The following is a 141,988-nucleotide window of genomic DNA, read 5'->3' on the forward strand; positions in this document are numbered from 1 at the left end:
ATGATAATACAGTATAACATTATAGACTGGTATTACATTTTTAATTGGGTGTAAATTGGAATGAGTGGTAATGGAGCCTGTTTTTACTCGTTTATTTTGTCCGTGCACATCTCAGACACTTTGTTTGAGACTGTTTCCATTGAATTGTACAGTACTCTGTGCCTCACAGAAGAATAACACCCTCTCTGACCGAGTTAAACCCAAGTTAAAGCATAATGTTGATCACATTTTACAGCCCCGAGCGTCCTCACAAATCACGTGCTTGAACAATACACAAAAGGTCCATTTGTTTTTATCTTCCCTGTTTACTCCTAATCCATTATTTCGCCACCTTTAACCATCGATTTTCAATTCATCAGAGAGGAAAATGTGACTAAAAGGACAACAAGCAGAACATTTTGATTGTCATTCATGTTCATGCTTTAACTCAGTGTGACATGACTAGAACTTCTCCTCTCTGACTGCAGAGGGCACCAGATCACAACACTCTGCCTCTGCTCCTGGCCTCTCTGAGTGATTTCAGGGCATGTGGTTTGATATGAATAAATAAATAAATAAATGAAAAGCAGAGGCACAAACTCTCGCACCCAACTCAAAATCTCTTCAGTGTCTGGGCTGTTCTTCTTCGCCCTGTCTTGGTGCCAGTGTTTCCTAATCTCCCTGTGGTCACGGCCATCTTAAATGTGTCAGCGTTGAGTGTCACTCTCTTGTCACTAATGAGGAACCCTGCAGTGGGATGACACTCATGAGTAACATCACTCCAAACACAAAATTGACCCTATCGTGTTTGCATAATTATTGAGATGGCAAATTTGTCCCTGAAGTCCTTTGTTGTTTGTTGCTATCACAGCATCTCAGCTTTCATCAGCAGTGCATCAATAAATTCATAGTGTTTTACTTACACAATTATCAGTATTATCACTTTATGTTTTATCTTTCTTTCTAATGTACCAGCACATTTGATAGTTGCAATGCTGCACCACCCAAAGGAAATCAAAAAGAAACAACTTCCCAAGACCCAAAAACCACAGTGAGAACAGAAGGTGCAAAGAAGACAATGTGGCACAGAGCGACAGGAAAGAGCCCAATATAAAGTGAACTGAGGAAACGAGAAACAGGTGTGAATTATACACAGGTGAGTGTAATCAGGGCAGCCAGAAACAACAAGACACAAGCATGGATACCACGTAAAACAGGACGTCCACACACTATACACGGAGGAAAAACAACAAAAGTGCAAGACAGAAACAAAACTCGAACCAAATCAGGTGGAATAATGAAAAGTCCAAATAAATCAAAGCACTGGAAACAAAAGAGAGCCAAGTTTGGGAACTGTGCAATATTGAAATAAGTGTAATTTGAGGTCAACAAAGGTTGTCCTATTTTCTTTTTCACACTCTCACGGTCAACATTGAGAAACCCCAGGCAAAAACATGCAAACTCCATGCAGAAACAATAACAAAACAATAATAAACTGAATGACCTAAAGGACGGTAAACGTAGCGCTGTGCTGTACTGTAGAAAATTAAGTTGGCAGTCAAAATGTGTCATATAACCTTTGTTGATCAGGTGTCCTCCCCAATCAGATTAGATTAGATTAGACTTTATTGACCCCACACTCGGGAAATCCACACGTCGCAGCAGTTAAAGGACAGAGAATAGAAATACAACACAATAGAAATAGAACCAAAAAAAAGAATACATTGTAAAAACAGAAAATGTAGTGCAAAGTATAAAATAAGATGAAAGACAAGAATAATAAATCAAAAGAAGTTTCTATTTACATTCTGTATTTACATCATCTTAAGAAAGAGAGAGAGAGATAGAAATCAATAAAAAGATAAACCTGTGTAAATAAACCTTGTGTTTGATCCCACGGCCTTCAACTAGTTAATCCAGCCACAATTTTCAAAATCACACAAATAGATATTGTCACCGTGTGAGGCCTCGACCTTCTTATAGTTCATAAATACGAGTCAGAGTCATCCGGTCGGAGACGTGAAAACCGAAAACGTGATGTTTCCTGCGAGTCTCGGCTCAGCCCGTTCTGTGCAGCCATCTTTGACGACACGTGGATGAGGTTCTATGAAAGGATTAGTGGGCAGAGATGGTCAGAGCGGTGGTCACTCCTCATAGGGCAGCTTCCCCGCGATGGTGGGGACCATCTGCTCGGTGACGAGCACAGCAAACACAGGCTGTCTCGCAAAACATGTTCCCCTCACATTCACCGAAACAAGACTAAAACCAGACTGTAAGTGACAAATCACGACAGGGATTATGATTCCATTATCCGTTACGTGACTTTTACACTCAAGAATACTAATTAAATTAATCAGATCACTGATTAACTTGATTGCAAGTTTAACAATGAAGCCACCAACGTGTAATACTTTAACCCCTAAGCCTCAAAATGACTTTTTTTGGTTATTTTAACCATAAAAGGGCCTGAAGATGATCCTGTGACTAAGTCAAGTTTTTTCCAGAACAACTGTCAATATATGGCAGTAATTTACAATGTACTACGTGTTTTATTGAGAAAACAACACCGTAGTTGTTCACAAAATAACATTTGTTTGGGTCAAAAACAGGCCAAACTATGGATTCCAACTATGGAAACTCTGTACAGGTGTTTTTCCAACTCTCTTCTCTCTGGTGACAAAGGCGCTGATTCGCAGGCTTCCTGCCACAGTGCAGGCAAAATTATAACCAATTTTATAACTAATAACTATAATTATAACTTCTCAGCAGTTCTCAACTGTTGGAATTTGTCCGATAGCTCAAACCGCCTCGTAATTGCGATAATGCAAAGTGCGCTTGCACAAAGTGTGTCGTCTGCGATCTTTTACTCTCGGACAGGAAATTGAACAAATCTTTATTTGAGTCATTTCGTTCATTTTCACAGCGGGTGGCGCTGTAGCCCTGCTGTGGGCGTTGTAAAAAAGACCGCGGTTCTCAAACACTTAACACTGAAGGCAACATGGTTGGCTTCAGCTGACAAAGTATAATAAACAAAATGCCACAAGCAATTCAAACCATATGAAAACCTAGGAAAGCAAATACACACCACAATAGCCTGTCCAAATGCCTGCCATGTGGCGAAGGAAGGTACTGCATGAAAATGAACGAATCACTCACTGAGACGACTCATTACTCACTGGTTAATAAAGGGTTATACATTGTAGTTGTCGCTTGCTTGATTGTCTTCTATGAAATAATTCAGCAGTGGTTCACTTAATCATCCGCAGGTTATGGACGGCGTTCGTCCTCCTCTCGCATTGTCTTTATCGGGTAAATGGGTCGACCCGTGTGCTGCGGAGCATCTTGACCTAAAGCCTTTCATTAGCAGATTGTTAACATTTACAATGACAGACTTGATGAACTGCCGTCACAGCTCTCTAGCCGTGACTTCAACATTTATGGCTGCGGATGATTTGCTTACATTCACTGCTGGGCTTATTATGAATGTCATGATGACCCTTCATGAACGACTTTGTTAATTGACTGCCCGCTAAGTCTTGATACGTAACTTATCGGGTCTTTAAATGCTTTATTAACCACTGATGGAGCCATAGGTTTACAACTATATACTGTATAATGTGCGACCTTTTAGAAAGTAGTATCCCAGAAATGATTTGTATGTATGTTAAAACATCAGACATGAGAATGATAATAACACTTTTTACATGCATTATCCATAGTTGCCTCAATAAAGCAGATTTCGGCATCTATATTCAACGCTATAGAGCATACCTTTCTATTATTGTCCAAAATTGAACGTAGTATTCTCAAAAATAAACATTTATCTCATTTTAATTCGCACACACCCCGTGTTTCTGTCAACCTTAGCCCACATAGCACATGGAATTAATTAAGTGGTATATAAATATAGTGTAGTACATCGGTAATTACACTAAATTAATTTGATTTAATGCCAGAATCATTTCAAAACTCTTCATTTACTACATGTGAAAAATAACAAGTGAATAAGTTGTTGGGTTTTTTTTAAAGCACAATTTAAACTGACATCAGCGCACGATACGCTTCTATTATAATTCAGCACAAATCAATAGCTGTGTGTGTGTTTGTTTGTTTATGTGTGTGTGTGTGTGTGTGGACTGTCCTCCAGAACGAAGGGTTCAATCACTGTCACATTCGTCCCTGGGGTTCATGCTTTGTCGAAGCAGAAGCGACAGCGTACACACTTAACCCCTAACCCTAACATATTTAATGAACTGCTACAAGTGTCCCTGTGATGCTGAGACATGGGATAGCTCAAGGCTTTATTAGTGGTGTGTAGATGCTGTGGATATATTGTCCGAGAGCGTGAGTGTTAAAGAAAGGCAGACGACACAGTGATGGGATTAGACGAGAGCGATTATTGGCGTGGTCGTATTTCATATCTTGCAATGGGTCGTATTGTGCAGTCTCCAAATTTGGCTGAAGCCAATTTGAGACTTTGTGGTGTCAGGGTATGAAAGTGCAGGACAGGATCAAAATGACAAAGCATGCAGTGGAGGAGGCGGTGCAGCTTTGTGAGAGCCGCTGTGCAGCACAGGGTGAAAATAAATTCTTGGCTAGAATGTTGGTGGGTCAAATCATTGTAACCTTCTCTAATCCCGGTTTGCCAATTAATGTCAGGCATTTCTGGATTCTAAAATAAAATAAAAAGGAATAAAAGTCATTACTGGTGTCTGCAGTTCTCTCAGTCCTCTACGGGGCAGCAAAATTTAAATTGTATGGGAGATTGTATGGGCAGACGTGGGTCTGTAAATGTGTGAACAGTCACATACCAGCAGGTTTGGCATTATAACAGGAGTTGTTACATATTATGCTCTAGTTAACCAGCAAAAACAGGAGAAGGAGACTCCATGAACACTTACACAACGGGCAGTTTCCTATACTCTCTGAGCTAAGCTGCACAAAGCATGTGATAAAGCAGTGAAACACGGGAGCTAAATTAAGAAACTATAATCAACAGAGAACGAAGCATTAAAATGTCAGTGAAGGTTACGAAGTGATAGCGTGTATTCTCTTGCTTTTTTGAGTCATATTTTGGTGTTCATTCAATCGGTTTTTAAACACTATTTATTTCTGGTTTTGAAGGCGGCGTGTACGTCACATTGGCCGTTCATCTCTGTGAACGCAGGTGCAGCGGTCAGCCAAGTCGCCTCACAATAAGACAATACTGGTGCAAACAAAAGTTAATTATTTTAATTTTTAAACCCTGGTGTTAGGTGGTAACACATCAGCTTTCCAGGGTGGAATTCAATGTCACTAGAGCCGAAACAATTACTTGATGAATCGATTATTAATCGATTACTAAATGAGTCGTGATGAATGAATTTGTGGACACAAACAAGAACATTGAGAACATCATCATTTCCGGGTTTAACAAACACCGATCAGCATTTTTTTAACGTTTTCTGACATTTTATGGATTGAACGATTACTCGATTCTTCGAGAAAATAATCGCTAGTTGCAGCTCTAACTGTCACTATTGTTTATTATTTGGTCCCATGCATGCACTCACGCTGTTACTTTTAACTCAAAAGGTCAGAAATGTTTCCATTTACAAAGACGCCTGTTGGAAAAATATGGGCAGCACTTCATTGGCTGACTGTAGTTTTGTAAAAAAAAATTAAAAAATAAAGAAAGAAGAGAATGCCATAGTACAGGAAGTGGGGGATGAGCACAGGAAGTGAGAGTGTGAAAATAAATATAAGGCGCCACAAACCTCGGTGAGGGAAAATACACGAATAACTATTCACACATCCACAACAGATGAGGTGATGCAGCGTTACATGAAACACTAGCTCCTCCCACATGCTGGTGGTCACATTTTTAAAAACTGGAGAAAGATGATGGTGGCAGCAGGGTTATTCTATACTTATTGTACAAATGGTCATTGATAAATTGGTCTATATACGCTGCAGATGGAGGGTCGGTTTACTCACTGTGAAAGAGTGGAATCTGCAGATGGATGAACACCATATAGTCTCCCTGGTCTCAGATAAACAGAGCTATGATATATAAATAGGATAGAGGGCTATTGATATGTTATAGAGCGAGGGGTTTATTATGAATCTGTACCATCTCTATTCCACCGGTAGAAAACGATTGTTGTTTAGGTTTTCTCCATATAATTCCCAGCACCACAACAAAAAAAGACTTTAGTATCTCTGAAACACAAACAATGGTAAACGCGTCTAAGGAAGGCACCTTTTTGTGTGTGCGTCTGTGTCCCCAATAAGATACAATTATCACAACCTTGAACTTCTATGGGGAGCAATATTAGTCAGACATAGTCTTATACAGTAGCTGTTATTGAGGTAAGACAGTGTGGTGGTGGAACAATGGTGAAATACAAGATGACGTAAATCTTCTTCTCAAATCAAATAAGATAATACAGCGCAGCTCTACAAAGAACACAAATAAAATAAATAAAAAATACAATTTTTTACAAAATAAAAATGTAGATTTACTTTTGATGGGTTAGAATCAACTTCCAGGTTTTGTGTTCTTGAGTCCGCATGATATTCAGCAGTTTTCTGTACTGGCTGTAAATTCTCAGTAATGGCTGTTATTTTGCGAAGATTACTGCCAATAATCCCACTCTTTGGGATGGAATTAAATGCCAGAATAAAGTATAAAATATAAAGTAATCAACTTGCAAATGAACTAATCTCTTCTATACCATTTTTTTATTTTGTTTATTGCAGTGTTCAGCCTGAAGCATTCAACATTCACAGCATTCAGCCTGAAGTGACACCGCATGTCCTCCTGTGGGAGCTAGTGAGGCGCCACAGGGCATGAGGCCTGCAGGGCAACGAGGAGGAGGAGAAGAAGAAGAAGAAGAAGAAGAAGGCAAATCTGAGATCAGTGGAGTAATTCGCTGACAGACTGTTGCTGCCGCTGCTGCTGCTGCAGGAAGGAACCTATAAACAGAAACAAGGTCAGTTTACATTTCACCAGGAATTGTGTGCTCTATGTTTGTATTTGATCTTGTTATTTCACTCCAAGTCTGCAGTAGTGACTTGTGTTTTGCCAAAAAAAGAGTAAATAAGTGGACTACAAAGGAAGAGTGAATGTATTGACTTACAGCAGTCTGTAGTTAGACATTGACAAGGATTAGAAGTTGTAGATCAAAGGTCAGTATCTCTGGTTAATGAGTGATCAGAGTGTTTTGTTTCTTTTCTTATTCAATATAAACATATGAATATAAAACATTTCAGTCCTCACACCCTGTCTGTTAACAGAAGCATAACATTTACTGGGGAAGTTGCATTTCATGGCTGAATATTCTTCACCTCAACTTTTCCTTTTCAAGCCTTCAGTCACCATCAAAACTCAAAATATTAAGTTATATTACACTGTGATCCAGATCCCACTTGTTTGGTGTCTTAATTACAGTTGTCCATAGAATATTTACTTAGTTGTTGATTTATTTCTCTGTTTTTGACATAAAGAGGTTTATTTAGCATCATAACAAAACAAGCCCTTTTACTTTGAAATTCTGTGAAATATCAGCTTTATTGTGATGTCATGATGGAATATTGTGTTATAATTTTAAGAGTTTTTCCACACTTTTCTTCTCTTGACCATTGATCATAGGTATGAATGTGAGAGAGAATGAATCATAATAGAAGTATCTTGTATGTTTTGTCTTTTTTTTGTGAAAACAGAAACTCCTAGATCCTGAAAACCCCGACCAGAGCATCATGTCCGCGTTGACGGGGAAGGTCCAGACCGTCCTGGGCCTGGTCGATCCCAACCAGCTGGGCCGCACAATGACCCACGAGCACCTGACCATGACCTTCGAGTGCTGCTACTTCGCTCCTCCTCCAGGTGATGCGGCCGTGGCGCAGAACCCTTTCCAAATGCAGCACATGCACTGGCTGAGGCAGAACCCCTACAGCTGCCACGAGAACCTGCTCCTGAATCAGGAGACCAGCGCCGTCCGGGACGAGCTGCTGGCCTACAGGAAGGCCGGAGGGAGCACGATCGTGGAGAACACCACCACGGGCATCGACCGGGACCTGCCCGCACTCCGGCAGCTGGCCAAGGACACCGGGGTCCACATCGTTGCGGGAGCTGGATTCTATGTGGACTGCACCCACACTGAGGCCACGAAGAAGATGAGTGTAGAAAAGGTGGGGTACCTTATAGGTTGTCATCAGCACTTATGTGTGGAATACAATTCCAGACTCACCATAAATGACCATTAATTAAGATAACTATTTATACAATCCAATCATGGGGCGTATTTTGTTAAAAGGTAACATGGATCCGCCCTGGATGGTGTCGGTAGCCGGTGTGTTGCATTCAATGAACGGCTGTAAATAGTAAACCCCAGGCTCTAAAGAGAAACACGAGCTCAGTCACTTCTCAGTTTCTACATATCAGGCTATACGCCAATTAATACATGTTCACACCATTTATATTCACTCTTATTTTACTCTAAATAACTTAAAGTGACCATGTCACGTGACCCGAGCCTGACAATCATTTCTGGATTTTTGTCCGATTGTTTTGTCCATATCTAAGCTCTAGTTCACATGTTTAATCTGATTTCTTATTAGAAATGACAAGTTACCTGTTGAGATGAACATAAAAAAGAGTTTTCCAAAGGCGGCTTCACGTCTACCTGTATTGTAAAGACACACTTTGGCAACTATAGAAACCCATGAATAAATATGGTCAAAAGAACCTTAACTGACCCCTGATTCCCTGCACTCCAGCTCACAGACATCATCGTCGGAGAGGTGCTTCACGGGGCAGATGGGACAGACGTTCGCTGCGGTGTGATCGGAGAGATTGGCACCAGCTGGCCAATCACAGAGAGCGAAAGGAAGGTGCTGAGAGCCACAGCACATGCTCAGGCTCAGCTCGGCTGTCCTGTTATTATTCATCCCGGCAGAAATCCTGCCGCTCCAGCTGAAGTCCTCCGGATTCTCCAGGAGGTCGGAGGTGACATCGGCAAAACTGTCATGTCCCACCTGGACAGGTACAAAGTCCCTGAGGACAGGGCGTCAGTAAAGTGGAAAAAAGAAAACAACTGAATTATGTAACTGACAGCTTCTTTTTTTTTTTTTTAAATATAAACTTATTATAAATCATTTTAAATATGTTGGAATTGCTTATCCATACATTTCAACGTCTCCTCTTCCTTTTTAGTCTGTAAAATGAACGGTGAAAATCAGATTTAAAAAAGTATTTTGGGGGAGAATCCAGTGCATTATCAGCTAAATTACACGTTTTCCTGACTTGTTTATTGACATTTCTGAGGTTCTGAGGAAACAGCGTACTTTAAGAATCTGTGTAGGAAACTGATCGTACTGAGAACTCTCTGTGATTGGGTTGAAATGAGTGAAAAGAGAAAACAATAAGCCGTGTTTTTACAGTCTGTATATAAATGCACAATATGATGTTCAAAGAAACACGTAGTACCTTTGATTTTATCCTCCATCTCGTGTTTTCTTACAGGACCATATTCGATGAGGGTGAACTGCTGGAGTTTGCCAATCTGGGCAGTTATCTGGAGTACGATCTGTTCGGAATCGAAACGCTGAACTACTGTTTCAACCTGGACGTGGACATGCCCAGTGACAGCCAGAGAGTCAAGGCGTGAGTCACACTTGTCTCATACGACTATATGAACTAGATACAGTATATGTGTAGAGTACGTGTGTGTGTGTGTACAAAGACGATTAATCTGATATTTGTCCTTTTTTTTCTTTTCTTTTTTAAATAATCTGCTTTTTCAACGCATTTGTGTTCTCAGAAATCACAAAAACGTAATGTCCTTCACCCCCAAGTTTATTTTTTCAGTTTTTATGACGCGTTTCATGTATTTAATATTTAGTTTTTATATAATATAGTTGTCCTGCAGTGAACACATAAAATGTAGATTGGAGAAACAGACTATCATTGTTTGCTGTATTATTTGTTTTCATTCAACAGTTATAAGCAGTTAGTTGTCCTCATTTCTAAAAACCAGCCTCAGCCATAGACAATCTATTTACAATCCACACATAAATGTGTTCAAACTCATGTTTTTCTTTTGATATATTCTTTCATTTTTTATATTTTTATATATTACAAATGCTGTCTCCTTCCCTGCTGATAGAAGAGTGTGTCCTACAATATTTTTTTTTTTCATGTAAGCTGTGAGACACTAATCTCTCACCTCAGTGCAGGCAGGAGTGTGTGTCAACAGGACGGATAAAAAATGAGTTTTGTTGCCTGCGTTATTCACATTCTGAGCAGATGGTTGTCCACACACACACACACACACACACAAGACAAGTTCAACAAAGCGCGAAGGTTGATTGACAATTACAGTGTGTTTTTGGGCTTAAAACATGATTAGATTTCTTGTGTTCACGGCCCTTTGTTTCTTTGCTCTGCGCTCAGGTTGGCGTTCCTGGTGGACGAGGGCTACGAGGACAAGATCCTTGTCGCACACGACATCCACACCAAAGACCGCCTGACCAAGTACGGCGGCCACGGATACTCGCACATCCTGAAGAACATTGTGCCAAAGATGTTGACGAGGGGCATCTCTCAGCAGCAGGTGGATAAGATTCTCATCGACAACCCCAAACACTGGCTGACCTTCAAATAAGGCAAACTAGAGGAGGCCGTAACCTTCGCTGAGTGTCTTACAGTGTCAGCACCCCTCCTGATCTAGCAACTAATTACCTTGCTCCATAACAGATCACTGACTTAATCAAATAATTTCTTCTGAAATTTGCATTCAAATCCATCCTTTGCTTTTTGGGTTGTGCTGCTCACAAAACAGACAAACAGACAAAAGCGGCTTAAAACACTTAACTCTAAGTAAAAAGTGGCCAGTGACAGAAGCTTTGATGAAGCTATTCTTTTATCTTCAGATGATAACTGAACACTCTACAATGAATATCTCAAGCTCTTTGCAATAATAACAGTCCAAAGTGATTGCCAAATGTGACTTTGAACCATTAAATCAACAGCACTCCAGTGCTTCCACGTACATGTGTCCTTAATTTTGTATTTTGTATAGAGCAACGATGTTTTCTAACTTTGTCTTTTCAGTAGAAGACGACTGCAGACTGTTGATTCGATGCTTTACATGGCGATCCCTGTAAAGTACGACTTCATTTTATACAGCGATTATTAACTTTCCGAGCCAATGATGTAAAAGAAGCTCGCAGGGATCACAGCGCCGCCGATTTGCAATGTCGTTTCGGTCCCAATAATAACCACAAGAATTATGTTTTGTCTGCATAAATATGAATGCAAATATACAAATATTGAATTCCCTCTGAATGTGTGTTGTTTATGACATGCTTGTGTGTATATATGGGTCTAATGGATGTGTCGCTATCTATCAATGCTGCTTGCTTTGTGTTTGTTCGTAAGTGACATTTCTGCAAACACACTTTAAGGAAGGTAAATAATGAGCCTGGCGGTAATCAGTATGCTGCTCATCTCTGCTCTCGACACAATATGGCTGTGTTAGATGAGTTGTCCTGTCGCCCCTCAGTGGGTGACGGGGTGTCTATGGGAGGTTGACTGTCTGGCGGGCCCAGATGAAGGACATGTTCTCCTCGCACCTGGAAACAGGTGGCCTCACAGGGTGACTTTACCACATGATCAATGACGTGAATTCCACAGCTGACTGTGCGCAGTGAAAAACTGTGTAACTTTGATGAATCTTCCGTGGGGGGATTACAGCGCGAGGCGGAGGATTTTATTTTACGATATATTTAACATTGTGGCTGACAGGCTTATCTGGAGGAGCGTAACAATCAGCAGGCAGATCGATGGATGTCGTTGAGCTCGAGGAAACATTTCTCTCTATGTGTGACCGTCCACTTTCGTGATGGTGACTAAGTACCAGACCAGCCCTGTTGTCCCAACCAGCTGTCACATAGAGACTGACAAGAAAGATGAGTTATGGCGATCATGTTGTGACAGTATGGACGTCATTGTGGCCCCTTACAGAGTTCAAGTATGTTTTAAGCTGCACAGAGTTCAAGTGTTACTTTTTATAATCATGCATCACTACAACTTTGAACATTTTTCCCTCATTTTTTTTTTTTTGAAAAATAAAGCACACATGTAGACTAACAACACCGTGAACAGTGGTGATTATGTGAGCATTGTTTTAGCATCTATATTTCAATGCTTAGAGTCAATACATTCAACTTTTAATCTACAGTCACTCAGTATGTGTTAGCGTGGCAAGTATATGCCTGACATGGCAGCAAACCTAATTTGTAAAGCTACGAGATCATTCCAGGTGCACGAATCAATCTGACAAGGATACAATTAAACAATGTATACATTAAGACTTGTTTTTCCTGTCATGTAATTACACAGAGCAGGTACAGTCCGTCCCACCCTTTTTTTTCCCCCCTCCGCATGCCTCCCTCCACATCATCCACCAGTCTTTTGTAATATGGAAATGGTGAGCTCTGTCTCTGATAATCCAACTGACATTGAATCGAGACTGAGAAATGAAGCAAGCTATTTTGCAGAGCGCCTCCCCCTCCCGTGGCAGACCGTTTCCATGTTTCAATCAGCGTACAACATGAAGCCGGAGAAAGTGCTGTACTTGTTGTTGTTGCCCCCGTGCGCCTTCCCGCCATCCAGTTTGATGTAAATCTCGTCCCCGGGCTCGAGGTGTAGAACAACACTGTTGCTGGCGTAGTCGTAGTTCTGATCGGCGTCTTGGGCAATGGCACTGGCTCTCACCTGCAGGAAAACAAATGTCACATTTAAAGTGTGAAACCAGAACAGGCGCGTCCACTTCATTTCAGCCTTGGACTAATCATCACACAACTCTTTTGACTTGACACTACATGGAAAATGCACTACTTGTGTGTCCGTCTATGAAAACCACGTGCGTAAAAGTTGTGCGTAAATATGTGGGGATTCTAAATGTGTTGTAAAACATGTGTAAACTCCCACTATTTTCATTTTTTTTCACAGTTTTCATTAACTATTTTCACACCACTTCTATATGAAACGTGCTACCTGGTTGTTTTTACAGAGGTCAGCCCACATGCTGGTTCCGTCTCCTCCTCGCATCAGCACATGGTAAACAAAAAAGTAAATCCCCGGTATTGAGCAGGTGAATTTCCCAGTCGAGGGGTCGTAGTGGTTGCCTAGATTTGTGACGACGTCGTCAAATTTCAGCACTTCATATCCCTCGTGCTGCTTTTTCAGTCCTGCATAAAACGCAATCTTTGGAATTGTGTTGTAAGTCGCAGCACTGATGGCACCGGTGGGGCCATTCGCTCCGGGTGCTCCGGGTGGACCGGGGGGGCCCGGGGCCCCTCTCTCTCCCGGCGGACCAGTAGGTCCAGGTGGCCCGGGCTCGCCAACCGGACCCCTCGGTCCCATCCTCCCTGCGCGCCCGGGCTCTCCTTGAGGACCTTGGATGAAAGTCGGCAGCGACTGAACCAGGCGGTTGTCTTTGATTGGGTTGGTTGCTTTGGCCGTGGCTGTGGCTGCGGTCCCGTGGGAGTCGCACACCATTTGACAGGACCCGAGCATCTCGTAGCGCGCAGGATTCCCGGCGGAGTTCACCACGACGGGGATCAGAACCACCAGCACCAGCACCAGCGCGACGCCACAAACACCAGTTGCGATCATCTGCGCTCTGCGGATTCGTGGTGTTCTCCGGAGGCGGTGGTCTTCCAGCCTGCTTCTGGGCAATATTTTGTCAAAGAGAAGAAGTCGCCCTGCTCTGAGTTTATGCTGCAACCTTTGGAGACCGAATACTCCTGTAAACGTTTGTGCGCAAAAGTAACCATCCACAATTTTACGCGCTGCAATATTCGCCCAATTACTTCATCTCCGCTCTCTCGCCGTAGGAAATAGAACAACAAAAGACTTTGCGAGAGTTAAAATCAGTAAGGAATCAGCGCTGTGGGATTGTGCAGCCACAAAGTCAGCTGCACAAGTTTCTGCTCACTGCGGTGCCACAGGAGAGAATGGGCTAGAAATTAAGCGTTGCCCGTTTCAGTGTTTGTGGAGTGAGGGAGGGGTGGAGGTGATGGATGGGTTAGAAACCGTGCATTTCTTTAATCAACAGAGAGAAAGTGAACAACATACGCGCATCGATGCAACTTGGAAGCTTCCAAACAAATCGGATTTCATGCTTTTGTTGGTGAAGCCAGTGATTGTCTTCAAATCATTTCACCCGCATTTTTTTAAAGCTCTGTATTTCTTTCCCTAACATTGTTTCCACCACTAAAGGTTATTAGCAGTTATCCAAACAGATCTAAAAGTCCTGAGCATAATTAAGCCTATTAAGAGAAAAAGCTATACTCTTTTGGCACCTGGTCACACCTCGGTGGCTCCCCGTGTCCAATTTATCATTTGGAGAAAATCTATAGAGCCATTGAAAGGAAGGGGGGAGTCACTAGGAGCTGGCAGTGAAGGATGACTTCATACGGAAATGAAATGACTGAATACTGAGGCATTTAGAGGGAAAATAGGATTAGATCATTTAATTACCACAGGGTATTCACCTTTTGCAGCTGTAAGTTATAAACAATGGTTGCAATAATCAAAGTGATAGCTTATTTATCTGAATTCTTATTTATAGAACGATTCAAATATTGATTTTTTAAGGTTTAAAACCAATGTCTTGTTTGGATAAAAACTTGAACACGGTGGCTTTGCTGGGGTTTGAGTGATGAAAGGCTAATTGTTCGCGAGGAGGGCAGATGATGATATGCTCATGAATGCAGAGGCTGTCACTCTGTCGATGGCACCACTCGACCAGGTGGAGAGATAGATGAACAGGAAGTTAAAGACACGGATAAAGTGATGGTGTGGGGCAGGATGAAGCTGATTGCAGCCTCAATGAGATGCAGTGAAAGCTCAACTACAACAATGTTTGTTATCACAAAAAGTGAACAGTTAAAAAAGAAAAAAAATAGCAAATATTGCAGCAAAAAATTTAATGATAATTTGGCCAAAACATAGAAATATTTAATTCAAACAGAAATGTTTCCCATTTATTTTGTAAACACAAAATGTGAATAGACATGTTAAAATTAAAGCTGCAGTGTGTAACTTCTGGTAACATTATGTAACATTATGTGTTTGCTGATTTCTTCATCTGTCGAGCAATACTATCAGATCTGACTGGGGGAGCATTTGTGTGTATACATCAGCAGCGCAGGGAAGGGCAGACGGGGACAAGAAGCAAACTACTAATGGCGCTTTTCCACTACACAGCACGACTCGGCACATCGCGGCTCGACACGGTTTTCCATGATTATAGTATTATATATAGTATTATAGTTCTTCAACGTGGGTGGAGTCACGACGTCGTTTAATATGCAAGATACAAAAACTAGTGACTTGTGAAGCAGTTGTTTTCGATTAACTGAATCATTAGAATCAGTTCATTAAAAAGATTTGTTCAGTACTTCCTGCATGACCAGAGCACAGACTCCTCTGTCACAGACACTGAACTGAACGGTTTGGGATTCGGCTCGCGATCGCCACTTTTGGTATTTTGGCAATACACCAGACTCCTTTGTTAAATGTTGAGATTTTAGACATTTCCTTGCTGAATGTTGGAGATTAACACATGTTTTCAGGAGTTTTAAACATTTTGAACTGATCTACAGTTCAGCATTGTTCAGCTTGATTCCTGTGTCGGACGTCGAGCTCATGACTCTTCCGGTGACGACACTCTCTGACCAATCGGTGACCGGCAGTCTGTCGACGCCACATTTTAGTATCGGCTCAGCTCACTTGGAACCTCACCAGAGCAGGTACTAAAATACCAGGTCCCATCACTAATGGAAAAGCAAAAAAAGTGGAGTCGAAGTTTCTTGAGCAATATAGAATTCACTGCTGAAACTTTTCACTGTTGCTACTTTGGGTTTTCAGTCATGCTCTAACCGGTTTGCAGCCGTCAGAATGTTGCCCTTGCCCCCGATTTGTCTTGACATGAAACAAAGCACTTCCTGTGTGCAGGGCAGAAATGCTGAGCTTTGACAATGGTTTGAATGAAACATTTGTTTATATTTTAAAAGTTACACAATACAGTTTTAAAGGTAACGCCCGCGATCGTCAGTGCTGTCCCTAAATACACCAGACTCCTCTGTTAAATACAGAGATTTCCCTGGTAGTTGTTGGAGATTAACCCACGCTTTTAGGATTGTTAAGTAGTTTTAAGTGATTTACAGTTCGGCACTGTTCGGCTTGATTTGTGTGTGGGCCGTCTCTTCCTGTGACGGGACTCAGTGTGACCAATCATGGCATAGTACCTACTTAAGCACGCGTTTGGAACCTGCAGGTACTAGAAATAGTACCTGGTACCAGGTACTATGCTAGAGGAAATGCTAATTTAACCTTGCCGTGACCAGTCCAGAAAGTACTTCAAAACAAACTGTATCAGCCTCTTTTGTGGTCCTAAATGAACACATCATTTTCTATACTCAACGTTGTTCAAAGAATCTCGATTTTTTGTGTTGGTGCAGTGGCTATAAATGGATAAGGGATGACGTCACAGACCTCAGTGCACTAATCAGGAGTTTCAGCAACAAATGAGTAAGAATATGACACTGAAAATCCAATCACTTTGTGCGAAGGCACAGAATGGTCCCTCTTGAGGTTTTGAGTTCCAACTGAAATCAATATTTTATATGAGGTTTAACCATGATGTTTTATTCATTTATTTATTTTTTTAATAAACAGCATTTATCATGTTTCAGATCAGATAAATAATAGTTGACCAAACTAATTAGAAGTCCCTGAACCAGACTCTGAACCCTGAATCACCCATTTTGTAAATGCATGAGTGGTGAGTGAATAAGTGAGTGGTAGAGAAGGGTTTGATGCATAGAAGTGCTTTATGGATGACCTGTTGTAAGGGCTTTGAATGGCCTGAATAAATACAAATACATTTATCAACACTGTGGCTAAAAACAGCTTAGTTACACTTAGTCTTCTACACAATTGCATGCTATAAATGTATAGTAACTAGTATTTAAATAGGGTTAGGGTCACACAAACCTATAAGCTCAAACAAGGTGGTACAATCTCAGCTGTTGTGATAATTCATCAATAAATAGCATCCAATGATTCATCTATTTGCGTTTTAATCACAAATATAGAGGAGAAATGGGGCTTCACTGATTTTAAAGTGCAGTCTAATACTGCAATCTGCGACATAGAAAGACATGAAATACAGTAGAATTTCATAATTACTCCTTTATTAGATGCCACTTTGTACTTCCTGGTTTTGTTTTACTTTATTTGTGTATCACTTTGGCGTGAGCTGAAATTCATTATCATTCCTAAAAGAACATGTTTTCTGTGGGATGGGTGCAAAGTGAGAAATAGGAGCAGTATATCATAGAATAGCATATAAAAGCACACATGCACAGTGGGACATACTGTGGCGCTATGAGTCAGTGAACACTTGTTAGTGGTCAGGCTCTTTTCCTCCAGTTGGCACAAGCCTCTGGTGACTCAGGGAGACTTGTCAACCAGGAGACAGAGTGAGCATTGGTTTCAAAATGCACCAAAAGCTGCAGGAAGAAAACACAAATTGTCTGAGGAAAGCTCTTCAATGTCAGTGTGCTTTCTTTCTTACTCCTTTTTTTTTTTTTTGTACTTCCGTTAAAAAACACAAATTGAACGTGCGTCTATCTGAAGTTGACTTTCATCACTCCTCTCTGGCGCGCGATCCGCGTCGATTAGCTCACCTCCTCTGCCATATTGAAAGATTCCTCTGTGGTGAAGAGCTCTGACAGGTTGTTTTCACTCCCCCACTTTAGAGTTCATTTACAACCAGTCAGGCAGGAGTCCTGTGGGAGCCTGATGATTTTTGACACCCGGACAAGCAGATGTTCAGAGGACATGAATAAAACATACAGCCCATCTGACCACAGAGCGGAGGCTTTTCTGAGGGTTTAATGAAATATGAGGCATGATTTCAATTCACATACACACAGATTGGGGTGCAAAAGCTTTGTCAGTAAGAGTGTGATGCTGCATGAAATATGTATGACATTCATGTAGTCTGACCTGGGTGGCTAAGCAGGGTTATGACAATCAAAGCCGAGACAGGTTTGTCAAACAATTTGTGTGGTGAATGGGAAGGAAAGTGAATGGACCTCTCATTACCAGCTGGGAATATAAACAGAAAAATGATGTGACCACTGACACCCGGGTGTTCATCAACTGATAAAACCTTGAGCGTGCCACGGAGTGATGAGATTCATGTAGGTTTCACGCGCCCTGCTCTTTCTGAATTTCACTGTTTATTTTCCTTGAACACTCAGAAAAGGCTTTTGCTCAGCAGTTCTGCTCAGCAGGGAGGGTCGTGTCGGGGTGTTTGGTGTGTGTTACCACACCACCCACTCAAAGCTGGTCCTGTACTGTATTTAAAATCCAGGAGCAATCACAGTCGCCCAGTAGGGAAGGTCTTTAGTTACATACTGCCGAGCAGAGCTTTTCATTCAAGTGAAAATCTGAGCGTGATTGCAGATTGTTTTGTTTGATTTCATTATTTACTCCAAGACAAAAGACAACATCTACTTCAAGACTGTGATTCAATATGCGAGCATGTTGAATATATTGGGTAAACATACAGATTTAGACTTGTCAGAGCTTTGACTATAGGTCAGTCATTTAAATTGTGTGAAACGACGGTGGGTGAGTGGCACAGCGACTCTTCATTCAACTGGAAGGTCGAGGGTTTGCTTCCCAGCTATAATGCAGACGTGTCCCTGGCCGAGACTCTTAAACCCACGTTGCTCCTGACGACTGTGCCGGCAGCGTATGAATGGGTATGACAGATGTACGATAGAACAAGAGCTGCGTATGAAGGTGTGAGTGAAAGGGTGAAGGGCAACACTGCAGTATAAAGCAGCTTTGAGTGGTCAAGACGACGGGCATCTACTGAACCTAAAAAAATCCTCATAACCCTCTCAAAAAATGTCTCGACCAGATCTGCAGTGGAGAGACTCTTAAAAGTAGAGAGGACGTTGAAAAATTGCATGCCAGTGGGGATTCTTTTCTCCCTGATGGGTAAACAACACAGGGAACTTGTGGTCACCTTGTCATCTCCTATCATCGTGTGATAATCTTCCACTGCTGTCCTCGAGCAGACGCACCTTCACTTTCAGTCTCCTCTCGTTGCCTACTTGAACGACACTGCTGCAATAATTTGAATACGTAACAATCCCTCAGTTGTATAATGACAATAAAGACGATTTCCATTCCTTTCCTTTCTGGTATTTTAGAACATCACCTTTAATAAATCAGAATGTATTTATTTCATAAACTGGATGAAATGTTCCAAAAAAATTTGAAAGTGTTTTCCTAAAGTGCTGTGTGTACGTCTCTACAATTTTTTATGAGTATATTATTTTGATATGATGCTCTTTGTAGTTGTAGGACATTTTCATGGTCACATCAGAACTTACTGTGATCTAATGAAAAAAGACTACTATGATGTGATTGATTGATTGATACAATGCATCTAAAAAGGGTGCATTTCAATGGTTATATTTCACATCATAAATAGTGCCATTAAAATGATTTCCTTTTTATACCAGCAATACACAAATGAGATTAAAAAAAACAAAAAAAACAAAAAAAACAACAACATTTGAATCTGAGGCCAGAAACCTTGTGCACATAGGTCTGTGTGTGTTATAACAGTCTCCTGGGAAATTCCATGCTCTTTGCTACTGGGGTGTTTTGATTGCTCACAATAAAGCTGGAATCCAGGATTACAACAAAGGATTATAACAAAAACAAATCCCCAATGCAACAAGAAGAAGAAGGGGAAAAAAAATAAGTAGATTGATTTTCATCGAGATGTCAGTCGATGCACTGTTTCGCTGATGGCATCAGAGGGCGGAGTGTCACATTTTCTGCCGATTAGATTGAGCGGCAGCGAGGGGCTTAGTGGCAAATACAATCGAGGAGTGTAAACATACAGAGGGCCACAAGAGGCCGATCAATGCCTGCAGTCTGGGATTGATTAATTACCCCAAGAAAGAGACTGAGGTGTGAGGGCACCAGAGAAACCTGATCAGAACAAGATTTATCACCCAATCTTTGTATCATCACCAACCCTCCCCCCATCTGTTTACTCTTCTTGTACCTTCCTTTTTTTTTTGGCCAAATGTGTCCTTCTCCATTTATAAAATTGAGTGTGTCATGATTAAATGTAAAAGACTCTCGGACATGTGTATAAATAGAGAAAGAAAGAACAAGGTCAGTGTGGTTCAAATAATAAAAAAAAAAACATTCAAGGATCTGACATAATAGACATCCATGAAAAAGTGGGGGGTAAAAACATTCCCCTGAAGAGGCTATTGTCCAACAAAATGCCTGAAAATGAAGTACTGAATACCAAATGACAAAAAAAGATTGGAAACTCAGGACCCAAAGGAGATTCAGACAGGAAGCAGATCAAATAAAGTTACTAAGACTTGAGCAAGTTGGTGATTCTTTACATGATAAACTCTTGCAGGTAAAGCTGAAGCAGGTAGGTATAGGCTGATTTTGGGAGACAGCAAAGGTACAAATCACAAGTTTGCTGCTCTGTTCTCAGACAGGTAGAGCCAAGATACAAGCACAACTGTGGACGGAACAATGTGGGAAGCAGCAGCTCTTGTAGAAGCAGTGATGAGTTGATGAGGTGCAGGTGTGATGAACAGGAGCCCAGGTGAGGGAAGCCACGCCCATGATGAGGTGAGAGTGACAACAGGACAACATTTAAACCTCTGTGGTTTAGAGACAATGGTCCAAAAAGGAGAAAATATCCAGTGAGCAGCAGTGAAAAGGCCTTTTTAACGTAGGAAATCAGTGGAGAATGACCAGAGCAGTTTGAAATGTAACTCAACTAATCACTTGTTACGACCAAGGTCTGCAGAAGACAACAATGTGAACATGGAACATGTCAAACCTTGAAGTAGATGAGCTACGGCAAAAGATTTCTCCTATCCTGTACCTAAAAAGTGGCCAGTAAATGTACAATACAATGGACAAAAGATTCATGGATGTTGTGAAGGAGGACATGAGGACAATTGGTGTAAAAGAAAAAGACACAAGGGAGAGGACAAGGCAGGGAGATGGTCCACTGAAGCCAGAAGAAGAAGAAGCAAACAAGCAAATAAACAAAAAACACTTCTCTCAGTTTTCACAAATCATTTTGAAAGGTTATTATAAATTTGTTAGGGACATTTTGGGAAATTAGGTTTTATTTGCTTTTCTATAAGAAATAAAGAGGTTGAGAGGAAGCATTACTGTTTTTTATTAACCTAGGCTAGCTTTGGCTAATATTCAGTCTTTGTGCTAAGTTAATAGCTGCTCTCATATTAGACAGATTAGATTTGCAAATATTATTAATGTGTTTAATCTTTTCATTGAAGTCAATGTAAAGGTCCTGAAAGGGAGATAATGTTTCATTCAGACAGACATTCCGAACAATGTAACATGAACACAATGGTCTGGTTTGAATTCCCTCGAAATAGGCTGCTGTTGTTGTTGTTTGTCTTTGTATTTTAGTGTTTTAATCAGTTTTAAACAGATAAAAAAAGAGTTGATTTGAAAACAAATCAGGCTCACTCCACCAAACAACCAAACGTCTCTCTCGAAATCTTTCTTTTCAGCTAAATGCAAATTATCATGCTTGACATAGTAATTACAACAGATTTTAGAGCCACGTACTAGAGTAAAAACAAACAATGCACTTTGTGATTGGAGGTACTGCTGGTAACTCAGCACCTTCACAAACAGCACTTTTGAAATGCAGCATTTAACACAAACGAGAAAAAAAAAAAAAAACAGGACTGGATAATTCTGTATTTCCTCCTTGTGGACTTCCTTGTTACCAAACCGGCATACTTACCCTGGCACAGTGAGGAGGTTTGCGTTATCCTCAGAATTTGATGGACTCCCAGGCTTATCAACAAAACTTTTAAACCTCCAGACGTGTCAGCGCCTCCAATTCATTCAAGCACAAAGCAAACATATTTATGCAATTGTTGCATAAAGATGGTATCTTTCAGCTTTTAGGTCTAAAACATAAGCCCCAAGATTTTAATCAAATATCCACTTCCTTGTTTGTTTCCTTCACGTGTCTGTCAGGCTACAGTCTACACGGACGGTCAATACTTTGAAATTTGATTACTCTAAGCATTCTTGTAACATCTCAGTAATTGATAAACTTAAATATAAAGATGGACATATCAATTCAAAGAGCTTAACATAATTCATCTTTTATTAATCTTTTATTGACTTGGGCGGGGGAGTCCATTGCTTATGGAGTCCCCCAGGGGTCAGTATTGGGTCCAAAACTGTTCTCTCTGTAGCTATTAATGATATATAAGTGTCTCATATCATGAGGATTGTTTTATTTGCAGATGATATAAACCTTTAGAGCACCTCACGGAGCATACTGTATCACATCAGACATTTAAGTTCAGTTAAAACATTTGAGAAAAACAAAGATGATGTTAGTTTTGAGTTTTGACTGCTGGACATGGCAGACACCTGTTTTCTAAACACCAAATGATAGAGTTCTGCATTTGACCACAAAATAGTTCGATGTTCAGAAATTGGTGGAGAACAAAAGCAGGATGAAATGGAATAAAATGGAATAACATCATCATCACATGGGTGGAGCCAAAACTCAAAATGAACACTAATGTTTGCTAGCGCTGACACAATTTGGTTTTTAGTTGTAAATTCCAAATACTCCTTGACAGTTAATATTTCATATACCCGAGTACACACAGTGAAGCGTTGGTTATCATTGTTGCCTCACGGCAAAAAGGTCACAGGTTAGAGCAACAAACCAAAACTGACGACTATACACCTTATCACCTGAACTAGAGTGGGGCAAAAAAGTATTTAGTCAGCCACCAATTGTGCAAGTTCTCCCACTTAAAATGATGACAGAGGTCTGTAATGTTCATCATAGGTACACTTCAACTGTGAGAGACAGAATGTGAATGTTTAATGTAGGTCTTCAACAGGTTTGCACACACTGTAGCTGGTATTTTGGCCCATTCCTCCATGCAGATCTCCTCTAGAGCAGTGATGTTTTGGGGCTGTCGCCGGGCAACACGGACTTTCAACTCTCTCCACAGATTTTCTATGGGGTTGAGGTCTGGAGACTGGCTAGGCCACTCCAGGACTTTGAAATGCTTCTAATGGAGCCACTCCTTCGTTGCCCGGGCGGTGTGTTTGGGGTCAGTGTCATGCTGGAAGACCTAGCCACGTTTCATCTTCAATGCTCTCACTGATGGAAGGAGGTTTTGACTCAAAATCTCACGATACATGGCCCCATTCATACTTTCCTTAACACTTAACATCAGTCGTCCGGTCCCCTTTGCAGAAAAACAGCCCCAAAGTATGATGTTTCCACCCCCATGCTTCACAGTAGGTGTTCTTGGGATGCAACTCAGCATTCTTCATCCTCCAAACACGACGAGTTGAGTTTGTACCAAAAAGTTCTATTTTGGTTTCATTACATTACATTACATTACATGTCATTTAGCAGACGCTTTTATCCAAAGCGACTTACAAAAGTGCATTTAAACATTTGGGTACAAATAAGAGCTAGAAGTAAGTAAGAGCTTCAAGTAGATCAAACTATGTAGTGCTAGTCATAAGTGCGATGTACAATTTTTTTTTTTCGTCTTAGTCAAGGTAGAGTCGGAAAAAATGTGTTTTTAGTCGGCGGCGGAAGATGTGGAGACTTTCAGCTGTCCGGATGTCTATGGGGAGATCGTTCCACCATTTGGGAGCGAGGACAGTGAACAGTCTCGAGTTCTGCGAGTGCCTCTGCGATCCTCTCAGTGAGGGGGCAGCGAGCTGGTTTGTCGATGCAGAGTGGAGTGGGCGGGCTGGGGTGTAGGTTTTGATCATGTCCTGGATGTAGGCTGGACCGGATCCGTTTGTAGCATGGAACGCAAGCACTAGAGTCTTGAAGCGGATGCGAGCAGCTACAGGAAGCCAGTGAAGGGAGCGGAGGAGCGGTGTAGTGTGGGAGAATTTTGGTAAGTTGAAGACCAGTCGAGCTGCCGCATTCTGGATGAGTTGCAGAGGTCGTATGGTACATGCAGGAAGACTAGCCAGGAGGGAGTTGCTGTAGTCCAAGCGTGAGATGACAAGAGCCTGGACCAGAACCTGTGCCGCCTTCTGGGTTAGAAGAGGCCGTATCCTTCGGATGTTGTGCAACATGTATCTGCAAGATCTAGCTGTTGCAGCAATGTTGGCAGTGAGGGAGAGATGGTCATCAAGTGTCAATCTTCATCTGACCACATCATCCCAATCCTCTTCTGGATCATCCATATGCTCTCTGGCAAACTTCAGACGGGCCTGGACATGTACTGGCTTAAGCAGGGGGACACTTCTGGCACTGTCGGCGTAGTGTGTTACTGATGGTAACCTTTGTTACTTTGGTCCCAGCTCTCTGCAGGTCATTCACCAGGTCCCCCTTGAGATTATCAATGGTCTTGTATGTCTTCCATTTTCTAATAATTGCTCCCACAGTTGATTTATTCACACCAAGCTGCTTGCCTATGTTAGATTCACTCTTCCCAGCCTGGTGCAGGTCTACAATTTTGTTCCTGGTGTCCGTCGACGGCTCTTTGGTCTTGGCCATTGTGGAGTTTGGAGTCTGACTGTTTGAGGCTGTGGACAGGTGTCTTTTATACAGATAACGAGTTCAAACAGGTGCCATTAATACAGGTAACGAGTGGAGGACAGAAGAGCCTCTTAAAGAAGAAGTTACAGGTCTGTGAGAGCCAGAGATCTTGCTTGTTTGTAGGGGACCAAATACTTATTTTCCACCATAATTTACAAATAAATTCTTTAAAAATCCTACAATGTGATTTCCAGGATTTTTTTCTCTCACAGTTGAAGTGTACCTATGATGAAAATTACAGACCTTTGTCATCATTTTAAGTGGGAGAATTTGCACAATCGGTGGCTGACTGAATACTTTTTTGCACCACTGTACATGCAGTTGTTTCAACTGAGGGCCTTACTGTGAGTGAGTGAGTGAGTGGGTTTCTCAGATTCCTCCCACAGTCGAAATATATGCAGATTAGGGATTAGGTTAATTGGACACTCTAAATTGACCATGGGTGTGAATGTGAGAGCAAATGGCTGTTTGTTTCTGTTTGTTAGCTCTGTGATAGTTGAGTGATATGTTCAGTGTGGACCCAGCCAATCGCCCTATGTCAGCTGGTCAGCAGATGAGATGAGATGAGATGAGATACCTCTGTGGAATTGTTCTATTTTCAATTCAGTCAAGGCATGAACCAATTAACCTGTCCATTATTAAACACAATATGACAATACACTACATCAATAAATAAATACCTCAGGGTTAGGGTCTCAAGAGACTATATGATATTATATAACTACCCGTCTATAACATGAATCTCCTCAACGCTGCACATAATGAATAAAGACTGGTCATCGTCATAACAGGGGAAGCCACATGACAGCGTTGATGTGTGATGCATGACTGTCTCTCTGTCGCCTTACATCCTCACCCGAACTAATGATGACCTTTGATTCCCAAAGGATGTCAAGAGATGAGAGGGGTAAAAAAAAGAAAAGTGAGCCCACCCAATTAAATTAGGGTGCAGAGGACTGGAACGTGTGAGCACGTCATGCTGCTGGAGTGAATGGTGAGGGGTTCCAGGAAAGACAAAACTCTGTATAATTAGGATTCAGGAGGCCCTTTGTCAAAGATAATTAAAGCTGACAGCTACTGTGGAGTCGAGAAGAAGAGCAGAAAACCCCCTCAAACTCCAGGCTTCACTTTAACATAGCCTCTACATAGACTTTCAGTCCCTACCCCTCACACACAGCCTAAACAAAGTACCTTACCTTAAACCCTTACTTTAATCTTAACCAATTAATGCCTAACCCTAACCTTAACCTAACGACAATTGACATTTTAGCCCTAAGCTTAAATAGTTCCCTTAAGTAATGAGGTTCTGCCATATGAGGACCAAGCTTTGACTCCTGGTCCTGACAGGGTCAGTGTTTATACCGGAAAAGGTCTAAAGAGGTAACAAATACAAGTGCGCGCGCACACACACACACACACACACCCTGCAGTACCATTCATCATTCATAGCTCGCTTGGAAACTGCATAGTAGGCGATAAAATAGATGACAGATTAATAGACACACTAAAGACAGTTGTGGTATCTACACATCCAGTCTTTTGAGGCTGACATAAAGCTGAACAATATCATTATTAGAGGTGACGCTTTAAGCAGACAGCTCATATCTCATCCTCTCACAGATCTGTGTGGTGTCTGTGCAGCGACCTCAGTCTTTTATCACTGGAGTGGAGATTGTCTGCAGTGTTTTGTGGATCCCAGTTTAGTGTCAACATAACAACGATCTGTCCTTTATTCTCTGTTACACCTCGACCCCTAAAGTTACTGTTACTGTGACACGACGACCCCACGCCTTCTTATTCCATCGAACGACTCGATTCGAAGCGACTCGATTCAGTTTTCTTAACAGTCACATCTGGAGCCATAAAGGTGAATTGTCTTCATTCTAATGATGTCCCAGACCCAGTTCTTCTGGTCTGTATAATAACGTGGAGGTGGGCGTGGTTGGCACTCCGTGTGGAGATGGCTCGTTAAATCAGTCACAGGTGAGTTAATTGACACAGGTGCCGCTGCTTTGTAATCACACTCTCTCCCTTCATATGAACATGGAGGGAGAGGATTTACAAACACAGCCGGGTATTGAACAGACATCTCTGTCTCTAGTGTCAAGAGAATCCACTGTGGCAGCAAGACTTGTTACAAATACATGACCAATGAATCAAATTAGGACTGAAAAGGCTCATTATTAACTATTTTTATAAATGGAATTTATATCAATTTGTGTGGGAAGCATTAACAGATTTATATCCATCTACAGTTATGCCAGTTAAAGCCCCATCCCAGTCTTTTAAAGTGTGGGTAAGTTTAATGGTCCAATGTGTAATATTGTGACAAACAGAGAACTCCACCACTCACCCCTCCATTTCCTTCTTTGTTTGTGTGGAGTTTTCCATATCAAAACATGCAACACGTGCACTAGTTATTTGTGAAAGTGGGGAACAATTGAGAAATACAACATGGAAGTAATAATTATGAAAAGTAATCAATAGATTGAACAATAAATATGATCATTATGTGCTGGTCAAATGGCTGTGTATACAAAAGAACCATGTTTTCTGTGGAGTCGTTTACTTAAAAACATGTTCTCTACAACTTTATCAGGTGATAATATGTCAGTGCTCAGTTTTGAGCTTCTTCTGTTGTTCTCTTATTTTGGAATCAATTGATTAATCTGACTTTTGTGGAAGATCTTTTCAGAGCATCGGTGTAGAAAAGAAAAGTGCCCTCAGTCGGCAAATCACACGTCTAGTAACTGGTTCAGTGTTAACTATGCCAATGTTTATAAATACATACATATATAATACAAATTTAAGCATATTTTACAGTTTTATATGCTTTTGCGTTACAGAAACTCAACATTCAATTTAAACCCCCTGCATTTTTTTTTTACAAAGGATAAGCTCTCCTTTAATGTTAAAGTTTTTGTTTTTGACAGTTTCTTATGTTTGGCTAATCCCACTCCTTAAATTCTCCTTGTTTAAATTAAGGCGGGGATTAGATCTGAAGGCAAAATGTTAAATAATGCATTTGTGACATTTCGTAACACGAGATCTTCACGGTCAGACGATGCGACCTGCTCGTCTCTTCGATAATTCTGAACACATCTGAAAGCGCCTTCCAAAAATAATGAGACAAAAGATAGATGTTACACTTATTTTTGTTTTATTTATTTTCTACAAAATCATGTCTGAATAATCATGCAAATGAGACCTTCTGTTTTTTTTTTATATATTTCCCATCAAGTGCAGCCTACAGGAATGCAATCGTTTAACAATTTGTACACATACATAAGGTTTTAAGCATCACATTATCTTTTTTTCCAACTGTACCTATTCTTTAAGCTTGGCAATGACATTAACTAGACTCAGATCTACAAGACATACATCTTTCATAATCCTCACCACTACTAGAAGAAGCTATAGTTTCTGCACTAAACTCATACACGTCTCTGAATGCATCTCTTTATTTCTGGTGTGGTGTGGTTCTGACACCAAACGGTGCAATGTCCAAATGAGAAAGCTGTAGAGGCTGCAGGCGTCATCACAGAGACCACCAGAGCCATCGTAGAGAAGGCACTTGGCTAGTGACAGATAAACTGTAAATGGCTAAAGATTTTGCTTGTGGTTCTAGACAACGTCCCTTTGTGCGTAAAAGGAAAAGTGGAAATTTAAGAATACTGGAGAGTGAATTTCTGGTGGAACTCCTTGACTTTGTTCAGGAGGATCTCCAGCTTGTCCTTTGGTGGCAAGATGGTCATTCTGGGTCGGCGAAAAGGAAGAGAAGCAAGACAAAAGGTTACATTCAAATTAGTGAAGGGACTCACATCTGTATCCAAAGGTCACGCCGACCTGCTACACTATAGCACACCCGTTTATTCCATTTTGGTGCTCTATATTTGATACCCTTTCATGTATGCACTCCCGTAATATTCCACTTGATCCTATAACTGCTCTGTTCGTAGTAGCTCCAGACGGAACACCCCTTCAACCTCTCAATCTAACTCCCTTCAATTGATGTTGAAGCACATTGAAGAAGTCGCAGCACATTGAAAAAAATGGAGAGATGGCAACCCTTCCTGGATTATTTTGAAAGCCTTCCGTGTACCAGTGCGACTGACTAAGGCAGTCACAACCAAAACCCGATCTTCAATTCTGCTTTTCAAATCAGATCCCTGTCATTACAGTACGTGGCCAATGCAACATGAAAGAGAAGCGTCACATCAGAATCCATGCACCTTTTTGCCTCCACGCTAAGGTTGTAACCTTTTCCCAAAATCAAGCTCAAACCAACATTACATGACACATTAAATCATTAAAAGATATTCAGATTTGCAGTGCCCCCTGCTGGACAAAATGGTAAATTACTTCAGTCAACATGTTAGATAAGATATTTTTTTTTTTACCATTTGCTGACTTTTTCTATAATTAACTGTTGATTCATGTCAAGCAGCAATGATCTAAATGTTCTATACCTGAAGTGGTACGTTCCTTCCTTCTGACCAAAGCCGCTTCCAGGTACGAGACAGATTCCAGTTTCTTCCAGCATCTTCATGCAGTAAAACATATCTGGCTGCTGGCCAATGTCCTGTGTGGAACGAAAATCAACGATAAACAACGGGAGCCGTAATATTCTGCGAAAACTGGGACTATTTTCAGTAGCAAGACTTTGATCAGGAATACAGCAACTTGGGTATAGCTATAAAAACACATTGAGCTATTTTACTATTCTAGTAATACTTGGGCCCCTTTCGTTATTATTTTCATTACACAGGATTTTTTTTAACGTGCAGAAAATCTACTGCAGGAGTGGCCCAACAATCTTGAAACAACCGTGCCATTTGGGGCCAATCTGACGAGTCACTCGGATTGATCAGGTGTCAGTAGGTCAAGCTTTACTCTGACCTTATCCTTTGTAAAGCTAATCAGATTCTCAGTGGACTGGCTCATCCGCCTCCATGAAATACGTACTGAGCAGTCAACCACAGCACAGAGTTGAAACCACGAGCTATTGGAAATCATTTGTCCCTTTAGTAAACAGGGTGGTGGATTCACAGTGCACTTGTTATTAATTAAGTTATATAATCCTGCACTGTTGAGTATGAAATGTTGATTTCATGTGTTGTAAACCAACACTTTGGCTGCTTTTTAGTGGAACATGAATATTAGCAGAAACCATGAGGAGAAAAAGTGATTCAACAGAAAGCAATGCCTCAATGGTAAAATAAAAAAAACAACCCTCTTATAACTGTATTATCTATTTTATTCCTTTTCTTTTTCACTGTTCCCGATCAATGTCATTTGCTTTTTTGATGGAACTTTCATAATGAGAAGGTCGAGGACTGACCTCAGCCTCTTTGATGGCTTTTTCAGGGATGGTAATGCGGGGGAAGGAGTACATGGCACCCTGCACAGGATTGCAGCTGATGCCATGCACAGTATTGAGAACTTGTTCGGTAAGTTTGGCCTTCTCCTCTAAGGCACTTAAGGTGGCTGTGCGCTCCTGGAAATGGGGAAGAGAAGAGATAGAGAGAGGGGGGGATAAGAAATGAAGATAATCCAAAGACAAAGGTTGCAAGAATGTGACGGATGGTCCAAAAACATTGACTAAATGTAGCTGTAGGCCTGTTTAGATTGTTTTGATTATCAGAAAACAGTATCAGTCACGGCAGCCATCTCGCATACACGCGGCAAAGGCTTTTCACACTGAAACACTGTCACTCACTTTGAACGGAGCGGCGTCGAGCTCCGCTGAACTGCATTGTGGGTCTGTTGCTTTGCTCGCATTACACGCATCAGACGTTGAGAAATGTTCAACTTTCCAAGGAGCATCGAATCACATTTGTGCGTCTAACTCAAACAGCGCAGAGCACAGACGGAGCTCATGGACAAGGTTGCTCTCCCTGTTGCACAACAATGGTGCAAACAGCTGACATTATGTCACTATTAGATAAGAATAGATTTGTTTATTATCCACAAGGGGAATTAACTTTGCACGAGGTTATAAGAAACAACGTAGTTAGCCACGTCAAACATTGCTATACTTAACTCCAGTAACTACCTGTACGAGTTACACTGTATTACAGTATCATCAAATCTTACCTATGCTTTATTGTACTGGTTTTAATTAAAATGGTAGCCTTTAAAAAAACATATACATACATATATGTGTGTATATATATATATATATATATATGCATATGTGTATATATATACCTATATGTTTATATATTGTTTGAACAATTAATTTGTTGGCCGATCAAAAGCAGCTGATAATTACCTTTTATTGATGTCAGCATATTTATAGTTCGCTAATATGCTGTTGTTTCCTGATATATGAAGTGTGACCATATGAATTCACATGAGTTTTAATAGGAAAACAACGGACGAAATAACAAAATATTACTGAGAAAACTTCATAGTCGAAGGCAGAGTACGGGCCATGAAAGGAGAATGAAGGCTCTTGGGAGAGTGTAAACTGTGTACCTTGATGAAGTTGTCATATGAAGGCTCCCCAGGCTGAGGAGGGTTGACCACCAGGTCCATTAAAGCCTGACCAGGAACAGGAGAACACAGACGGACCGAAACCAGTTTAGACAGCTGGGCCTTCACCTCATCGTCCATGTTGATGATCTCCATGTAGCCGCCGCGGAAACCGCACCTAACATGCGCACCACAAAAATGAGACGTGACTGAGAAGTACTACAAAAAAAAAAGGAATGCACTTCCTGTCTAATTAATCCCTGCATAGAATTGTGCTGATGACTTACTCTCCCATGTAGCATTTTGAGGTTGAGTGGAAGGAGACCAGTTCCACTGTGTTTGCGTATTCTGGTCCCATCTCAAACAGAACCTTCTTAAAAGAGTGGAACTGACAACCATCGGCATACACGTTATCCTGGTACACCTGGGAGATGGGAGACAAAGTGAGACATATTACAGGATGAATCAAGACAATGAAGTAGGCCGATGTGACAGGAGAAGCAGTACCTCATCAGCCAAAAGGAAGAGGCGTTCCTTTGCTGCAAATCGGATCACATCTTCAATACACTCTCTGCTCTGGACCTGACCTGTGAAAAAAAACAGGAGGCAGGAGAAGGGACTGAAATGGTGATTTACTGCTGACTTGTGTCCATTTGCTGCCATCTAGTGGCTCCTCTTTGAGCAGCACATTTAAATCTAAGGCCTGACATACGATTACACCGTATGAGAGGGTATTTTCGAAACAAAACAAACCTGTTTTTCCAGCAGATCTCAAATTGAGAGAGACAATGTCTTTTTTACATGGAAAGGATTTCAAGGGTTTTTCCATTCCATTTGTAGCTCTGATGTGACAAATCCAAACAAAAGAACTTAAAAATTTACTTCAGACAGAGTGGATTTTAAGCGTGCGCTTGTACACTGTCCTAAAACTACAAGACCTCTGATACCGGGACATTTGAGTTCCTTTAACCTGTAGTCATACTCAATGTTAACATAATTAATTATGACGTATTTACCTGTGGGATTTCCGGGGTTGATGATGCACAGAGCTCTCGGGTTGCAGTACTCCCGGGCTTCATCCAGGGAGCGCTGCAGCTCATTGATGTCCAGACTCCAGCAGTTTTCCTCATTAAGGTAATAGTTGATCTGCACAGCACCGAGTTCAGCCAGCGCAGCTGAATACAGCGGGTACTGAGGAATGGAGATCATGACACCGGTGCAGCTCGAACCTTCACCGCACACCAGCAGCTTCAACATGGTCTGAGGGGGCAACGCAGGGAAGTTAGCGAAGACGTTAGATACTGTACATGTTTGCTGTCGTGTGCTGCATGGTAAAAGACAATCGTTATGTGATTAACTTTAGCATCTTAAATGTCTTTTTCACACAGGAAAAAAAGCATCATGCAATATTTTTTAGGAGTTTAAACAGTTGAAACAAACTGGAACTGCTTCAAAAAACAGTAACTGAACATTCTGACCTTCATGAGTGTCATGAGCGCTCACGGTCATTTTTGGAATGTGTTATTTTGTTGCTTGCCGATTGTGTTACCTTCAAACTGCTTTCACTTGTTTCTTGTGTTTGCCCTGACTTGATATTGATTTTGAAATGTGCTATATTGTTGTTATTATTATTATTGTTATTATAATAATAAACAGTACATTTGCACAAATGGCAAAGTTCAAAAGCAAATTCCTGCTGCTATACCTCTGCAAACTATCCCCGTGAAATGTAAACATTTGGGCCTCCGTGAACTCACATGTTTTGTCAAGGTCAGTTACATAAGAATTAGAGAGGCCATAAGAATTTGAGGCCAACTCTTTCTTTACTACAGGGGGAATTACATTTTTAATGAGATATTTCCAATGCATTAACAATTAGGAAGGTTTTCTGTACCACAATGCCGTCACTGGCCCCTGTGGTGAGGTAGATGTCATCTGGGTCGCAGGGCACGCCGCCATCCCTTCGCTCGATGTAGCGGGCCACATCCTCTCGCACCGAGTTTATGCCTTGACTGGCACTGTAGGATCCTGAGGGCGATTCATATGGAGACAAATGAAGTTTCTTTGATGTTGATGTACGAAAAAGCATTAATGTGACAAAACACCACAAGAAAGCATGATTTAACACATATAGGGGATATAAAGACACCGAGTTATGTTGACCAACACGCTTATACACACCCATACTGTTCCCTCCACATGACTGCAAAATGCGGCGTGCTCTATTTTTGGCATCCTCGGGGAATGTGCTGTCATTCAGCAGTTCAGGGTAGGAACACAGTGCCAGCACCTTTAAACAAAAGGACTCATGAAATAAAAGGATGGAAGGGACATTGTATATCACACACTGCACAGATTACAGACAAAAAACAAAGGGAAGGAAAACTGATGGATAACTTATCGAAGGAAGACGAGAGATCACTTATTGAAACATTCAGAGGTCAGAGGGGAGGAGCTACTTTTAGACGAGAGGTTGAAAGAAGGGCTTAAGAGCAGACCTGTCGGAAGAAAGTGATTGGCTGTTGTCCCATAGCATGTGCGTCACCGATATTGGCCTTGATGACCTCAGCAAATGGTTTCTTCATACCCTGCAAAATATTAACACAACATATGGTAGTGATTAGATAGGTGAAAAAAGAAGAGACAAACTGCATTATACTGGGCAATAATTCAATAACATACTGTATATTGGGATATTATTATTTTCTGTCCATTAAAAATTTTAAAACCTCAATTGACTGTGTTCTTCCACTTTCAACCAGGGGTAAAATGTGTAATCATGACTATCAATAGACTGATTTGAAGCTTTTTTATATAGTTAAAAAGCTTTTGGCCATGACACCCAGACCTACTTTGCACTTTTCTGCATTTTATAGTGACTGTACAAGTCAAAAATGAACTGGGGTTGCTTTCAGCACTAAAACAACATTGACATTAGAGTCTTAAATACATGCAGTGGCTTTTCCCATAAACACAACAGCCTGAGAGCCAAGCTCTGTGCTGTGGTTAGTGGTTAGCAGATGAATTGGCTGAATTAAACCAGTCATTTTCCTGCAATTAAAATGGATAAGTAAACGTTGAAAAACATCACAATCAAACGCGGTCAGTCTCGACAGCTTTTTTGTCGTTTGGATGTTTTGTTTGAAAAGTTGTCTTTGCAGTTTTCCTGCTGCTTCAGGGCTACGCACATCCTTAGATTAGATTCCTCCATTCAAGCGTGCAGCTTTACACCTCACCTTTAACTTCCTGTTCCAAGACAGATTTGCTGAGTAACAATATCAACGCAGGAAGTCTGTGTCACTATTATTAAGGAAAACCAGATTGAGAGTCAGCTTTTCTCACACACTCACTGATGTAGCTGGGACAGAAAACATGATCTAGACACCAATACAACATGCCAACATGGGAACAATTCACAGCAAAGCACCTGATCAAACGGATATCATTAAACCTGTGACGCAAACTCCGAAGCAGCAGTGAACTGAAATAATTGCAACATAAAATCAAGGTGTGGTTCACTTTCTTCAAGGGCATTTATATTCCATTTAATAAAAACACAGCTCATGCACAGCTGTGGTAACTGATGGAGGACAAACAGCTAAGCACGCAGAGAAACACAAGGACGCACAGACACATGCTGTTAACAGCAGATGTTAGGAACAGCATGACTGTGAAAAGAAAGAAAAAAACACCACAAAGTTCACCCACCCCACACTCACACCCTGCAATAATCAAAACAGGCTGTTTGTTTGATTTGCCCAATCCAGTTCAGAGTTACGGACATCCGAGTGCGGCTCTCTCATTGGTCACATGGAGGAGGCGTCTCTTGGTCTGGACCAATACAATTACAGAGAGCCAAACCCCCGAGGTTTTAAGAGCCACCCATTCATGATGTGGATCTGAAAGAAACTGAGCTGACCTATGCTCCTGAGAACTGGCTAGAAAAGGACTATGCTTTTTGTCCTCCATCACTGATCAATATCCCTGCAAACAAAGTTGAAGTGCTTTCGTAAGGAGGCCCAGAGATCCCCGTGTAAAGTTCACTCAGTATTTATTTTAACTCTGAGGAATCACAGCAAAGATGTGATAAACAGAAAGAGCTGTTTACCTCTGAACTTTTTTTAAACACTCATATTCTCAGCTGTTCAACAGTAACATCCAACATCCAAAGACAAACTCAAGTCTGCACGGAAAATGTTTCCTGAGATTTGCATATCGTGTTTCATTCTGGCAGAATACATGGAAAAGAACCTGAAACTTGGTCCCCACTGGCTCTCAGCTGGCTGCTCACAAGGAATAAACAAAACAAAGCACACAATGTAATAACTGCATGTGTGAAGCTTTTATCTGTGTAGTTGGTCATTAGTGGACTCATTTGGCCGAAACTGGGACAAACCTGTATTTGTGTCTGCTGGGAAAAAGGCTCTAAACACATTATCTTTAGTATCAGTTGATAAAAAGTGAGAACACTGCCAGTCTTGTACTGTGAGTGAAAAGGAGGAAAAAAAAACATCTCACATTGTAAATAAAAGGTGTGTAGGAAACCAGAGTAGGGGATCAGAGTGTGCATGTGTTCAATTCCCAGACAAAAGAGAGAATACCACTGTGACCTGTTTCCCAAAGTAACCCAACCCCATCCAACAATTTAGATAAGTAGTGGGTTATAAAATGAAGCCAACTGTGTTTTTGACTGAACTTTGGGACATTATAAAAGCACAGTTCCTTCCTCTGACGACTCTCGGTCTAGTGAGAGGACTGGAGTTCATTCTTCTGGCTTGGTGCTGCACCATTAAAAAAAAACTGGCAGTGGGAACATGTGCAGTTTAAGAAATTCCAGTGCTTCTACCGTCTTAGAGGGAAGTGTGATCGATAAACATGGAGTTAGACTGGGAGATGTAGTCGGCAGGATCCGTGGAAAAACTGTTAGACTTTTGTTAAATCCACAGCTCATTAAAGGTTTGAAGACACAAGACTTAATGATGACCCAAAGCTATTTCTTATACCTCATGTTTACCGTCTCTTTTAGACTATTATCCCTTTTTTAAAAGTTGCTTTGCAGCTATAGTAGATGTTGCCAACTTTGGAATAGAGTCATAGGTCCAGAAGGAATGTGTGCTTCTCCTTGAGTTGCCCTGTGATTGGTTAAAATCCTGTCACAAACACCAATGTCAGAGAATATTTCCATATTGACACAACTGAAGAATCCGTACAGTATCGTGCTATTATGCAAGATCACAGTATCTTATGGCAAATACAATTTTGCTTTTCCAAAAAAGCTTCCAAGTTTCCAGTATATGCTTGAGTGTTAACAGTTGAATCTGACTCGTCTGTGACAGTTCTCAGTTTTCCAGCGTGCATTTTCAAGAGTGTCATTTGACCTTGAGATGCAAATGGACAGCTGAAGCCTTGCAAGAGCAGCTGAGTCATATTCACACTGTGACTCAAGGGTAACCAATAACCATAGACTGTGTCTACTGCGCCTACTGCGCTGGATTACATAATAACACTCAAAACAGATTATTAGCCAAGAGGTTTGATGTCTTCGAGAGAAACCAAGCGAGTCTAGTTGCCCATTATCTACACTGGCTGAATATGACTGCAATCATCTTTCAGCTTGATCATTTATTAATCCACCCCATAAACACTGAATCAAATGAAACTGTTTATCAGAAGAGGACGATCACCTTCAAATGATACAATGGGTCAGAACAAAGAGAATGTGACATCTTTGGTGCCAGTGAACCCATTTGTTTAAAAAGGTCACTACTGTCATTACAGCAGCTGCCTGCTCACATCACTGTGCCTTTCACCTGTGCAAGAACCTGTTCATATACTCCGTCCTAAGCAAAGCACTCAAGAGACGACAGTTTTCACACCAGACTGCACTCGGCACACTAACAGCTGGTTGCCACATCACCATACGCAGAGCTCACAAAAACAGGAATGCACGAATGATGTTCATTTACAGTGTCAATAACTTGGAAGGGACCAATCATATGTTTATCTTGTGCGCCAAGGCAATGCTCAAGAGCAAAGATGAGAGCAAAACAGAAAGTCCCTGCTTATTTCTTTTCAGTTTAGGACTGATGAAATCCATAGTGGGAACGGGGAGAGAGATGATGAAATGGGTGGTTATAGCACATTATCTGTATTTCAAAATTGTCTGACAAGATCAGCCTCCTCAGGAATTACAAACAGATGGACAATTTCACAAGTGAAACAACAAAATGTTTCTTTTGGGATAGCGTTTAAATGACAACCCTGAGAACAGGAGAGGAAACCTGCCCATGTGCAAATATGAAAAAGATATGATGATACTAAAATTGTATTGTCCCCTAGAGGATTTTCTTCCGAGGCTCTTTGTATGAACTGGCTTTGAAAAAACATTAAACATGAAAATAACTAGGTTGTGGCCTAGTTAGATAAATAATGAGTTTTGAACGGTTTGAATCAAAACCTGCAGGCTCTGAGACGTCTCTGCAGGAAGGTGATAGTTCACAGTTTTCAAGACATGAGGACGGATCTGCCAGTATCCTTGAGTACAGACTGCTCATACACAAGTTGGGAGGACTGTTGTTCTCTGATGCCACGGAGCGACAGTGGATGGATTCATGCTCGAACAACACAGGCATTCATCGCCAGCAAATGCACACAAATGTCACTTTTCATTTTTAGAGATGGGTTTACATTTAAAAAGGTATAAACAGATTCAAGTTGGAAAACAGTCAAATTCTTCTCGCGCTGAATAAATAAAGGGGTAATGCAACTTTTAAATTCCTCAAAATGGCGATATAACTTGTGTTTAAATTAACTTGTGCTTTCAGTTGAAGTAATTTGTTCAAGTTTATCCAATCCTTTTTATTTATTTAGCAGCTGGCAGAGTAAAGTCTGTGCAGGTATTGGCCTTACGCATATCACAGTAAAATCTCGACCTGTCAACTGTGAGGAACTCTTCAATCTTGAAGAACCACCTGCAAGCTAAAAACAATCTCTACAAAGAAGGTGGCAGCAGTGCTTCTGTCATTCCTGATGTTAGATTATAGACTTTGTCTACGTCCACAGTAGTCCATATTGATTTGAATTTGGGGTTATCAAACTACAACGACCAACATCCGGATGAGCATTTCAGATCAGGAGAAACCTGAGTCCATACCAATACACCTAAAAGTACATCATGCAACTATTCAGGCATACTGAGCATGCATATTGCCGTTTTAAACGGATGTTAATCATCTCCCCTGCAGTTGTTTGTTTTGTTTCAGCTAAATGAGAAACATCACTGTTACTGTTAATGAGAGGAAGGATTTCTGTAAGTGATCAAATGTTAATGGAGCTTTTCAGTCATAGCTGGTGCTCCAGTCAGGACATTAATGCAGGTCACTGCGTCACCGTTCTCAAAAGTCTCCATTTTTCAGTTGAAAACAGAGCCTGTGATGTTTTTTTGTTTTGTTTTTTTACTTCTCAATTTCCAGGACCCTGCAATGGTCTCTGCAAAATTGATGCTACCTCTGACTTTTTAAAGTAAAATTAAGTAATATGGATGTAGCCTAAAATCAGGGTTCACTGGCATATGATGCCAATTCCATTTCTTTTCTTTATTCCTTTCATTCGATAAAACATAAAACTACTTAATAATCACAATACATATCAAACAAAATTGCTCAATCTAAGCACAAAAAGAGTATTCTCTGCCGTTTGAAGTTTGTCAAACTTTGTCAAAAGACGTACTTCTTCTATATCTACGTCTACTTCCACTTGGTACCACGTTGCCTTTTTAAAGTAACGTTTCCCAACATTATGTGATGAAAGAGACGCTGTAAAGCAGAGTATTGGATGACATGACCACAGCACAAACCTCAGAGAGCTCCCTCTCCAGCTCCACAGCCCGCTGCACGATGGGCCCCCGCACGGCGTACTCCACTTTCTTCACCGTGGGGTTCATGGTGTCGATGGTCAGCACCTTGGGCCGGGACACCACTCCATTTTCGGACATTTTCTCTTGGGGGAGTCCACGTCGCGTTGCACTCAGACTCGACAAGGCTCTGCCGGGAGAGGAGGGGTACAGAGGGGGAGAGGTGAGTGAGCGGACCCCGGGACCACTGCCGGGCCGTTGGGCTCCCATTTCGATTCGCCCCCGGCTTAAAAGCAAGAGGCTTCTGGGGGACAGCAGCTGCATTCGTGAGGCTGACATGTCGCTGACTCTTCTTTTAACTTAAGCAACTTTGGAGAAATCTATGCAGTGCGACACCAACGCAGCGCAGCACGCCGGTTGCTTCAGTCGAGAGGGAAACTACCAAAAAAAAAGTTGTGTGAGTGTAAGAGTCAACAGCGCGCTCCTAAAGATACTCCGACCTTTGAACCGCACACTGAGCTGATAAGACTGCCGCGACTTCCACTAAACTGCTGGCTCTTTCTTTTCCCTGCCTGCGTCAAATCTTTCACTGAGAAGTTTTTGGGGTACGTTTCCTGCACACATGGCAACGTAACGGCCAGTGAGCGTATTCCTTTCTCTCCCTCCCTTCATGTGCTCATCATCCCACCCCTTCTCCTCCGTTACTCTACACACCGTGGGGCCGCCGATCAGGCTCGGTTCTCCGGTTACTGAGCCTAAAGCGTCGGGACTTTGGAGGGGACCCAGTGAGACAGAAGCGGATACACCGGTGCAGCGGTCCAACTTTTTGTAGTCACTTTTGTTTACTCGCTGCACCGCGCCTCACTTTTTGTCCCGAGGACTGTGCGCGCGGTAAGGCGAATAGGGAGGAGACTTCGAATGGAGACTGGGTGATGCACGCTCCTCCTACATTATCAGTGCAACTCTACTTCCCTCAACCTGTGGAGTTGATTCTGTGCACATTCATTGCATACAGTAACATATGCACTGAGACGTGACAGGCCATACTCAAAACCCATGAGATAACAAAGGAAAGGGGAAAGGGATGAAAAAAGGTGATGAAAGAAGTGATGAAAGAGAGAAACAAAGAAACGAGGAAAGGAAATTAGTATGTGGGTCCATGACACACATTTCAAGTGAACATTGGCCAGTGAGGTGATAGATCTACAGGTCTGTCCAGGAGAGGGTGAATGTGTTTGTGGCAGGAAGAGATGGAAAAGAAGGGTCAGCATTATCACCATCTGCAGCTCTCTGTTAGAGATAAGTGACTCTAAATGAAGTTAAAGATAGGATGAGGTTGTTGTCCTAGCTAGACTGAGATTGGGGTGCATTGTGGATTAGCCAGTTATTTGGAAATTATAGGGAAACACCCATATAGGCTGTAGCAATGTGGACCAGAGACAATTTAACATGCTTTATTGTCATCTGGTCTATTCAAAAGAGAACAGTTGTGTTTTAAACTGTCTCACTGGGGCTTTCATGTTTTTCCTTGAAATCAATCTTTTTTTTATATTTTTGTAATCTGCTGGACTTGTTTCCTGTACATGCGACACCTGTCGTGGGAGAGGGATCCCTTCTCTGTGGCTCTTCCTGAGGTTTCTCCCATTTTCACCCCCCTTGTACTAGGATTACGGTGGAGTTTTTCCTCACTCAGTGTGAGGGTCTAAGGACAGAGGATGCCACCTGCTGCACAGACTGTAAAGCTCTGTAAACTGTGTGTGTGAGATGTTGGGCTGTATATAAATAAAACTGAAATTGAAGGCAGTTTTCTTCATGTAAGAATATAAAGTGACAGGAACTTGAAAGATTTTTTCTGCAGATTAAGAAATTAGAACCCTGGAGGGCAATATTATACCAATCAGCACATGACCACAGACCTGTCAGATATTATTAATATTATTATTAGGACTTTGAACTGCGTTGGGGACCTTTGAACTGTGTTGAAGGACACTGGACTATGGAGAGACAGACACTTTATTAGGTACACAAAGTGGCAGGTCTTCTGCTGCTGTAAATGGTCGACATGTTATGTTCTTATGTTATACATATCATCTTTTTGCCTTGACAAGAGGGTGAACTGGTCAGTGTACCTAATAAAGTGGCCAGTGAGTGTAGATGTACTTTATTAATCCAATTCATAGCAGCACAGAATCAGGTACATAAGACAGAAGAGACAAGAAAATAAAAATAAAATAATAATACAACATATAAGCACAATCATAAAATGTAAAATACAATATAAATATGAGAACATAGCCAACAGCTATGCAAAGAATAGATGTATAACATTGTTTTCCTAATGCTATACATCCATTCTTTGCATGTATGAAGTACACCACAGCTATAAAATACTTTATAAAATGATTCTCAAATCAACAAGAATACTGGGCAAAGAAATACAGGTGCAGATATTTGGGATACATGACAATATGAGATAGGAAGTCATACTATATATAAGAATAGGTAATTTATGAGTTAATTTACATTCTTTATCTCAAACTATGAGATAAAGTCAAAATTATCAGATAGTTAAGTAATTGTGAGATAATGTCAACATATAAGACTCTATATACCATGACTTTATAGCACATATTTTATAATCTAATCTATCTAATTCCTACTTTTCTTTGCATCTGTTAGTTATGGCATGTTTTCGTTATCAAGGCTTTCTTTTCATTATTTCATGACAAATTTAAAATAAATCAAACAATTAAAAAAAAGTCTCCACACAGAGAATGTGACAGAAACTAGGATTAAAAACTACTTACTGAGATGTTACCGATCCTCAGTGTGAATTTCAGTGAAACTCTGCCTTCACACTGAAAAGTCAGAGAGCAACAGGATTCCTTGAAAATAACAGCAGAGATATAAACAAATCAAAACACAGCAATAAATACAAGGTGTATTCATTCAGTTCTAGCAGATGCTGTTTCAGTATAAATATATAACAACTAAGCAGACATTAATTTCTGCTTAGTTGTTAAAGTGGTTTATTCATCTTATTTGCAAAGAAAAATTGAGCCAGTAAAGTGCAAACTTTATCACTGTCACATTATCAGTAGACACACAAAAACCCATAGAAAGTAACACATATTTTAGGATTAGGGATGCACATTATTATCGGCCGTTATTGGCTTTAAAACCGACAAACGTGACAAGTCTTACGACTGAAACACCTGTATGCTGGCGCCCTCTCCAACAATTAATTTGTTTATCTTAATTTATTTCACACAATAGAGAAATGTATCTGCTGCAAATTTATGAATTTCACTGCAGAAGGTATAGAATATTTGGCAAAAAGGCCAATATCGTACATCGCTACGTAGGATCATAAATGTTGTGACACCATTCAAAACAAAACAGCAGGCACGTTTCTTTTTTCTCCTTTCTCCGACTGTGAAACAGCCTGTAATTCAGTGAAAATAAATTAAATAGTGTCTCGTCTCGAACAAGCAAATCAAAAGTGAAAGAAATGTATCTCATGAAAGAAGCAGTGGCGCTCAAGTTAAATGCCTGGTGATATTAACAGTGATATATCAGTTTATTGAACTTCTTTTATGAGTGGACTTTTAATCTCCATGAAGATGAACGGATGGAAATGGTATCTCTCGATAGTAGATCAGTTTTTCAATGTGCAATTTTACATATTTGGAATTGTCAGCAGGCGTGTATTCACTTCACAAGTGAAGAGCTTGTTGGAGGATTTATTACAGGGTCAAATGTGGTAGATTAGTAGGTTAACCTAGACTGAGATGTTATAGCAAAGTAAACACTTAAAACCCAGTGGCTGTGACGATATCAGAGAGGGTCTGTGTGGCTGCTGTTCGCAGTGCAAAGGTGGGGACTGATGGTGGCGTAACCAGGAAGAGCTGGTGCTGTGCGGTCTGAAGTCCAAAGCTTTTGCACTCCTCTGTAACTAGGTAACACTGTAGTGGTTGGTGTGTGAATCCAAGAACAAAGTCTTCAGTGTTGCCTTTCTGAGTCCTCTCCTCCGGGGAGACACACAGTGTCTCTTCCTGGCTGAAGTAGCGTGTCATGCTGAAGCTGTAGAAGAGCTTCAGCAGCTCCCAGCAGCGGGCCTTGGAAAGTAGAGGAGGGCCGCTGAGCGGATGATTGGTGGGAGCCCGCACACAGGAGACTGACCGACGTGTTTCACGATTGATGAGAAGAAGTGCCAGCATGTCAGGGCGCAGAGATATAGATGCAGGTAAGCAGCGTTCTCCAACAGCCAGGCAGTCTCTCAGAGTCTCCACCAGTGGTGACCAAAAACGACCCACCAGTCCACTTTCAGCTCTGTGGAGAGAAGGAGTGGGACCACACAGCACACATACATCTGCACCAGGAAGCAGATGGAAACGGAGGAGGCGATGGGCAACAGTGGGGCTGCCGTGAGGAAGGAAAACTGGGTAATCACAAGATGCTGATCCAGAGGCTGAGAGGGACCGCATCAGCACAGAGAGCAGCACTACTTCCTGCGGTGCCAAACGCCACCACTTCTCAGTGGCTGCCGCTATTCGCCCGTGAACAAGGAGGCAACCAAACTCACTGTCTGCAGCCTGAGCAAATCCATCCACAGCCTCCTGAACAAGAGTGGGGTTGGGGGGAAGAAGTGAATCAGCACAGTGGGTCAGGTTACCCAGGAAACCTTCATGCCTCTCCTCCAACAGCTGATCAATGAGGCTGAAGCAGGAGCGCAGGTCTCTCTTTATCCTCTCCACATTCCTCATGTTGGCCAGCTCATCCTGCCCCAACACCAGCACCATGCAGTTCCACACATTCTCCAGGAGGCGCTGCAAACGAGCCTCTTCCTCTTTGCTGCTGCTACCTGCACCGCCCGGTCCACCTCCACTCACAGCGATGAGCATAACACTTTCCTGAAAAACCCGCCACACCACCTTTCCCCCGCCTTCAGTCTCACAACAGGACAGCACCACACCCTGTCCACCGCCGAACATGTGAACGCCATTCAGGGAGCCAATGACAGAGAAAGGCAGCTGTCTGGAAGCTCCCCTCGTGAAAAGAGGAACCCCGCTACTGGCTGTGAGGCAGAGGAGCTGAGTGGATCCGTCCTGGAGCATCATTGTGAGCGTTAAGCTAGCTGCGTGCTTCCCAAACTCCTTCTCTTCAACGGACGCTTTTCAGCGCCTGCAGATTATTAAACCTGTCGACAAAGCTACAAAGTAAAAATGAAAAACCTCACCAGCCAGCTGCGAACAGCTCAAGCTGACCCGGCAGTTTTACATCATGTCACCTCTGTGAGCAATTAGCATCATGCGCCGTAAAACCACTTCTGGTTGAAACTGGTCCTCACAAGGACAAAGACACAGGACATCATGCAGCATGCCTAGCTATCATGACCGCACTCACACACACACACACGCTCAGCTCGCCTTTGTTGTGTTTAATATGCTAGTTTAACAAAACGAGTTACCGTCGTTTCCACAGTAACGTTGTCCCATGATTCTTTCCTTAGACCGGCGGCGAGGCGAGGACGTTGTCATTCGGCTGGTCAAGGCTCAGTTCTCACATGCGAGCTTCCGTTTATCCACCGCAGGGGCGAGAAAACAAGACTGATCTGGGTTCAGCCCGTAAAGCTCGTGGAAGCGATGCAGTTCATTGCTTGTTCACGTGGATCCGGCTTTTACTTCTCGCGAGAGTTGAACCAAACCTCATTCTAATGCAATACTACTGATAATTGCCGTATTGTTAAGTGATACCGTTAAATTGGTGCCTTCCTCAAGTAACACGTGTACAACTATGATGTAAATTAAATTGTAATATTAAATAGCAGGAATGAATATACAAGCAAATACATTTTGAAAAGTAAAATAGATTCAAACATTAAAATTTTTATTTTCATAGGTTTTAAGTTCATTGTATTCCAATAAAAACATTTCATAGCCCTCTCTTGTATCCTCCAATAATGCATCCTATTTTTTAACTTGCGGATAATAGGAGTTTCACTTGTAACTGATACATTTTTAGAAGTTGTCAATATTTTTGAGTGAAAGTTCACTAAAAAATTCAAGTTTTTAATTGTAATAGAAGGATTTTAAAGTTCAATTTCTATTTATTCCTACTTAAAGGGCACTACAGACTTGAAACTGATCTACGACTTTAACGTTTGAATATATAAGCACAGTAAAAGCATAATTTAATCACTGCACAAGACACATGAAACTCAATATTTAACTCTCCATCATTAAAAGCCTTGGGCCTGTTTTCCAGAAACAATGTGGTCACTGAGCGGTAATGTATGAGGCTTTTAATATCCAGTCTGCTTCAGTCCTGATCTGGTCAATACTTTTGAATGAATTTCCTTGTGATATACAGTATGATCAACTGTTTGATTTTACCATGAGAGAAATTACAAAACATAATGCGGTAGGCACGTTTTAACTGAATTTAGTATCGGTCCCTAGATGAGGAGTAGGAAACCTCTTCAGCCATACAACACATTAGGATGTTAAAAGGCAAGTGAACACAAATGGGTTTTTTTTTACTCTTGATTTCTCTTAATTTTGTTCAAATATACAAAAATGTGAATATGTCCTCACAATGTTTTTTAAACAAATAATCAAACGCTCCACTGTCTCCCATTAGTCCCATGGTTCTAGAATTCATTAAAACTGCTTCTGGCAGCTGGATGTCACAATTAGATGTGTCATGCATGACAACAAACAGATGTGGCATACTTGTATAACTCCATGGTAGGAAAGAATGTTTTTTTATTCATTAAATACAAAAAAGTCATGAACAGTGATGAGTAAAATAGATCAATAGAAAAGGCACAATAATTTACTCAAAAATCACACTGTGCCATGAAAAATAAAACTGTCTTTCTTCTACTGTGGCTGAAAATAGATGGTTATCTTCCTGACGATGTGGTGTTCTACACTCAAAGAGATCCCGTGGCAGTATAATGGCTTGGCATGAGGAGCAGTGTTGAGGTCAACTTTTCCCTGTAGCATCAAAATGAAGGCCTAGAAGAAAAAAAAATAGGACAACAATTTACAAATAAGGTAGAGTTTAACATTAGTAGATTTTTTTTAAATGTAAGAATAGGCTTCAACTTTGTAATGTTATTTTCAACATTGTGTTCTTGTGTGGGCTAATGAGTTTTGAAAACAAATCGCCTGAGTGTCCTAACACTGATAATACTTATGGCGCGCGCGTTATTTTGCATTTCCATTAGAGATATTACCTGGTACTTTTTTTTAGTACCTGCTCAGGCAAGGTTCCAAGCATGCTAAACTGATACTATGCGTGATGTTGTCAGACTGCCGGCCAATGATTAGTCACAGGTGCTGTCACAGGAATAGCTGGCACAAGAATCAAGGCGAACTGTAGATCAGTTAAAAAGATTTAACAATCCTGAAAACGTGGGTTAATCTCCAACATTTAGCAAGGAAATGTCTAAAATCTCATAATTTAACAGAGTTAAATGTTATATTTATCGACAGAACTGCTGAAAGTCTGCAATCATGAGTAGTGAGACGCATCACAAACCCTCTTGCTGTATTCAGTGACTGTGTCAGACAGAGTCTCTTCTCCGGTCATACAGGAAATACTGAACAAATCTTTTTAATCTAGTGATTCGGTACATCGAAAAACAACTGCTTTACAAGTCACTACTAAACAATTTCCCCCCTGGGGATTAATAAAGTATTCTTATTTTGATTCTGACTAGTATGTTTTTATGCAGCCGTGCTGTGATGACCCCTCCCACGTTGAGGAGGTACTATATTGTAGTGGAAAACCAACAAATATATATAGATATATATCTCTAAACTGTCCCTGCTATATAATGCTATACAGTGGAAAAACTCCATTATTTTTGAGAGGCACAGATGGTGTGGGAAGAGAAACTCACCAATGAACACAGTGTTTTCACAAGAAGGAGCAGACCTTCTGCGGCCTGAAGGGGTTGGTGCTAGAGGACACGCCGGTGAGCAGAGGGTCCTGCAAGGCGTTCTGAATGCAAAACTGCTGAAGGTCCGCAGCTGCCTGGGAGACCTGGTGACAAAATCGTAGTGAACCAAAATGTAAACCATGAAAACAGGATTACGTAGAGGTTGTTTAACAAGAACAGTTGAAGTGAACTTCATCTCCATGGGAACTATTTAGTCCTGTCATTCCAAAAGACTGGTTTGGGACCCACAAATGGGTTGAGGTAGACATATTTTGCGTCGCCGAATACATAATAACAAATAATTTATTCATGGTAACTTTTATAAAATGTAATTCTGAATAACATATCTCTTGAAAACACCTGGTTCCTTACCTGGTATCTATTCAAAATAACAGTTGTTACAGATAAGGTAGTAAAGTAAACAAATAGTCATATTTTGTCAACTTTAAAAAATAGTTATCATAGTTTGATTAATATTTGAGATTATAATTCAGAATAACTTCAACACCTGCTGCTCAATTTTCAACTGTATTCTGTTGACTGATCACTTCTGCATCTCTAATTTAGTTAAACAAATGAAATGCACTTTTAAATCTCAGAACACTGGAGTAATTTCAGTATTTCCCATCTTTATGCATAAGGAACAGAAACAATGAGAAAGTGAACTATCCTGTGCTGTAAGAGCTGGAAATTGTGCAATTACTAAAGTTTTTAGTAATTGTAATTGGCTAACTATTCTGATAATGGATGAATTGAGGATTTAATTTTTTAAGATAAACTAATCTCACAAAGGAGATGTTTTGTATCCTTTACTTATGATAAACTATTGAAATTGATTTCAAGTAATTTCAGGAAGCAATGAGGTTTTGTTTTCTACTGTACATACAAGAGGTTTCTCAACTTTGTGTGTTATAATTTCTGAAAAAACAAACAAACACATTAACCTCAAATTGAAGGCCGGATTTATTTTCGGCTTCACGTAAAATACTACAAATTTTGCTGAATTATCTTTTTAATTATGCTATGCTACATCTGTTCTGGTCCTTCTGCTGTTTTCCGACGTTGAGGTGTCCCCAATTTATTTGCATTAGTTTAGGAAAATATGCAACGTTTAACTAGCTTCAATCCCCAGGCCAAGAGCCTCTAACTTTAACTGTAAAAATGGTTAATAATACATATATTTCTTTCTCAGATATTTGTAGAAATCTGCCTCAGCATTGAGACAGATTGACTTTTCTCAACAACGCCCTGTTTCCTGCGCCTGTTGACTCGGCTAACTTTACATCTTGCTGCTGCAGTGCTAGCATCTGACACAAGCTAGCGCTGTTAGCGAGTCGTGCTAACGGTCGACACTTCTCTCCATGAATCGACAGAGAAAAACAAAAATTACCTTCACTCTGTTTATGCTCGCCTCCAGACGCAGCTGCTGTACGACTTTTTTCATGGCTACAAGGTTTGAGGAACCCGACATTTTCGAGGTATTTTGTTTGCTTGGTTGTGAAAAACTAATGGCGGGCGGTGGGAGTGGAGTGGATGCGGAGACAAAAGCTACAACATGATCACATCCGGATTCCGGTGTTATGCCGAATTCTTCGTGCCTGCCGAGAATTACATGCCTCTGACGGGAACGCGCACAGCTAAAGCTTTACTAAAAATGTTTCGTTACAACAGTTTGAATTAAGTGTGGCTTTCGCTAAGTGCAGATAAATGAACGCCCCCGTTCATTGCCATACAAAAGCATTAGGTTCTTGAAGTCCAATGGTTACCGCATCAGCTGTGCGCGTTCCCGTCAGAGGCATGTAATTCTCGGCAGGTACGAAGAATTCGGCATAACACCGGGTTTTCTTTTGTCTGCACTGCCCACTGACGTACACTAGAGGGCACCAAATACAAACAACAACAAACATGTAAATAAAAATCTCTTTATTGTTCTGTTAGACCAGCAGGTTACGCCATTATAAAATAAACATGTCTTTCAATTAAAACTCATTATACACAATCATTGAAATGAACTTTAAACAATCCATACAGTCTGTACTAAAAAACACATCAACTCCACTTATTCAAACATGTACTTGGTAGAGGCTCTCCCCATGAATATAGCTTAAAATCTGAAATCTAGTGCTGATTTGTTCACTCAAGACTTTTGATTAATTGACACTTTTGTAACTCATGCTCCAACAAAAGGTTTCCGTCACCTCCAGCTGGCCGTTTCTGTTTCCAGTTTATCACCCTGATTAGTATCATCAGCTTGATTATTTATATCCATGTGTGAGATACCTTTTGATTATAAAATGTTGACATTGTTGATATAAATGAGGAAGAAAAGATTTTGAATTTACTTTTAGAAGACAAATGAGGTGGTCAGCACACTGCTTGGTTAAATTGTGAAACATGAGAAAAGCAGTGAGCAACTTTTTTTTGGTCCATTTGCAACAAAGTACGATTGAGCTTTAAAGTGCTTCCTTGTTCTATCAGCTTTGGTGAATTGATTATTTGTCCATGTCCACAACAATGCAACATAGAAAGATAATGCTGCAAATTAAGTGTTCAGAGGTGATGGAAAATTTAGCAGTGGATCAATGCTCAAGTCCACCACAGTCACATTTTCTTCTTGTCAAAAAAAAGGCACAAAGTGTTCTTCAAATGAGGTTGTTTTCATCTTCACCCAGAGAGAAGATACTCAGGTCTCCACATCGAACTCTGTTTCTTGACTTCCCACATGTGTCTTCATCTTCGGTGGTGCCGGACTCATGCCAGCGTCCTCGATTTGAACGCCTGGAGCAACTGCAACGTGAAAATATAGATTAGAATGTATCATGTGTGGCAGTGTCCAGACATTCACACAGTACTACCACCATTTAGGAGCTAAAACCAGGAAAAGGCCATAACTGTTTCATGTTCAGCTGAAACATTATAAAATGGCACAAAGTCTAACAGGCATTCAAGCATTTCTGGGTACACAGCACTGCACACATCAAAGTCCAACTATGCCAACATTACAAGGAAACAAAGCTTAACTTGGCTAAATATAGACATACAGCACATGACTGAATAATACCTGCTGTCGGGCATAAGGCGGAGTGTCCGGTAAAGTTCTGTTGTGGATGGCACGGCAGCACTTTGTGTTGGTTTGGGAGTGGAGAATGTCGCGTAGGTTGACGACTTGGTCATTTCAGCTTTGGTGGAAGACATCCGCATCTCTGGCTCACTTCCTGCAATACAGGCAATATTATAAATGATGTGATGCTCACTCACAGTATCAAGTTGAAGTTACACAGATTGGAAAACAAGTGGAAACACAACTTCAAATAAATAAAAAAGTCACAACATTAAAACAGCAACATGCTATGGCAGAGAAGTACATTCAAGCCATAATGTGAACTGTCAATAATTCTCCATGACTTCAGGGCTTGATAGTCAAAAGCACACTTTAAAACCAGTCACCTGTTTTATTGTTGTGGCTGTTCAGTGTAATTAAACCCAAGAGGAGTAAAATATATAAAAAAATATCCACCAGGTAAAAACGTAAAAAACAAAAAGAAACCTCACAATGACGTTCTCAAACTTCTTGTTTTGTAAAGGAACTGTGATTATTCAGCTTTAATCATTTCTTTGTTATATGGAGCAAAGACACCGGAAAATACCCACAGAAAACACTCAAACAGAGTAATTATCTAAATAATTGATGATTAACTTAGTAAATGATAAATTGTTGCAGTCCTGATACTGATGGCTTTGATATAGGATATTTTTCAAACTCACTGATTGATATGGCACTTTGACCATCGGATGAGGAACATCTCCGGCGTTCTAGAAATGGAGTCATGTTAAAAAACTGATTCTTGAGCCATGAAGCACGGTCCTCCTCAAAGGCCTTTTTCTGTGAAACAGGAAAAGATCGAAAGACAAATGTAACACAATCACACCGCCCACAGTTTATGCTGAATAATGACTGTTTGGGGTGGCAGAAGAAAAGACTCCGGTACCTCTCGCCCTAGGCGAATAGCAGCCTCCGTGAAGGTCTTTCTCTCCCTCTCAAAGTTTCTCTTCTGTTCCTCAAAGAGCCTCCATTCCTCTTTGAGGCGCTCCTTCTCCTCCAGGGTGTAGCAGTCATTCAGAAGAGCGGCAGTCTCGTCATCGAATGACGTGTTCAGTTGTTGCTGCAAAGGAGAGAGTGAGATACACGGCTGAGTGTGGAGATGCATATACATACGTATTTCATACACCACTGCTCTCCTTTATTTTTCCAGAGCATTTTCTCCTCCCTCTACCATTCGTTACTCTCTCATGAAGGCACAGCTCATCACAGTGACACAGTGAAGTGAAGCATCTCCAGTAAATAATGGCGTGCAGTAGATTTATTGGCATTAAACCAAAAATATGTGGTTGCCAAAGCATTTCTTTTCACATCAGTATGCATTCATTTAGCATGTAAACCTGTCCAAACTACAGATCCTCTTACAATTTCCTATCAGTGATTGAAAGTCCCCCCCTGTTGTGACAGGCAGATACATTTAGCAGCTAGAACAGCTTGATCGAGCACAATCTGTAGGGGGTTCTATTTCCTTCAGGGACAGTTTAGAGTTTTCTTTCTAAACTCTTCTAACTTCTCACAGTTGAGGAGGAAATGCATCTCTCTTTCCACCTCCTGCTACTGCAACATGATACATAATTGTATAACATATATCATAACAACGGATTACTTTTGAACCTTAACTGTCATTTTCACAAATAAACATGTTCAAATCTTGATAACATGAAGGTTTGCCCAGGTCTGACAACAATCAAAACATGTTCTCATCAGAAGAGCAAGATTCAAGGTGTCTTTATTGTCCCAAAGCAGGGAAAATAGGTTTGCAGCCAGAAAGATGCACACACAGAGATATTCAGACATAATACACAGAAACAACAGATAAAAGAACCAATAGTAAAGATAAAATATGATTAAAAGAAAAAACAAATATATAAATATGGACACATAAAGTGCAAAAAGTGCAGGTGCAAGGTGCCCAAGCAGGTTTCCACAGCCTGAACAATCTGTAAACATGAGCACCTGACAATTACAAATCATTGATAAATGATCTGCTATTCAGCACCTGAATGGCAGTGGGGACAAAGGGAACCTTAAATCTCTTAGTCTGAAGAGTAGGCACCTTCCACCGACGGCCTGACAGCAACAGTACAAATTCAGACTGAAGAGGGTGACATTCCAAAATCAAAGAAGCCTTTCTGAACACTTGTCTACAATACAGGTCAGTAAGCTGGACTTGACTCCTCCCTGTAACCTTACCAGCCACTTTAACAAGGTTACCAAGCCTGTTTCTATTGGCCAAGGTCAGGTTTCCATACCAGGCAATAATATAGAACATAAAAACAGATTCAATAAACTTCTATAAAAGAGGGTCATCATCTCTGAGCAGACATTAAAAAATGACATTTTCCTCAAGAAATGGAGCCGTTGCTGATTATGGGATCAGTGAATTCCTGCAGCACTGCACAATTTCACTACAATGCCATCTTGTTAATCAAATGGTTGCAGTGTCTTTCGATTTAGAGTTTGCACATGACCATTTTGTGATTTTGATTATTTTGCAATTAACTGTGCAGCCCAACATTGACCCTGAAATGAAAACCAGACCAAAAATATTAAAAATATATAATATAAACTATCCCCCAAATCCAACTTTGATAACATTCAATAAATTACAGAATTGCTGATGTACTTTTAACTGTGATTTAGTCCTAATGAGAAGTTTCTCCTGTATTTTAACTCTCTGGTTACCTCTGCCAAGGAGTTTAATTTTGAATGAACCGACACTGACCTGGAGGAGTTGCTGTTGTGCATGAATGAACTCTTTGCACTGCTGGACTTCACACCTCATCCTCTCCATTTCAGACTCATGGGTCTCCACTGGTATCACCTCTTTATTGGACTCCAGTTGATTCTGTGCTTGAGAAGCTTGGCAGAATAAAAAAAACATCCTTTAGAGCATGTATATAAAAGCTACACCAACAGTTATATGTTTTTACAGATGTACCTTGACTGTCTAACTTCTCCATGTGGTTCCTCAGTTTCCGCCACTGCTGGCGGATGCTGTTGGTGAGTTGCTCCTTGGCGTGCTCACATGACTGGTCCAGTGTCTCTCTACTAGAGTCTCCCGTTTTCTCCTCCCCATCCGAATCTGCCTGAGAAAAACAACAGAAAAAGGTCTAAATTCTCAACATGCAACCATCCTGTCTCATTCAATTAATTTTTTTTTTTTACATTCTACAGTCGTCCCATCACTTCAGACATCAACTTCTGAAACCAACATGGTCTTATGTCGGTTCGTAATGTGAGAAATAACGTGATCAGAACACCTGTTCGTGGCTTTCATCGGCAGTGGCTCCTCTGGCAGAAGGCTGACGTGGACTTAGAATATGCATCATCTCCTTCTTCATCTGCTGGAGCACTTTCTTAAGCTCAGCATTCTCTACCATCAAGGACCTCTGACTTGCCTCGTAGTCACTGAGCAAGGACTTGTACATCTCACCCTCGTGGCTGCGAGGAGCAATTTACAGATAATGCAATTGACGTCACACATTCTACAAACTCTGTTTCTAAATGGGGAGAACTTCTTTTATACCTAGCTGTCGCTTTCACCGTCTTCCAGTGGCTCCTTTTTCCATCTGACCGTCCCAAGCAATTCAGTAAATCAAGAGCTAAAAAAAAGCAGACAACAATAAGTTGTTCTGATATTTCCAGAATAAAAGATGTGATGTAGGAAATGAATGGCATTTGTTCATCCTTTACATCTTGCACCAATGTATATAGAACTTAATATACATGCTTGCCTAATTTTTTGTCCCTTCTGTCCACCAGTAGTTGACTGAGGCGTTCCTTGAGCTTTGCAGCTTCTCGCTCTTTTCTCTTGGCATCATGATTGTACTGACAAGCACGACTGGCAATGATACTTTGGAGCTTCTGAACCTGCAGTGTAAAACAGAATCGTGTGAGTTTCTCAGGCTTCTGCATAGACATGCAGCTCCTCCTAGCTCCTAGTTGACTTGTTTCGTCTTGTGACAAATGATATATGTGCCTTTGAATTGCCCCCTTGGCACAAATGAAGATGTTTGAATTTAAATTGAGACACTACCACACTTTGTTTCACAAAAGGACATGTACCTCATCTTTTTCAGTTTTCAAGCAGCTCTGCAAAGTCTTGATTTTAAGTTGTAGCTGCCTCTCGGTCTCATGGAGACCAGACTTCTCCCTTATTGACAATTCCAATTGATCCTGAAAGAAAATATGCACAACTATTATGAGCACAGTGAAATGGGGATATTGTGTACAAGCAAGCAGTTCAAGGTTGAAGCTACAATAATAGAATGCTGAGCAAAACTACATCATTAAGAGGATGATATACAATCCAAGGACTAATTAAGACAGACTGTACATATAACAACACATTCAAGATGTTAATAAAATGAAAATGAGTGCTCTTAACATGTAAAACAAATGTGCCCACTCCATTTCACTGTAGGAATCATATCCTTGACTCATTCTTTGGCGGATTACTGAGAAGTAGTTTGCGTCTCCCAGAGATAAGGAAAATGTCTTTCATTGCTATTCAAACTATTAGGAATACGTGAAACTTTTCCAGCTCTATCGCTACTGTACTGATGTTGCTGGGTACATGTATTGCTGCCAAGAAAACATACAGATCATAGTCTGAAGGTAAACTCCGTTGCATACAGCCAGATGTGAAAAATGCCCTTTCTATACTAGAAAGAACTAACCCAGAGACACCACTCATCTTACATGCCTTCAGTCTGGAATTGTTCATCTGCATGTGCTCCAAGGTGCTGGATCTTTTTAGTTGTTCGTTCTCCAGCTCCTCTAAATTGCACATATTTCGCCTGCGAATCTGCAGCAGCTCGTACATGGCATTCAGAGCTGGCACTGTGTTCAGGACGGCTCCCCCTGGTGAGCTGGCCTCAATATATGTGGAAGAGAGGCCCAGTGAGGCAAGCTCCTGTCAGAGAAAGGACAACGGTCACTGAACTGGTTGTGTAGTGAACCACAAATCAAATGAGAATCATGCAAATAGCAGTGCGCATTTTTACGTACCTGATTGATGTATAAAATGCACTGAGGAATATTATCCTCAGTGCAAAAGGCACTTATCACATTGTAGGAGCTTTTGGACAGTGGCATGGAGGAGTACATTGACACAAGATTGTTCGGTCTAAAGGGAGACATTGTCACATGTGATATGCTTGAGATCTCATAATTTCCTAAAAAAAGAAAGAAAGAAAAAAAGAAGGAGATTACGGCAAGAATACATGTACTACACTGAGGTTTACTATTGGGAGTCTTGAATTAGGTTACTGTTCCAAAATGAGGACATAAATTGGGCCACCTCTAGCAGATCCCAAAAAAAAGCATAACTGACAGGTCTTTCAATATTCCCAGTACTCTGCCAGATAAAGAAAAGACAAATTTACCTATAGACATCTCTCTTGGCACACTTGTCCACGACTCTCCCATATCATCTACACATGAAGACACAAGGGCGTGAATTCATGAGTTAGCAATGAGGATGTGGATCGTCAGCCGGGCAGTGGATCAGGGCTCACACTGGAACAAAGCCCTGCAGTGACACATCAAACCATAAATTCAAATCAGCGAGGAATAATCTGGGCCACAGCTTTGCCCACACAGGATTACTAGACAGTTGTGCGCTGGTGGGGGTTGTATTCTAATTCAAGATGGACCTCCTATTGGCTGCTTACATCTAAATAACCAGGTAGTAAGATAACCTCAGCTAGAGTTTGAGAATCAATTATAAGGAGCTAAATTTGAGAGTGTGCGTGTTCGTTTTCAACTTTGGTGACCTCGGGGTATTATTATCTGAAAAAGCTGTGTGGAAACAAGCTGAACCAGATATCTATATACCTGCCCCTCCCACTACTGTATCATGTACCCACGTGTTCAGACTCTCAAGCACATTGTGTAGAACAAAAGAGGAACACGTTCGCGTCTTATTCAGTAATACAGCCATTACAGTCAATGGTGTGTGCCATGTTGGTGAGGCCAAAGCAACCAGTCAACACTGGAAAACGCCTGCTTTCCTGATGATATGTCACAGCAAACTCTCCAATGCTGTTATCTAGCGAACCAGAAAACACACAACTGTTATATCAGCCTCATACCCCCACATGTCAATCACTTGTCATACAAATGAAATGCAACCCAAAGTGTTTCTCAAACAAAAAGCGCTCAGTATTAACTATGATAAATTACTCATAAGAAAACAACAACAACCAGGGCAGAGGAGAATACAACTTGAAATATGCTATATAGAAATATGAATAGTGCTAAATAAGTAGAGCTGAAACTGTAATATATAACCATATCAAATGATGGGCCAATTTATTTTAATGATAAATGAGCACAGGTAAAATGAGAAGGGAAGTAAGAAAGATAGCTTAAGTAAATACTCGCAATTAAGTGAAGCGTGCTACTGCTAATTTGTACATCACGCTGCTCATTGACACTTCAAGGGCTACATTGATTTCAAGAACGATTCGCTAATGTTAGCTTGTTTGCTAAATTATAAGATTGCGCCGAAATAATGAACAAAATTAGTCGTTAAATACTCGATAGACGTGAGTTGAGTGACTCAGCCAAACGGTGCTGGTCTGTGACCTGAATGTGACTCTGTCTCAGTTTGTTTCATTCGAACATACACAGGGAGCACATTCCTCCGTTTGCTGCTGTAGCTTCGTCGTTATTGCTAACCTGGATAACACTCCCGGCTGACTCGAGAAATGGGTCAACTCAATCAGGCAGACAAGTTGAATAAACACGTAGCCATAACCTAACAAATCACACATCCTCCCCCCAAAAAACAATAGTAGGCTAAAAAAAACCCCGCGTCCAGCTCAGTTGTCATCATTTACATGTCGACACCGACAACAGAGAAGCCTCACCTGTTTCGCAGAGGTGAGCTCAGGATCCAGCTGCAGCTGCTTGTGTTGTTTCTCAAGTCCCGTCCCAGACTCTGTGCTCACCAAACGCTAACGTTATTGGAGGCGGAGTTGCTGGGCAACCAGCACGTGAGCCGTGCATTGGATTTGTGCGCCGTTGCGCCCCGCCCTGCTGCAAATGATACGGCGAATGATTACTGTAAAAAGGTGACGCATAATTTCAACGCCCTTTTACAGCTTCTATGGTAAAAACAAAATAAATCCTGTGGTTTTCAAAATAAAACACCGAGACTGTATCTCTGCTGGAGTGCACGTTTGAAAGCACATCTAACTTTCAGATACCTAATAACTATAATTTGAACATCTGTATGAGAAGAATTCTCAATAAGTGCTGAACAAGACTCAATATCAAGACATTAATGTCTACGAGTGCACTGGAAATGAGACATTTTACACCTGGGTAAAGTCTGCAAAATTGTGCACTAATAGAAAGTGGACATGAAATGCTCAAAATGGCCGCTAGAGGGCCCTCCCACATTTGATAATTTTAGAATGGGATAGATTAAGCCCTCACTGAATGTTGCCAAATAAATTCCCTTTCTTAGGAATTATTAAACAACACATACAGACTGGTTCATTATGAACAATTGCTCTGGCCATGATTTATGATGTGAATTAGTTGAAAACAAACAAACCTAGAGGAAAATAGAAAACAGCTGCCAGACAGTTATAAGTTTACATAAATAATAAATACATACATACTTACAGAAAAAGATGGTTGCAGTAATGACTCTTCAGTACTTTACCACACTCCCTCATCCATGGATGGTCAGGTCATTGTTTGGCTGAACGTCTCTGGAATAGGCTTTTGACAGCTGCTCAAATATAGCTGACCAAAAACTGCAATTTAGAGCAGAACCAAAAAAGATGAGCTAGTGAACCCCCAACAGTATGACACTTATCACATACGCTTGAGACGTGATATACTGATACTGATATATACAATATTTGTTTTTTAAAAACAAAATATACATATGGTTTCTGTTTTCTTCTTTCATGTTAATTAGTCTTAATGTTGTATTTGGTCTTTGCAATATGCTCTAGTCATATTCACATTCAAGGAGTACAGTACATATTATGTTGTTATGTCTGCTTGTTATCAATAAAGTTTGAAAAAAGAAAAGATACAGTCTGTTATAGGGGTCGTGTCGTCGTAGCAGCGCCACTTGGTGGACACCACCAGTATAGCTCTTCTCATGTATGAGAAAACTTTTGTTTAACGCCGCGTGCTTGAGCGATTAATTCGATCAAACGCGGTCATCGCGACAGGGACGTTGATTTTTTTTACTCACAAATATTTGGATAAATTATTTATGAGTAAGAAACTGGCGACACACTCTGGTTTTCCTCTCGCGTTGACGTAAACCCTCGAATGAATCAGGAAGTCCGGGTTTGTGATTTTTTTTTTCTAAGTCGGTTCTTGAAAAAGTAAACTTGAATCATACCGGTGGACACGTCGCATTTATATTGATATAATGAATAGCCAGATTGGTGAAATGACACATTTTAGTTGACTGATGTAGTTTACGTCATTGTTACTTACGCGTTGACTTATTTTTGGCCGTCATTCGTCACCCGGAACACCTGAATTTGCACTTTGCGAGGTGAGAGGGATGGATGTTCCTCATCTCACTGAAGATGAAATGGCAGACATTAAAAAGGACGTGAGTATGGTTAAAAAACCCAGAACACCCCGCCGATATATAATTATGATTAAAAATAGTACATTCATGTATGTGGAAAATTAAGCTAATATTTGTTGACAGGTAAATTGTATACTTTGGCCTGTAGTAGGAGGAAATAAACCACCACTCCCGCAGAGAAACCAGTCTGTACCAACGCTTACACGACTTTATTTTTTTTTTATTGTAAGGGGTCATCTTTTCTAGTAAAATAAGATTAATTCATTTAACCAGAGACTACATGATTTACAGAGACAACAGGTGGCATCTAATGATTGTGATGAGGCTCTAAGAATCTTACTTAAAGGGCCAGCGTGTAACATTTAGGAGCGTTTGTTAGGAGAAATTGAATGAAAGTACCCCTACAAGTGTTTGTATAAATGTAAAATAACTTTAAACTAGTCTTAGAGTTTTTGTATATACAGTACATAAGGCAAGGGCTTTGCTTTAAAGAGGCTGCCACCTTGCACATTATGTTTCTACAGCAGCCCAGATGGACAAACCAGCCAGCTTACATAAACCAACCAACAAAGACAGAGAGAGAGTGGGACTGTTGAAGGGTAGAACCATCACTGTGTTTACATGCATGTTAAAAGTCTGATTTTAGTAACACAATTATGCAAACATAATCAGCTTGATTCTTTCTGGTATTCAAAGGCCACTGTAGTTTCCTGACGTGCTTGGAAAAGGGAGTGTTGAGTGGACCTTTAAAGACCTTGGCAGCTCACTTTCATCTCCCTGTGCCTCTTGACCATGACTACTGTGTATTTCCAGGTGCTGACCAGACTGCGACACTACCTCTGTGACAAGATCAGGGCTGAGCGTCACCTCGACTACCTGCGCTCTCGCAGGATCCTGACGCGGGACGATGCAGAGGACATTAGCTGCAGGACCACGCAGACCAAGAGGACGGCCACAATGCTCGACATCCTTGCTGAAAACCCCCGGGGCCTGGATGCCTTGATTGACTCCATCAGGGAGATGCGCACACAAAACTTCATCGTCACCAAGATCACAGATGAGGTTCAAAAGGCCAAAAATGAGAAGATGGAGTCTCTCAGAGGTTAGTAGGCCAAATCATCATAAAGCCTGTTGTGTCATTTTAAAATCAAATCCATGTTCTTGATGCATTAATTCTGATTTTGTTCCCACTTTTCCTCTCCCTCTCTATCACTCCACAACAGATGCTTGCAGTTCCTCATCTGACAGTAACCTCAGCTCTCTAAGCACAACCAGCGACCTCCCAACATCGTTTTCAAATAACTCCACTATGCTTTTCCACCCAGAGGGAGAACAGAGCTCCTCCACCTCCTCAGACGTCGCACGCTCACTTAATCTGCCGTCATTACAGAAAGGGGGAGACCTGTCCTCTGTGGCAAGTGCTAGCATCCATGTAGTTTCCTCCTCAACCTCTTCCAGCCTCCCAAGGCCTGGGGACCCTGGAGCTCCCCCGCTGCCGGATGAAGTGGTGGTAGAATCCCCCTCCAGCATAGATGTGGCATCACCGGGTTGCACCAGCAGTGGAGGTGACCCAAACTTCCAGCCCCTGCGGTCGCGCTCGCTCACTCCGATGTCACAAAAGAACATCTTTTAAATTCTCATCTGAAGGACCCCGTTTAGACCTGGTAATAACAGCTGCCGTAGGTGATCCGATCATGAGTGCACCTGAATGTGTCCTCAAATCCCACGATAAAAATCACATGGTGCTCACATTTGTTTGACCCATGGTAGTTTCCCAGTATTTTGCACTCATCAGCATCCAAACAATTTATTTGCAGCTGCCGGTGGTGTAGCGTGTTCTACTGTAGTGAAAATACTCCCCACACAGCGCTTCACTAGCCCTGCACACTAATGCGTCACAGAACCAAGGTGAAATTAAATGGAAGCAAGTATACTCACAACAGGGACACACACACATACACACGCACACACACACACATTCTGTGTCCCATTTAAGGGGCTAGAGACGGAGTCGACCTCACACTCCAGAGGACCCGGAAGTCAGGCACTGTGAAATGAAATGGTCCAGTCTACCCACCCCACTGGTTACGCCACCAATCCTTCTTCTTCTGATGAATTGGTGGTACACTACACTTACCAGTTATATCACCAATTTTTCCCTCTCAAAGCTTTCTAGGCTTCTCATTAACTCATACTTGGCCAAAAGAGCGATAAAAACATTTGAAATATTCATTTTTGTAGCTATAGTTGTAGAACTTGTTCCCTGCCGCACAACGACCATCTGCCATCTTGCTTGTGTTGGAATGGTCTGCCACTGGTGCACTAAGAATTCTGAGATATGGTTGTCTGTGAAGGATCCATCAGACGTATCCTTTGCAGCCAAGCTAACGTCAGCCATGTGTGTCAGCCGCATTCGCAGGAGTTGAGGAGGTCCATTTGAAATGGGACACCCAGTCGACAAAGCCACACTCTGGAGGCTCCGGCACCCTAACTGGGACACAGCTACTCTGAGAAACATGCTGATAGCATTATTTTGTTCTCGCCCAGATGTGAGCATCTGCAGTCACAGAGGACACACCCAGACCAAAGTGGCAAAGTGTGAACAGACATACCTGTCGCTTTCCACATGTGATTGGATCACTGAGGATGACTGTTAATACCAGGTCTAAAAAAAAGGCCACCAACACAGTTTTCAATTATTAAAGGGGACACGCTCATTGTCATAAACCACTTAACTCTACACAAACTCTCATTTTTGTGTTTTTAGTGTTGCTCCTGCCTGTGATTAGGCAGTTTGTGAGATATTGATGATACAGATTATCACTATAACAATCAGCTCTGTGGAGAGAACTTTGAGACATGCCTTGTGTGCTTAGTTTTAGTATGAGGCCAAAATAATAATACTTTAGTTCTTATATATATATATATATATGTTCTTATAGTTATGTATATCAAATATTGAATGTCAATATGTTTATAATGAGCTGCTGCCTGTGCATTTTCTATAATCAACATTAAAGTGGGTACTCAAAATACATAGAGTTTCACTTCCCATGTATTATGAGTGAAGGAAGTCTCACACCCATCTCTGGGTCGATGACTTGTGCATGCACTGTCACTGTTCATTTTATTAGGTACACGTGAGAACAAGTGGCAGGATTTGCAGCTCGTCTGCTTCCAGGTTTGACGTGTTGTGCATTCAGAGAGTTCGTATTAAGTGGATATTTGAGTTACTGTCGCCTTTCTGTTTCCCTTAATCAGTGTGGCCGTTCTCCTTTGAGCATAAACACGGCAGTTTTGCTGGGGAAGCTGCTGCTCGTTGGATACATTTTCTACAGCGTTCTCTGAAAACACCTGGATACTCGCAGTCAATGCAATCACTTTTCTGCCCCATTCTGATGCTTAGTTTGAATTACAGCAAGTTGTCTTAAATGCAGTGAATTGAAGCCATGTGATTGGCTGATAAGATGTTTGTGGTAACAAGCGATTGAGCGAGTGAGGGTATTAATGCAAAGACTTGAGCTGATGCCTCTGTATGAAATAAGCAGTCTAATATGTTACATATAACATGACCTAATCCTACAAACCTTGACTTTCATGTACTTTTAGTGAAGTTGAATTCAAAATCAACTGAACTGCAAATGAACCATCAACCATAACAGTAATAACCATAAAGAAGAATTATAATCATTGGAGATACAGTAGTTTTCCACTGTAATAACACAACATGTTCATTTTGTCACATTTGATAAAGCTTATTGGAGCTGTGGAGGCCTGTGTAAAAAAAACTTTTAGTTGTGCATGTTCTCTAACTGGTAGCTCACTCTTTGTTTTGGAAAAACTGGAAATGCTTAAACTGACGCAGGGAGGGATGACAGTCATCGCGGCGAAGGCTGGTGACTGCACTGTCTCATCTTCACAGACGGCAGCAATGCCTCCGTCAGACTAGTGGCTCTGTGTCGGCAGGTAATTCATTTAATATATTCCTTTTTTTTTTTTTTTACTTATCCTCAAACCTTTGTTGTCTGTATTTTACATAAATTAGAAATGATGTATCCATATATGCAGTAATTATTATTATGTCTACAATGTAATTACATGCTGGGGTTTTTTGCCCAGTTAGGATTTAAACGTGTGCTATATTAAGTGGTTGAAGTCTGTTTATTTTCCCATCTCCTTTATGTTTACCATTTTGGTAACAATTTACAGTACAGTAGCAACATGGTAATAAACAATTGAAATTTGTGGTAATAAGGACATACCATTCTTTCGGTGATAACTGCTAGAATAAGGTCATATTACCATAATATCACTTCCCAATTACACAATAGTAACCATACTATTACAGCACTTATACCATATTGTTACTGTACTTACGTTTGCCACTGTATTCCTTTCTAAGAATACATCTTTGTGGTTTAGCTTACTTTACTGTGACACACATGTGAACACAGACAGAGTGAAGGCAGCGAGCGTGTGCAGGAGAACCAGTTTGATAGACATCAGAATGACTGGAATGAATGAAACACCCTCTCTTTTACCTCCATTTCTGTTCAACCGCTAACCAATAATGTGACAACACTACGGCAGTTGTATGTTGTGCACTTCAGTGTCATGGAGGACTCACAATCTCTGCTGAGCGCTCACACCCTGGAGTCAAAGGTGGTGGAGGACTTCAGGCGAAGGCTCAAGTACTTCTTCATGAACCCCTGTGAAAAATACAGAGCCAGGGGTCGCAAGCCGTGGAAACTGATGTTACAAATAGTCAAAATTGTCATCATCACAATCCAGGTATTGTACGAAATCCTTTGATGAGTATTTTTTACTTTTCAGTGCAGAGAGGTTGGATATCTCACTCTCTCATACGCACCTTATTGTCTCCCCTTTCTCATCAGTTAGTGACTTTTGGTCTGAGCAACGAAATGATGGTCACCTTCAAAGATGAAAATCTGATGGCCTTCAGACATCTCTTTCTGAAGGGATACAAAGATCACCGGCTTGGAAGCTACGCACTTTACACGAAAGCAGACGTGTACGATCACATCTACTACGTTGTCAACAGGGTACTGGAGTTCATATCTCAAACCAAATCAATAAGAACTAGTTGCAATGGCTAATTTTAGGTGACTTTTGTTGTTAGAATTCAGTCATACTCCAACTTTTTTTTGCAGGCATCTCCATTTACTAGCTCAATATCGATGTTATCTGCGTCTGCCTTGAAATAAAACAAATCACCGGGTGACACAAGTTCAAAATACTGCCACCGGCTAAGTCGTGTGGCACTGATAGACTGAATTATGAATCACCTGAGGATTTCATGGCAAAAAAAAACTAAAAAAAAAATGTCTTCTTCTTCTTTTCAGTACACGGGACTCCAAAACCTGACTGTAGGTAATCTTGCATATGGGAAGGTGGAGGGCAAGTACATGCCTTTGACTCTCTGCCAAGAATTGTACAGAAACAGCAGCATCAATCCTGGCAATGAGACCTTTGACATCGACCCACGTGTCGACAAAGGTACCACAGCACAAAACACAAGCCGTCACGCTTTCATATGAAGTCACATCCATGGAGCTTGTGCATTTATGTTGTGGACATTTATTTTTTTAAATACAAGATGTATTTGTAGAAGCTGATTCATGGCACAAATGGAACACAATCACGCCATGGATTTACTTGTGACTCGGTAGAAAAGAGGAACCGAGTTAGTAATATCAACGACAGCATGGCAGAAATGGAGGAATGAATGCGAAATAGTTCCTCTGAGGACTTGAAATGTAACTCCTTTTTCAAAATACGTGGTCTGTGTTTCCCTCTCGTAGACTGCATTTCCATATACCCTGTGCAGTCACTTGAAAACGGCAGCTTGGCCACACAGTTGGACTTCTCCTTAGACTTCAGAAGGTGACGGAACTGAAAACACTGGTCTCATACCTGCTGATCCAAGTACTGCTGCCTGCTAATATGTGCTTGTGTGTGTAGGCTGCTATCAGTGAACATCTACCTCACACTGAAAACCATCAATCTGCAGACTGTGCGGCATCACGAGCTACCAGACTGTTACGACTTCCATATAATGGTTGGTGACGAAGTTTGATAATTGCCACACACACACACACACACTGGAATTTAAGCTCATGAACATCATTTTCCATCCTTTGTGTCACAGATCATGTTCAACAATCACGCACACAGTGGGAAGATAAAGGTCCATGTTGAAAATGATGTCAGGATAAATGAATGCAGAGAATGGAGTGTGGAAGGCACTTGTGAGTTTTTACTAAAAGCTAAATGCTGCTTATATTTATGTCATTCATTGGAAAGGCCAGCAGGGGGCATAGTGGCATTCTTTTGTGACAATCTTGTGATCCACTGCAGCTTGTGATTTGTCCAAGTTTGCCTTCAGGTTTGAAGTTTTTTTTTTTACCCCTCAAAACCTTTGCAGTAGGGAGCTGTATCATTGTTCAGGGCTTGAATTGGGCTGGTTTTAAGTTTAACTCATAATTTGATGAAGTTATGTCAACATAAGAATAATAATAATAATAATGATAATGATGATAATAAGGCAAGGCAGCTTTATTTATATAGCACATTTTATGCACAAGGGCAACTCAATGTGCTTTACATTAAAACAAAATGCATTTAAAAGTCAAAAAACCTGACTCAATGATAATATGAATGAAACAGATGGACTAAAAGCGTCTGCTAAATGACATGTAATGTAATGTAACATATCTTTGTCACTTGGCATCAATCTGCAGGTGTTTACTGGTGATACCTTAGAGACATGATGGATTAGAGCCGTTATTTATCTCTCACTTCATACTATGAAATACCCCCGTTGGTACAGCTAAAACAAACTAAAACTATGTGTACTCAGAGTTATTCCAAAATAAGTGCCCTACAAGAAAAGAAGCCAATAAACAGAGGAATAAATAAATACAATCACAGCCATATCATGATCAAAATAAAACTGGGGCCCCAAGCTGAATTGGATTTGGGGGGCCCCCCATCCCATCAACTCAGTGGAGCAGGTGCTTAACTATTATTAATATGTATTATTGTATTATTGATGTAAATGTACTACAAAAATGAAACCAAATGACTTAAAACTCCACACTATTTAGATATCTACAGTATTAGGACCCCCTGGTGACCACTTATGATATCACTTATAGATCACTTATGCCTTGGCCCAGCTCTGCCAGTGTGCACCAACTAAACTCCAATCTGTGGCTTTCCTTCAGCTGGGAAGAACGATTATCTCCTCCTGGGGTTTGACTCTGTGGTTATCCTCGCCTGCTTCACGTCTCTCGTCCTCTGCACACGATCTGTCATCAATGGAATCCAACTCCAGTTTGTAAGTTCTAATATTATCTTCTAAAGTGTGATGCATTTATTTTAGACACGTCTCAGACAGTGTAGTCACTGGATCCTTCATTACACTCACCAAGTGCTTGTCTGTTGGATAAACAATTTGTTTTTATTATTATTATTATTATTTCATTGTAAACGTAAGAGGGCCTGGCCTCACTTTGAAATCTGAAAATCCTCTGAGGTCCACACTCCAACGTTTAGCACAAAAATGTTGACAGCATATGTCATGGATCTGTGCTGCGGACATGCAGGAAGTACTGAACTCATCTTTTTAATGAACTGATTCCAATGATTCAGTACACCGAAAAAGAGCTGACTTTGCTCGACACTAGTCTGTGTGAATGAAAATTATGTCACGTTAGTTTTGTGCAGCTATGACGACCCCCCCCACGTTGAAGAGGTACTAAAGTAATGGAAAACGACGTGGCTGATACCAAACCAAGTAGAGTAGACCCAAGTCGAGTCGAGTAGTGCTAGAACTGTATAATGGAAAAGCGCTATCGTAGAACAAACCTCTGTTCTTCAGAAAAGGTCCTTGCTTTACTGAGGCCACCATTTTGTGCCGCCATGTTTCCACAGATGCCCAAATGGACGCACCAGCCACAGTGGGCGTTTTGGCATTTGGCAGAGACTTTACTGTATTCTCGCCATTATGTCAGTAATTCTTACTATACAAGTCCTTTAATATTTGTTTTACATTAAAAACATTCTTTAAATATGAGGGTTGACGAGGAGGTTTGGGGTGGCATTTTGTCGTTCTGTTAATAATACAATCAGCATTCATTTGCTGTGCACTCTCAAACCAGGGACATATCAGAACAGAACAGATTACTTTTGTAGTAAGATGTGTGACAGGTGTGTACAAAAATACAGGACCCAAATGCAGATTAAAAACATTAACTTTAGTTTAATAGAGTTGTTGTTATTATTATTATTATTATTATTATAAAAGGAATCTTTAAAGCAAAAATGGAAAGAGTAATAATGAAAATGTGACATACGCTAGCAAATGCCTGTTTGTTTTGCACCGTGGGTCTGAGAGGACTGCAATTTCTCTCAGGAGGACTGCAATTTCATGTGTGCTGTATGTCGTGCATATAGTATATTTTACATATAAAACTGACTTGACTTGACTTGACAAATAGGCCAACACACTGAATCAACACAAACACCTGGGGGGCACGGAGACTAAATACAGGGAGGCTAGGAAAATCAAACACAGGTGAGACAAACAAGACATAGGTGAAATACCTTAGGGCGGGGCAAACAATAAGGGAAGACACACACAAAAAAGGGCAAGTCACTATGTGTTTGTGTATTGTATATAGACCTTTAAATACATTAAAGGGGACATATTATACCCTATTTCCCCCATTAAAATAGTTCCCTGGTGTCTGATGTCTGATGTCTGTGACATGCTTTGGTCAAAATACCATAAGGATGAAGCACCATAGCAGTTCAATAACCCTGCTAAACCCGCCCCTTTCAGAACACTCGGTTTTCGTACATGGTCCCTTTATATGCAAATGAGACACAGGCAAACACACACCCACTTCTCCCAGGGGGTTTCTGATTTGTCCTTGTTACTGCTCACTCGCTCAACGCTCCATTCCTCTCCCCCTCCCTCCACTAGTTCTCTGACAATATCAACATGGCAGCGTGCACGGAAAACAGCGAGAGTGCCGTCACAGGAAGAGACGTCCGACACAAGGATCGAGCCGAACAGTGCCGAACTGTAAATCAGTTAAAAACACTATTTGTGATAGACATCATATAAGTGCACTTCACCAATGCAAGGAAACAGTTGTCTCAAGGTGGCTCTTGGGTGAAGAAGTTTAGCTTCTTCCTTCTGGATTAGTAATACATGCTAACTTTACTAGCTGGTGTTGAGCTGATACGGTGCTTTGTTTTGGTTTAGGCAAGAAAATGTAACTTGGTAAACACTGGCAGAGAAGAGCGGCTGCTTCTGGTGAAATTAAAACTTTAGTAAGTGATATTAAATATAACCTTGCCCTCGCTGCTTTTGGTGAAGAGTTTTTTTTGAGTGCGAACTTTATCAAACAAACAAACAAACAAATAAATCATAATCAAAAACATTTCAGATCGATGTGATTTAATAGAATTAAGGAATATGAACTCACCATGTTCAACTTCACAACAAATGCTGAACAAACGACTTGTGTTGGTAACAGTACACAAAGAGACAAACAAAATACATGTATGTATATATAAGTGTATATAGAGTAAATTGCATATTAAACCCACGCCCATCATATCATCACATCAAAGACAAAACTTCACTCCTGAATCTTTTTGTTTCCTAATTATCAACTATAAGCTTTACAAATCCGAGAAATAAGACGCTGTTTTATTGTCTGAATCTGTATTGAAACTGAACGTCATTCGCAGGCTGCATGGAGCCAATGCCCAATCTGGTAAACTCAGGTATCTTCTCATCTGGATTCTTCAGCTCAAACTCAAAGTAGACCAACATGAGGAAGACAAACTGCTTAATCTGACTCCAGGCATAGAAACGCCCAGGACACATTGAGATACCACTACCAAAGGGCATGTTGTAGTACTTCATCTTCTTCCCCTGCTTGTAGAAATCTGTTTTCTTGCTCCCGTCTGGATTGAGAAAGCGGTCATATTTAAATGAACATGGGTCAGGGTGGATCTCTGGGTCCATTTGAACTGCACTGTAAGGGAATATTGCCACTTTGTCACCTTTGCGAATGAAATATTCACGACCATCTGCCATCTTGAAAGTCGTGTCCTGAAGCACATCTCTGGGGAGGAGGGGTGCAGCAGTGAGTCGGAGACTCTCTTCCAGAGCACTGTCCAGGATGGATGCCTTATTCAGCATGTCATCAGTCAGGTCGACTAAAGGACCACCACGTCGGACTTCCTGTCCTGATTCCTTCACAACCCTATCTACCTCTTCCTTTACTGCTGCCATGGCCTCTGGGTGTTTCATGAGAAAGAAGAGCAGCCAGAAGGAGGCGGGCCCTGGATTACCCTGAGACGCCCAAAGAAGCACAAACATGTACCTGTCAATCATTGACTCCTTCATACCCATATCATTTCTAAACTGCTGTATGTCCCATATCCAACGGCTCAGGTTGTCCTTGTTCTTCAACTTCTTCACTGACAGAGCGTTCCAGAAAAGTTCCTTCAGCCTCTGTGTCTCAAATTTGTCTTTCGGTGTTTGCAATTTGAGGATCTCGTCAGGGAAGAGATGGTCATATTTACGCCACTCATAGAATAAGGTCTCCATCTCAGCTCTATCTTTCTCTTTCGCTTTCTCTTCACTTCCCTCTGACTCAGGTGGTGTATTGCCAAACATAGACAAGTAGCCGGCCCCAAAATTGATATTGCAGCTGTACATAAAGAGTCCATCCTCTATCCAGGTGCTTTTGTCTGCAACTGCATTGATTCTGTGCAACATCAGATTCTGAAAATGAGCCATCATAGCTTGTATCATTACCTTCAGGCCATCTCCCTTGAGATACTTGTTGCTGGAGATCTGGACAATGTGGTGCTGATCCTCTTGAGGTTCATAATCAAACACTCTGTACAGAATATGCCTTGCAAGCTTCTTGAAGTCAAATTTTGCTCTACTGTCCTTTTCAAATTGTCCAAACGATAGAGAATCCTGTATGAATGTGATATAAAACCCTCCCAGCTGTACTGTGAATACATCGCCATGCTTTTGCTTCATCCTCTCGAGAAATTTCAGTGTGTTGCTGCGAAACTCCAAGACATGACCCAGCCAAGGGATGAGCCCCTTATCCAAAGGGGGCTCTCCTGGCTGCCGCCTTCGAAACACCCCAAGAAGGTAAAGTCCTCCGATCAGAGAGGCAAGAAAGCCAAGTAGGATAGTGAGCAGGAGTCCCATGACTGATTACAACTATGACACACTGATATGTAGACTATGGAGTAAAGCTCCACATCCTGTCGAATATAAATACTTCATGCTCCTCCTTTTTGTGTGACATCATTTTTAGGGAAATTCATTAACTATGTAAACCTGACTAAATGTGCAAGGACAGAGTTGCCTCTTTTTAAATGAGAGAGAACAGAAAAAAAACAGCTTCAAAAGAGAAATAAAAAACAACAACACAAATTTGATATAATTCACACTGACTTAATATGAACAATGAAACACTTACAATCATATAACCACCACTTAACCTTTTTATGTCAGGATGTCAATTAGTTGATCAGCTGTTTTCATGACAAAGTGTATGTGTATTTAAAAACAAACAAACAAGCAATACAATAACATTCCACTACAAGTTGGTTGCACTGGGGAAGAAGCTGTCCCTGAGTCTATTGTTCTTTGCTTTGATGTTTCTGTACCGCTTTCCTGATGGAAGCGGTACAAACAGTACATAGCCCGGGTGTGTGGAATCTGTAGCTATGCGTCTGGCCCTTCTCCGGACTCGGCAGTGTAAACTGAGTCCAGATCAGGTAGACGGCATCCCACAATCCCCTGTGCTGTCCTCACCACCCGGGCTAGGTTCTTCCTGTCCTGTGCAGTGCAGTTGCCATACCACACTGTCATGCTGAGACACAGGATGCTCTCTACAGTGGCTCTGTAGAAGTTTATGAGCAGTTGGGAAGAGAGCCCAGACCTCTTCAACTTCCTGAGAAAGAAGAGCCGTTGTTGAGCCTTCTTCACCAGGTGTGAAGTGTTCACAGACCAGGAGAGGTCGGAGGAAATGTGGATGCCCAGGAACTTTATGCTGTCTACACGCGCCACCTCCTTTCCATGTATGCTGAGCGGAGCGTGTACAGTCTTCCTGGACCTCCTGTAGTCCACTATGACCTCCTTGGTCTTATCGGTGTTTAGAACAAGGTTGTTCCCAGAGCACCACTGGGTCAGGTTCTGGACCTCTCCTCTGTAGTGGGTCTCGTCGTTGTTGGAGATGAGACCCATGATGGTGGTGTCATCTGCAAACTTCACAACCATATTTGTGGAGTGGATGGCAGAGCAGTCGTGTGTGAAGAGGGTGAAGAGGACAGGGCTGAGCACACAGCCTTGCGGTGTGCCAGTGTTGAGGGTTAGTGGAGCAGACGTGGACTCCCCTATCCTCACCACCTGTGGCCTGTTGGTGAGAAAGTCGCTGATCCAGGAGCAGAGAGATGTTGACAGACCCAGGTTGTAGAGTTTCAGGGCCAGCATGTCCGGGAGGACGGTGTTGAAGGCTGAGCTGAAGTCCACAAATAGCATCCTAACATAGGTGTCGGGATGCTGCAGGTGAGTCTGGGCCGTATGAAGTGCTAACGAGACAGCATCCTCCTTAGAACGGTTCTCCCTGTAGGCGAACTGCTGGCCGTCTAGCCCAGCAGGGATGGCGTCCTTGATGTACTTCAGGAGGATCTTCTCGAAGCACTTCATGATGACTGGGGTCAGAGCGACAGGGCGGTAATCATTGAGGCAGGTGACGGTTCTTTTTTTCGGCACAGGCACAATGATGGAGGACTTCAGGCACACAGCCGCATAGACAGGTTGAATATGTCCAGAAAAACTCCTGCTAGTTGTTCAGCACATAATTTCAGGGTCCGACCTGACACCTTATCTGGACCTGCTGCCTTTCTGATGTTGATCTTCCTCAAGACGGATGTCACCTGGTGCAGCTGCAGGACGAGAGGCTGATGCTGTACCTCTGTCTGAGGAAGATGTACAGTCCTTCTGCTGCTTGGAGAGTCAAAGCGTGCGAAGAAGCTGTTTAAGGTGTCAGGCAGAGTGGGGTCCTGGCTGACCTGCTGGCCGCTTTGCTTATAGTCCGTGATGGTCCTGATGCCTTTCCACATACTACGTGGGTTGTTGTCAGTGAAGTGCTCCTCAATGCGCTGCTTGTAACGGTGTTTTGCCAGCTGGATGCCCTTTTTCAGTTCTTTCCGGGCCCTGCTATACGCCAGCCTTTCCCCCGACCTATACGCTGTATTCCGGGCTTTTAGCAGGTTCCTCACTGTGCTGTCCATCCAAGGTTTTTGGTTAGGAAAAACCGTGATTGTCTTCATGGGTAGGACAGCATCAGTGCAGAAGTGAACATAGGACAGCACAGATGACGTGTATTCCTCTAGGTCAGCGCCTTGCTTAAACACTCCCCAGTCTGTGTTCTCAAAACAATCCTGTAAGGCTGAGGAAGCCTCCTCAGTCCAAACCTGAACGGTTCTGGTGGTGGGCTTGGTCCTACAGATCAGAGGTCTGTATGTAAGGATCAGTTCCATAGAGATGTGATCCGACATGCCGAGGTGAGGAGCTGCTGTAGCCTTGTATACCCCTCGGATGTTGCAGTAAACCTGGTCCAGGTTTTATGGTCTCTGGTTGGAAAGTTTATGAATTTGTAGAACTTGGGGAGAACAGCTTTCAATTCCACATGGTTAAAGTCCCCCGCCACGATCACAGCCGCCTCTGGATTAGCGTTCATCTGGTTGCTAATCAGGCAGTACAGCTCCTCCAGTGCTAATTTAGCATTAGCTCGCAGTGGTATGTAGGCTGCTATGATCATGACAGAGGTGAGTTCTCTAACCAGTTTAAAAGGTCTGCACTTCACTGCCAGATATTCCAAATCGGGGGAGCAGAAAGTTCCAATTATGCTCGTGGCTGTACACCACGAGTTGTGAATGTACAGTGCCAAACCTCCGCCTTTGGTCTTGCCTGAAGCTGCAGTCCTGTCGGCTCGGAACAGAGAGCGCCCTGCCAGCTCCACCGCTGCATCGGGGATGTTATTGTCCAGCCAGGTCTCGGTGAAAATCGCCACACAGCTGTTAGTCTTCCGTGAGACGATTCTCAGTCGAATCTCGTCCAGTTTGTTGGTGAGTGACCTGACGTTCGTGAGGAGGAGACTGGGCAGTGCCGCTTTTGTTTACGTTGTCTCCTCCGTCTCCTGGGCCATAGAGGGGGGATGATGAGAGCCTCTATCGTCCGCTGTAGTTCGGGTGGGATAAAATCTGGCTTTGGAGGTGGGTAAAGACCGGAGTTTTTCCCCAAATCCCACAGTTCAGCCCTACTCTACTGGGTTAGGGCTTCAAGTTTCCGGATAAAAAGTGTAAACACGAACAAAAACACGAAAACAAACCTAAAAAGCCTTGAGCCTCGAGCCGCTGCGTGCACCCACGCTGCCATGTTCTCCATCTACCCGCCATGTTCTCCATCTACCTGTGTAAACATGTTTACAATGCTGTGTAAACATACATTTACACAGCATTTAGATTTTTATGTTCAGAGAATAAAATGTACAGAAAATATGAAAGAGAACTTTTTTTAATGGTTCATGTCCAAAGAAAATCCAACCGCGATATATGAGAATAATTCCTTGGTTTGAGTGTGTTGGATTGACTTGCCCTGAGTGTTCTTACACAGGAATTCAACACCTTCTTCAATGTGTACTACAACAAAGCTGTCACGTGGACAGACCGCATGGAGTTTGTGAATGGCTGGTATATCCTCATCATTGTCAGTGACACATTGTCCATCGCTGGATCAGCCCTCAAAATTGGAATACAAACAAAGGTTTGTTATTTTTTCCATATTATTCACTGCAATTTGATTTGAGGAAACTGGGAATTTTATTTCTGTCTCTTACAGTTCCTGACAAACTATGACGTGTGCAGTATCTTGCTGGGAACAGCCACGATGCTGGTCTGGGTCGGTGTGATTCGTTACCTTGGTTTCTTCAAGAAGTATAATGTGAGAACTTCAGTGTGTCTCTCACACACACACACACACACACACATGCAAATGACTACATACATACACTAATATGCAAATCAGCACATATGCAAATAACTAAATACATAGTTTAGTTATTTGCATATGTGCAAAAAAAAGAAAAACCCAAACCAAAAACTGACAATAGTTGTTTCTTCCTAGATCTTAATCCTAACCCTCAGAGCAGCGTTCCCAAACGTAATCCGGTTCTGCTGCTGTGCGGCCATGATCTACCTGGGATACTGCTTCTGTGGTTGGATTGTGCTTGGGCCTTATCATGACAAAGTACGGAAGTCATAACTGATGCTAAGAGTCATTGTTGCATTATGCATTTTACTTTAGTATAGTACAGATCAGTGTTTCCCTACCCTGGTCATCTGGGAACACTGCCCTGCTCCAACACACCTGATTCAAATGGTCAGCTCGTCAGCTAGCTCTGCAGGAGCCTGATAACGAGTTTACCTGAATCAGGTGTGTTGGAGTGGGGCAACACCTAAAACATGCACAGGAATTGGGAAACACTGGTATAATAAATGATAGCATATTATATATTCTCTGTCACTGAACGATAAAAACTAAATTTGTCAAAATTTGTTTACGGACATTTGAAAGTTCCGGACGTTTGACAGGGTCACAGAGTGTCTCTTCTCTCTCATTAATGGGGACGACATGTACGCTACCTTCCTGCACATGAGGGACAAGAGCTACATGGTGTGGCTTTTCAGCAGAGTCTACCTCTACTCCTTCATCTCTCTCTTCATCTACATGGTGCTCAGCCTCTTCATCGCACTCATCACTGACACCTACGAGACCATCAAGGTCAGTCTGTGTCACCAGACACACAGACAGATACACAGACATCATCATCATTTCCTATTTATTTATGAAAACAGCTCTGAAAAGTAAATAAAAATTATATTAATTTATTCTATATAAATAATGAATGTATATATATATAGTCTCAGTAGTATATTTAGTCTAAGTAGTCCAGTCCACTTTATTTATATAGCACATATAGCACACTTAGCATACTTTTTACTCTGTGCATTTAAAAGAGACGCCTGATCTCACTAGATTCCTTGATTGTGTAGACATGATAAAAGACTGCATGGCTGAAAACTTTCTTCAGCTAAACTCGGATGAGACCAGGAAATAACCAGACAACCAAATGAAATAACCAGAAACAATGAGTTGTAGCTAAATTAAGTTTTATTTTCAGAAACTTAAAGTAGCGCTGCTCAACAGCTCACACAACGACCGGGGGAGGAGGGGCCGCAGTTGTGCCAAATGAACAAAATGAACAAAACAAAAGCAAACCCTAACTAACTTTTGTTTCAGACAGTAAAATCATAAGCAAAAAGGCCTAACTGTCTGACTACAAAAACAGCTACAGGGATGGCACAACCAATAACCTAATGTGACCGACAGAAAACAAACTATGTGGGTGTAAAATGTGCAGAGTACCCCAGACTTACCTGGCTGGAGCCCAACTCCCATCATTTACAATGACAAAAAAAGGACTGCAGGCGAATTGTAAGCAACACAGAGCAGATCTTAGCCATGTGTGGCATCAAAGAACCAGAGCAGAGTGAGTGAGTGAGTGAGTGGAGCTGGTTCTGCTAATTGGCCAGTTCCAAGCAAAGAGAGCAGCAGAAACCAGATCCTACATGTACAGCACGTTACAATAGTCACAGTAACCTCAGTTTTATCTTCATTCAAATTTAAAAAGTTAAAAGCCATCCAGTCCTTCATGTATTAATAGGTTAAGGTTCTGTTTCAGTGCTGTTGAAAACAGATGAGTCAGCGAGACAGCTAGTGAAGATAGCATGTGTTGTATTTTTAAATGTATTATTTCATTGTGCATATAGTCTGCCAATTTTGCCAACTTTGAACTCTTTCTGCATTTATTCAATTCCCCTCGACCACAGAAAAAAAAAAAGTGTCTTGAAATGCTGTTTGACTGGCCTCCTCACTGTGAAACGCTTCTATCCCAGCATCACCAGCAAGACAAGGTGCCCGTGTCCCAGCTTCAGGCCTTCATAGCAGAGTGCAGGGACCAGCCCGAGTCTGGAAGATACCAGACTGATGAGGAGTCAGCATCGTGCTGCCTCTCACCAAGCTGTTGCTGTGGATGACGTGAGGACTGGTAGCAGGTGCTTTTATTTGCACATAAAGGAGGCTTTGTTTGACCCACAGGAAACTGCTGAAGTGAAACGGCTGTATAGCCACCTTCATATTCCTCATGGCATCACTCTCTGTGTCAGTATACATTGATTTCTTCTTCAATTCCATGATGGATAACTTTCCCTTTAACCCTTAGAACACAGAGCATTTTGGCTGCTTTTTTCCCCATTACTATGTTTTAACATACAGTAAATACAGAGGCTATAGGAATGTGCAATATAGAGTGTCTTATATCCTTTTTTCCAAAAAGTACACAAAGTGTTTAAAGTCGGATTGAATTTGTGAAATTTGGACATATGTCACAGTTCACTTGGCTCGTGTTTTATGAACAAAAATAAAATAAACTATTTCGTGACTTTAATTATTGCTACTTTATATCACAAACATTTGATGTGAAAATAATTACAAATTTGACTCAACAACACATAAGAATGTCCATTCGGTCCATATAAGGAGTTGCGTATTATTCCCACGGTAAATTACCAAAGGTACCATTTTCAAAATCAACCTTGCCCTACAGCATATTGTATAGTATTGTTATTTAAAAACAATTAAATAAATAAATAAATAAAATGTACAATAAAGTAATTTGACATTGGTTGCTATTCATCTTTTGTTTGTGTAACGTAAATGACAAATTAAATGTGTTAGATAGATAGATAGATAGATGGATAGATAGATGCTGATACAAAATGACACAAACGCAAGATGTTTATCTAACAATCAGAGTGCATAAATAAATTAAATAACCAGGCTCAAACATTTTAACTGTTTGCAAATGGGCGCTCCCAGTGGAGACTGTTGTCAGGCTTGTTTTGTCATGTTCTGCAATGTAATGTGCTGTGTGGCTTGGAAAACACCATCTTCGAGCATAAAAGTTATCCTTACCTGCTTTGCATGAGACACAAGGCCGTCTGTTGCTCCCTGGAGGGGCTTTTTTTTTTTTTTTCCTGTGTAATGATAATGGTTTGAAAGAGAGGGGAAATACAGGCTCCAATATCTGCGTGACTGCTGTTGCATCCCAGCACTTTCTGGGGGAGAGTTACATCAGAAAGATGCCCTTTAAATGTCAGGTGTTAAAAGGTCAGACGGTACATGGATCAGCCTGTTTGGAAAATAAAAAGTTGGTAAATGGCTGTAAGTGACGCACAAGAACATCCTTCGAACTTGCAGCTTATGCTGAATCCGCGGCGAGATGCTCAGACAAAGCCAGTGTACTGACTTGTAAGGCTCTGCGGGGAATGAAATGATGTAATGCAGTGGATTTGTGATTCCTGCCTGTGGTACAAAGTCAAAGCTGCTCGCGCATAACAGGTTTGTCTCTGACTCCCTGTGTTGGGCAAAAGTCTGACTTCCCCTGGGGAATCATTTAAACATTTTACTCTCACGTGAACATAATAATTAATATGATTTGAAGGTATTTTCACATGGTTCACATTCACATTCTGTGGGATTGGGGATGAGAAAAGGCAAGTGTCTAACAAGCTGAGATCCTTTCCAAGTCCACCAGCTGCCTGTTGCACTGCACTGTATATCCAATGTTTCTCTTACCCAACATGGTTCTGCAAATTCCTCTTGCCACAGCTTTAGGGAGACTATTTTTCCACTCCATAACCACGGCAGTCTGTGATTTCCAGTGAATGCACCGAGCTCACGCTTGTTCAATCTTCATTTGGCTTAGCTGGAACCGACCCAACCTGGCTCTATAACCTCTGTTAGATAAGAAGGAAGACCTTCCTCACGCAGCCTCTTGTTCTTACAGGTTATAATGACAAGTTCCATTGTTCTTTGATGTGGATAACAGAAGATATGTATATATATATATATTTTTTTTATCTTGGCAACTATTTCAAAGACACCTGCAGTGTTCATCCGGAGAGGAATGTTGCTGCGGGCATTGTACAAGATTTTGTTTTGCTTTCTTGTTTTTAGTGTGTGTGCGCGTTTCTCATTCAGACCAAATGGACGAAACCTGAAGGAAGTTTCAAACATTCCAGGAGACTCTTCTTCTCATGTTCCCTTTGAAATACTGAAGTAACAGAAAATAACAGATCTCATCAGGTGACGGAAATGAACTTCATCTGTCAATTTAAATAGTAGCGAGGTTAAAGAATACAACCAGCAATCACAGACAATGGGCAACAGACTAAGCGTGGATTTGTCTGTAACGGAGAGTCAGTTGGTGAGAGAGTCAGTAGCTTCTCTTCAACATTTATATCAGAGCTGGTGGTGTCCTGATGTTTGTGTGTGTGTGTGTGTGACTGCTCTCACATGTATGGAGCTGTTGATGTACTACTACTGCTTTATCCTCCACATGAGGATCGAGGGGGCCGCTGGTGCCAATCCCAGCTTCCATGGAGTGAGAGGCGGGGTACACCCAGGACGGGTCAGCCGTCCATCACAGAGACAACAACCTCCACTTACACAATTACACAAACCTCTGCATGATTTTGGACTGTGGGAGGAAACGAGAACATGCACACTGTGCAGGAAGGCCCTTGTTCTGTCAATGTAAGACATGACGTGTTCACACTATATCTGCTTCCCCTGGGTTCTATCTCTACCACTCCCTCACGGTCCCTAAGATCAGCTGATCCGCCGCTCTTGGTCATCCCCATAACAGGCCTCATCACTTCTCGTTTTTAAGTCTCTCTCTTCTCTATTGGCATTCGATGGAACTTTTCTCATTTACCCAGGATTTTGAAAAACCTCTGCACGTCTCTACCAAAATAACCCGGGGGAAAACTTTCCCCTCATCCCCACCCACTTATTTTGTAGTGGATATTTTGTAGTGGGTATACGCCGTATACCTGAGTTTCACATAGACCAGTTTACCAGTGGAAACTAAAACCACAAAAATGTTGCAATGATAAAATGTCCCCCACTGATTTTTTTTTTGTAGCACACGTGGCTTTTTCTTCATGACGCTCTTCACTGTTTTCATCTCAGATATGGACTATTTGTTCTGGGCGGTTCTTGTGTAAGGTGTCATATCCCTGTTTTGTGAGCTTTTACATTTAAAAATGTTTAATTTAATCGAATTTTCTTTAATTAGAATTGGCAATTTGTTCGACATTAAAAAAAAATTTGTTGTCACAATTCAGTGTGTGGCCCTTTGCTTGATCGTTTTAAATGCATTGCAAGCAATATTTAATTGATATTTATAACTATAGGAATAAATATGACACAATCTCTGTAGAAGAACAATTGAATGCTTCATTCAAAGTGAGTCTGTGTGTGTATTTGTCTCAGCCATGTGCTTGCATCATGGTAAGAAGAGTGAGTTGTGCTTCTGCTTCATGATTATAAGAACAGGAGAATGAAAATGGCATGGTTAAATGGTGGTGAAAGCCCTGGCAGAGAGGAATTGAATGGAAATTAGACAGGGTGGTTCTTGGCTCAATGAGCGAGAGAAGAAGGGGGGGAATTTCTTGGCTTATGGGAGGACGCTGGGAGAAACATTCCTGTCATAGTTCCGGGACACCTCTTCAGAGGGTATAAAAAGGAGATGGGGAGAGCGAGCACTCTCCAACTCATAGTGAGGTCTAAAATGTCATAGGTTAGAATGTAATACAAAATGTTACACTTTAGTATGTCATCCAAAATATGAAAAAAGTCACAGGTTAGTATGTCATTCAAAATGTGACAAAAGAGTCATCGTTTAGTATGTTGTCCAAAACATGACCAAAATGTCATTCTTTAGTATGTCGTCCTAAATTTGACAAAGAAAAAAAGAGTCATAGGTTAGTATGTCATACAAAATGTTATACTTTAAGTGTGTCGTCCAAAATATGAAAAAAAAGTCATAGGTTAGTATGTTGTCCAAAATATGACCAAAATGTCATACTTTAGTATGTCGTCCAAAATTTGAAAAAAATGTCATAGTTTAGTATGTCGTCCAAAATTTGACCCAAAATTCCTATAGGTTAGTATGCTTGCCTCAAAAAATGTGATAAAAAGGAGTCATGCTTTGCATACTCGGCCCAAATGTGACCAAATGTCATGAATATGATGTCTTCCAAAATATGGGAAAAAAAAATTGTCATGTAGGGTTAGTAGGTCTTTCAAAATTTTTTAAAAAGTCATAGGTAGGTATGTCAGCCCAAAATTTGAAAAATGTCGTCCAAAATGTGACAAAAAAGTCATAGTTTAGTATGTTGTCCAAAATGTGGTCAAAATATCATAGGATAGTATGTCGTCCAAAAATTGATAAATATGTCATAGGTTAGTATGTTGTCCAAAATTTGACAAAAAAGTCATAATTTAGTATGTCGTCCAAAATGTGACTAAAAAGTCATAGGTTAGTATGTCGTGCGAAATGTGACTAAAAGGTCATAGTTTAGTATGTCGCCCAAAATGTGGCAAAAATGTCATAAACAGTGCCGCCCCAAAGCCCTGACAAAAAAGTCATAGTTTAGTATGTCGTCCAACATTTGACAAAAATGTCACAGATTAGGATGTCATCCAAAATATGAAAAAAAATGTCAAAGTATATTGTCCAAGATTTGACCAAAATGTCATAGGTTAGTATGTCGTCCAAAATGTGATAAAAGAGTCATAGTTTAGTATGTCGCCCGCAATTGACAAAAAAGTCATAGCTTAGTATGCCCAAATTTGACAAAAAGTCATAGTTTAGTATGTCGCCCAAATGTGGTCAAAATTTCGGCAGGTTAGTATGTCGCCCCAAATTTGACAAAGTTTTGTAAGCGGCATGCCGCTCCAAAGGCGAAAAAGCGCGTTAGTATGTCGCCCAAAATTGAAAATGCTCATAGCCATTTAAAGCCGCCCAAAATTTGACCAAAATGTCGCTACCAGTATATCGTCCAAAATTTGGAAAAAGTCATAGTTCACTATGTCAAGCCCAAATATTTGGATAAAACACAGATTAGATGTTTCATCCAAAATATGGAAAAATGTCATAGGTCCAAAATGTGACCAAAATGTCATAGTTTAGTATGTGGTCCAAAATTTGACCAAAATGTCATAGTTTAGTATGTCGTCCAAAATGTGACAAAAATGTCATAGTTTAGTATGTCGTCCAAAATTTGACAAAAAAGCCGAGGTTAGTATGTCGTGATGTCAGAGGTTATGTCGTCCAAAAATATGAAAAAAGTCAAGGTTAGTATGTCAGTCTCTAAATTTGACAAATAAGTCATAGTTTAGTATGTCGTCCAAAATGTCATAGGTTAGTATGTCGTCCTAAATTTGACAAAAAAGTCATAGGTTACTATGTCGTCCTAAATTTGACAAAAAAGTCATAGGTTAGTATGTTGTCCAAAATGTGAACAAAATGTCATAGGTTAGTATGTTGTCCAAAATGTCATAGGTTAGTCAGTCAGTCATCATCTAACCGCTTTATCCTCCACCAGAGGGTCGCGGGGGGTGCTGTGCCAATCTCAGCTTCATCGGGCGATAGGCGGGGTACACCCTGGACAGTTCGCCAGTCCATCGCAGGGCCACACACAACTAGAGACAAACAACCATTCACTCTCACATTCACTCCTATGGTCAATTTAGAGTGTCCAATTTACCTATTCCCCACATTGCATGTTTTTGGACTGTGGGAGGAAGCCGGAGTACCCGGAGAGAACCCACGCACACACGGGGAGAACATGCAAACTCCATGCAGAAAGGCCCTTGTTCCAACCGGGGCTCGAACCCGGGTCTTCTCACTGCAAGGCGAGAGTGCTAACCAATACACCACCGTGTGTCCGTCATAGGTTAGTATGTTGTCCAAAATGTCCTACTTTAGTATGTCGTCCAAAATTTGAAAAAAAAGGTCATAGGTTAGAATGTCGTCCAAAATATGAAAAAAAATGTCATAGGTTAGTATGTCACCCAAAATGTGACCAAAATGTCATAGTTTAGTATGTCGTCCAAAATGTGACAATAAAGTCATAGGTTAGTATGTTGTCCAAAATATGACAAAAATGTCATAGATACTTCACTGCATGGAGTGGGAGTGAAGTATTTTTGTTTGGTGTGTGCGTCTGCATGTGTTTCCGCACTTGCTTGCAACAGAGGCTTGTTAAAATTTAGGACAACGTTTCGAAATGTGGACCCTAACGTGGATTCAATCACACAACCTTCTGATCTAAAGTCAGATGCTCTCCTGATGCGCCACAGAGTCTGTTACACACATAGGTCGACAGAGATTCATTTTGTGAACGGGGTGAAGTCTGCCATCTCTCGTTGCCTTGTTTAGGATGTCATCAAAAAGGTCACCAAAATGTCATAGTTTAGTATGTCGTCAAAATTTGAACAAAATGTCATAGTTTAGTATATCGTCCAAAATTTGACAAACAAGTTATAGATTAGTTTGTCGTCCAAAATATGACAAAAATGTCATAGATACTTCACCGCATGGAGTGGGAGTGAAGTATTTTTTTTTGGTGCGTGTGTCTGCTTGCAACAGAGGCTTGTTAAAATTTAGGACAACGTTTCGAAATGTGGACCCTAACGTGGATTCAATCACACAACCTTCTGATCTAAAGTCAGATGCTCTCCTGATGCGCCACAGAGTCTGTTACACACATAGGTCGACAGAGATTCATTTTGTGAACGGGGTGAAGTCTGCCATCTCTCGTTGCCTTGTTTAGGATGTCATCGAAAAGGTCACCAAAATGTCATAGTTTAGTATGTCGTCCAAAATTTGAAAAAAAAGTCATAGGTTAGTATGTCCTCCAAAATTTTAAAAAAATTTCATAGTTTAGTATGTCGTCCAAAATGTCATAGGTCAGTATGTCGTCCAAAATGTCATAGTTTAGTATGTTGTCCAACATTTGACAAAAATGTTGGAGATTAGTATGTCATCCAAAATTTGAAAAAAAAGGCATAGTTTAGTGTGTTGTCCAACATTTGACAAAAATGTTGGAGATTAGTATGTCATCCAAAATTTGAAAAAAAAGGCATAGTTTCGTATGTTGTCCAACATTTGACAAAAATGTTGGAGATTAGTATGTCATCCAAAATTTGAAAAAAAAGGCATAGTTTAGTATGTCGTCCAACATTTGACAAAAATGTCATAGTTTAGTATGTCATAGATACTTCACCGCATGGAGGGGGAGTTAAGTATTTTTTTTTTGGTGTGTGTGTCTGCATGTGATTCCGCACTTGCTTGCAACAGAGGCTTGTTAAAATTTAGGACAACTTTTCGAAATGTGGACCTTAATGTGGATTCAAACACACAACCTTCTGATCTTGAGTCAGACGCTCTACCGATGCGCCACAGAGTGTGTTACACAAATAGGTCGACAGAGACTCGTTGTGTGAATTGGGTGAAATCTGCCATCTCTCGTTGCCTCGTTCAGGATGTCATCGAAAAGGTCACCAAATTTTCATAGTTTAGTCCAAAATTTGACAAAAAAGTCATAGGTTAGTATGTCGTCCAAAATTTGAAAAAAAAGTCATAGTTTAGTATGTCGTCCAAAATGTGATAAAAATGTCATAGATACCTCACCGCATGGAGTCGGAGTGAAGTTTTTTTTTTGGTGTGTGTGTGTGTGTGCGCGCACTTCCGCACTTGCTTGCAACAGAGGCTGACAGAGGCTTGTTAAAATTTAGGACAACTTTTCGAAATGTGGACCCTAACGTGGATTCAAACACACAACCTTCTGATCTAGAGTCAGACCCTCTACCGATGCGCCACAGAGTCTGTTACACACACTTTTTATTTATGTTTATTTCGGCCATGTAATAGGTCAAGATGTCATCCAAAATTTGATAAAAATGTCAAAGTTTAGTATGTTGACGAAAATTTGAAAAAAAGTCATAGTTTAGTATGCTGTCCAAAATTTGACAAAAAATTCATAGTTTGGGGAATGTCGTCCAAAATCTGACAAAAGTCATAGGTTAGTATGTCGTCCAAAAGGTCACTAAAATGTCAATTTGGTATGTTGTCCAAAATGTGAAAAAAAGTCATAGTTTAGTATGTCGTCCAAAATGTGAAAAAAAGTCATAGTTTAGTATGTCGTCCAAAATTTGACAAGGAAAAAAAAAAAGTTCTACAGCGATGTCTGAGCCAGCGGATCATTTCATCAGGACAGGCCGAGGTAACGCTGCTCTGCCCCACGCACTGTACGCAGCGAGTGTCCGCTGAGGCGGGGCTGATCACCTTCGGAGGTGATCACCTACCGTTGCTGCGAAACTATAAATACGTTGTATCTTAATACACAAACCACATTTTTGAATTCTAAATGACTAATTTCACGCCTCAAATGAACTTAAAACTGCGTCCGCGGACACCAGAAAGTATCTCGTGCGCACCAGAAACGTTTAGGTTTTTTTTTTTTTTTTCCGATGTCCCTTTAGGGGCTCCGTACAGTTCAGTATGTCGTCTAAAATTTAACAAAAAGTCAGTTTAGTATGTCATCCAAAATGTGATAAAAATGTTTAGTATGACCTCAGTAAAATGTCATAGTTTAGTATGTTGTCCAAAAAGTCACCAGAAATAATCCAATCTTTGCTTTTTGATAGTTTGAAAGCTTTTTGTTTCAAACAGTTATACGTGAATTGTACCATCTTATAGAATAGAATAAGTCTTTATTGTCCACCAAGGAAAATTTTCTTTATAGTTGAATCAACACAGGGAGGATTCATCACGTTACTGCAGTATTAAACTGCTGGGTGTTTAAAAAACTGCCTAAACCGTGTGTGCTTTATGCAAACAAAAAAACACAAACTCTTGGTTATCTACCTTAACACAGGGCACAGCTGCTGTCGCAGGGTTTTTTTCCAGCACAGCTACTCTGGACTCCAACTTCAGCAGGGCTGCTCTCATACCCTCCACCACTGACGAGCAAAACAACAAAGTTAACTCAGAGTTACTCACCATAACAAGTGAGCAAAAGTGTGGAAAATAAACAAAAACAGACCTTTGTGCAGAGTTTGGTTCTCCAGCTCAAGGCTCTTCATGCGTGAAACCAGCTCCTGGTCTCCTCCTGCATGTGAGGATGACTGAGGAAAGATGAAGACTTAAAATCAGCCAAGCATCACACAGCAGACCGGGGGTGAAACTGAAATGTAGCGAAGCAGGTGCATTTCAGATCCAATCAAAGTCTGGGGGTAAAGCAGCAAGCCACAAAAAAAAAAATCACAATTTGTGGGGTTTGACAAAAAAAGAATAAAAGAGGCCATGCAAGGTCAAAAAGAAATCAACAAATGATTAAAAAAAAGTCACACAATGCAGATAAAAAAAAGAAAGAAAAAAAAAAAGGTGTCACTTCCCTTTATCAATGTCAGCATTAGGGCTGCAACTATTAATAAATTAATAAATAATTACCAATTATTTTGTTAATCACCTGCTTGAGTGTGTTTTAATAATGAAATAAGTTCAAACATTTACAGATTCATCCATGTTGAAAAACATTAGTTGCAGCCCCGGTCAGCATGCACATATTTTTACACAAATGTTCAATTAGGAACCAAGGACTTCAGCCCCTTACCATGAATAAAATGAAAGAAGTTCCATTTGAAAAGACAGAACTGTTAATTATATAAATATGAACAACTATGCCGCCAACATTTAAACTGAAGACAGCTTTTGGATGAGACACGAAACATCTTCAAGAACCTGACTGAAGTCCAAGTTGCCTTCATTTTTAGCATCTAAAGAACATATGAAAAACAAAACTTGATCTAGTCGGGCTGGTTACTGTTTACATTTGAAATGATAAGCTACCTTATTGTCAAAAAAACTTTCAAGTTCAAAACTGGTGAGTTTTAGGATTTGATAAGTAGAGGTTTGTCTGAACAGTGTGAGGTCAGGCTGTTTCCCTATGTCCAGTCTTTGAGGCAAGCAGTGGCAGACATTACAGTAGTTTCATGAATCATCTTAGAATAAAAATGATTTTAGTATTACAACCACAACGCTTTAATTTACAGAAATTAAGCAAAATACCGATTAGCTCATAAACAAGATGCAGGCTGATGATGTGAAATCATGATGGTGGTGCAGGCAGCAGTGGGCACAGCCAGCACACTCAGCTGTCTGTCGCAGTCTTGCAGCAGCCAAACTGAATGTGGAGGACTTACATTTCTGTGCTGCCTCTTCTGCTGGCGCCCTTTGGCCTGATGCAGGGCCGTTTTCACCTGATGTACAGTGTAACAGGTAAGGGAGGAAAAAGAAAAGTAGTGGTTGTAGGAAAGACAGGACTCTACACATGGATCAGAGTCTTCAATGACGGCATACACATATTTATGTACTTTAATAATCAATGCACTCAAACAACAAAACATGAGTAGTGCCAAAACAGGAAACACGAACCAGCAGCTCTGCAGCACATTGCCTCAAGTCACTAATTTGGCTTTTCGTGGAGAAAGTAAAACAAACTCTGACCACTTTTTTCAGAAAAAGGATTTCCCTATGGACACTTTTTTAAAAGTCCAGCATGTAACATTTTACAGAAATTTAATATTGCCCATAAGTCTCAAGTGTAATCACTTTAAAATCAAAATAATTACTTTGGCTTTATGGAGGCCCCTTATCTTTTGCCGTTATGTTTGTACAGCAGACTCAACAGACAAACCAGCCACAGCATGCAGTTTGTATAAGTGGAAGCTTAATACACAAGCAAAGGAGGACAAAGTGTCAATAAAAGCGAAGTTAAAGGTTCATGTTCGTAAACAAGCCAAGGTGAAGTGTGAGATTAGCATGAAGCAACTGAGTGTAGCAAGCATCTACTCTCCTTGTATCAAGTGCATGGCTTAAATTTATCACAATAACTTTTCTGCTTGAATCCCAAGTCTCACTTTTAAATTATCATAGAGCTGGTGCACACACATCACCATGTACAGTCCAATCAATATACAGAGACACCCCTTTGTATATTGGCTGTGGTCTGCAGCTCATTCATAATATAGTACTCACTCTGTCAAGGGACTGCTGGATTGTCTTTCGGGAATTAGCAATGTCCTGCAGGATGGCATTAGAATCTTTGTCCTACAGGCATGTGTGGGTGAAGCAGTGATGAGGTGGAAGCAATGAGGGGGGGAAAAACAAAGCAGTGTGCAGAACTGACGAGAGCAGGACGGCCCACACATACGCTCAATAAGTAAGATGAGGCTTTTATTAAAAGGATTTTAAAAGTTTTTTTTAAGGAAAATATCCTGTGAATTAAAGCATCTGGATGAGTCATTAAAAAGCTCTGGGTTATCAAGTTGTGTGTGGTGTTGCAATATCAAGGTTAATCAAATTTTAGTAACCGACACGAGAGGACATAATGACCTAAAGTCCACCTCTCACGGTGCAGTGGTCATTGTCCTATTTCAGCAGGAAGAGGAGACCTGAACTCTACAATCTTTACTGAAGCTACTTTCTGTTGACTATGCTACCGAGGAGCAGAAATGGCTGCCAGACTACCTGCCCCCTCTCAGTTGGCTGAGTATCCTCTAAAGAAAGCGTCTTGTTGACTTGCATGGAAATAGCTGCTGTGAGCCGTCGAGCTCTGTGACAGATGACGATGACACAACTGCTGCTGATACCAACAGGCCTGTGAGTGACAGGAACCTGTGCAGCCTCTGACCGAGAGCATGAGCTGAGGTGGTGTTTGGCCAGAAGTAGGAAAAGAAGATCCAGAAATGTCACCATTTCTGAGAATGCACATTTAAAAAAGGTTTTGCACTGGTGCTGCAAATAAAACGTCGTACCTGCTGCTGTGGTGTGGAGGGGCCATTGACTCCCTCGTAGAAGCGCTTTTCCGCCTCATCGTAGTGGTGTTTGTCGAACCAGACGCTCTCTGTGGCGAGGCACTGCAGTCCACTCATGTTGGTACTGAGAGGGCAAAATGAAGAGTTATGGATGAATTAAGATTCTGCAAAAACTGTTGACAATTCTTTTCTCAATTAAGTTATTTGCAGGAGTTAGGGTTGCAGTGACAGAAAATAAGCAACATCAATTGAATTCATTAGAAACAAAATTACAAGTTACATCATGCATCATCACAGATTAAAAACATGGGTGGAAAAGAGAGATTTCAATTATAATATCATTTCTTATAAACACACAACCAGCAAGCTGACACACACAAAAACAATCCATCACTTTCCACCTCTAAATTAGCTGATGTTTGCTTGAGCAGACAGGCGTCTACACCTTTATCAGTCAGTGAAACGGAGTTGCCAAGTCTGCAAAGTCTGGACTAGAGAACAAAACAATGCTCACTGCCCACAGGACAAAGCCCTCTGTGATTCCACAGGCCTGCCTAACCGTAAAACTCACACTGGTAACATACAAATGCAACACTGATATGCAGTAAATGCTATTATTAGATTAGGTTTATGAGATGCCAAAAAACCAAATGGCCACTTACAAAACTCTTTAAAAAATCCATTCCCCCACATGTTAATTATTGCGATAAGGCAGACATCCAGCAGCTAAATAATGTTGCAGGTAACAGCAGTGAAAATTGGCTGGGGCATAGACCATATATAAAAATAGAGATCGTCTTTTGGCTGCAAAACACTCCTGTTCTGGAGCCTTCAGGTTCACAGTTCGTCTCCAGCAACCAGGCGACACAAGCCGCCAATCACGCTGATGTCCACTCTCTAGTGCCATACTTCCCAGGCTCCACTTTTCAAACCAGACACCTACATCTATTTTTGTATACAGTCTATGAATGTGGGTCAACTTTTGCTGAAGCCCCAAACATTAGCTTGTCAATGGACTGACGAGGGCACACATTCCCAAAAACCAGCACTGCAAAATTATACACAATACACAAGTAAGCACAACTTAAACAGGCCAACAAAAATGCAGACAGACAACAAATTAAAAATCATCATTGATTATAAACTGAAGACATACATCAAGTCCAAATTCCTTGTGTAAAAGGTGTCATACTTGTCCCTTCTGGGCCTGTTTTCCGTCTCAGAGAAGCCTCTCTTCCTCGGGAAAGGCCCCCTGCTGCCTTTTCTCCCCTGCTCGGTCTCAGATGAGGTGCGATTGCGGCCTCTACTGGACTGGCGGTGAGGGATACCAGAGGCCTTCACTGTGGTGACAGGGTGGCCGTGATCCTGCAACTGAGTGTTGGCGCGTCTAGAGTGGAAGGTCAAGGAGCCTCTGGTGTTTGGACTCCGTGGAGAGGAAGACAGTGATCCGTTGTTATTGGAGGCAAGGCGACGTTGGTAGTTGCCCTCCACCTGCTCATAGGAGCTACGGTTGTACCAGACTCCGTCAACCTTGTGACTTGGGCTTTGGCCATAGGACTTGTTTGCCTCCATGGAGGAGCTCAGCCACTCTTCCTCAGCACCAGAGCTCTCTGACCGTGTACTACGCCGCAGCCTCCTAAACTGGATATTGTCTCCACTGATGATGCCTCTCTCCACAGTGGGAGCATTACCCTGCCTGAAGGCACCCGCAGGTACGGCACGCTGAGGAGCTCCTCTTTGCTGATGGTTTGGCGAAGATTGATCCATATTTTTTTTTTTGTTAAAGGGAGGTCTTCTCTACTCACGTACAAAGCAGGTTTACAGAGAGGGTACAGGGGTGACAGCTGGAACCTGAAGCTGTTAGTTGAGCGTAAATTCAGAAAAAAATATCCCTCAAAACACACAGTCAATATGTGATGTCAATGCTGTCTTGAAGGAACAGAGGGATTTAAACTGCAGTTCTAACAAATCAACCAGAGAATGCAGAGGACTGTTTTAATACTGTCATGATGTGGATTATTGCCCAGCGAGGGTGCATCTGTTCAATGATCCATCTCACATTGGACTTTCATAGAGCGCAGCCAAAACAAACAAGGCAAAATCTAATGTGGAAGTACTGGACCTCAGGTTAATGATTCTTTCCTTAATATTATGGTATTCTAAAACCAGTGTAGACCAATTACCTATGATTTAATAGAATTTTAGCAGTACATTTTCAACTTGAAACCCATTAGCTAAATAATGATGGAATAATTACTCACACATCAGCTTTTCTTATGAAGGTGCCGGGCTGGCAGAATACAACGTCCAGAAGAAAGTAGAGCCCACACACTTACTCAACTGCCACTAAAAACTTTAAGGACGTTTCGATCTGGTGTGAAAACCAGTCTGACTTAAGTAAAACTAGTTTGAAATAGTGTCCTCAAATGTTTTTTTCTTTTATGTGGTAATGGAGTAAGTGTGCAGGTTCTACCTCCTCCTGTGTGCTATAGGCCTAAACGATTTTGGTAATTTTTACATCATTATTCTTCTTTACATTCGAAAAGCATATTTAAAATGATTACTGTGCAACTCAACTCTTACTCGATATGCGTGACAATGTCTGGTTCCTCATTGTTTTGGCATGCTGAATACTTATGTACACTACCTAAAGTGGAATATTAGTTTAAAAATATTTCATGGGTAGAAAAATAAAGATAACTGTACTGAAATGTATTGTTTTATGAAAGATAAGTCAGCAGCAATGTTTTCAAACAGGCAGGCTAAAACATCTAGTGCAAAAAAAGCAATGCACTGGTCAAGCTGCCACTTTAGTAGGTTTAACCAGCTTAGAAAGAAAGCAAGTTGCAAAAAGAAATGCATATTGATTTGTCACTTACAAAATTAACATCTATTTTTGTTGAATCATTTTACTTTGTTTTTCAATACTAAATTTGCCTAAGCTGTACCCATCATAAATTGTTATAAAAAGTTGATTCAACACCTCTTAACCAGAAGCAAAAACCAGATACTTAACTATTCATGTTCATGAGGATATGATTCATTGCAAAGGTGTTATTAGTTTCAGCATGAAGCATCTGTCCTGCCATTACACCAAAACTGCAATAAACCAGTGCATGTAGTAGCTGAAAAGCAGCATCACCATGAACACTCACCTTAGGTTAAAGGATTGGCAAGCTAATGTCCAACAGACAATTAGACATCACACAGAAAAATATCAATAAAAAGGATTATTTTTGGTCCTAAATGGAAAAGAAAAAGTTTACAGTTTATATCACGTATACATACGTGATATAAACGTATGTATAAATGAAACGTATACATATAAATCTCAACCAAAAGGTTGGGAAATTCTGCACATTTGTTTGGGGATCCAAAAAGAAATCCTTGCGAGCCATCTGTGGGTCCCGACCCAGTCTTTGGGAATTCACTTTATATCACAGAGATGCAGAGAAGAATATGCACTTTACAACAATTACAATGTGCACAATAAGGAAGCAAGTCACGTGCAACACCAAAACAGGGGAAAAAATAAAGTTTAAGTGGCGGGGAAAACTCTTGATTTGATGCATTACATTATACACGCACACAGTAGTTAAAGTGACATGAACTTTTTTGACAGCCGCCTTCCAACTCGAAGTTAAGTTGACCACGTGGCGCTTATAAATTACAAATTCCCAACAGCTTGTGGGTTTTGCAAACAGTTACACATGATGGTGTACCATGTCTTAAAACTACAACTTATGTATACTTACTATTAGGCTTTATTCGACGTTTTATGTCTCGGTGACCGTCCTTTGGCGTTGTGCCTCGCTCGTAATCCGACGGTAGAAGAGAGCTGGCATTACCGGGAAGCCTGTATTGTCCGGTGACAGAGGGGGGAGAGATGCTACTTTCTTGACTATTTTAGCGTGGATTGTCACGTTTTTATAACCCCCTACGAAAACAAAATAATCTTAACAACAAAAATAAAACAAATGACCGCCTATAAATGCTTCAGATAAAACGTGAATCCATGTTTTGCTCCAGTTAACGTTGAACTTTGAAAGTGGTATGATCCATCTGGAGCAAAGACTTCTTCTAATAATTTCCGGCAGGCTGTACACTAAGATGTGTAATGCTGCCCTCAACAGTTCGAAAAACGTAAATATATTATATTATATTATATTATATTATATTATATTATATTATATTATATTATATTATATCATATTATATTATATCACATTATATTTTATTTCACATGATATATCATATTATATGATATGATATGTTATTATATTATATTATATTATATTATATTATATTATATTATATTATATTATATTGTATAAAAACTGCTATTATCCACTGTTATACATATTTTACACTCGCTAAAGCAGAGTAACATTTTTACACAGCTCTGTGCTTCTGTCAGCAGAGAATCATAATGTTCATTTATCTAATTTTGCAGTAAGTAGTTTGCAGCATTTTTTAACTTTTTGTTGAGAGTACAGATTGTGCTATGACAGAATGACGTTGATTATGTGACAGTTGAAAATATCCACCCCTTTAATTTAAACTGCTCCAATTTTTTATGAGCCGTTGACCAGAACCTCACGCTACCAGCTCACAGCATCAGTTCATTAGTTTCTTTGTAAGTGAATACATCAATGGGTGAGTGGAATTAAGTTAGAATAAAGAATTCAGTAAGATTGTTACTGATCGTTAAAAAAGATTGTTCACATAGTTAACATTGACCACTATCAAAGATCAAAACAGCAAAATAACAGTCCCACAATCCTACACAGGAGAGAAAACAAGAGAGTGAAAAAGTGGGGATTGAACCCTGAAAAACTACTGTCTATTGGTGCTTAACCTCTCAGCCATCCTGGTTTGATATTCAACGTCATCAAGTCATAACTAAATTGCTATGATCTTGACGTCAAAGGAAACAGGATTTCAAAATGAGCACCATGAGCTTTCAAACGTCTCCTCTGAAACGGACGATTGATCGAGTTTCCTCAGACTCCTGACAGCTTCAAATATCTGACAGCTGCCAGGCATCTGAACCTCAGCTAAACTTCTGTTAAAAGGAAAGAACATATAGTTTAATCATGCGTGAATCACAGAGCAATGTCTATGTCGTGAGTTTCTGTGAACCAAAGATGACACTGCACATCCCTTCATTCATCTGATCGACAAAACATTGACAACTTCTACATCTCTTATCTACAGTATATTCAGAAAGACTAATTATGTGCTGGGCACACAAAGAAATTAAGTTTAATAATGTTGAAAATGAAGTGCAGTAGGACTGCAAAGCATGACAAAGGCAGTATTTTCAGGAGTTACAGTAGAAGCCACCAGATGCAGGTAGATTGAATTTGGTCAACGCCACCCTTGAAAATCCTGCATTTGAAGGTGCAGTCTTATATTGGTGGAGCTCTAACTCAGAATTGCAAAGCGTAACAAAGGCAGCATTTTCAGGAGTTATCATAGAAGTCACCAGGTGCAGGTAGAGTGAATTTGGTTAATTTCACCCATAGAAATGCTGAGTTAGAGGAGGCAGTCTTATTTTGCCAGTTTCACCTAACTCGAAATTGCAAAGCGTGACAAAGAAAGCATTTTCACGAGTTACTGTAGAGACCACCATATGAAAGTAGGGTGAATTTGGGCAATGTCACTCTTGGAAATCCTGAAATTATCTCCATAGAGGAATTAACACTTATCAACAAATTTGTTTGTGAAACAGTAACCTTGAGCTTTTTGGAAAGCCCCCAGTGATGGTCAAAAAAACCTGATAACATCCTGTCAGCAGGTTGGTTTTAATTTTTTTTTTTTTTTTGAGAAACAATGACCCAGATTCACCACCTGGAGAAAAACGTCCCTGTAAATCAGTCATTAAATTGCTTTTTCCTTTACCTCATCAAAGGCAACAGGTGAGGGAACATATATATAGGGTCTTTTCAGTCACATACATCTGAGGTGTAGCTGTGCTTCAAATCAGAAACCCATTTGAGAGGCATTAGGCTGTTGTGTCCTCCATGTGAAGCTTATTACCCACACTGACACCATGGGGAAAATAAAAGAAATACAAGAGGCTACAACCTCTCTCTTTTTTCCCCCCAGCCCCTGGTGATAACCTGCAGTCTGAAGCAGTCTCATATATGCTCCCTCCGTTTCATATTCTTTTCAATCCAGTATCATACAATTCCAATCGTTCCATTTTCTTACCCACTTATAGCTTAAGAGCCACAGGAGAGCTGGAGAGACAGTCCCAGTTGACTGGATGAAAGGCTGTTCAGCTACAGTATCACTGGACAGATATGTAAACAACCAGTCACACTCACATTCATACTTACTGCATGGTCAGTTTTAGAGTCTTCAATATGTCATACCTAATCTGAGACTTAACAAGAGAGGAATAAGCTAGAAGTAGTCTTGGAAAAAACTCCACTACAGTAGATAGGAACAGTGGACTGATAGAGGCTGAGAGTGCCGAGGTGGATCCAAGTGCAGTAAGTACCAGGACAGAAGATGCTCTTGGAAAAAGATAGACAGATAGACGCCCCCTGTTCTGGTAGCGCTCGGTAGGTCATTCCACCAGTGCGGAATGAACGACACATGAAAAGAGTCTGGATTGTCTTGTAAGGAGTGTTGGCACCATCGGACGACAATCCTTTGATGATGAATCATGATTTTTGTCATAAACGTATTACTGCTTTATCCTCCACAGGTCCCAGTCCATCACAGGGCAAACAAGGAGATAATTACCATTCCCTGTTACATTCACACCTAATGGGTAATTTAGAACGTCCAATCAACCTCTGCAATTAAAGCCCTTGTTCCAATGGGGTCACAAAGTCTTTTTGCTTCAAGACAACAGCGTGAACCTGTTTTTAGCCCCAAATGTGTTCAGAATAAAAGTTGTTTTGCTGACTTTAACGATGAATCAACTAACTGTATTTTACCTGAATTTGTTGGCATGATTGTGCTTTTACAGAGAAGTTCAACCTCATTGGTTCTCAAACTTTTTATACCAAGTAACACGTGAGAAAATATTGAGCTCTCAAAAGAACACCACCATCGCTGTCCAGATTTTTACTGACTGATCCTTTCGGCTCAATAATCCCTTCTGGAAAGGGCAACCAGAACAAGTCATGAAATCATAAATCACAAATCATACGGGTTCTGATGATTAGTAGATAGACACATAATGGTTAACATATAACAATAGAACGGCACATGCTCCAAATAATACACAGGTTATCTTAAACATAATATCTATCAAATATAACAATAAATAGAGTGATAGTTTTGCCTGCTGGAAAGTTCTACAATCACCCGACGACAGTGGTGTAAACAGACCGAGCATCCTCCTCTTCCTCACATACACTTTACACACTGGTATAGTGACATTAGATTAAGAAGGAGCGAGAGATAAAGTGAGTCTAGTTATTATTATTATAAATTATTATTTTCTACGCACTCCTCAGCTCTATACAGTAGACCAGTACTTCTGTACAGTACCACCAGAGGAAGCTCATGTCCCACTGGTGGTAAACGTACCACAGTTTGAGAACCATGGGGTCTAGCTGATCAAAACTAATTTACAAGAGCAAATACTACATTTTATTTTGTCATAAATAACTGTATGTGTATATGTATGCATGTATATATATATATATATATATATATATATATATATGTATATGTATTTGTACGTCTTTATGTGAATAATTCTTCCATAGAAAACACATGATTTTATATTGTTACAATGCATAATAATTTTCTATGGCAACACAGGTTTGTATTAGTCTTACTGTAACTTGAAATCAGGCCACTTCTTTTCTCTCCATCTCTGAATGGAGCTGCTCATTCACCTGATTTTTTTGTTTAAACTCTGTCTTAAAGAGTGAGTGAGAGAGAGAGGGAGGAAGAGAGAAAGAGAGAGAGAGAGAGAGAGAGAGAGAGAGAGCGAGCGAGAGTGAGAGAGAGGGAGTGAGTGAGAGAGCACATCACAGCCATCCACTCGTGTTAAGTTTGCAGCTCGCACACTGGGGGAATAGAATAGGGATTCATCTATTTTGGGCTGACAGTGCTGCATTTTCATACCGACGCTGTAAACCAGAAATCAGAGGAACAAATAACCAGGATATACAGTATATCCATATATATATATATTTAAAGATTAGGTTACATTTTTTTTCTAACTCTATCGCCATCCAATGAGGGAGGATATAATAAGGAGGACAGACAAGAAAATGGAAATGTTCTGTGAGAAGATGCCGGGACAGCAGGAGAAATTCATCCTCCTCGTCTTTTATCTTCATCTGTGGCCTCTGGTGGGTGGATTATTCCTGTGTCATTCATTCATTCATTCTGTTTTATTGTAGACATCGGCACATCTGGGTCAAACTGCGCTCCATGCATGAAGTGAGTGTAGAAGAGGTTTGAAGTGCATCTAAAGTTGGCCCCATTTTTTTTTTTTTTTTTTCAAAAGCAGGACAAAAACGCCGTGATTAGACGCTGTCCACTTAATTACATCCGAATGACTTCTCCATTTTATAATGCCCTATTATGTGGTGTTCTTGGCGCACGCGCTGCACATGGACAACAGAATTACTGTCCTCGTTCCTCTGCTGGCGCTGATTAACGACCTGAATCCATCACTTTGAGAGAAATGACTTGCGCTGATGCTCCATCTGCTCTGGAAGCTGAGATTTTCTTTTCTCGTCTGGATGATGTTTTCTACTTCTACAATTTTAGGAATCGTCTGAAACTAAAAAACGAATGAAAACTTCTAATGGAGTGAGCAGAAATGAAAGCATGATGTGTGCTGTCAGAGGTGCGCGCGTGTCGATCTGTTGCTGTTGTCTGATGTTTGTTTGGTAAACTGTTGTCTGTCTGCAGCCACTCACGCATCACAACTCCCCCGGGGTGGTGTTGCAAGTGTCGTCTTCAATCTGCGTGTCTTCGTTCTCTCGTGGTGTTTGTTTCAGACCGAAGGGATTCACCCGGACTGCGCGATCATCCACCAGCACCTGAGGGCTCGGGACATTTGCAGCCAGACGAGGAGGAGCGAGGCGCAAAACCAGACCGAGCAAAGCGGTGGGTTCATCCTGTGTCGTGATGCACCAGCTGCTGCTGCTGCTGCTGCTGTTGCTGTTGCTTTGTGTGTCTGCGCACAAACACACACACAACACACACACTGCCAAAAAGGCTTTTAACGGACAGGAAGGCTGAATTACTGGAAAATAAATAAAGAGTGAAAGACATAGACTCATATCAAGAGATGAAACTAAGCTATATAAATAAATGACCAACTATATTTGGTAGTAGCAAAGATAGTTAGGGGATGTGTAGTGGAGTAAAAGTACAAGTTACTAGAAATATTAATGAAGTAAAGTACATATATGTGTACTTAAGTACAGTAACAAAGTATTGGCACTTTGTTGCATTACAACACTGAATACTCGCTTGACAGGCTTCAAACCTTCAGTCACACTTTGCTCCCCAAGCTGCTCCTGTGTCTCATTCATAGGTCTAGAACAGTGCTATATAAATACAGTATTTAGAGTCTGTAGCTCTCGTCAGTATGAACTGATGTACCATGTATCAGTCAGACTGCAGGAGTGCTTTGTGTCTGTTTTCCAGACCCTGCGCTGTCCAGGTTCAACACTTCAGCTAAGACAGATTCCTTCTCGGCAGGCAGCACAGCGGTGTAAGATAGCTGAGGTTAATATATACAGTAAATGAGAAGTCTTAATTCAATAATGTATATGGTGCTGCTGTTGCTTTGTGTGTCTGCACACAAGAATACACTGGTGCAAAAGGGACAGGAAAGCTGAGAGAAGAGTGAAAGACATGACTCATATCAAGAGATGAAACTAAAAGTTAAGCACTTCAATGAAACCACATGTTGGTAGTTGTCAGGGGCTTGCACAGACATTTCAGGGACCAGGGGCCGAAGCGAAAAAAAGGCCACCCCGTCATAATTCAAGAAACATCTGTCTGTCCGTGTCTTTATCGCATAATTGTCCAATGGTTTGCGTGACAGGCTTCAAACTTTGGGTGACAGTGGATGAGTGGTAGAGTGAGTCGTCTTGCAACTGCAAGGTTGAGGGTTTGATTACTGGCTTTGCTAGTCTACATACTGATGTGTCCACTGGGCAAGACACTTAGCGCCAAGTTGGTCCTGTGTCGGCATCGTGTGAATGGGTGTGAAAGATGTGTGATGAGCTGTATGAATGTGTGAGTGAATGGGTGATTGGCAAAAAACTGTAGTGTAAAGCAGCTTTGAGTGGTTATGAAGACTAGTGCTATATTAATACAGGCCACTACTCGGCAGGTGACTGACTAAGGACAGCAGTGTGTGCAGTGCTGAGTTAAGTGGTGTTTCACGAGTGGCCAATCCAATAGAAAAGCTACTGTTGTTAAAAGTTCTGAAAAATATTAACGCTACGTTTGCCAATATCATATGTTATCATCATACATTTTCTGCAAAGCACAGATCAGCGATGTCAGTCATGTTTCTGAGCTTATCAGTGTATGTTTTAACCACCTCTGGCAGAAATGAGGGTGGTGATAACCATTTTCTGCTTATGAATGTGGTTAGGCTCTAAATAGGCTAAGGCTCACCTAGATCATATTTTCTTCTTCGTTAGAACATTATCTGCAACAATCTACAACAAATCTTCCAATGTTTAGTCTCACACTCGTCTGTAAGTGTGGTGTGCTGCTTTTATCGCAGAGTTATGCTGTGTTAAGGGTCTTCTTTTTGAATTAGCCATAAGAGTAACATTAAAACCATTAATTCTGTATAGAGCGTACAATGTAATATTTGCTATGGTTTGCAGAAAAGTAAAACAGCAAAAGAGTTTCACGTTTGATTTTCATTGTATTACTCTCACGTGTCATGGCTTATGTTGATGTGACTCCTTTGGCCTGTTTTGTTGCAACAAGCAGCTGTGAAAAGTGGATTTTTTTGATATATTTTTACTTGCTAAATGTCTGACAAGATTGTTGCAATACTTGAGAGATCTGAGGCACACTCAGAAGTGTGATAGTCAAAAAGCCTTTAATATTTTATGGCTATTGAATCAAAATGTGCCAACGCATTTCAGCCATCAAGGCCTTCATCAAGGCAATCGTATAAATTGCCATCCTCTGGTGAGAAAAAGGGGAAAAGGGGAATTGAGTTAGCCGTAGGGTCATTTTCTATCCTCTGACATATTGAATTACTGATCAATACTTCAGCAACACTCACTACTGATGTACTAGAGATGGTAAAGAGGGGTTACCTGTGTTTAATTGCAATAGAAATAGAAGCAGCAAAGACCTAGTGCATGTAAACAGAGACAATACGACACTATGAATAAAAATATGGTCTATGAACATGACCATAACTCGCTGTCGCAAGGCAACAGTGTTCCTCTTCGTTGAGCTTGTCCAAAGAGTTGCGAGGTCAACACGCGGTGTTTACGCGATCACAGCAAGAAGACGCACAGTCATAACAGATAAGAGACGTAACCAAAACATGAGTGTAAACACTTACTGCATACATCAAGAGACACTTAGTGAAGGTACTATGTAAATGTGCATTGTTGGGACCAAATAGTGAATATTAATACAAAATAGCATTAATGAAATTGTAGGTGCTAAGTATGTAGTATTAAGGAAAAAAGTATTTCTATGTTTCTATGTTTCTATGTGTCTACACTACATTATTTTTACATTTCAATGGACAATGTAACCAGCGTTGGAAAGTAATATAACATGTTCCAAATTGTTTTAAATGTTAAAATGCCCTGAAACAGCACTATCATATCACTGTTTCTCTTACAGGTGATATCCTGTCTGAGCAATTTAGGAAAAGGTTGCGTATGTTATTTAATGAACGTTAATGACACTGGACACAGTGTAGCAATAAAGCCAACAGCTTTATTCACATCATATATTTTAGGTGAACAGAATGAATAGAAGTGTAAAACACTGAGGATGATGATTTATGGTCTTTGTTTGTTACTGCTGGTTTTGTGGGTAAAAAACCCCACGGATTAGTCAATTATAGTCTATTCTCTGCATTACAGACAGGTCAAATGTTGCAATACAATTCGTTTAACCCTGATTTGCTCCAAAACTTTAGAATTTCTTTTATACTTCATTGGCCATTATAATAATGTAATATCTGTTCTACAGTTGATGAACAACAACAACAGAAACATAAGTAACACTTCAATAACCTCAGTCTGTTACCATGACAAACCATTTTCCCGCTTCACGCACTGGACCAACTTTAACTCGGCAACATTGAGTCAAATCAAGTGGAGGAGAGGAGAGGAGTAACAGACCAGACAGTTCAGATCCTTAGGGAGACACTCAAGTAAAAGATACAACATCATCACTGAGCTCTAAGTAGTTACCAGATGCAATTTATATTGCATCTGATGCATCTGTGATGTCATATTTTAAAACATTATTGAAAAGACCAACCCTGAGATTAATCTTATTCTTTAGCTGCTGCAGTTGACGGTAGTTCAGTGGTAAAGCGAGGCATCTTTTAAACTGTGAGTGTGATTCCCGACACCGCTAGTCTACATGCTGATGTGTCTGACGGGTATGAATGTGTGAGTGAATGGGTGAATGGCAAAAGCTGTAGTGCAAAGTGTCATCAACACGAGAAAAACACTATATAAATGCAGACCATTTACTGTTCAGTCTGGCTTTAAAAGTCTGCTCATTTTAGTGTGTGTATGTGATCAGTATGATGATAGCACTCCATGTTACCATCATCATACTGATCATATACACACACTGACCCCTGCTCTACCCCCCGGTGAAGCCTCACTTTCTTGTCCTTCCAATCTGATTCATTGACTTCATTACATACTAATGAAGGTGGCGTCTCACAGAGGGGTCTCAATACAGGGCTTCATCACGCTGCTGAGCTCTGTGTCACTTCATCAGACAGCGACACTCTTAACACCGCTACCCCCCTCCGTAAGAGTGATGAACTTTAACATTTCCTGTCTGATGTGATCTTATTTACCCCTGAAGATGCACTATTACGCAGATAAACATCTGCGGATGAACGTCACCGTTGAAGTGTGTGTGTGTGTGTGTGTGTGCATGCGCTTCCGTCAGTGTAATGTCAAAAATTGAAGGTGACATGTAATCATGGAGTCATGTAGAGCTTTGTAGACTTGACTCCTGTGGATAACTGAATGAATGGACATGAAGCACAATTTTGGACCAAATCTGTAAGTCATCGACAAACAAAGATATTTGAATCGAAGAAAAATGGCTGTGTTTATCATGAGCACTTACTTAATTTCATTTTGTGCCACGTAAATTCACTTTCACAACAAACTAGAGAGAAGTACGCCTCTGAGGGCAGTTTAAAAAGTACTTTTCTTACACAACCTAAAAAGCACAGCTTTAGCAAAAATGCCAGCGGGAGTGGGCGGAATATATCGGTTGTATTTTCTTTTCCACATGTTGCCGATTGTCAGCTTTTTCAGACTTAGAGCCCATAAACCACTGGATCCCATTAAGACATAAAAAATCCCACTGAGAAAACTCAGCGCACACTTCTTAATAAGTCATCATCCTCTTCTTCCTTCCTCAGCAGTGTTCTGCAAACACTCACAGCAAACGCCACTGTCTATGCAAAATGAGGTGACGTTTAAATGCGGCTACGTATACAGTTTCCTCAAGAGCTTTCTTTTAATCAAGGCTTAAGAAAATTCAATTCAGTTCATGCCCTGGGTCAGGCCTGCGTTTCGACTGAGAACAGTACCTTTACAGTAGGAGCGGTGTGTAACGAACACGACACAACATAACTTTTTTTGTCTCAACAAGACATCAATGCTTTGTGTGAGAATGGACTGTGGGCGTTGAAGAAACACCGGTCGCAAGGGACTGGTCGCAAGTTTTTTTCTGTCGACCGGTCTAGCTCCACCTTGACCGTACCATTTTACTCTGGTAGCCCAAGGGAAGGTTGCTGAAAATGGAACGGTTGGGGCTGGTTATTTTGGGACTATTCCCTAATGGAAACAGAATAAAATGGCTACCGTACCAAGCCGAACTGTTCCACTTGGTGGAAACATGGTTACTTGACATGCTAAGGCCAAGACCTTTTAATTTTAATAGAGAAACCCAACAGGAACACAATGGGCAAGCACCTGGCAGCAGTGGAGAGAAAAAGCTCCCTCCAGAACCAGACTCAGAGAGAGGGTAGGGAAGAAGGGGGTTAGTGAAGGAGAAGTGGTTGTGTAGCAGGTATATTTCATATATTTAACAGTTACCATCGTCACTGTCATCTTCATCAATCTGGTCCAGGGTGTGACATCATACATCTTGCCCAAACACTATGTGGGGTTGGTTCCAGCCCCTCATGTGACCCTCAGAAAAGGACAAACTGTAGATGAAGGAAGGATGAGGATGATATTAACGTTAGAAGTAATAAAAGAGTAGCTGTATAGTACGAGTAGTAGTTGCAGTATCTGAGCTGTGGTGTTGAAGTGCTGGAGTCGGAGATACCTGTCAATCAATGTGTGATTAAAAACATTGAACGGATTTGAAATTAATCAACCGACTGACAAGGCAGTGAAGTGAGACTGGAGACACATCAGAGACACAGCATTAAGTTTTTCCCCCAACATGTTTCACCCTTCAATTAAATCCTGTTTCAATAAATACAGATGTTAGTCTCAGTGGAACTGTGTACATTTCATTTTTTTTACCTCTGTTGACAATAGAATAGAATATAAAATTAACCTTTGTTGTCATTACTTCAATATAGCGAAACACATTCACATGTTCCAAAGGGAGACTATGTTATATATGAATACCTATTTTTTTTTATAAAATTGCTGTAGGATTAAATTCCATATTGCAAATTTTTATAATTATTATTATTTAATTGTCCTTGGAGAGTAGTCATGTGTGGATACCTTTGGGAAAAATCTGGTGGTGAATGATTTCATTGACCTTTATCAATTAGGTCAAATGATATAATTGTCTGCCTGTCTTTCTTTAGGGACCCTTATCTCGTACTAAGCATCAAATCATTTCTTGGTCAGTAAGTCAATGTTGTCTTGGTTTTCTGTTTCAGTCGAATCCTCAACTGAACAATATTCTTGGGAATATTGTTGCACCACTTGACATCCAGTCAAACCTTCACTTACAATCCAACAAACCAGTAAATAACTGATCATCATCATCATCGTCAATGTCAGACTTGAGCCTAAATCAATGTCACTCATCAAGAAACAAATGACAACCACCCAACACTAACCGCAGGATGTAAAACACCCACATGCATTGTGTTGTATATGTGAGCCCACATACTGTCAGCGTGCATCAACTCTCCAGCAAAGCTACGTTTTGATCAGCGTTCTCTTTATCTTAGATTGGCACAAAGGCTGTTCCCTACACGTCCAAGGGGAGCAGCCAGTATATGCTATTTTATTATAAAAATGTGACGTCCAGTAATTAAATTAGATCCAAATAAATAAAATAGCTGCTTGTTCTTCCACCACCACAGTGTCCACAAATGTGTCTCTATCTGTCATCAAATATGAAATAATTGGAAGCTGTTTTCTCTCTTAATAGGTGTGTTTTTTTAAAAGTGCCATCTGTAAAAACTCCCACACACAGTATGTCGACAAGATGCTTCCCCTCTCACCGAATACAATTTTCAGACCAATTCATGGATTAACCACTGTGGTAAATGTGTGGCGTTTATTTAAGAACATAATCTCTTAATCCCTGATATCAATTACCTGAACACAGCTATGAAGTCCTTGCATTAAGTCACTTTTAATTCTCTTTTCCAGCTAAACCCAAACAGATGTGCGAGCTTTTAGCTCCAACCATTGTTTTTTGTTTAACTGGTACTTCACTGCCAGTTTTAATTGTCTTATCCAGAAGGGAATCACAATATGCACTTGACCATGGGCGCTATGTAAATCTTTTCTTTCCTACATATTTGTAGAATTATTTGGCTTTTTGGACATGGTTGCACAAAAAGTTTTTGACTCAATCCATATTTACTGCTCATAGTTTTGCCTTAATAGGAGAAGTACAGGTGTAATTTAATTCAAGTGTCCCAGTAAGGCAGTAAGCACTGTCCTGGAACCGACTCGTCTAAATGTAATGTTTGTGTTATTTATTACAACAGTTTAATAAATTCCTCTTGTAACATGTCTGAATGTCTGCTAGTCATAAGCTACTCTACAAGCTCTCCAGATTGCCAGATTTGTCTTAAGTGAATGGCTCGTGGCCTCCAAATACAGGTGTCTATTAATATTTTATAATTTAATTTCACACCGCTCTAGGTCCCCCTGAAAACAAATGATTTCCTCGTGTTTCACGACACTAAAGTATTTATCTTGCAGCAAAGAAGAAGCAGAAGTACACTTGTTCAACTTCTTATCTGATGCACACTGGAATTATTTTCCTCTCCTGTTCTTTCCCGTGTATATTCTGAGCTCCTGCATTGAATGTCATCGTATTCATACACAATGGCAATCCAGTAAATATTGCATATGGAAGCATAAAAAAAACTAGGAGTGATAGCATTTTAGGGACTAAGGATTATATTCACTATCGGTTAATCTGTCAATTATTCTCTTAATTAATCGAGGAATTATTTGGGCCATAAAATGTCAGAAAATGTTGATCAAAAATCAAAATGATTCAGTTTTTATGGAGCAAAGACACTGTAAAATATTTAAATTGAACCCTTAAACACCTCAAAATGTCCAGGTGGATATTTTTTTTGCTTATTTTAACCATAAAGGGGCTAAATGTCCTGTGTCTAAGTGCTTTTGTCCATTTTTCCAGAATAACTTTTAATGTCTGGTAGTTATTTACAATTTACAAATACTGCATGTTAAAATACTGTTTAAACTATTTAAAAAAGAAAAAAAGAACAACACTGTAGTTGTACATGAACACCAAATTTTGCATGTAAAATTGGACATTTAAACAGTATAAAACATTTTAAAAATAACATTTGTTTGAGTCTTTGTCTCATGGCCCAAAAATGGAAACTATGTACAGGCGTTTTTTTCCAAATCTTTCCTCTCTGGTGACTAAGTCTCTGATTGCCAACTTCCTCAAACAGCACGAGTGAAATTCCCGTGATGACACTTTGATGTGCAGCTTCTCAGTTTTCAGAAACCGTCGCATAATTATGGTAATGCAAGTGCACTTGTGCAAATGTGTCGTCTGCGATACGCTCGCTGTTAAAAGCTGACAAATTTGGAGAAACCCTCAAACCGATTAATTGATTATCAAAATAGTTGACGATTAATTTAGTAATCGAGTAACGGAGCAATTGTTTCAGCCCTGTAGCATCTTACTTATCATGTGACATTCTAACTCATGGTAGTACATCCATGTTTTGAGCTCCATGATAGTTAAACCTACATCAACAATCTTCACAGATTTCTGTATATATAAGTACGTTGCATATACAGTTGCCACGCACATTATTATTGTGAACAGTTATTCCAATGATTCAAAAATAACAGCAGCAGTGTAACATACAAAGTAATGCAGATACAGATCTAGAGTTCCAGTTTTCTGAATGCCAAAAAAGATGTGACGTCAATGATTTTGTTCTTCTATTTAAATGGCTGCTTTGAGGTTTTTTCACCATGCTGATCTCCCGGGGTTTTCATGCTCAACATTCTCTAAATTTTACTAGCAAGTTCTGTGGACAGAAATACCTTCCTGATGAGAGAGGTCAGAGAAAAAGGGTCAGACTGGTTGTGAGAAGAAGGACTTTCACGCTCCGCAACTATGGTGAACAGAAAAACACTGAAGAATACACAGGACGTCAAACCCTGTTGGCAGGAGACACGCGTCAGGTTTAACACTGTAGTGCCTCATATTTAAACATAAACAAAAGAGTTCACAAACGCTGATAAAGTGGATCAGCTCCACACAACTCTTTGGAAGTGATGCATTTTATGTCAAGAAGTCAAGTAAAGTTTGTAGAAACGCTTGAGGCCTACAAACACAACACATAGAAAACACAACCATGAAAAAATGATAGTATATTCTAATGTTGTTGAGATAAATCCTCCTTACACACACACACCCCTGCTCTGCTGCTCTATAGGAACGAACGCTCCCTCAGTCAGGTTTGATAGTATTGCTGTACAGAGCCTGTTTTCACATTAAAGACATTGCATACAAATGATGATACATTGTTTTTGCTCACAGAGGCCAAACAGAGGCACAAAAAGTTCATTTAAGTTAAAGTTACGCACTGCAGCTTCACTTCTTTGAGCAGAGTCAGACTTGTACAGACTCAGAACCTGGTCTGATGAATCTGGAGCAGCCTGTGGGATTTAAAACATCTCTGTGGCTCTGACAGATTTCCATCAGTTGATTCTGGATGTAGATCAGAAGGGGAACAAGCGAGGGGAGGGGTGTGACATCATGAGCCATGGTGACTGAAGACCATAAGATGAAGAGCGAGGGCTGTTGGAATGGTTAACAGATGACCCAAATGCAAAATAATCATGAAGATCATGTGAATATATGTGATTTTTTTAAAAAAAGAAAACCAAGCATTGACATAATGAACAAAAGCAGCAGCCAGTGTATGCATGCAGCATTATAATGACCATCAGTCACATCCACATAAAAGAGATTTAAAGAAGATATTCAGATTGAATTATGGGAATAAAGCCTTGTTCCTGCAATTACAGTCTCAACTAATAACAACATTAAGTCGATGTCTCTTTATGTCTTTTTAAAACGTCTGTCTGTCTCCGGGTTTGTCTCTGTTCTCTTGAAATTAAGACAGTCTTGCAGACATGGCTGATTTCCCTTACTGTATATATATTCATACAGTATTTTTACTCTTGCTCTGTATATGTTTCTATTCTTGGTTGAAGCATCTTTCTTTCCCCCACGGGGATCAACAAAGTATTTCTGATTCTGAATCGGAATAACTGTGATGAAATAAACAACAGTCTCAGCAGAAAGTGTCTAAGTTACTAAGTGAAGAGAAAGAATCCTAATTTCAGCAACAGGCATCACCATGTCAGTGTTTTATTCAGAAATCATTCCTGGCTCTTTTTGAAATATTTCTCTTACTGGAAACTTACAGTGCCCCGAGGAGAGAGTTCCTATACTGAGGAAACTGTTTGAGATTTATTTTGCTCTCACATGAGCCTTTGGGGTAAATTTGAAGTTAGGAAAAAATAAAAGATGCTTTGCTTTTTAACAAAAAAAAATCATCATTGTTGTCTTTCAAGCATGGATGAAGACGCTGCATCACCACGCTCATGGGCATATTTATGACTAGGATTCACGTGTATTCGTCATTCAATCATCTGTCCGAGTGTCAGAGACGCTGACACGGAAACGACAAAGTGCAGGACAGAAGATGGAAACATCTGGTGTGTTTTGACATTTAACAAAATCCATTTACAGAAAAAATGACAAGGACAAGGTACTTCTGCCGGACTGTGGATAAAAACTGTCAGCTGCTTTCATGCACGTTTATAGATTGATTAGTTTAGGATTAAGAGAAAATATCCTCTTTTATTTTGTAGCAGGAGAACAGGAGTGTGACCAGATCACCTGTTTGTCCAGTAGTTTCTGTGGTTGTAAAGTATGACACACATCAACTTTGTTCCTAATAAAAATAACAGCAACGGGTGAGATTTTCTCATGAAAGATTGACTGGCGTTGCTCATCTGTGTTTGCAGGATGTAAAACAGAATGGGACGAGATCGGATGTTGGCTGAGAGCTGAAGTCGGTCAGATGGTCAACGTTTCCTGCTCCGAAGTCTTTCAACATTTTTCCAGCAGTCAAGGTTTGTTAATGTCCGTTTGGACTGAGTGACATGGAAAAATAGAGAATGGTGCAACTAATGATGATTTTCATTGTTGATTCATCTGTCGATTGTTTTCACAAGTAGCTGTTTGGTCAAATGTTGATGTTCTCAAATGTCCGCAAAGTAAAATGAATGGGTTTAAGTAGAACAAAGGACCTGGAAACTATTCATATTTATGAAGCTCAAAAAAATCAATTAATAATAAATGAATAGCTGATGAATCATTACAGCTCCACAGAGACCGCTCAGTTTTGCACTGTCATTACACAAGGTGAACGACTGTTTTAAATTCCTGAATCCACCATGTCCCGATCACCACCAAATTCGCTGAGCCATAGACTTTATTTCCAGGAAATGTAATAAAAATCCATTATTTATTTTGTAAATAATACAGTTATGCTGCTCACAAACATAACCTCCTCGGCAGCGGATAACAACAAATTCCCTATCTTCTAATTAATACAGTTGCTAAAATATAAGTTCAAACTGCATCTTTGTGGTGCTACAGTTTTATTGCATGAATAAATAAACACTCTGACACTCCATATTTGTTGTTAGGAGTGTTCAGTATGTATGCTGTGTTACATGTGTTGCATATATATATATAATATAAAACATTGTTGGCACTCAAACAATGAATTAAACAGTCCATATGATACTATTTTTCATTTACTGAATGCACACACGCTCCTCCAGTCAAGGGAATACATTTTTTTTTTTTATATCAGGAATAACTACCTTGGCACGACACCTGTCCAGTTACTATATGAGCAACGGAAGCCAGGGGCAGTTATCCCCCGGAGGCTAGCCACAATTATCTTCATTTTCTAACATTTAACAGGCTGAAAACACAATTAATCTGACTTTCACAATCACAAAGATCTGCTGCAGTGTTAGCTGAACACTGGCTGCTCTCTGCCAGGCAGAAGCAGTCAAACAGGACCAACCCTGCTTTAGGACCCTCCTACTGCATTAGCATATGACACAGAATTACATAATAGATTATTTTTTTAAATTATTGATGGAATCGTTGCTTTATTTATTCAGTTATTCATTTATATAGATATGTCATGTTTCCACCTCCATACATGTGTTTATGGTGATTGACACATTTTGGCTTAAATTTAGCATGATGTTAAAATCTATTGCACAGCGAAGTGACACCGTTAGGGTTAGGTTTATGTTGAGCTCCTGTAAGTCCTGCTGTGACCATGTTATTCTCATGGAGAAAAGAGTGTGATTTTCACAGAAAAATTACCACTTAATGAAATACTTCACCGATTTGCATTTAGCTTTGTATTACTAGAATAGGGGTAGTATTTTTGAAAAATTGTGCTTCCCAACCTCAGTTTCCCCTGAGTCAAGAAATATCTTCATTCTTTCCTTTGTTACGTGCACAATAACTGAATAAATCCGCTATTTATTTATTTATTTATTTATGTTTACATAGTCCTTTGTCCTCTCACTGGCTGCATCTTTACGACTGTGCTGAAACAATAAAATGGACACGACAAGATACAGTCTTTTTAAAACTTTTGCCCAACAAAAAAAAAGACATTTCACTATTTATTAACTCTTAAAAATCAACATATTGAATAAAAGTATTAATCAGTTATTAAAACCGATTTTTCCACACATTGCAAATCAATGAAGATCAGTCTGTTTGTGCTGCATTGAATTGCCATCATAACAGGGTAATTAACGGAGGTAAGGTCAGGCTCATTAAGGAATAATGTTCTTTCCTCCTTTAGCTTGATGGGAACTATGGCTCATTATGATCTGACTTGCAAGATCACCCACACAGTGGTACAGTTAGCAGCATTTCTTTAAAACTCTGCACATTCCTGTTTGCTCAGCAGAACGATAACAGCACCAAGATCCACTGCGGAGCATTTCTGTGTCGCTGTAAAGTAAATACACCACAGTCACAGCCAAAGGCTGCTTGTAATTAATCTGCCACGTGCATTTCAAGAAGACAATCGCTCCAAAACGGCAGCACACAGGGTAAAGCAGCTGACAACCTTCTCCAAATGGACAAAGAGTAGATGTCAGTGGACAAGAACATGATGTTTTTTTGACTGAAAGCTCTAATGCAGTGGAACGGTCTAAAGAGAGGAAATGTCAGTGTGACGCTGTCTAAATGTACAAATGTCCAAGTGCACAGGAGTTACAACTTTCCATTGCAATGAGGTCACAGTTTGTGATTTATTAAATGGATGGGGATTCAATGTGAACAAAAAGTACAAGAGAAAAACTAGAGAAAGCGAGTGTAAACCTTCTGCTCACTTTCCCACAGTGTCGATAGACTCCTCTATCTCACAACTTTAACAACTTTAAAAGTGTAGAGCACAACTTTTTAAATATAAACAAATGTCACCCGGCAACATTTCTGCACTGCACAGAGGAAGTGATTTGTTTTATTTCAAGACAGATGGAGGAAACAGCAGTATTGGACTCGTGCCCATGGACATTTTCAGAAGGGAATTCTTCAGCTCAGAAAACCCACTCGTACAGCAGTTTGGTGGGATAAACTTGTCTTGTCCACGCTCACCCTCTGCACAGGGTCTGGTAGTATTGCTTGACAGAGCCCGTTTTTGCCGATTCTGGTCAAAACCACTGGATGAATAATCCAATACGATCCAAAAATCCTACATATAGCATGACTGTAAAAATGTAAATAAAACAAAGCAACAGCATTTTAACCGAGTGATGTTGTGGGCTGTTGATTTCTTTGTTATGGGAGAAGAATATTTGTTAAACAGTTGGAGAATTATGTCTTTGAAACTGCTTGAAACAGCTTCAATAGTCTAATATGACTGTATCGGACTGGTTTGTGATATCAGTATCGGAAGCAACATCAACAAAAAAAAGGCTACAAAGGACAGCTTTAAAAAAAAAATCCTGAATCTGTATCTGTGTCTGAGTTTTCCTAGGATCATAACCCACATCCCTATGAAAGTTGAAATGCAGGAGATTGTAAAATTCTCTATACAGACAAGGAGCAAATACTGTAAGTTACAGTTCTATAACTGTGGCTCCCGAAACCAAAGCCATATGGTTCAACAGATGTAGGATATCAGGCCAAACCGGGAGACGACGTGCTCCTGTTGACCTTTTTCCATTTTACAAATGTTTACAAGATTCCAGGAAACGAGGAAATGGGGTCTCCTCTTTCCCCCCCTAAACTGCTAGCTGTTTCACAATTGGATTTCCAGCAGTATTTCACATCATAGAGGTGATTAAATATGATCAGACCACATTCAATTCAATTCAATTTCAGTTGTGTAGTGCCAAATCACAACATACAGTACATTATCACAAGGCACTGTATACCATTACAATATTATAGAGAGAAGAGAAACCCAACTGTTCACACAATGATCATCAGTGGAGAAATCAAAAAGCCTCCAAACTTCCCTACAGAGGAGCAAAGACCAAATTAGAGACAGGAGTGATGTTGAGTGCTTTTGTGTCTCATTTAAGGTTTTTTGTATCTATTTAAGGTCAATTTACCTCCTTTCCTACTTTCTGAAGTGACTCATAGGGTCTCAAACTGTGGGCCCCAGGGCCTTTATCAGTTTGGCCAGTTGTCAAATGTGTTGTTGACCAACTTTACATTATGATATATATGAAGAGACAGGGTTTGCATTTGAATTTGTCCATGTCTCTTTGCTGTCCACTCCCACATCAGGCTATGTTTACAGGAACTGCACCATGGACGGCTGGTCAGAAATGTATCCACCCTACGAGGAGGCCTGTGCATTCAGCGATGACAGTGAGACTGAATCAGAGGTACACAGACACAGCTGTTGTACTCACGCCAATCAGTTAAGCTCATTCATATTGTTTCTGCTTCCTACTCGCACTTCCTCCCACGCTGCGTCCTTTACAGTGCGTCCATATTTGTGGGTTGGAGATGCTTTTGTTCCAAGCATAATTGTATTTTAGGAGAGGAGATGTTTAATATATAATATAAACACACGGTGTGACAACTATTTCAGAAGTTGAAGTTATCGGTTATCAACTTTAAAAAAATTTTTTTTCAATTCCATACTCCATCATATCCAAAGTTTGGAAATGTTCCGTGACACTGACTGACACCATCAAAAGTGACTCTTTTTTTTCTTTCTTTCTTTCTTTCTTTTCCTTTTTTCTGCTCTCTTCTGTCACTATTTCTCTGTCCTCAGACGAGTTACCTCTCTATGTTCAGACAGGTTTACACTGTTGGTTATGCCACGTCACTCATCTCCCTCATCACAGCCATAGTCGTGTTGACAGCCTTCAGGTAAGACGCTGTCCTAGATACACAACTGAAACAGAGGGCAGCAAAAACTGTTTTTATGGGGCCCTAAGTTGAATTTGATTTGGCCGGTGCTTGACTGTTATTGATACCAATGAAACACTACAAATTGCATTAATTGTAGTTGTGTTACTTATACTTATTAATGTGTGTCACTCTACTGTTTTTTTAAGCTTAGAGGCCAGTATAATCACAAAAGTGGTCTAGTAATACTTGCACTTTCCTAATTAAAGTGAAATGCTAAGTGTGGTGATACAGAACCTAAATTAAACAAGTAAACCAGTTTAATGGCTTTGGTTTTTAGAACTTAGAACAGTATGAATATGCACTAAATGCGCAAATCTTCAACTACAAAATAAAACCAAAGGACTTAAAATCAGTGATCAGGGGCTTATCAGCTTATTTTGCTTGATTTCACTTTCCTTTCCTTGCATTTGTGTGAAACATGCATGTTGAGAACGTTGGACACTGAGATTTAAGCTGTTTAAGACCATGCAGGTGAAACATGATTCACAAAAGAGCCCCCTACACTGTAGGACATTTTGACACATTTAAAGAACTAGATAAAAGTATAGTTCAGTTGTTCTGATTGACGAATTATTCAAATAAAAGATCAGTATTCTTCAAGACGTACTCTCTCTTGAATGTTATTTACATACTTATTGGTGTGAAGTTCTTTTTGCGTATGTTGCCTTTTTCCCATTTGTCCTCCTTTCCCTGTTTTCCACTTCCCAGAAAGTTCCGCTGCACCAGAAACTACATCCACATCAATCTGTTCTCCTCCTTTGTCCTGAGAGCCAGCGCTGTTTTCATCAAAGACACTGTGCTGTTTGCCGATGAGACGTTGGATCACTGCTCCATGTCCACGGTGAGATACATGGGTTATTGATAGTGCATCCATTCCCACATCGACCGTATATAATTGAAGTGACAAAGCAAAGACAGTATGAGTGTAATGTCATCAAAATATCATGTTTTCCTCCTTCAGTCTTCAATACCTTTAAATTAAAATAAGATCAAAACTACATTCTAATTCTTATTTACTGACACCCAATAACTGTACAGTCTGTCTCCCATACTGATGTAACTATATGTTTTCTGTGTCCTGTTCTAGACCGCGTGCAAATCAGCTGTGGCTTTCTTCCAGTTCAGCATCCTTGCAAATTATTTCTGGTTGCTGGTGGAGGGCATGTATCTGCAGACGCTGCTTGCCCTCACCTTCATCTCTCAGAGGAAATACTTCTGGTGGTACATCCTGATTGGATGGGGTGAGTGAAGTGGTCGTCTGGGGAAGCTCAAGTGAGCTCATTTTGGAGGGCCACAAAAAGGTTAGAACTTAAAACTAGCCTGGGTGAACTCAGTCCAGTCTGCCAGCGATTTGATTTCACTCTGCAGACACGTCTGGCAAGGACAACATTTTTGGCTACCAATCACAAACAGGTTTATTCCCCTGGCAGGCTAGAGACGGGCTTAGTACGATGGTGGCAGAGAAGCGAGGTCTAGCAGCTTTTGTATGCATCCAACATGGTGGCCACAGAAGGGCTGCTGTCTCCCGATTTAAATATTGTTTAAGAAATTAAGGGTTCTGTAAAAGACAGAATACTACGACACATAATCTCAGGACAGGGCCTGGAGACTAGCGTGCTGCAGGTTAGCACAGCGATTTGGAGACTGGCTGCTTATTATAGACTAAAATGCTATTGGAAAAACCCTGGAAAATGTCTCAATTGTTTGGTTGGCAGGGAGAGTTTAGTCCCCAGTGTCCTCAAGACCTTAAGGATATAATCAGGTAGGGATTTTCAGCTACTGTAGTTTTAGTTACAGTAATTGCAGTTAAGTGTTTTCTTAAATTCTCCATTGCTGCAAAAATGGTAATTGTTCAGTTCTACTTTAAAAACACCTGCTGTATCAATGCTGGCCAGATCCTAACATCAAATTCCTACTGGTACTTTTCCACTACACAGTTCCGGCACAGTTCCTCGTTAATGTGGTCAGTAACATCTGTGCTTTCCTTGGCAAGGTATGTCAAAAATGGCTGCTGTGCAAATGACCCGTTGAACACAGGAAATAGATTCAACTACAAAATAAGAGCAAAACAGAAACACAAGTACTAGGATAATTAAAGGTAACATGAAAAATAAAAGTCCAACTAAGCAGTTAAAGTCATTGAGGGGTCAGAGCCCAGGGGTCATGGTAACTTGTGTTTTCACATCTTCCTCTTATTTACACATATACACACTTTTGAGTTTTAGAGACACAAATCACAGCCTCAGCAGGGAAACACACATGCCCTCGTTGCCCTGTCAGCTCTTCCTGTATTTTCTCAGTTATCCGTTGTTGCTTATAAACTTTGTGCAGATGTTGTAAGTGCTTTCCCCTTTGTGTTTATCCTGTGTCGCTCAGTCAGTCTGATTCCCACTGTCTTCCTATTTCCATCCCGCAGTCTTTATGGTTTCCCTTTTGTCGCTTGTTTTCCAGTGTGGGCTTGTGCTCTACAGTGGGTTGAAATTCATTTGGATCCTGCGACTATAGGTTTCAAATGTGGCGTTAAGTGTTGTGTCAAGTTGAGAAAAATGTGTTCCAAATGAATGTAACAGTACAATAAAATGACATCTTGTAATCGCACTTAAAGTCATTCAGTGATCCATTTTTCCTGGCATGGTAGCATTAGAGCATGCAGATTTTTAGTCAAAAACAAACTGGTCTGAGAATCTACATCTGCTTTTCTGTGTGTATATATTTGTATTAGCACTGTTCACTTATCTCCAGAGTGGCTACGATGCATCTTATCAGCATCTTTCCGGTGTGTGCAATGTTGTTCCCTCTCCTGCCTCCTGCTTTTATCCGATGTCTGTTTCTTGTTTTGACAAGAAGACGCTAATGGGAAGCCGATAAATTTAATACACATAGATTTATAGTTTTCATTTTTTTCATTTTCATAAAAAATGCAGTTAAAATGTGAGCTTGACTGCTTTTTATGTTCATTTTACTTGACAAATGCATAACTTAATAATTGATTTTTGGTCTAATGTCGTAGGGCTCCCTTCAGTGATTCTCATATTTTGGGTGTTGACCAGATTCTTCTATGATGACAGAGGGTAAGATGTATATTAAAATATAAACAAAACAAAACAACCTCCATTTCATTTACTATATAACAAGATGCTTTAACATGGAACCTAGCGTTGCTTCCAGTGTTTGCACTTTGATTTGATTGTCACATCATTTTATTAACTTATTCAATTTGATCTGGCTTTAATTGCAGTTGCTGGGACGACACAGACAATGTTGGTATTTGGTGGATTATTAAAGGACCAATAACAGCGTCACTGCTGGTGAGTGAACTGACTATTAATCACTAATGAATGGTCAATCATTTCCAATCAAGTTTACATTTTGTTTTATCATCAACGTTTGTCATCTATAGGCTGCAGCAAGCTTTTTGTTGATTCCAGTGATTGATCTTTTGTGCGTTTGTCTCCGTCAGGTCAACATAGTCATATTCATCAATGTGATTCGGATTCTGGTTCAGAAGCTAAAGTCTTCAGCCATGACGGGGAACAGAGACACTGGACATTTCATGTGAGTCACAACTTAATGAAACTACATTAATAATCCAAAATACAGATCATAATACTTTAATGCTGATTTAAATATACAGTATATAATTTTTTTATTATTTGATTAAAAAAAAAAGTATGGCGATGCCAGAGAAAATTAATCTGCAGCAATGAAGCTGCTGGAAGAACTAATCCACTTTTCACCCATAGATCCATGGAAACTGTATCATTAAATTCAGGAATAAACATAAATCTGCAAAAAGAATTGGAAACTAGGACGAGGTGGAAGGAGCTGCAGCAGCAAATTCGGACGACTTTGAGTATCAACAGTGTCTATGAAGTGTCAGGATATTAGGAAAAAAATACTGCAGTCAGCTTCATTCAGCCACTTTAGGTCACATTTTATAACCCTTTTGTATGAAACTTGGTAAACACACTTACTCCTGAAGTCTGTGTTCAGTGATGAATCTTTTGTACTGTCTCTTATTCTGTCATGTTATACTGGAAAAAAACAACAAAACACCATTTAAATGTGAAAATCACTATTTGAATTAGGGGCCACACGGTAGTGTAGTGGTTAGCACTACAAGACCCGGGTTCAAGGCCCGGGTTCAAGGCCCGGGTTCAAGGCCCGGGTTCGAGCCCCGGTTGGAACAAGGGCCTTTCTGCATGGAGTTTGCATGTTCTCCCCGAACAGTCAGAAGCAGTTTAACAGCACACAAAGGACTGAGGATTGGACGAGAGCTGCACTCACATGATGATATTATAATTCGTCAAGATGACTTTAGTGAGCTTTGAGAGCAGGAACATCTATCTATCTATCTATCTAAGAGAGAAAAAGTTGCATTTACTGTATTAATCTAAAGAAAATCTGTATGACGAAATCCCACATGAATCATTGCTTCCCTTCCTGACTGTTCAGAATCAGCCCGGCTGAATTCATTTACAATGAAGGGACATAAAAATAGCAGCTTATACCAGAAATAGATGTCTCCTTCCATCAATGTGGGGCAGGATTAATCCACAGGCTCAGTGAACACAGTCACACAATAATAATAATAATAAAAAAACCTCCATTCTTTTCTTTGAAACTTCAATTTGATTCAGACAGGGCTGTGATGTTAACACAAAAGCACAAATCCCAGGTCGGACAAAAGACAAGCTCAATCCTATTATAGGCTAGAAAATAAGACTCTTTTATTTTCTAACTGCCAAATGTATGATGTCATTTCTGATTATTTTACATCATCATATTATTCAATTATTATTTAAATATACAGATGAGACTACATCATCATGTCCTACCATAGACCGTATGCAAAACTGTATGTAGTCCACAGTTTTCTTGCTAAAGCTTACCGGGGTGTGGGAATATACTGAACAGCCACCTGGGGGCGACAAAAAGAAGTCTGGGAATCTGTTGGAAATAGTCATTTTGACTCTTGATATTTTCATTTTCCTTGATAATATATCAATCGCTCGTTTCAGGTCTTTTTCAATAGAGCATGATGATGAATTTTGAGAAAATAGATAATGTATGGCACATATGAGTGGGCACCAGTGTGATTGACAGCTGGTATTATCCAATTGGAGCATGGATGCAGGTAAGGTCTCCGAAATGTCAACATGGCACTGGCCAAAATGCAGTTTTCGAGGCTTTAAAAAGTCAGATTATTATGTGTGATGTCATGACTGGTGGTGTACGTCCTACTAAGCACAACAGCTGGACTAGAAGCTGTTCAACAGAGCTTGAACTATCAATCCATCCATTGTCTACGGCTTTATCCTCCACATGAGGGCTGCGGGGCTGCTGGTGCTGAGCTTATGTACTAACCGAGTACAAAAGAAGAAACCCAGACAGGTTTTCAGTTTGTTTAGAACCTCCGTGACATTCACGAAGGAAAGCGTGGAGCAGAGGTGCAGGGCTGCTCTTTCAAAAATCACATCGCTTGCATCCAGTTGGCACAAAACACAATGTTACAAAAAAAACTAAACTAAATGGCATGACACTAAATGAATGAGTGCGATATTTAGTCACCATCTAATTATAGACATCTGATTTGAATCTCATAGGTTTGAGCGAAATGAAACTGGGTCGTGCATTTTGACATTTTAATCTACTCCATTGATTTGACTAATGATGCTGCTGCTGTTTAGTGATGTCACTGTAATGAAGATTTCACACCACCAGTTTGAGCTTGACACTTGATGGAATGATGCATTATTATTGCATTTTTAAATAGTCTCTGACATTAAAAGCTTTGTATCTACCTCAATTTCATTCACTGGCCTCAGGTGTACTGAAATTAAAGCTGCAGTAGGCATAGCTGTTGAGTTTCATCTGCAGGTTGTTAAAATGATGTTGACACATGTTTGTATTGCTTGGTTTAGACTCCTATATTTTAAGGTGTCTTTGCGTCAGAAGTTGTTGACCTGTATGCAGAGTCTCATGTGATGACACGGAATCAATTTGTGAGTTGTCTCCTCTTAGATCATTTAATTATGGGTAATTATGGATTATTATTAAATGTCCTGACGGATGGAGGCAAGGCACAAGCAAATGTCAAGAAGTGTCCATGAAAACTTTCCTAAGTGGATTCTAGTGCTAAAATTATACCTGGGTATGACTGCACAATTGATTTTTCAAGTAAATGACCGCCATCGTTTCATATCAATAGAACACAAAGCAAATCAAGCAGTTTTCATAAACTGTCTGACTATATACGTGCCTGCAAATGTCAGTCACCGCTACTGCCGTGCCTACACCACACAAGTCCAAGTTTCCTGGACACAGTGTGGACGATATGTTAAAAACAGATCTATAACTTGTCAAAGTACCATAGGAAAATCGAATGTCTTGCACAGCAGTCTAAAAACACATTTCTTTCGACTCTGCCTCGACTAAGACAAGGACGACGACAGTACAAAAAAAAAAAGAAGCACTTACTTGTACCTCGCACTTATGACTAGCACTTTATAGTTTGGCTTACTTGAAGCACTTACTTACTTCTAGCTCTTGTTTGTACCCAAATGTTGAAATGCACTTATTGTAAGTCGCTTTGGATAAAAGCATCTGCTAAATGACATGTAATGTAATGCTAAAGAGTGACGAGCTCTCCTTATCCTCATCCTTCTCCCTCTCTCTGTGTGTGTGTGTGTGTGAGAGAGAGTGAGGAGAGAGAGGCAGTAGGTGATGTGGTGTCACAGGCATAGTTTTAATAATTACTCAGAATTCATCAGGGGTGCGATAGAGGTTCCGCACTGGAGATTTAACGGTAGGCATTTCAAACATGTAAAAGCGGTTTCATCATTATCTGGACTACGTTTGTTGAGTTTAGTATCGTATGGTATAGTTTGGAATCGTAAAGCCACGTGTCAATGTTGCTTGCATTTTGAGTGAGAACAGTACCTTTACTTGGTAGGCGGAGTGTGGGTTGTGCCCGCCTAGATACGTAGCGTGGTGTCACACCGGTGCAACCACAACAGACAACAATGGAGGACATCCAGCAGCCCTTTTTTCCCTGCTTGGTTTGTGGTTGACCAAGCTTTAAATGGTCTGTATTCATACAACGCTTTTCTAGTCTTGATGACCACTCAAAGCTGCTTCTTTCATACCCATTCACACACTGCCGGGTTAGGGTTAGGCCATCAGGAGTTGTGTCCTTGTCTTGCCCAAGGACACAACGACATGTAGACGACTCTACCACTCAATATGAGATTAGACTGTCGTGGTTAGCAGCGGTCTAGCTCCACCCTGACCATACCATACCATTTTACTCTGGTACCCCAAGAGAAGGGTGCCAAAGAATGAATTGGTTGGGGCTCCTATTCCTAATGAAAACACAAAAAAAAAACCCTGTTCCAAACCAAACAGTTGCACTCTTTTGTTCATTCTGTTGTCTCCACTTCATTTCAGGAGGCTGGCTAAATCCACTCTGTTCCTCATCCCTCTTTTTGGGATGCACTACACTGTATTTGCCTTCCTGCCTGAGAACACTGGGGTCGCAGCCAGGCTCTACATCGAGTTGGGTCTGGGCTCCTTTCAGGTATGAAAACAAAAAAATAAAAAATAAAAAATAAAAGGTGAACACTCACAAGCAAACTACCAAAAGCCTCCCAAGGAGCATTTCATTAACCGATGGACGTAACGCTCGTCTTTCACAGCAGACATCTTGACATGTCGTATCAGAAACATGCGTTACAAATAACATCAATGTTCTGTTCCAGCACACACAGTATTAAACTATCATCATTTTCCATTATTAACAACTTTGTGCTTTTACTACCATGAAAACAGCAACTGGACCTCATCGATAGTGTTGATGGTTGAATAGTAAAGGAGACGAGTAAATCTAACTTTACCTTGAATATAATCTGGACCTATTTAAGCTCTTTAAGACTGGAAAATTAAATCCTAATTTAACTAATGTGCTTTAAGGATGTCTTTATGAGGTGAGTGAGTGAAGTGAGTCTCGCTGGTGCACACTTTTATACACAGAGATTGTAAATCCATGTAGTGTGGAGTTTGGGTGAATGGATGGAATTGAGTAATAGAAGGATGATTTCCCTACACACTCCAAAATAGAATCGCTGGGGGTGTAACCTTTTTTAAAAGACAATTTTGTACCAGTTAGAGAACTTTGGCACAGAAATAGACCCACTGTGAAGGTTTGATTCAGTTTTTTAGAGACAAAAATGAACAGTAATTGTCCAAATAATAATTGCATTTATTTGCATGAATAAAACGCTTATTCATGAGGTAAAATATACACATAGAACTCTATGTGCAGAGGTAATGTAAATACATTTTCTAATGAACATTTTCTTTTTTACATTTTAACGAGGAATATGTGCACCTGTACCTTTGGGGTTTAAATGGTACAACTCTGTTCCATCTTTTGAATTAAGTCACTTTGTAGCCTTTCTGATTCTGGGTCAAAAGGTGCATTTCTGGCATCTCCAAGCACAATATTGTACTAGTGAGGTAACAATTAAAGCACTTTTCCATGATATAGTAAAGGTAAATAAATATATCTCATTAGTATATGCATCTACATAAGTAACAAAGGTTATCCTAAGGAATAATTTCACTTGTGGGCATCATTTATTGAAATGAACTGGGTCATACTTAATCTCCAGAGTGTCCTGACATAGCTTCAGGCAAGTTTCAATGGTCTTCTTTCTTTTGACCAAAACAAGAGCACGCCACCAAGTGGACTGTAAAGTGTTGTGTTACAAGGAGCATTAGCAGCCCCAACAGGGGCAGAAATAAATGACTTTAGTGTGCTTTAATAAATAAACACATTAAATATGAAGCATGATTTCAAGGTATTATACACTTATTTGACAAACAAACTTACTGGTGGCAGCATGGTCTTCAAACAAAAGGAGCACGGCCTAACACACACCCAAGTCTTATGTAACCTCCCCCTAAGCATAAACTCCTCCCCTGTGAACACAAGTGATCCTCCCACCTTCATGGTCACACAGCAGTGACATTGTTAACAAGCAATGTTTATATATTAGAACATAATATATCTTCCACTTTCCTGATTCTCACAGATTGTGAGATTCATCACATACCTTTTAAAGAAACTGTTTTATTTTCTCTTAAAACAGGGTAACCATAGGATTTTAACATTCCTGTCTCTTGTGTTGTAGGGGTTTGTGGTGGCACTCCTTTACTGTTTCATGAATGGAGAGGTAGGTGAATATTTGTCAGTATAAGTATTTATGACAGCTGACTTGAGGAAGCAATAATTATATTTATCTCCTGAGCATTTCTGGAGGCATAAAAACACATTTTTTTAATTATATAGACAGTGAAATACACTACAGTGCCTCAACAAGAAGCCCATACACTTACTGTATAATCCTGCTGTCTCTCACTCTCACTCACAAAAAAACGACATGTTAGATTGTTATGTTGTATACGAGCCTTATCTGGTGTTGTTTCACACGTCTTGATCTGCAGGTCCAGACAGAGCTGAGGAGGTGGTTGTGGAAATGTCACAATCAAAATCATCTGACCCCAGGCAAAAGGAGCATCACTCAGGTCTCAACGCGAGCCCACAGAGGGCTTGGGCGGCCTCCTTCCAGTGGCAACATCTCCTCTGTATGATTTAAGAGACCATCCAAATGCGGGGGAAATAAAAGTTTTTTGTGAGATTATGAAGAAAATAAAAACAAGACTGTCCTTAAGCTGAACTCGCTAATTACACTGTTTGAAGAAATGTGTCTGGATATAGTTTATCAGTATTTGTCCACAGCTCCTGCCACTGTAAAGACGGTATATCACGGGGGACACTTTGGAGAAATGTGACCACTGAAACAATTTCATGATTACACTTTGGACAACATGGGTTCGAAAAGAACAAATGATTCTACAGATGCAGTTGGTGGGAAAAAAAGCAGCTTGGCCAATTCATGTGAAATGAGCTTGACTTATCGTGACAGAAGCTGTTTTGTTATTTCAGTGCAGACACTGTGTGTGTACGACTGCATTTGCTGAATGTGCTGTTTAAGATTTGTGCAGCAATTCACCTGCTGCTAGAGACAAAGATCCACATGGTCTATTTATATCTTTGTACGTGTATGTTGGATGTGACAGTTTATTGGTACATTACTGTATGTTGCACTTGTTTCTTTGTCTGCTTTGATGAGCCATCATTGAAACATATATTTGTAAATATTTATGACATTATTTTCACTGTATCATTTACTTTTTTATTCCGTTCCGAAATGTGCTAAAAACATTTTTTTTTACTATGTTGCACTAGGCAGGTGGCATGGAAAGTTCAGGGTTCAATCATGCACAGTCCAAAGACACACAGGGCATTTTTAACTGTCACTATCACAGTATAGGTACATAATGTGTTTAAAACTGTGTTTAATGTGTTTCTAAAACGTATGATTTAAGACATGTCAATTGTGTGTCACGCACCTTTGTGTGTCACGCAGTCATTGTCCAAACACTCAAAATGTACAGGATAGATTTTAAATGAAATTTCCTGGATATACTTTTACATTTTGCCAACTTGTATATAAACATTTTCAACAATGACTTAAATTTTAAGCACACAGTCAATTTTATGTGGTGTCCTGTAATTATTCTGTCCTCCAGGACACAGATGTGGCAAGAAGTCAGGGAATATAACTTAAAATTTGCAAACATTTCCATTCAGCTTCTCTCTTTAGGGGTCGTCACAGTGGATTATCACCCTGATAGATATTGTTCTTGCTTAACAATACAAATAAAACTACCAAACACTAGACTCTCGCAAAAGAGTGCCAGCATCTCTTGAGAAGTGCCAGTACTCAAAACAGTGACTGGAAATGTTTGAAGTAATCAATGAAGTTACAACCAGCAGCTGCATATCTTAGCTTATCTTAGCGTAGCATAAAGGAAGACTCATAGCATGTCAAAAGATAATAAAACTGGTCCATGTCAGTAAATAGCATGTCTGTTTAATCTTCAAGTAACTTGCCACATCAAATATCAAACATATGTCAGAATTCAAGTATTTTATGTGTCACTGGGATTATTATTGCTTTTATTTTAGGTATGCTAAACAATAGCATGCTATAGTTTACCCTGAAATAATCAGATGCTGCTAGCCTAATTAAAGCTACATGAACTAGCAGCTGGCTAGCAGTTTATCCCTTAAAAAAAGTTGTTTTGTTTTTTTAAATAAAACATAGACATTAACATACATTTATTTTGACAGCAGGCTACTTGGTTGTTATAGCTGATAGCTTACATATCATAAAGACTTGAGAATCTTTCCTTCAAAAAAGTAGTAACAACCATAACCGCATTCACTATGACCGAAATAAAATGCACATGGTCTTGACATGATTTTAGAGTGTTGGGAAATAATACAATAATACACAAAATATAATTTTAGATATTCAGGCTGAAAAAGTCTGATTGGTGCATTCCTGGGTTTATTTAAATACATCAACACAAAGCACTTTTACTGACACTATATGGCGTAGCCTACATAAGGTTATTATTTAAAATGTTCTCAGTCACAAGAGGGTTGGCACAATATATGGTGGTAAAAGTATGATTATGAATTAGTTGTTGTTTGTCAAATGTTAAAGTTGTTGGGTCTTTGTTTTAATCATCAATCATTGTAAACTTGGCTTTCCGTGGATGAAGGGCGACCTAAAAAAGAAAATTCCACATATTTGTGTGACACATGGAAATCTTTTGAACAAAAAAGAAAAAGGAAGTGATAGAAGTTAATGCAAGGAAGAACAGCAGAATGTGCTTTTACTGTTTAAAGATTTGATTGTATAGGTCAAAATTTATCATTGGATAACTCAATAAAAATATTTGAAACTGCAAAATGAATCACACTTCTCATCAAGTACAACTTACCACAGATAGATTTATTTTGTTTTCAAATATACACAAATTGAGACATGAATGTTAGACACCATCTTAACACATGACACACTGCCACAGGTGCAACAAACAAATGAAATTGGAATTTTTTTTTGGAATTCAAGTTAGCCTACTTACGTATATCCTCGTGAATACTGATCATGATGTACACGTGTGCACAGAAAACAATCTCTCCAACCATTGAACACACTCACACACACACTCACTCACCCACACACACACTCTGAAAACTGGTACATAAATATCTACAAAAACACAGTCACAAACATTACAGGTCTTCATCAAGAGGTGTCCGTGTGCCAAAAATATACAAACACGGTGAATTATATATGGTCAAGAAAGGACATCATTTGTACACCATGGCAAAGTCATAGCAGGCGACATTTAAGAGCAGCTGAGCAACAACGGTACATTCAAAAATTCATTTTGCCATCAAAACCTTTACTCGAACTCAATATGGAATAAATAAACTGGCTCAACAGGCAAAAGTGCCATAGAAAAGGCATCTATACACAGAGATACGCCCCACAGCAATTAGTCACATTTAGAAACAAACGTTAAAGCAGTTTGGGAAATATGCTTGTTCACTTCACTTCACAGTTATAGCTGTTTAAATATGTACTATCAATGGAGGAACAGCTAGTAGCTGTATTATGATTTAAGTAATGCACATATTGAGGAAACCACACGACAGAGTCAGACTCTCACATAAGTCAGACAAAGGATGTGAATAAGCATCATTTCCATAAATGCCAAAAAATTGCTAAAAGGAAACCATGTCATTGGCTTGTTTGACACTCACGTAAAAGCATAATGCAAAACCCACAAAGCTTACAGTTGTACTGTTAAATTGTGCGCAACACAGTTGAAAAAATTCAACACATTTCTCAAGAAACATTTCAATTTCCTCTGAAAGTGTTTGTTTGAAGAGAAATCAAGAACACATTTGACCTTAATTGGTGTGGAGAAATATCACAAACATGGATACTAACCACGTGGCATCTGCTTTAATCAAAAGGACACACACAAATGGCAAACCAGTGCTGCTACTGAAACCAAATGGAATCCTAACGCTGTGCAGACACCTTGTGGTTAGCAAAAGCACAGCACAGACATGGTCATATACGGGGTTGTACTCTGTACTCTTCTTCTTTTTTTTCACAGACAGTAACAGCTTTGAGACATGGTCGTTTCCATCTGAGTCGATTCAGACTCAGAGTGACGGCTGGTGATACAAGACGTAAGCAGCAGCAAAGTGTTCCGTCCAGACGCAGCTGAGAGCGCACATTACAACAGCTGCTTCCTCCCACTCGTGTGTATGTTCACTTTTTGCTTTTTTTGTTTCAATAATACATGTGTTTCCCTTTCATTACATCCTATTCAGCTTTGGACAGCGATTTCTGTTCAGTATGATATTTCCATGAAGTCAGAAACGAGAGCGCGTGGCACAAATCTCCCACTGTCACCACTTATGGCACTACACTTATAGCACTTTCGCGGAGGGAAAGTGAATGGCAATGACATTGCACGAGCCACACAAATATTACACAGTGAAAAACACGTGTACTGTACATTTAAATCATCTCAGATAATACTGTCTTATGGAAAATAAATATACATCCTTATATGTTTAGCAATATCACCAATGCATTGTTTAAAGTGACTACATTCTTGGTGGCGGGGGAAAAAACAACCCTCCTGCACACATGAACTTCTATTTCACCATATTTCATCATTTTCACACATGTGCAGTTATTGTTTGTTAGCTTGTAAAAGAAAACAAACAAACCCAAAAAAACTAGACGTCACAGCGATTGTCAAGAGCTGTCACATTAAAGCGTTTTTTGTTGTCTGTTATAGCATGAACTTCATTGCCTCTGAGTTAGAAACTGTTTATAGAGACGGACCTGTAGATTTATTGAAACATTTTATGGGAAAATAAAGTAAAACTAAGCAGGATTTCATATCATGTGTAAAAAAATGATAAATGGAGCAAATTATAATAATAATTATTATTATTGTTATTGTTGGTTTTTTTCCTCTAATGCATCCTCAATAAAAATGCATCTGCTGTGTACATTCAGGAAATGAATACGATTAAACCGACACTTTTAATTTGCTATAAATAAAAGTGATAGCTATTTGTGACTAACTAGGCACTTTGGAATGTGAGTCTGAGACAGTTTGTCTCAAAATTAAAAATAGAGGTGCGGTTTAATATGGCACGACGTCATCTTTAATAGCATGATGAGGGTTTGATTTCCACTGCCTACAATAAAGTACTGCACATATAATATAATTCATGGCGTTATGAGAAGCTATGGATAACGAGATCCACGTAATGGCACCGTGAAGTGTTCATAGTTATGAAAAAAATATGTAGTTTTCCTGTGAATTTCACTTTGTTTTAAACACACTGAAAACGTATCGTTATCCTGAAAAACAGTACAAAGACGACTCACTTTCCACGTGAGGTGAAAACTCAAGGAAATAATGATTTAACCTTATTAACTCGATTCATTTAAATATTTTTAGGAGCCTGAAGAAGTGAAAGTATCTACTGTTTCAGAGGAATAAAATAGAATTTCATTTATCCTGTGTCTTCAAGGTTGGAAAACACTGATTTCAACACAATTTCATTTGGCACCTTGTTCCTTTACATACAGACTGCAAGTGTATTTTTTTATATATACATATATGTATATATAATTAAATTATTATCTAATATAAAGAAGTAGTAAGGAGGAGAGTTGGCAGGATACTCTGGGTCTTTGGGATATGTGATGAAATCTACAGATTTGGGCTCCAGTTCCCTTTGTTTGAAAAGGACATCACGATACCGTGTTATGTAGAAGAAAGAAATTTTGATCTCGACACGAAAAAAAGGAGCTATTTACAAAGTCCATGAGTTGCTGTTGCTGTTTTGTTATTATTATCATAATTCTTTTCTTTTTTTTCTGAAACATCTCTTTTGACATACTTTGTACTTATGGCTGATTGTAGAAAAATGTTCAAATTGAAGATGAGACATTTAAGACTGTGAGCATTTTGTACAAGCAAGGCTAACATTTGGTTGATATTTCACTTTGGACTGTGATGAGATCAGATCCAGTCTGGCAAACATGTATGGCACTTTGAATCACATTTATTTTACACCAACAGCCAAATGTGACCCCCCTACTTTTTTCCACAACTTGTAGTGTTTTTCTTGGCACAAAGTCTACATTAATATTATTTATCAATCAATAAATAAAGAGGGTTACGTCTACCGTACTTGTACACTGGCAGAAAATGATTATTACTAATATCTGATTAGAATTTGAGTTTTTGAGAATTTTTCAACATAGAGGCAAACACAACAATAAAATACCGCAGTTCAATTGTAAATCCAAAGCCAGCATGAATCTTTAGAAAATACTCTTGGTAACACTTCATTACTTAAATGCCCAACTACGAAATATACAAGGTGAGGGGTCACTTTGGTCTGTTTCGGTTGGTCAGGATTAGTGGAACGGCACCTTGAAATTGACTCCAGCCAATCAGACGCTCAGGTTGGGAGGCTGATGTTGGCGTTCTCTGCCAGCGGGCTGGACACGCGTATCTGGGAGCTGCTCTTGCTGAGGATGGACAGCTGAGTCCCGCCGTTCACTCCACTGCTGGCCAACGAAGGATGCCTCTGCTGCTTCAGGTCCACAGCAAAGTATCGGTTGACTGTCCAGCTGCGCCATTTCCTCTTGATCTCGGACTGCACCTTCAGGGAGAAACTTCACAAGGTCATTTTTAATGTACTTTAAGCTGTGCCGGCTCCATGAAAAGGTACAGTCCACTGTACTTTGGTAGGGAACACTGATTATCACCTCTGCGTGGGTTTATCGGTAAGTTTGTCCTTCTGTTAGCAACTTCCTGTGTGATGTTCCCTTTCATTTTTGGTAAGAATCTACCTACTGATCAGTGCTTTTACTGAACCCTCACATATCTGTACATTATTTTGTTATTTAGCAATAAAAAACAAACAACTTTTACTCTTCATTCACTTTTAGAACATTCCCGAAAATAAATTGTGTACTTTTACTCCAATACTTTTACCCCTAACTATTTTTGTTCCTCGTTACTACCAAATAAAAAGCAGAAGAAGAAGAGTTGGCAAATCGTCTGTAGCAACGTGTGAGTAAATGTCTTGCACAAGGACACGTGGGCATAATTTATAGACTAGTGGAGCCAGTAATCTAACCACAACCTTTCATTTAAAAGACAATCGTTATACCACTGAGCCACCGTCGCTCAATTCAAGTCCTCACTTTTTACTTTTACTTCTAAAACTTAATTACATTTTATATCAGAAAATGAATTTTGATAAATTCAGTAAATGTCATATACTTTAAGACCTTTACTAAAGTAATTATTTTAACTTGTACCAGTCATTTTAAGATATTACACTACTATTACACTAGATAGCAGCAATGAAGCAGATTACAGATTAGTGCAGGGAACATTTTGGACTGAAATCATCATTAAGTCCAATTGGTATCAATGTGCCTCTAACAGGAATTGTGACTTTTTCTACTCCACAAAAGTTTGAAGAGGAGCGGGACCATTATTTGCTTCTGTATAATGTTTTGTAGGATGACATATTTGTGTTCAGATAATATCTTCTGCTGATGTTTGTTTGGATTAACATGAGCAAGGCTTCAGGGAAATGCATGTAAATCACATGAGAAGAACTGAAGTGGATAAAGTTTCAGAGTTGATTATTTTTTGCCATTGTGAGACTGTTTCCTGAACTAATGTCTAACTGCAGCATCACTGCCATCTAGTGTATGAACCTAGTAATGGTCTGAAAATGCTTGTGAGGAGGTTCCATACTGCAGGGCAGCAGCATCAAACTCACTTACAGAGGGGGCCCAAATTAAACTGTGTCCAAGTCCAGTGCCAGATGAGGTTAAATAACATAACTTTTAGAACAAAGAAAGTTTTTAGATTAAATGTCACTTAATATCAAGCTATAACATTATTTCTCTCTAATTTCTTTTGAATAGATTAAACTATTTTTCATTCCATACGAAACCAAACACTTTTATTTTGAAACTGTGTGAAATATCACCATAAATATATCATATATATAATATATTTATGTGATGGTTAGTGTCATGCTTGGCAAAAATCCTTGATCAGTGATCGGTTCCCAAATAATTGGCTTCACTTCTCTCCTTGCTTATACAATTCAGTTGAACTCTTTCTGTAAACCAGAGGTGAAGATGTGAAGATTTCTGGGGTCAATGGTCCCTTCAGACCTTTTTTTAATTGTAAAATTTACAAACAAATACACTGTTTTATAATAATTTCATTTTCATTGTGACAATTGTAATGTTTAAAAGGCAATATAAGCAAATCTAAGACATGCAGGGGTGAAAAAAATGTCCTTCTTTCACATCTGGAGTCAAAGTGCAACTTTATCAACTGACCTAAATGGGGGTGACACGTGACTAAGGCCGATTTTCTGTTTGACTTCATCCCGGGCCATAAATAATATATTATAAAACTGAAGCTGCAGGCCGTAAACACTCTGATGAAGAGTGTGTTACACATTTCTGTTTGTGATGTGAGTCAACACAGAGATATGAATGTGAATATGAAATGTGAGTATTTATCCTGACTGCACAACATGACACGTTAATGTAAATAGTTTTCTGCATCAAAGTCAAAGTAACAACAAAAACACATGTTTACAGACGTCTATATCAAACAGTCTTATAGCTGTTTAATGTTTAATATAAATACGACGTTGATGAAAACATGACAAAGTGAATGAGTGAGTTCATTAACAGGGACAAAATCTTACCTCTCCATTAAGGAAGCAGTAGAGGACGGCTACTACAAAACCCTGAGAGGAGAACACACAAAAACAAGAGTCAAATTAGCTGAAGATACGCCCTTCTGTTTAAAATACGACAGAGATAATTCATAGCTACAGATAAAAGTCACTATTTGCATATTAAATTGCGGCAGCAGGGAACTCCTGAGAGATTTATCATTTGTTGCTGCAACAAACGTGTCAATACGTTTCCCGAGCTGCGTTGATATACGACAAAAAGGGACAGTAAATAAAACAATAAAAACTTCCAAATGAATCAATAACTGTTTCCAATTTTTTTGCGGAGCGGAAAACAATAAACGCTCACAAATCTGACGTAAAACACTCAAAGCTATTTGAATAAGTGTTTGAAACATAAACCTCAAAGTGTATTTGCATAATGCATAAACATGATTATATATACGTATATATGTATGTATATATATATATATAAAAATATATATATAAAACTAAATAAAGTAAACTTTTGTCAGATTATAAAAATTATTGTTACTTTATTGCTTTATTGTCGATCTGTTCATTGCTTCCAGTGAAAACTAAGGACAATTGCTTATGTATTTATATTGCTGCATGGCTGTAGATTGTGACATTTAATTGTCATTTAAATGACTAAATATCGCGACTCATTGCATCCTGTATCGTCAGAGGATTCTTTTATTCATGATATGTGCGTGAATACCTGGAAGGATCCCAGTCCCAGTTCAAAAACCAGCCTCTCCCTCTTGCTGACGTCTTCAGGTGAGAAGGCAAACACAGTGTAGTGAATGCCAAACAGAGGGATGAGCAGGAGGGTGGAGCGAGCCAGACGCCTGCGTGCACACATACAAGTGACACATGACGCAGGTGAGAGTCAAACATGAATCAGAGCGACTTTTTCTGGTTGTGAAGATGTGATGCAAGAACAGACGCACTGATGTAAAACCACGACACAGTTTCTGCCTACTGATGTGACCTTTTGTGTCCTCTGAACACAGAGTTTAGACTAGCACAACTGGCACAAGTGTATTTTAAATATGTTTGAATTTACACCTTTACAGTTTTGTTTAAAGATTATTTTCATTTATTGCTTTGTTCTTAATGTCACAAAAATCTCATGAAAAGAATCAGTGGAGCCAGAGTCTGATATATCAGATTTGTCTGTGCTCGTCGTCCAAAAATAAATAAATGAACTCCAAGCTAATATGCTCATTCATTATGATATAAAAATATAAGCACTGTCCTATTATAAATACTGACTCAATTGCCAAATCCACACCTGAAAATGTAATATAAAAAAAAAAAACACTTGAACAGTTTATCTTTGTTTCAGTGCAATAGAGAGTAACCATTAGCCTATGTTGGTTTGAATCTTGTAATGAGATTTGATCACATTAATATATAAATGACCCTTAAAAAACCCCACCAAAAACTGTATAGTCATAGTTTTTACAATGTACACATTATAGACAGAAAATGTACAAAGAACACACAACAGATGATACTTTACAATTAAAAGACACAAATGTGCGACACAGTGTTTTTGGACAGTGCAATTCAGTGATGGTCACAGACATGAAACAAGAGTGAAAAGTGTGACAAATAGTGAAGAACTGCAGATGAATGACACAACTGTACACAAAACACATGGGACAAAAAAGGGTCGCGTGTGGATGTGAGGAAGGCACGACTGTCGCACTCACAAATGGAGTAAAGTGCAGTATATGCTATTCATGCCAAATGCTTGAAGAGAATCAGGATTATTGACATGTGCAGTTTTGTTAATGTGGAATTTGAGCAGCTGTTAAAGGTCCAGTGCATAATATCTAATAGGGTTTATGTATAATTGCTTTAAAATAGAAAGAAAGAAACAGAAAGGGTCTCGCTTTATGGAGTGCTGACATATCTCTACAGAAACCTGAACAACAGAAACAGTAGGTGGCGTCATAACTACAGCTGAAACAGTTACTCAATTCATTGATTATTAATCGACTGCTAAATTAATCGTCAACTATTTTGATACTCGATTAATCGGTTTGAAGCTTTTTTCATGATTAAAACAAGATTTGAATGAATATATAATAATGAATAGTGAATATTTTCTTTTTTTCTTGGCTCCATACAACAAAGAAGTCATTAAAAGTGAATCATTTTGGTTTGTGGACAATACAAGACATTTGAGAGCATCATCAATTCCAGGTTTGACAAACACTGATCAACATTTTGGACCAAAAAGAGTACTCGATTAATCGAGAAAATAATCGACAGATTAATTGATTATGAGAATAATTGTTAGCTGCAGCTCTAGTCGTAACAAACAAGAGAGACATTTACCTAAATATCCACTTAACTCCTTTCTTGCACAAAATTCAAAGCACTTTCAATGAGCCATGTTTATTTAGGGAGTTTTTCCAAAAACCTTCAAGGGCCACAAACTTTCACAAGTCAAAGTCAGGGAGCGGGAACTTGTGTGCCAAAACACACAAAAGAAAAATTTAGGAAATATATCTAAAATTTTCCATTTTCTATTCCATCATGACAGTGCACAAAGCACAAAGGACCAACAAGACGTGGTTGACTGTCCATTTCTAGCAGAGTCTCTTTGAAGTTCATATTTTTTCAAAATAAAGACAAGTATTAAATGTAATTATTTTTGTGAAGGTAAGCAAATCATTTCATCGCCACTGCACTAGACCTTTAAAGCTAATTTTTGTTCATCAATTCTCTCCTTAAATTTCTGTTTAGTCCTGCCAACATAAAAACACCCACTGACGACAAAAGACAGTTAGTCCCATTAATGTGAACATTAGTGGAAATTTTGGTTCAATTCCAAATATACGTTAAGGTTAAGATTAAATGTATAGACATGTGGTTGTAAGGATCATGAGTGAGGGAAAGAGTTATGTTCAAGAGGGAGAGAGAGAGAGAGAGAGAGAGAGAGAGAGAGAGAATGCATCTGTCCAGACATTAAAAAATACTCCTGAAGGGAAACCCACACACACATTATTAACAAGTGTGGTCAACACAGACAGACACACGTCCAAGAACTAACACACACACACACACACACACACACACACACACACACACACACACACACACACACACTTACAGTGTGATGGTGGATAACTCTGACATCCTGCACGAATGCTGAACAGCCTGTGTGGGCTCACTGAAGCATTTCTGAGCACAGCTGCTACACAGCACAAAGACAACACAACAGTACAACAAAGACAGTGTCTTTAGGGACACAGACGCACACTGTCTCACACACACACACACACATACCTTCACAGTCGGTCACGCACTCGCACATCCAAGCAACAGATGAGAATCACATTATCCGCAGGGCCTTTAAAAAACACTCTCCTGTGGGAGCGGAGCAGCAGTGATGTCTGGATACACTACAACATAATGAGGCTCAAGCTTCCTGACAACAGGTACTGGCCTACAAATGACTCAGTTTCATGACATGAAAGTTACTAAAGATAATAAAATTGACAACATGGCTGTTATTTCTCCTGTTCATTCATTACTGCATGTTAGAAAATAGCACTTTCGTGTCATTTATAGACAATGTCCAAGGTTCCAATGGACATAAACATGGAAATAGTCCAGGGTGTCAAAGTTTGCTGTTATTCAATTTTCTTCTTATTGACAAAAAATCCCAAAACCAACAATATGCTTTATAAAAAATGTTTTTGTCATACTATAAATCCTGACAAGAGTGAGTTTGCATCTTGAACCTCAACTGCTTTCCTCAACTGTTTTCAGTGTGAAATCATAAACTTGAGTCAAACCTGGGAGGGGAGACATGACATTTTTAACATAGTTTGCTAAGTTATTTTTTACCGCAAAGTGCTTCGCTTGATTATTAGTTATCTGATGTTATAGAAACTTAGTTCTTCGCGCAGCCACTGACATCAGTGAATCTTTGCTGTTTTCATTTTCAGTGCCCAAGCAGATTTATCAGTGTGTACCATTATAAATGAAAAAGAATTGATCTTTCACAGCTAGCTTTTACCTCTTGTGAAAACAAATCAAAAGGTTTGCCAGTTGGGGACGTTTTCCAGTGACGGGTTGTGGTGGTTGTTCTTAAAATAGTGTCAAAAATGTGTCATTTGATATCAAATTTGGCTACCTAAGGAATCACATCAGCAGACTTGTGTGACTGAGATCTCACTGTCATACTGAGTTGCTTCTAAGTAACTGGACCTGCTTGACCAGAGATCGTTCCGCAAAGCAGAAGAGCTGTGTTGTGCTTTGAGAAGGTGGAAGAGTATGTTGATAAGATCTAAATATAGTAGAAAAGTTACCAAAACTGTGCTCGACTGCAAGAAGAGGAAAACTAAATACGTTCACCATAATGTGTCATTTTGTGTGATGAAACTGATTTAATTAGTGCTGTCAAACGATTAAAATATTTCATCGCGATTAATCACATTAATGCCATAGCTAATATAAATCGCAATTAATCACACATTTTTATCAATTCTAAATTTGAAAAATTAAAAAAATTATCCAGGCTGTGTTGGATACAGAGAGCCCGCTTGGAGACTGAGAAGCGTACAGCGCTCGCCATCCACTCGCCGTTGTTTTGTTTCCGGGCTAGCTAGATAGTTTGCTAGGCCAAAAAGAATGTTAATCTTGCGATAAAAGATTGACGCTGTTAAAATGGGTTTGTGTTAATGCTGTTAATAACGCGTTTAACTGACTGCACTAGATTTAATAAAAAAAATGGTATTGATGAAAGTATTGTCCAGGAATAGATAGCAAACCCCTATACATAAAACTTAAGTAAGAGATTATTTGGCAACCCTAAACCCTTTATACTGTATATGGTGTTGTTTTTGTACATTGTGGTAAAGGTAGGAACCTTTCTTGTCTAGTCAGAGGTTTAAAAAAATACCTTTTTAACCTCTGATGCTGCGGGGTTGATGTGTACGAAGTTACACGTATGCATGTTATAGAAACTCTAAGACACTAAGAGGCTTTGTGAGTTGGTCTTGGACTCTGATTAATCCTACACGGTTTATTATCAGTGCTTCACTTTACTAGTTATTCAAGTGCAACATCTCAGTGATTTCCTGCGTTTGGCTGGGCCTCCTCTACACCATCTGTGACCAAGACTATGTGAGTGATTACTGTATCTCTCAATCAAGTCCCCCCAAAACTGTTCATAGGGTAAAATGTTTACAACATATACACTGTACAAATACTCTCATATACTCATTTCCCCAAAACAGCTGCGCTACTAAATATTACAAAGACTTAACTAGGTACTTTGACATTTGGCGTTCTAGTGAGCATTCACAGTAGGACACAGGTGATGTCTTACCAATATTTGCAACTTGAACGCACAAGAAGTCACAGGCGTTATAAAATAATGTCATAAAATAAAGACATTGTTGGTTTTGGTCTTTTAATGAGATTTGTTTGACGATTAGAAAAATAAAGAATATCACCAGATGGTGAGTAATATTCCTTCAGAGATTGTTGCTCACAGTAAACTGAACCCACAGTTATTTTGTTTATTTCTATTGTAAACATTCTTTCAATACCAGTATACACATACACACACACACGGTTTTGACTTCACTGTAACTTACAGGTAAATGCTCGATTCATTCCCTCCTATATCAGGCGACTGCAGCTTCTGCACCAGGATGATAATAATTCCAATGAAGAGGACGAAATTGATCTAAGGAGGGAAAACTAAATAAATGAATTCTATACAGGTGACATGACAGCTAAGCATAAGCCAAAATCAACATCAAAATCTGTCTCATACCATTATAGAGGCCACGACAGGTCCTTTGATGACCCACCAGAGGGCAGTGTTCTCATTTGTATCCCAGCATCTGCAGGAAGAGAAGTGTGTGTGCGGAGGGGACGAGCCTATCAATAATCACCCAGTATGCTCAACTTCACTTTCTCTCTACACTTGGCAACACATGGCGCCCTGCAGTACATCAATCAAGTGGCCATTTGCAGAGTAAGGGAAGGAAGGGTCAGAGGGGAGTGGAGCATTTAAAATGGAGAATACGATTAAATGAGAGAAGAAAGTGGAGCGGAGGGGGTCAGCAACAACAACAACGTAGATTTATTCTCCTACAGTAAGATTATGACTTCACAGTCTGCTGCATGTATAAAATACATCCGCTCTTATATGTTCAAAAGTCAAATGTAATGTTTCTTATTCTCTGACAGCAGCTGAAGAAGTAAAAATAAATGTACTATTACGCTAAAGCTCGATGATTTTTTACGTCGTTCTTGTCCGTTTGCATTATGTTATGTTTGTGCCATGTGCTATCTTTAATTGTAAAGTACGACACTATCGAGACCATTGATTGACCGATTGGTAAAAAGTCAGATAAGCGGCGAGACATGCCGATCACAATTATCCAGAGTCCGATACAACACCTTTGCTTGCTCAATAATTGTACTCCATTAAAGCACTTAGGAAATTTACCTCCAGTATTTATTATAGATTTCTTTTCTTTTATTTTCATAGCTGCTGAAATATTTGGGACGTAGACGTACCCAGTGTCATGGAAATGGAGCCTCAGAACTGCCCAGACAGTCACACAGATGGTGGGAGTTCCTGTGATAAACACAAGTGAAAACACATCATGAATTCAATTATTAAAGCAGCAGTCCTCATTAGTCGTATTAAGCTTTTAAAAAATGGCAACATGTGCTAAAATATGTTCTTCAACTCATACTGTATTCTTCTCTTGGGAGAATATATTGGTCAATAAAGATGTGCAGGGAACTCACAATGGGACACGATTTGTCTTTATCTCACATTAACATAGTCTTAAGGGGATAAAAAACTTGAATGACATATGCCACTGCATTTTCTCTTGCTCTCTCTTCCTCCTTATCTAGCCATCGGGTCTTAAAATCTAATTTGGTCAAAGACAGGAAGTAGATAATTCAATACCGAAGGTTAAAAATAAACATTAGCGAGGAATGGAAGGAAGTTTAAGGGAGTACTTCACCAATTTGCATTTAGCTTGTATTGCTAGAATAGGGGTAGTATTTCTGAAAAATTGTGCTTCTCAACCTCAGTTTCCGCTGAGTCGAGAAATATCTTCATTCTTTTGTTTTTGTTATGTGCCCACCAGTGAAACTTGGTCCAAGGCTTGAAACTGCAACGCTAGTTTTAGACCCACCTGTAGGGGACCTCATTCCCAGAATGTAAACAGCGTCCATCTTTGCTAACAGCTAAGCTAACAGGACCAAGTGTCACTGGTGGCCACGTAACTAAGAAAAGAATGAAGATATTTCTCAATTCAGGGGAAACTGAGGTTGGGAAGCAGAATTTTTCAAAAATACTACCCCTATTCTAGTAATACAAAGCTAAATGCAAATCAGTGAAGTATTCCTTTAAACTCCCCAAATAGCGCAACGCAGCCACTCACCCCATCCTACAATCGTGTACCAGTAGAAGTATCGTCTCTCAGGAAAGAAAGTCTCCACCAGCAGGGTGAACAGATACAGTCCTTCAATGAACAGCCAGAAGTAGTTGGACATGACGCAGTAATGGAAGAAAACCATCACTGCTTTACAAGCCACCTGCACAGAGAAGCACAGAGGGAGGCGACAACGTCACGGACGAGGAACTCGCATCTAGATTTTTGACCTTTTAGAGGATTGAAAGTGGGACACCTCTGCACTGAGGTCATTGACGAGAATATAAGAAAATAAGAAAAGTAATGAATCAATCAGTAATGAATCAATAAAGATGAGAATAGCTTGACATTTTAGGAATTTGCCTTACCTATATTGTATTTGTGCCTTATGTTTTTAAAGAGAACAAGCCTGTGTCTATAATGTGAAGTTTGAGCCAGAAAAAACACGTTACTGCAACCTGATTCTGTCCAAAGCGTAGCAGCGTCTCTCTCCTTGCTCTCTGTGACACACTATCAGGGATTTTCAGTGTAAAAACAGCATCTCACTTGTCCCGAACAACACATTGTACAGCATATAACCTCCCGTGAAAGTGCAAGTTTTCATTTTTACATCATCTTTAACAGTTAAATGTTAAAGGTCAAGGTCTGGAAGGGTTTACTGATTGACTATACTACCATTAAGTATCCTTGTATAAGTGCATTTATTTTCTTTTATGTGCATTTATTTATATGTATTTATATGAAGAATTATATGTAATTTAGTTTCTACAGCAGCATGAAGCAGTGTGAGTGTGTGTTCTGCATTGTTGCATTTTGTATATAGGCTCACCATTAGATGTTAGTCCTTCTTACACACTGGACACTGGGAGGGTTAAAATAATTTCACATGTGGATTTTACCCTCTGCAGCATGTGTGAGCAGTTTGCTGAGGTTCCCACTGTAAAATCCCCATTTAATGGTCTGCCTTTATTTTACATGCTCAGGGCAATTAATGTCAGACTGACAAACGTCCTTAATCCAGTAAATCAGAGTGTAAACAAAGACTGTTGTCACTGCAGCAGCAACACTAGAGCTGACACTGCAGTTTTCCTTCTGTCACATTTTAAATCATTTCATGATTGAATATTAACAACAGTTTGAAATTTCACAGCAAAGAAAAAAAAAACCTCCTTCATATCAGATGAGTTCATGGTAATAAATCGAGTCCCTGCTTGGAGTGGGGTCAATTTAATACAGCAATGATCTGATTTCCGGCACTATCTACCTATGTAGTACAAGGACCCTTGATTGCCATGGCGACAGAGGTAAAGCAGAGGGAATAAAAAAAGGGCAAAGTATCCATTGATATGTTAATGGCCCTCTAGTAGAAGATTTCCACTGGCCTTGCTGAAGCTATTAGCGTACCTAATTAGGTTTATTTATCATGCCTGCTTAACAACAGTGAGCAGTGTGTTGTAAGCAGACAGTGGCAGAGAGCGTGCTCCACGATTGTCATCGGGGACTGTATCAGGCATCTAATTGCGTGTTTACTTTATGTAAAATTTGCATTTGATCAAAGTTCCTTCGAAAGGTTCAAACACATCACTGTGCACACAGCTCAGGCCTGACTCTCAGACTCTACGTTCCGCTGTCTACATGCAGTTGTTGCGTCTGGATAAAAAACAAAAAAAACATTTAATAACCATCTCTGGAAGCAATTAGCCAATAATCTTCAAAACATTTTTTACTCCACAAACATCACCCGAACCTGCCAGCAATTATTTTGTCCGAGTAAGGATACTTTAGAATAACACTGGCGTCATTTTTGTAATTATGCGCTTCATATTTGAATTAATGGAATAATCAGCCTTGGGGAATAAAGAAGACATTCAGTGCATTCAAACCTTCTCTTTTGATGGCAACCATCGACCGCATTTAGCGCATGAATCACAGAGCCTTTAAATAACCGCGTAGCGCGCATGTATGCCGATGCGTCGGCAGTACTGACTGTGTGCTCGAAGCAGTGGTCGCTGTCTTCCTGTGCGTACAGCACTCCGTCCTTGATGAAGACCGAGATGGCTCTCAGCATGAAGGACACAAAAAGATTCATGTGGATGAAGTTTCGTGTGCAGTGAAGTTTCCTGCAGTGAAGGAAAAGAAAAACTAAATTAGAGGAATATCGAATCCTATCTTGTTTTCACACCACGAACTGAGGCAGAGTTTAAAAATGAATGTGGGACAAAGTGAGTCACAGGATTGTAATTATGAGTCCACCTAGAATTTCACCGTCTCGAAGCCTAGATCCGATACTGTATGTCTGGACATATGCGTTTAAAGACTGTACTTTTACGTTTAAAGACTAGAATTAAGCTTAAATAAAGATAGTCATTCTTTAAGATATAGAGGAACACTTTTAAATACTTCAGTTTTTGTGCCCTGATGTGTGTTTTCACCCCGAAATGAAATTTATTTTCCCCTTCGTGAATTAGTCTGCCAATAGCATTTCTTTGAATAACTCAAGAAGTCATTCTTGCACTCGACACAACATGCCTGCTTATTTCTGTCATTGACGATCTCAATCAATCACGATCTCTACATTTTTTAAACCTCTCGTCTGTTCCTGAATAACATTTAATTAAAATGGCAACCGGTCAATATGATAACACTTATGTGTCCACAATGTTCACAGAGACACAGACAAAAAGAAATAATGTGATGGAATATTATAAAACTGTCCAGAAATTAATAGTCTCTGGGTAACTAGAATGATTTCAGCAAATAAACCAAATCAACAATCAATCCAACTAAAAATGTGTATAGAAACCATTTTGATAAGACACTTGATGCCTTATAATTGTGCAAATACACAACATATTGACAGCAAAATTGTCTTTTGGCTTCTCCTTCTCTAGGAGTCTCCACAGAGGATGATATGCGCATTTGGTTTAGCTGAGATTTTTACGCCGGGTCTCCATTATTGACGAACCCTGCCATTTATCTGGGCTTGGGATTCACACAAAGAGTATAAGCGATGATCTCTGTGGTTGGGATCGATTTAGACAGGGGTGTCAAACTGGCGGCCCGCGGGCCACATGCAGCACCCCAATAGATTATATGTGGCCCACATGGTCCACAACATCTTCTTCCCTTAAACACAGTGTGTGTGTGTGTGGATGAGGCAGCAAGGTGATAGAATACTCTATAATACTAAATATGTTTGGTAGTGTTTTTACAATCGTAACAATAAAACATTTGCCTGTAATTATCGCATTATTAAATGTATTACACTTGACACATATATTTAGGCTATTTAATTACAGTTATCCATGCCATTATTTACTAAATTTCTGATTTATTTCTGTATTTGTGCATCATAAATATGTTTTTTTATTGTGAAGTATACACCATTCCATGTTAAAATAAGCACTTCTACTTTGAAATTCTGTCGAAATATCATCATTAATATCTTATATTGCTCACCTGCTCTACCCCCTTTAGTCCGACCACTCAAATGGTCAAAAACTATATATAAAACGAGCTAAAATCAAACCACTTCCAACACTCACCTGAATCTGCAGAGAATGGCCATGGCTGTGGTCAGAGACACCAGAGACGTGCTGTAGCCAACAGTGTACAGGGCCTTGACTGACGCGTAATACATGTCCTAAAGGTTGCAGAAAGAGCGTTTAGCGTTTAAAATGAGTCTGGCATGATTGTTAATATGGACATGCACGTACAGTATGTATGTGAGGTTAAAGATGACGTACGGGTTTGGTGGTGTTGTCATAGAAGAAGCAGACGTCCACGTAGTGAGGGAAGGGTTCGGACCAGCCCTCCTCCGTGCAGTTACGACTGACCCTGCCCATCTCTGCACGGCATAGACAAACAAAAACAGTCTCCAACTGCACTGAAACATCCATCCATCCATTAATTATCTACCGCTTTATCCTCTGCATGAGGGTTGCAGGGCTGCTGGTGCCAATCCCAGCTGATATAGGGTGAAAGAAAACCTGGAGAGAACTGGCAACAGGGCAACAGGGTTAGCCACACGTTCATTATTTCACTCACCATCCTCAGGACTCATGAAGTCATGGAAGAGCTCTGGACAGTTGACCACCACCACCTCGCCAATGCTGGCCGCCTGCCAGCAGGTCAGGTTGTCCCACATCCATGGACACACTGAGAAAGAGAAACGTATGAATTCAGCGTGAAGCCCTCACACGGTGTGCCGCTTTAGCGTTTACGACCGAGAGGAAACAATACCGACACTAATTAAATCAAAAAGAAGAAGTGAAATAAATTGAATTCGCTCTAATTGAATCAGAGATAATAGCATTTCATTTACAACGATAACTAATATTTACATGACACCCACACGAACCAAAGTACTTCTAACATAAAAGCTGCTTTAATTCCCATCCTGCTCTTTATCGTTGAGCTCAGATTAACAGGAAGTGGGGGTGTAGTTTCTTTGTGATCACTTCTCTCAAAACACGAGCATCAGCACCTTTATAAGGCAAACTACATTATATTCACAAAAGCAGCAGTTATGAAGGGAAACGATCCTGTTTCCATCCAGTCAACCCCTTTTATAAAGTACTACCAAGTAAGAGTACTGTCTCTTTATGGAACGACTTAATCCTCATCTGCTGCAGCAGAAAACGCTGAAAACGCTGCAACAACAGCAGTGATGGGGGAACCACAGGAGCACAGATGTGGGTGGATGAAGTGAAACTTGCTGTGAAGCTTCATATTCCTGAGGGGAGACTCAGCACATTATAAAGTAATGAGTGAATCTGCACTGTCAGCCTTTTTACATTGTCTTATTTTATTATATACACATTTGCTTGAACTTGTTTAAAGTATGTGCACTAATTTTTTCACTCTTGTGTCTCTTTTATGAGGGAGACTGGACCAAAAGAGTTCACTATTTACTTACTATTTACAATTCAGTTGAAATGAACATTAATTAAACATTAAAAGAAAGACCAAATCCATTTCAATTAAAACTGCTGCCTATGAAGTTCAGTATAAACCCTT

At 40.1% G+C, this 141,988-nt stretch overlaps 12 protein-coding genes across 15 annotated transcripts in view; 4 read left to right on the forward strand and 8 right to left on the reverse strand.

The window, feature by feature from the left end:
* The first annotated feature begins 6,848 nt into the window (after positions 1-6,848).
* pter (phosphotriesterase related) lies at positions 6,849-11,308 on the forward strand. The gene is made up of 5 exons (XM_044042427.1): positions 6,849-6,953; positions 7,684-8,151; positions 8,740-9,005; positions 9,485-9,625; positions 10,415-11,308. Exons 2-5 carry the CDS (start codon positions 7,720-7,722, stop codon positions 10,623-10,625), a joined length of 1,050 nt encoding a protein of 349 aa, XP_043898362.1. The 5' UTR covers positions 6,849-6,953; positions 7,684-7,719; the 3' UTR covers positions 10,626-11,308.
* Positions 11,309-11,932: 624 nt separating this feature from the next.
* On the reverse strand, positions 11,933-13,976 carry c1ql3b (complement component 1, q subcomponent-like 3b). The gene is made up of 2 exons (XM_044042441.1): positions 13,022-13,976; positions 11,933-12,739 (listed from the first exon to the last, which is right to left on the reverse strand). The coding sequence occupies exons 1-2, from the start codon at positions 13,640-13,642 to the stop codon at positions 12,560-12,562; spliced, it is 801 nt and encodes a 266-aa protein (XP_043898376.1). The 5' UTR covers positions 13,643-13,976; the 3' UTR covers positions 11,933-12,559.
* A 13,859-nt stretch (positions 13,977-27,835) lies between these two features.
* On the reverse strand, positions 27,836-44,641 carry gpt (glutamic--pyruvic transaminase). 3 transcript variants are annotated; one of them, XM_044036464.1, is made up of 13 exons: positions 44,492-44,641; positions 41,829-41,906; positions 39,025-39,211; positions 33,668-33,757; positions 33,351-33,459; positions 33,064-33,197; positions 32,186-32,429; positions 31,677-31,756; positions 31,457-31,593; positions 31,173-31,347; positions 30,034-30,189; positions 29,162-29,274; positions 27,836-28,448 (listed from the first exon to the last, which is right to left on the reverse strand). In XM_044036464.1, exons 3-13 carry the CDS (start codon positions 39,160-39,162, stop codon positions 28,358-28,360), a joined length of 1,467 nt encoding a protein of 488 aa, XP_043892399.1. In that variant the 5' UTR covers positions 39,163-39,211; positions 41,829-41,906; positions 44,492-44,641; the 3' UTR covers positions 27,836-28,357. The 3 variants fall into 3 exon arrangements, with proteins under 3 accessions (XP_043892399.1, XP_043892408.1, XP_043892389.1); XM_044036473.1 differs by lacking the exons at positions 41,829-41,906; positions 44,492-44,641 and adding an exon at positions 39,736-39,899; XM_044036454.1 differs by lacking the exons at positions 41,829-41,906; positions 44,492-44,641 and having other exon boundaries at positions 39,025-39,907.
* On the reverse strand, positions 41,900-44,494 carry fuz (fuzzy planar cell polarity protein). Its single transcript, XM_044036483.1, has one exon. It carries the CDS (start codon positions 44,139-44,141, stop codon positions 42,834-42,836), a length of 1,308 nt encoding a protein of 435 aa, XP_043892418.1. The 5' UTR covers positions 44,142-44,494; the 3' UTR covers positions 41,900-42,833.
* A 1,130-nt stretch (positions 44,642-45,771) lies between the features above and the next one.
* On the reverse strand, positions 45,772-48,535 carry gng5 (guanine nucleotide binding protein (G protein), gamma 5). The gene is made up of 3 exons (XM_044036495.1): positions 48,363-48,535; positions 46,934-47,076; positions 45,772-46,043 (listed from the first exon to the last, which is right to left on the reverse strand). The coding sequence occupies exons 1-2, from the start codon at positions 48,441-48,443 to the stop codon at positions 46,951-46,953; spliced, it is 207 nt and encodes a 68-aa protein (XP_043892430.1). The 5' UTR covers positions 48,444-48,535; the 3' UTR covers positions 45,772-46,043; positions 46,934-46,950.
* A 345-nt stretch (positions 48,536-48,880) lies between these two features.
* Positions 48,881-57,057, reverse strand: ssx2ipa (synovial sarcoma, X breakpoint 2 interacting protein a). The gene is made up of 14 exons (XM_044036441.1): positions 56,951-57,057; positions 55,463-55,608; positions 55,086-55,252; positions 54,781-54,990; positions 54,141-54,251; positions 53,810-53,945; positions 53,602-53,677; positions 53,336-53,516; positions 53,014-53,161; positions 52,798-52,934; positions 50,962-51,135; positions 50,738-50,855; positions 50,034-50,187; positions 48,881-49,759 (listed from the first exon to the last, which is right to left on the reverse strand). Exons 2-14 carry the CDS (start codon positions 55,503-55,505, stop codon positions 49,615-49,617), a joined length of 1,800 nt encoding a protein of 599 aa, XP_043892376.1. The 5' UTR covers positions 55,506-55,608; positions 56,951-57,057; the 3' UTR covers positions 48,881-49,614.
* Positions 57,058-58,190: 1,133 nt separating this feature from the next.
* On the forward strand, positions 58,191-61,685 carry bcl10 (BCL10 immune signaling adaptor). Its single transcript, XM_044041964.1, has 3 exons — positions 58,191-58,671; positions 59,464-59,752; positions 59,874-61,685. The coding sequence occupies exons 1-3, from the start codon at positions 58,621-58,623 to the stop codon at positions 60,281-60,283; spliced, it is 750 nt and encodes a 249-aa protein (XP_043897899.1). The 5' UTR covers positions 58,191-58,620; the 3' UTR covers positions 60,284-61,685.
* A 72-nt stretch (positions 61,686-61,757) lies between these two features.
* Positions 61,758-76,100, forward strand: mcoln3a (mucolipin TRP cation channel 3a). The gene is made up of 13 exons (XM_044041938.1): positions 61,758-62,616; positions 63,241-63,441; positions 63,546-63,713; positions 64,014-64,167; positions 64,473-64,554; positions 64,633-64,729; positions 64,820-64,919; positions 65,898-66,010; positions 73,403-73,552; positions 73,628-73,729; positions 73,913-74,035; positions 74,363-74,569; positions 75,745-76,100. Exons 2-13 carry the CDS (start codon positions 63,265-63,267, stop codon positions 75,883-75,885), a joined length of 1,614 nt encoding a protein of 537 aa, XP_043897873.1. The 5' UTR covers positions 61,758-62,616; positions 63,241-63,264; the 3' UTR covers positions 75,886-76,100.
* Positions 68,112-69,975, reverse strand: LOC122779511 (7-alpha-hydroxycholest-4-en-3-one 12-alpha-hydroxylase-like). The gene has a single exon (XM_044041950.1). It carries the CDS (start codon positions 69,923-69,925, stop codon positions 68,396-68,398), a length of 1,530 nt encoding a protein of 509 aa, XP_043897885.1. The 5' UTR covers positions 69,926-69,975; the 3' UTR covers positions 68,112-68,395.
* Positions 76,101-82,428: 6,328 nt separating the features above from the next.
* On the reverse strand, positions 82,429-91,435 carry LOC122782606. Its single transcript, XM_044047025.1, has 8 exons — positions 91,336-91,435; positions 88,773-89,437; positions 87,581-87,704; positions 86,802-86,873; positions 85,967-86,023; positions 84,808-84,889; positions 84,630-84,724; positions 82,429-82,440 (listed from the first exon to the last, which is right to left on the reverse strand). Exons 2-8 carry the CDS (start codon positions 89,345-89,347, stop codon positions 82,429-82,431), a joined length of 1,017 nt encoding a protein of 338 aa, XP_043902960.1. The 5' UTR covers positions 89,348-89,437; positions 91,336-91,435.
* A 4,261-nt stretch (positions 91,436-95,696) lies between these two features.
* LOC122779226 (pituitary adenylate cyclase-activating polypeptide type I receptor-like) lies at positions 95,697-123,612 on the forward strand. The gene is made up of 13 exons (XM_044041394.1): positions 95,697-95,907; positions 96,565-96,673; positions 107,302-107,409; positions 111,122-111,222; positions 111,618-111,715; positions 112,466-112,598; positions 112,845-112,998; positions 114,768-114,828; positions 114,996-115,065; positions 115,218-115,312; positions 119,207-119,336; positions 120,952-120,993; positions 121,265-123,612. The coding sequence occupies exons 1-13, from the start codon at positions 95,791-95,793 to the stop codon at positions 121,409-121,411; spliced, it is 1,365 nt and encodes a 454-aa protein (XP_043897329.1). The 5' UTR covers positions 95,697-95,790; the 3' UTR covers positions 121,412-123,612.
* A 54-nt stretch (positions 123,613-123,666) lies between these two features.
* LOC122775619 (pituitary adenylate cyclase-activating polypeptide type I receptor-like) overlaps positions 123,667-141,988 on the reverse strand; it is a 32,381-nt gene continuing 14,059 nt past the window's right edge. The window contains exons 4-15 of one of the 2 annotated variants that reach the window (XM_044035659.1): positions 141,017-141,127; positions 140,716-140,816; positions 140,515-140,612; positions 138,957-139,089; positions 136,979-137,132; positions 136,095-136,155; positions 135,343-135,412; positions 135,161-135,252; positions 132,664-132,747; positions 130,255-130,384; positions 129,543-129,584; positions 123,667-127,454 (exon numbers count right to left, since the gene is read on the reverse strand). In XM_044035659.1, the coding sequence (XP_043891594.1) occupies positions 127,251-127,454; positions 129,543-129,584; positions 130,255-130,384; positions 132,664-132,747; positions 135,161-135,252; positions 135,343-135,412; positions 136,095-136,155; positions 136,979-137,132; positions 138,957-139,089; positions 140,515-140,612; positions 140,716-140,816; positions 141,017-141,127 (1,280 nt within the window). In that variant the 3' untranslated portion in view covers positions 123,667-127,250. The remainder of the gene's footprint in view (positions 127,455-129,542; positions 129,585-130,254; positions 130,385-132,663; positions 132,748-135,160; positions 135,253-135,342; positions 135,413-136,094; positions 136,156-136,978; positions 137,133-138,956; positions 139,090-140,514; positions 140,613-140,715; positions 140,817-141,016; positions 141,128-141,988) is intronic. The other variant, XM_044035669.1, reaches the window with a different exon arrangement.

Source organism: Solea senegalensis, linkage group LG1 (genome assembly GCF_019176455.1).
Source record: "Solea senegalensis isolate Sse05_10M linkage group LG1, IFAPA_SoseM_1, whole genome shotgun sequence".
NCBI lineage: Eukaryota > Metazoa > Chordata > Actinopteri > Pleuronectiformes > Soleidae > Solea > Solea senegalensis.

What these genes read in the sequence shown, in the direction of transcription:
- mcoln3a (XM_044041938.1), top strand. Translation starts at nt 63,265, where the DNA reads ATGGAGGACTCACAATCTCTGCTGAGCGCTCACACCCTGGAGTCAAAG. An exon ending in TTGTCATCATCACAATCCAG is followed by an intron (nt 63,442 to 63,545) that starts GTATTGTACGAA and finishes CTTTCTCATCAG; the next exon opens with TTAGTGACTTTTGGTCTGAG. An exon ending in AAATTGGAATACAAACAAAG is followed by an intron (nt 73,553 to 73,627) that starts GTTTGTTATTTT and finishes TGTCTCTTACAG; the next exon opens with TTCCTGACAAACTATGACGT.
- LOC122779511 (XM_044041950.1), bottom strand. Translation starts at nt 69,925, where the DNA reads ATGGGACTCCTGCTCACTATCCTACTTGGCTTTCTTGCCTCTCTGATC.
- c1ql3b (XM_044042441.1), bottom strand. Translation starts at nt 13,642, where the DNA reads ATGATCGCAACTGGTGTTTGTGGCGTCGCGCTGGTGCTGGTGCTGGTG. An exon ending in ACCTCTGTAAAAACAACCAG is followed by an intron (nt 12,740 to 13,021) that starts GTAGCACGTTTC and finishes GTTTTCCTGCAG; the next exon opens with GTGAGAGCCAGTGCCATTGC.
- ssx2ipa (XM_044036441.1), bottom strand. Translation starts at nt 55,505, where the DNA reads ATGGGAGAGTCGTGGACAAGTGTGCCAAGAGAGATGTCTATAG. An exon ending in TGAACAATTCCAGACTGAAG is followed by an intron (nt 54,252 to 54,780) that starts GCATGTAAGATG and finishes ATTTTCTTTCAG; the next exon opens with GATCAATTGGAATTGTCAAT. An exon ending in CCGATGAAAGCCACGAACAG is followed by an intron (nt 53,162 to 53,335) that starts GTGTTCTGATCA and finishes TGTTTTTCTCAG; the next exon opens with GCAGATTCGGATGGGGAGGA.
- gpt (XM_044036454.1), bottom strand. Translation starts at nt 39,360, where the DNA reads ATGTCAGCCTCACGAATGCAGCTGCTGTCCCCCAGAAGCCTCTTGCTT. An exon ending in AAGCCATCAAAGAGGCTGAG is followed by an intron (nt 29,275 to 30,033) that starts GTCAGTCCTCGA and finishes CGTTCCACACAG; the next exon opens with GACATTGGCCAGCAGCCAGA. An exon ending in GAAGGAACGTACCACTTCAG is followed by an intron (nt 28,449 to 29,161) that starts GTATAGAACATT and finishes TCGCCGACCCAG; the next exon opens with AATGACCATCTTGCCACCAA.
- LOC122779226 (XM_044041394.1), top strand. Translation starts at nt 95,791, where the DNA reads ATGAGGGAGGATATAATAAGGAGGACAGACAAGAAAATGGAAATGTTC. An exon ending in ACATTTTTCCAGCAGTCAAG is followed by an intron (nt 107,410 to 111,121) that starts GTTTGTTAATGT and finishes CTCCCACATCAG; the next exon opens with GCTATGTTTACAGGAACTGC. An exon ending in TTCTTCTATGATGACAGAGG is followed by an intron (nt 114,829 to 114,995) that starts GTAAGATGTATA and finishes CTTTAATTGCAG; the next exon opens with TTGCTGGGACGACACAGACA.
- gng5 (XM_044036495.1), bottom strand. Translation starts at nt 48,443, where the DNA reads ATGTCGGGTTCCTCAAACCTTGTAGCCATGAAAAAAGTCGTACAGCAG. An exon ending in CGAGCATAAACAGAGTGAAG is followed by an intron (nt 47,077 to 48,362) that starts GTAATTTTTGTT and finishes TTTTGTCACCAG; the next exon opens with GTCTCCCAGGCAGCTGCGGA.
- bcl10 (XM_044041964.1), top strand. Translation starts at nt 58,621, where the DNA reads ATGGATGTTCCTCATCTCACTGAAGATGAAATGGCAGACATTAAAAAG. An exon ending in TGGCAGACATTAAAAAGGAC is followed by an intron (nt 58,672 to 59,463) that starts GTGAGTATGGTT and finishes GTGTATTTCCAG; the next exon opens with GTGCTGACCAGACTGCGACA. An exon ending in GAAGATGGAGTCTCTCAGAG is followed by an intron (nt 59,753 to 59,873) that starts GTTAGTAGGCCA and finishes ACTCCACAACAG; the next exon opens with ATGCTTGCAGTTCCTCATCT.
- fuz (XM_044036483.1), bottom strand. Translation starts at nt 44,141, where the DNA reads ATGATGCTCCAGGACGGATCCACTCAGCTCCTCTGCCTCACAGCCAGT.
- pter (XM_044042427.1), top strand. Translation starts at nt 7,720, where the DNA reads ATGTCCGCGTTGACGGGGAAGGTCCAGACCGTCCTGGGCCTGGTCGAT. An exon ending in GTCATGTCCCACCTGGACAG is followed by an intron (nt 9,006 to 9,484) that starts GTACAAAGTCCC and finishes GTTTTCTTACAG; the next exon opens with GACCATATTCGATGAGGGTG. An exon ending in GACAGCCAGAGAGTCAAGGC is followed by an intron (nt 9,626 to 10,414) that starts GTGAGTCACACT and finishes CTCTGCGCTCAG; the next exon opens with GTTGGCGTTCCTGGTGGACG.
- LOC122782606 (XM_044047025.1), bottom strand. Translation starts at nt 89,347, where the DNA reads ATGGATCAATCTTCGCCAAACCATCAGCAAAGAGGAGCTCCTCAGCGT. An exon ending in AACAGGCCCAGAAGGGACAA is followed by an intron (nt 87,705 to 88,772) that starts GTATGACACCTT and finishes TTGCCCTCTCAG; the next exon opens with TACCAACATGAGTGGACTGC. An exon ending in TCCAGCAGTCCCTTGACAGA is followed by an intron (nt 86,024 to 86,801) that starts GTGAGTACTATA and finishes ACTGTACATCAG; the next exon opens with GTGAAAACGGCCCTGCATCA.